Raw genomic sequence first — 116,767 nt, 5'->3', positions numbered from 1 at the left:
GATGATTTGATTGGCTGAGCACGGAATGTGATATATTATGTATGATGATAAATGTGCCCCCTCACTTCACACGGGTGTGATTTTTTTAAAAATAATTTCATACATTTTAAAACAAACAACCACATCTAAGAAAAAGTAGTGAATATAGTTAATCTACAAGCTAGAGGTTGACTCAATGAGAAAAGAATACATGCTGTCTTTGAGGCCACTGAAATAAGACAGGCTGTGATGGCGGCTGTGGCTCAGGAGGTAGAGCAAGTTATCCAATGATACTGTCATCCGTCCAATGACAGATGACAGTATAGTATTGAAAGTTCAAAGCATATAATAAACCATGTTATAATCCTGAGAAATTGACTTTTCAGACCACTGTCTGCAGGACTCCAAGCAGTTGGAGGGGAACTGTGCAGTCGATTTACTTTTTAATTCAAGCAAAAATACTCTTAACAGTCTAGGTTTTTCCAATTAGTATTAACATTTATTTTCAACCTGTAATTGAATGCAAAATTACCATGGTGCCGTAATTGAGGACAGCAGAAGAAAGCGGAGATTGGCCACTGTGATTGGCTGGAAGTATGCCATTCTGCGCTGTGATTGGCTGAGCATCACATAGTGGGCGTGCCACAGGGGACACCCGTTTATATATGACGGGTGTATGTGCAGAGAAACACTGCACATACTTTGGGTGTGTCATATCAGGCTGTACTGTATAATGGAAAATATTAATATTCAGTCATGCCAGGAGGCTTGTTCTTGTTCCTATGATCTGTATGCTGTTCTTCTGCCTGAATCATCTTAAATAAAATTGTCAACGTTCACCGTAAATGGTGCATTTATAGTGCCTTTATCCAAGGCGCTTTACATAGATTGTGCATTACATTCACCCATTCACACACACATTCATACACCGATTGCGGCGGAAGCCATGCAAGGTACCAACCAGCACATCGGGAGCAATGTGGGGTTCAGTGTCTTGCCCAAGGACACTTCGACATGTAGACAGGAGGAGCCGGGATTCGAACCACCGACCCATGGATCATTGGACGACCTGCTCTACCTCTTGAGCCACAGTCGCACCCTGACTGGATATTAATATGTTCCATTGCCATGTAGTCGGAATGGCGGTGCGTCGGACTGGGAATGCCACTCCGTTCCTGCAGCCCCTCGTGGCACTTGTTTCATTTGGGTTCTACTGTTATCATCATATTAATTTGTAAATGCCACAGCAGCTACAAATTAACTAATAATTTATTCTTAACAACGTCTGCCCATGCAGCTCATCATCTCTTCCACTCAATGCTATTCATTGTTGTGCCCACTTGTCAGTCTGTTCACTGAAGAGACTTGTCAGTCTGTTCACTGAAGAGACTTGTCAGTCTGTTCACTGCGCTCATTCTTCCTTCAACCCTCTTCCTCAATCAGTCTCTAGGGGTGCAACCCCCCCTATGGGTGCAACAGTTGGGAACGAAAATGTTTTGGTGAAAATAGCAGATCTATAAGCTCACTATTTCCAATCATGTGATTAATCGTAAAAGTAGGCATGCATTAGAGACAGTCCTGACATTGCAGACACAATAGAACGTTGCAGAATCTGAGCTGCTGGGTGACATTTTCAACATTTTTCAACATTTTTTCAACATTTTTCATCATTTTTCATCATTTTTTCAACATTTTCATCATTTTTCAGTCAGAGGAATGCATTAGAGACAGTCCTGACATTGCAGACACAATAGACGTTGCAGAATCTGAGCTGCTGGGTGACATTTTCAACATTTTTTCAATATTTAGTGTGGTTGCCCTAAAGGGCAACCAGACTATTGTAATTGGAACACTTTATTTTTCATGCATATTATTATTCCACTAGAGTAACCTTTTGTTTGACGCACTACTCCTCCCACAGTTTTGACTGTACGCACTTGAGCCATATCTCAAATTGACCGGCTTCATCGGGAAGGATGTGCTTGTATTTTTTTAAGAGAAATGTTGTATAGTTTAATTGATTTTAATGTATTAGTGAATTAAATTTCCCCATTGACATGAATGGGAAAATGCGATTTTTTGCATTTTCTCACATTCAAGTATTTTTTCCTCAGAGACTGTAAGCACTATAGTTACAAAACTTGGAGGGTAGGTTCATAATAATTACTAAAATTAATCAACTTATAATGTTATCGGTCAGCCTCATGGTGGCGCTATAACAGCCCACTTTACATTTTGGCTTATAACTCTTGAACCAGCGGTTGTGGCAGCGGTGGCCGAACGGATAGCGGCGCGGTCTAGATACCGGAAGGTTCCAAGTTCGAACCAGCCGTCCGACACGTTAAAATTACCACCGCTGAAATGCCCTTGAACAAGGCATCAACCACTACGATGAAATGTGTTCTATGAGCAGGGCCTGGCTGGAAACAAGTTCTTGAGCTTAGCCCAGATACCCTGGGTAAATATAGATTTCATTTCATTTCATTTCATTTCATTTCATTTCAACCGTAGGTCGTAAAATCAAAATTATTTTTTCCCTGACTTCCTTGGGTCATGACGCATCCCCATATAGGCCACGCCCATTTGCGTCATGATAGATTTTCCGCCATTTTGAATTTTCTCCAAAACACACTTTTTGCTCCTCCTCCTACAGATTTTGTCCAAATCTCACAAAAATCAGCACACATGATCTCTGGACCTATCCGATTAAAACACCATCGGCAGAACTTTGGTAGTGCGTATCGTTTGGCCGTAATCGTCGTCCGAAGTTAGTAGGAGGGGCCTATATCACAAAAAATGCCATAAATCACGAACGGAATGTCCAATCCATCCCAAATTTGAATCACATGTCCGGGGTGGTTTAATCAACCAAAAGCCAATTCCATTTTCATCTATAGGGGGCGCCGCAAATGTGAAAACTTTAACCATTTCTCGCAAAAACATGATTTTTGGGGGCATAAATCCCCTGAATTACTTACACATGATCACAGGTGTGACTTGAAATTGTAATTGGCTAGCAATATTAGTGGGAGGGGCATATGTAAGCCACTGCGGCAACCACACTTTGCAATTTTTTAAAATTGCGACCTTTCTAGTTTTCATCATTTTTCATCATTTTTCATCATTTTTCGGTGTCTTGACCACTTTCCACCTGGAGATTTTGTGCATGTCACAGCCCATGCTAGCTATCTATCTATCTCTCTCTCTCTCTCTATATATATATATATATATATATATATATATAATTTCAATGGCACGTCTATAAGCTCATATTTGTCTTCTCTCTCGATTCAGTTTTGAGAAGTCATTGAGGACTGTTACAGCTACCCGCTTTTGAAGTCTTTTCTGCCTGCATGGTGCATACACCCACCCACCCTGTCTGTCACTAGCATAGATATGGAAAATATCACCACCTCCTCCACACAGAGAACAAGCCATTGCAACCACCTCTTCCCAAAGCATGTGTGATCAGAATAATTCATAACCAAGTGGACAGGACTCTCTCTTGATTTATACCTCATACTTTAAATGCTTTTATTACATGGCTTGGTTGAATGCTTGATTCTGATTGGTCAAACGCTTAATTCAGCGGTGAGTTATGTGATGATAATGACCGCTCCGCTGTATAATGACCACTGCCTAATCAAACCCTCTGAGCACCACCAGCTGCGCGGCTGCGCCCGCTTGATTTACTGCCGTTTCCAACATAACAGCCATGTAAACACACACACACTAGTGACACACAATGTAATTTACAGCTAAACATTGCTCTTAAAAATGTTTTTGAAAACATTTGAGCGAGAAATAGACGAAGCAGGACCTGAAAATGGATTCTATTTGATCAACTCACTTCCTTGTTTTCTGACAGTGCTGCAGCTGGGCAGACGCAGCCAGTGCGAACTTATGGAATACCTTTTTTGTTGTGTTTTGGGTCAATGTATTAATTTATGTTAGTTAGCCATGTAATAAGCGGGATAATATAATTCACCTTCAGGGAGTGTAACCACCTCGGCTTCGCCTCGGTGGTTAAACTCCCTGTCGGTGAATTATCTCCCGACAATGACCACCTAGCCAGATATTATCCCTTACATATGAGGTATAAAGTACAGCAGCCTTGTGTTCCTAAAACAGAAAGATTGGGTAAGACTGACGTTATGTATCTTTCAGGACCTTTCACTGCTTCGTCTCAACCATTACTCTATGGCTCTGGCCTCAGCCACCGCAGTAGCATTCGTTTTTTTTTTTTTTTTTATGTTGCCACTACTGTTGGAGCAGCCATAAACTGCACAGGTTCATCCCGATGTTCTGGGTATCTTTGTAATGTTAGTGTTAGTAAAAAGCAGGTAAAAGAGTAACGTTTGAGGCAGAATAACATCAGTCACTTTTCCATTCACTGTAGTTTAAACCGCAGATATGTCGTCTCCGCCGACAGGAAATACGTTGCCTGCGACCATGAGACCCGTTTCTGAATCGGTCTATATGTTCTCCATTTTCCTCAGAATCATCTAGTAATATTGGAAATAGAAATCAGATATCATTGTAATCTATATCAAATATTGTAATATGCCATCTATGTTTTTACTATCTACTATTTTTTCTCTCTGGGATCCCAATGTATATTATAAAATCAAAGTTACATTTGTAAAGTGTGCAAATGGAACCAAATGGACCCGTTACACTCTCTGAGTTACAGACCCATAATGGTCCATTTGGTTGTAAGAATTCCAATCTGGCTTCAGAACATCCCACTCCACTGACACATGCCTCCTCTATTTGAGCGACCACATCAAACCCGAGTTGGATGCTGGCAAATACTGCGGCATGGTCATGCTGGACCTCCAAAAAGGCTTTTGACACTGTGAACCACTCCATACTGGTTAACAAGCTAAAAGCAATTGGTTTTTATCACATCAGTGAGCTGGATGCAATCCTACCTGGAGGGGAGAGAACAGATGGTGGAGGTGAACGGTACTGGGAAAAACTGAATCCATTCTCTTTGGATCAAACAGTAATCTGCAGCAAGGCAGATGGATTCTTGGTTAGAGTGTGTCGTCCACAGTAAAAGTCTTTGTATTGAGTTGTGCTTTCATGTGAAATGTAACCATTCTGCAAACTGTTAATAAATACTTCAATCAATCAATCAATTATCATTTAACTCTCTCAAGGACCCAGGAGGGACCACTGACTGGCCTAGAGTGAACTTCAATCAATCAATCAATCAATCAATCAATCAACTTCTTACCTCCTTTATGATGAATTCCTGTTGTTCTTTGACTATATAGTAGTGTCTATCTGTACGTCTCTAAATGTTTTGATGAATTGAACATGGTGGACCCTCTTGTAAACAAGTGTAATGCTTAATTGGGTCGTCCACTCACAGTTAACAGTCTTTGTATTGAGTTTATGCTTGAAATGTACTGTAATTCTGCAAACTGTTAATAAATATTTCAATCAATCAATCAAAAACTTGGAAAATAGAGCATGTGCCCATGCAGTAGAGTGAGGAGCAGCATGTGGTATAATATGTTTGAAGCCACAGTCTTTCTGAACACCACACTATACTAATTGGCTGCAGCCTAAATCAAGACGGCAACTACACTGGTTTCTCTTCATTTATAAATGCATTTATTTTAGGTGCCCTGCTTACTTGAAGCAGTAGCTGACTCAGTCTACCTCATCATATCCACTAAGACATCTACAATACCCTTACTTTAAAATCCCCAAAATCTCTGATGTGGTTGGGCGGAGGTCTTTCTGCTACAAAGCCCCATTCGATTGGAACAACCTCCCTCTATCTCTTAGATCCATTTCATCATTTAGTAGCTTCAGAACCTCCTTACATTCACATCTAGACTCAACTTGCCTATGCTTCTAACCTGACTGTAACCAATTATGACACTGAAATATTTGCACTGTGACCTTATGTCCATTGTGTATTATGTGGTGGTTGGTGGTGTAGGTGGAAGAGGGTGAGCAAGCTATTTGTGTACATATATGTATGTATCTGTATATCTGTTTGTATCTGTGTACTACATGTTTTGTGTATTTGTGTACAGTATGCTTTTCTGTATTTTGTATGTTTATGGGTCCCTCTTGAAAATGAGATGATGCATCTCAAGGGGCTGTCCCTGAAATACCAACTCCATTCTACAATCTCTCGATTCAATTGTCTCCCCCTTGTCTCTTTAAGAGAGAGAGAGAGAGAGAGAGAGAGAGAGAGAGACTTCCCTCGAATCCCTCCGCATCTTCCCAGTGTCATTCATTTTTACAACACCGTTGAAGCGAACCGATCGAGTGACCGAGTAGGCTACGCGCAGAGGATCATGATTTGGAGCACAGCAGACTTCCAGCGACCCTGAAAAGGGAACTTTGAATACAATCCTTAAACATCATCTGGACTTCAATTTAAAATCGATACATCTTACAGGTATGTACCTATTATTATTTATTTTTTCTTCCCTTTATAACTTCAAGTCTGATCGTAAAAACATATAGCACAGCAGCCAGCATAAAGTAAAATAAAAGTAATATTTATAGATCACTAAAATTAAACTCATATCGTCAATAGGCAAACCATTCCTGTATAGGGCTTCATGACAATAATGTGTTAAATTAGGCTACAGGAAATGACTAATTAAATAAATTGGATATCACCAATTTACAATGTAGGCATTTAGCAGACGCACTTAATCGAGAGCGACTTAATTGGAATAACAACACGGTAATCAAATGCATAGACATAGCCTACTTCATCTATATAGGATCAATTGGTACTAATGAACCCAACATCCATCTAACAGTAGAACATAAAACGGTAGGCTAGCTATACACTATAGAATGCTATGTCTACATAACATATCATATGCTCTACATTACCTTATCTTAGCCTTTATATGCATAGGGTACGCCTGCAAGGTCGTCAGTCGTCACCGTACGTAGCACTTGCCTGTTGTGTTTTCTGTTTTCCACAGCCATGCAGCTATGGCCAATTTATTTAACTCTTAAACTGCTTTAAGTTAACTTTCCCACTTTGATCAAGTCTGAATCGTCCGCACACCAGACACAAGCATGCACGCACAGTCGCACACACGCAATGTAGGCCTACGTGTGGTGATTCACACCATGAATGAGATCCCATACATGCAGTAGGCTAGCCTATAGGATATACCTTTTCAGTCACTTTACTAAAGATATGTTTAAATGTTTTCTTTTTTTGCCACCCCCCATTTGTATTTTTTTCCCATTCATTCATTCATTCTGAAATGGCCCATCTGCCCCAACAGTTGATCATTGTGGGATTTGAGATTCACATGGTCTTGTTTCTGTCTCCACCCTCTTGTCTGTGATTGATCTACTCTACACTCACATTATTGATTTAAACTCGCTCTAATGGTAGATAAAACCCTGCAGGGATAGCAAAGTGCCAGCTGTCTTGCCACACAAATCACAATATCTATGGCCCATTATCAGTATGTAATACACTACTGATATAAATGCTCTCTAAATGATCTTAATTGCACAATGTTATGATGTATGATTCATGGTGTCAGAGAGATTCTGAATTATTTTGAAAATTGTAGCCTATAATATACTTAGGGGTAAAGAATATGAATGTATGGACTAGTAAAGTATACTGCTCAGAGTCAGAAGTAGGTGTAATGGTGGAAGGACATTTTACATTGAAAGCATAAAGAACCCTAGCTCTGGTCCATAGCTCTAATGCGTTGCATTTAGAGCCATGTTACTCTCGACTTCCGCCACTCGCATGAATGCAGACCAGCCTCTCATCTTTAGCGTAAATAAAAAGAACGTTTTTGCTACTCCAAAGGGATTTTTTTTCACCGGAGGAAAATATTCTCTATGAGGCAAATCTCTGGGCAATATCGGTAGAAGGCGCAGTGGAGTAACTAAAAGTATTTTTTTTCAGGTGGAAACAAAATCCCCTTTTGGCCAAAAAGTACCGTTTATACGTGTGGTGGGGGCTCAGAGTGCTCCCACTAAGGAAAGTAGGCTTTCTAATGACACAACCTGCCTTTGTTTTGGTGAATAGCAAAAACATACTTTTTATTTACGATAAAGACGAGAGGCTGGTCTGCATTCATGCGAACGGCGGAAGTCGAGAGTCACATATAGCTCTAAATGCAACGCATTAGAGCTATATGGACCAGAGCTAAAAGAACCCAAGAGACTGTACATTTAAGTGTATGGTGCTGGGAGTCTGGTGCAACGCACACGTCCTGGTGGTACTCCTGGTGAGAGCAGGAGTGGACCTGGTGAGACATAAGAGGGGCCTGGACAGGAGTCAACCCAAAGAGCCTAGTCCCTCCACATGCCAGAATTGTACCTCCCAGTCCCGGCAGACTAGTTCCGGAGTGGATCCAACGGATTGTGTGGCCCTGGTCTTTCCCTAGTGGGTCTGATCGAGGGTAGCTACTGGGACTTGATCACCCCGGGTGAGGGGTATGATGTTCGCGAGACCCGAAACCCCGATGACCTTGGGATACATCACTGAGGATACGTCCCAGGTGCATCCAAGCGATGTATTTTCGTTCTGATTATGATATTATTGAATATCAAAATCAAAAGTCAAAGTCAACTCAGTCAATTATTGTCCATTGTGCTCTGTGATCTCAAAGTCAGTTTTGTTTGTGTGTGGAGTAGATACAATATGGGGGGAATTGAGTGATTGAGTGGATCAGAGGTCCTACCGTCCTGGTATGACAATAGGTTGACGTCTCTGGAACTTAGCTCGCCATTGTGTTCATCTTCTTTCATCCTGTTCAACCTGGTCTGTATACACAAAAAGGCTGAATTAATGGGCACGGTGGCACAGTCGGTAGTGCTGTGGCCTCACAGCTAGAAGGTCCTGGGTTCAAGTCCCGCTGTGGGTGCTAGGGGGCGTGTTCTCCCCTCCGCGTCATCAATGCCCATACCTGAGGCGAAAGGGCCTTTCGGGGTTGGTGAAAGGGCCTTTCTTTTTTTTTAAGATATTTGTTTTTGGCCTTTTCTGCCTTTATTGATAGGTTGAAAGTAGACTGACAGGAAATGGGGAGAGAGATGGGGGAAGACCGATGACAAAGGCCATCGGGATCGGGAGTCAAGCCCGCGGCACGCCGTCAGGCTGGCTTGGCAGCCTAGGTGCCCAGACGGTTGAGCTAACCGTCTGGGCCCGAAAGGGCCTTTCTGTGTGGTGTTTGTATGTTCTCCCCGTGTCCCCTAGGGTAGGTACCCTCAAAAAAAACATGCAGTAATCCTGGTGTCTAAACTGCCAGCCGGGGCATCTGATGGAGGGGAAAGGACAAACAAACATCAAATGAAAACAACCAAATCAAACAAAACAAACATTTCAAACTAACTAATTGTCACTCACCAATTCATCATCAACAGCTCATCAAGCTCAGTTTAACAGCTCAAAACCAATGTTGGTCAGTGTTAGTATAATGTATGATCATGAAAGTAAGTAATAGGTTTGAATGGGGTTTCTAGGTATAAGTATGTAGGACTAGTAGCATGCCAAAGTTTGTGCTATTGCCATTGAGAATGCATTGGGCGTTTAAGTTAAATAACTCAGAAACTACAAAACATTTAAATGTAAAAAGTTCCAGCATCAAAGATGAGACTTGAACCTGTGGCCTCCAGAGTCCCGGGCAGGCTCTTTACCCAGTGAGGCAATGTGTTGATTGTGTACAAAAAGCCAAATAGATAATGACAGAAAAGCAGAGGCTTGTCTCCATTGTGATTCATAAACGTCAACAGCACAACAAACAATAGACAAAGCTCCTCTTATTTGGGTCCCCTGCTGGCCTAGTGGTCCAGGCGCATGCCACATATAGCCTCTGGCCTGACAGTGTGTTCCGTGTTCGAGTCCTGTTCAAGATTACCTTTTTCCTGTCTCCCTCTTTCCTGTCATTCTTCACTTGTATCTATCAATAAAGGAAGGAAAGCCGAAAACAAATCTTTTAAAAAAGCTCTGTTTAATTTTTTGTACCAATGTTGTTACTCAAAGGCAAAGGAAGACTGTGCTGTTGGGTAGCACATAGTTAAGTGAGTTAGGTCGTTGGCTACATGATCTGGAGGTTGAGGGTTCAAACCCCACTCAAGTCTTTACTTTCAAGACCGATTTCTAGAAGAACAACTTCAAAATTAAAAAGCAGCATTGACTGGTAGGTACCAATGGCGCAGTGGGCTAGTCAAACGGAACACGATAGGATACCATGATGATTCAAACAACGGGCGGCAGTGGTTCAGGGGTAGAGTGGCCGGATGGTGACCGCAAGGTTGCCAGTTCAAACCCGGGCTCCCACAGAGTTAGTGTCAAAGTGACCTTGTGCAAGACACTGAACCCCTAATTGCTCCAGATGTGCTGGTTTGTGCCTTGGTTTCAGCCGCCATGGTGTATGAATGTGTGAGTGAATGTAATGCACAAATTTATGTAAAGCGCCTTAGTTTCTAGGTGAAAGTGATTTTTTGATGTGCCAAAACCTGCCATTGAGCCCCATTATAAATTTCTCAAATTTGAAAGCACTATATTTCTAAAACTATGAAACATTTCAAAGATTCCTTTTCAGGAAAACATGTCCACCGTAAGATGAACCTAAATCGGTTTGAATGGGGTTTCTAGGCGTAAGTATGTAGGACTAGTAGCATGCCAAAGTTTGTGCTATTGCCATTGAGAATGCATTGGGCGTTTATGTTAAATAACTCAGAAACTACAAAACATTTCAAAGTAAAAAGTTCCAGCTTGTGTGCCCACAGTAAGCTGAATCATAAAAAGTGTGAATGGAGTTTATAGGTGAAAGTGATTTTTTGACGTGCCAAAACCTGCCATTGAGCCCCATTATAAACTTCTCAAATTTGAAAGCACTATATTTCTAAAACTATGAAACATTTCAAAGATTCCTTTTCAGGCAAACATGTCCACCGTAAGATGAACCTAAATAGGTTTGAATGGGGTTTCTAGGTGTAAGTATGTAGGACTAGTAGCATGCCAAAGTTTGTGCTATTGCCATTGAGAATGCATTGGGCGTTTAAGTTAAATAACTTAGAAACTACAAAACAATTCAAAGTAAAAAGTTCCAGCAAGTGTGCCCACAGTAAGCTGAATTATAAAAAGTGTGAATGGAGTTTCTAGGTGAAAGTGACTTTTTGACGTGCCATAGAGCTGCCATTGAGCCCCATTATAAACTTCTCAAATTTGAAAGCACTATATTTCTAAAACTATGAAACATTTCAAAGATTCCTTTTCAGGCAAACATGTCCACCGTAAGATGAACCTAAATAGGTTTGAATGGGGTTTCTAGGTGTAAGTATGTAGGACTAGTAGCATGCCAAAGTTTGTGCTATTGCCATTGAGAATGCATTGGGCGTTTAAGTTAAATAACTTAGAAACTACAAAACAATTCAAAGTAAAAAGTTCCAGCAAGTGTGCCCACAGTAAGCTGAATTATAAAAAGTGTGAATGGAGTTTCTAGGTGAAAGTGACTTTTTGACGTGCCATAGAGCTGCCATTGAGCCCCATTATAAACTTCTCAAATTTGAAAGCACTATATTTCTAAAACTATGAAACATTTCAAAGATTCCTTTTCAGGCAAACATGTCCACCGTAAGATGAACCTAAATAGGTTTGGATGGGGTTTCTAGGTGTAAGTATGTAGTACTAGTAGCATGCCAAAGTTTGTGCTATTGCCATTGAGAATGCATTGGGCGTTTAAGTTAAATAACTTAGAAACTACAAAACAATTCAAAGTAAAAGGTTCCAGCATGTGTGCCCACAGTAAGCTGAATTATAAAAAGTGTGAATGGAGTTTCTAGGTGAAAGTGACTTTTTGACGTGCCATAGAGCTGCCATTGAGCCCCATTATAAACTTCTCAAATTTGAAAGCACTATATTTCTAAAACTATGAAACATTTCAAAGATTCCTTTTCAGGCAAACATGTCCACCGTCAGATGAACCTAAATAGGTTTGAATGGGGTTTCTAGGTGTAAGCATGTAGGACTAGTAGCATGCCAAAGTTTGTGCTATTGCCATAGAGAATGCATTGGGCGTTTAAGTTAAATAACTTAGAAACTACAAAACAATTCAAAGTAAAAAGTTCCAGCATGTGTGCCCACAGTAATCTGAATTATAAAAAGTGTGAATGGAGTTTCTAGGTGAAAGTGACTTTTTGATGTGCCATAGAGCTGCCATTGAGCCCCATTATAAACTTCTCAAATTTGAAAGCACTATATTTCTAAAACTATGAAACATTTCAAAGATTCCTTTGTGGACATGTTTGTCAGGCAAACATGTCCACCGTAAGATGAACCTAAATAGGTTTGAATGGGGTTTCTAGGTGTAAGTATGTAGGACTAGTAGCATGCCAAAGTTATACATTTCTCATATTTGGTTTCGGACGGCATGTCGCTTTTCGTGATTTTGGAGGATTTGAAAAAAAGATGAAAATCATGAAAAAACGACATACTATAGTTCATGGTTTCGGACGGCATACTATAGCATGTCGTCTTTCGTGATTTTGGAGGATTTGAAAAAAAGATGAAAATCATGAAAAAACAACATACTATAGTCCATGGTTTGGGACAGCATACTATAGTATGTCATATTTTCATGATTTTGGGACACTATGTCAGAGCCAGGACTTGAACCTGCAGCCTCCTGATTCCCAGGCAGGCTCTGTACCCGGTGAGCCACTGTGCATGCTGTTCTTAAAAGGCCGAATAGATAATGACAGAAGAGCCATAGACTTGTTTCCATTGTGGTTCATAAACATTGTCTAGAGATAAACAACAGCAAAAGAAACAATAGACAAATGTCCTGTTATTTTATTTTTTGTATTTTATTTTTGTATCAATGTTGTACTCAAAGGGAACAGCAGACTGCATTGTGGCAGGTAGCAAGTAGGTCAGTGACTTAGCACACTGGCTGCATGATCCAGAGGTTGTGGGTTCAAACCCCACTCAAATCTTTACTTGCCAAAATCTGCCATTGACCCCCATTCTGAATTTCTCAAATTTAAAAGCACTATATTTCTAAAACTATGAAACATGTCCACCGTAAGATGAACCTAAATAGGTTTGAATTAGCCCAAACATTTAGACTCTCGTAGAGGTTTTTTTCGATTCTGACGAATCTCTCAACGAGAGTCTAAACGACGAGGTCCCCTTTAAGAGGGCACGGGTTTACGTGTCTGCCTCAAAATCACTCTTACCTTGTACAAATGCAAAATCTAAAAATAGAAAAAGATTGCCCCACATGTCCGGTGGGTGTGCGGGAAACAATTACTTCCGTAGCGACCGTAGTTTTCAATAAAAAAAATATTGTAATCCACTCCGTCCATACTAAAGTCCATACTCTGTCTCGGAATCTGGCGGCCATCTTGGTTTTCTCTCCATTGTAAATGCGCAACAGAACCCTGGCCACTAGGGGCGCGGCCAATGTTCTGTTGCGCATTTACAATGGAGGAGTATGGACGGAGTGGATTACAATATTTTTTTTATTGAAAACTACGGTCGCTACGGAAGTAATTGTTTCCCGCACACCCACCGGACATGTGGGGCAATCTTTTTCTATTTTTAGATTTTGCATTTGTACAAGGTAAGAGTGATTTTGAGGCAGACACGTAAACCCGTGCCCTCTTAAAGGGGACCTCGTCGTTTAGACTCTCGTTGAGAGATTCGTCAGAATCGAAAAAAACCTCTACGAGAGTCTAAATGTTTGGGCTAGGTTTGAATGGGGTTTCTAGGTGTAAGTATGTAGGACTAGTAGCATGCCAAAGTTTGTGCTATTGCCATTGAGAATGCATTGGGCAACTCAGAAACTATTACTATTTCAAAGTAAAAAGTTCCAGCATGTGTGCCCTCAGTAAACTGAATTATAAAGTGTGAATGGAGTTTCTAGGTGAAAGGTGAAAGTAGACTAAATGTCTATATACTGTAGGCCATTGCAGCCTCAAATTGAAGTTGGCCCTAATGTCTATGTGAAGGAAGCAATCACATGGAGATGAGTGGTTGTTTTTATGATCTTAGATATAGACTGAGAGACAGCAGGAAGAATGTGCATGACATTTAAGAACACGGTCTTGAAATCAAATTATCTCTGTGCACAGAGGTTAACATTTGAGTAGACCATATCCTCCCAAATTGTTTGGAAAGAATTGTCCTGGTTTTCTCAAAAAACAGCAAAAAGCTACAGGTGATACAGTGGGCCTATACTGTATACTGTGTGTGTGTGTTCCATTAGTTCCATTCATTCCAGCTGTGTTGCTTATCGACACTGTGGGACACAAACAGGCACGATTGATGTTCTTGTCTGTGATGAGAGTGTAGCAAGGCTTATCGATTGATTATTGCTGCCAGGCACGCCCCTTTTTATTTAATTATCCCCAACTTGATGTTATGCTGTCCTTTAGGCCATTTGTGAGCAGCCACAGCACTTCAATTATTTAGCGAGATGTGATAAAGCCACATATTAATCTGATATGGTGTCACAGTGATGTCTTATGATTTCTTACTGAGAATCTGTTGACCTGCTGTAACCCCCTGCCTCTGGCTGTACATCAGCGTCTTTATCAGATAAATCAGCTTAATCTCATTCCATTTTCCAAACTCTGACCTTTTGTTTCTCCTATGGAAGAAAATGTCTCCCCCTGTCAGGTGTTCAAGGGAAAGAGGCAAGGGGGGAGGGAGTTTTCTTTTCTGGTTCCCGGAGGGAGAATCGTTTTTTTGAGCGGTGCCTAACCGCCCTAATGGCTCTGTCTGTCTGTCTGTCTGTCTGTCTGTCTGTCTGTCTGTCTGTCTGTCTGTCTGTCTGGAGTACGAACAGCTGCAATACGACTGGGTGACCTACAGTGGCACTGTTGAGAGGCCTAAAAGGGCCATTCACACTGAGCACTATTAACTATAAGTGTCCTGTTTTGCAATTCCTAACATGTTTACATGTCATGGCAATAAAGTCTTCTGATTCTTTGTGTGATGGGCGTGTTGTACTTGTGTTTGTGATGTAGTGTGCCTATACAAGAGAGAGAGAGAGAGAGAGAGAAGGAGAGAGAGTGAGAGAGTGTGCCCCTATAGTACTATAAGCACAGGGGAAACTGTCTTCATCCTTTGTTCCAGGTTAACTGCAGGAGCGGTAGTCTCAAAAACATTGAAGAAAATTGGCAAAAAAAAGTCCTTAACCTGAGAATTTTGTAATGCTTTTTCAGTACACTAAAACCATGCTCCTCCTTCATCCAGCCTCCCAGCAGGTTCTGGTGGCATCATCACCGACGGCAGACAGAGGTGGTCAGGAGGGCCTGCTGGCGTGCGTCGTCAGGGGGCTATGGTGGAGCGATGGACACTGGCTGCTGTGAGGAGCGACGTATCGGCAGCAGCAGGGGACGAAGGAAGGGAAGAGGAGGGGACCTCCATTCGTCGTGGCTCTGCGCCTCGCTGCTGCTGCTCTCGGCCCTGTGCGTGGGCCAGGTGCGCTCCGACCACCAGTGCCCCGACGGCTGCCAGTGCGCCTGGGACACCAACACGGTGCTCTGCTACGATGCCGGGCTGCGCGAGGTCCCCGAGGGCATCCCACCGGAGACCGTCTCGCTGCACCTGGAGCGCAACTACATCCGCTCGATCCCAGAGGGCGCCTTCCGCGAGCTGGTGCACCTTCGCGACCTCTACCTCTCGCACAACCGCATCGACTCGCTGGCGTCGGGCGCCCTGCGCCACCTGGGCGCCGAGCTGCGCCTCCTGGACCTGTCGCACAACCAGCTGCGCCGGGCCTCGCGCGAGGAGTTCGGGAGCACGCGCGCCAAGATGCGCCTCTTCCACAACCCGTGGCACTGCGACTGCGCACTGCAGGTTAGTGTTGTTTTTTTCACTGAGGAAAACTAAATAGAAAGTAAACTAAAATGTTAGGGAGGGACTAGTGGGGAAGAGATCCAGTAGAACTAAAAGACATTTTATGTTTGGTTACATGCTGAAAATAGCCGATCTACAAGCTCACAATCTGCTATTTTCTGCATGCAACCATGACAACATCAAGGCACAGCCAAAATACATTTCACTCGACTAAATCAACTGCAGATTTGTTGACTAAAATCTTACGATATTTAGTCGACCAAAACTAGACTAACACTAAAACATTTCAGATGACTAAAACATGACTCAAAATAAATTAAGTTTTATTCAAAAAGACTATGACTACTGCAAACGAACCTAGATGTTGCTGTCCAAATCAACGCTTACTGCTGCAGGAGCTGATGGAGACGCTGAACCTGGAGCCCGAGACGGTGAACGGCATCGTGTGCGAGAGCACGGCGCACGCCCTCGGGGAGGTGGGAGGGAGGTGGGAGGACCCCGGGGGGTCATCATCCATGGGGGAGCACAGGGGACAGCCGCTGGTCAGGCTGCTGGACTCCGGCGTGAACTTCTGCTCGCTGCAGCGGAAGACCACCGACGTGGCCATGCTGGTGACCATGTTCGCGTGGTTCCTCATGGTCATCGTGTACGTGGTGTACTACGTGCGGCAGAACCAGGCCGAGGCCCGCCGCCACCTGGAGTACCTGAAGAGCCTGCCCAGCCCGCGCAAGTCCACGCCCACCGAGACGGACACGCTCAGCACCGGCTTCTGAAAAGGCCGCCTGTTCGTGCTCCGGTTTTCCGGCGATGAGGTGACCACCGAAAAGGTGGTTAGTAAAAACAGAGAGATGTGTGGTGTGAAAGAAAAGAAAACTGGACTATGAATTGGCCTTGAGCCGGCACGGTGGATCTGTGCGGAGGTACTCAAAGTACCCAAACGTTTTACTTGAGTAAAAGTGTCATTACTACAAAATGTAGAACTACTCTGTTACAAGTTAAAATGTACTTGAGTAAAAAGTATAAAAGTATTGGCATCAACATATACCAAAAGGTAAAACTACTCATTGTGCAGAATGTCCCGTTTCAAGTTTTCAAATGTATAAACATCTTTTGAAAATAGCAGATCTACAAGCTCACAATGTGTCACACCGCGACGCATTGTGAGCTTGTAGATCGGCTATTTTCAAATCGCCGAAATGTGTATAGGGGTTGAAGGGGTTAATGTATGGTTTGTGAATAATCTCAATCTACAAAGTAACTAAAGTTTTAAAATAAACGTAGCACTAAAAGTACAACATTTGGAATCCGAGATGTAGTGGAGTAGAAGTGAAAGTATTTGGAAATCGTAAATACTCAAGTAAAGTACAAATACCTCAAAATTGTACTTAAGTGCAGTACTTAAGTAAATGTACCTAATTACTTTCCACCACTGGATCTGTGTGGACTGATTCTTGACTGTTCCACTTCAAAGACTCTCGTGTTTGTCAAGGAGTCAGATTGGACAACGAGGCGCTGGCGAGATAAAGACCAACTGTTGCATTCCATATTGCGATATTTCATTTTTTATTTCAATATATTTTTATTTCCAAATATTGAAATATTTATATGATTATTTATGTCTCCAATAGAGCGTCGCAGTCCCGCCCCCTACCATGGACCAGGAAATGATTCTCCGTTCATTTTCCTCATAGACATTTCAGAAAGTATTTATTTAAAGACGGCTACGCCGCGGACAAAGCCAACTCGAGTCGTGACAAATCATGACAACAAACACAATTTTTGGGGCCGAAAAAATAATTAGAAAGAAGAAAAAAACGGCACGTTACAACACTTTTTTTGTTGTTTTTCTTCTTTGTAATTATTTGTTTGGTCCAAAATATTGTTTGTGTTGTCATGAGTTGTCACGACTCGCGTTGGCTTTGTCCGCGGCGTAACCGTCTTTAAATAAATACTAATAGAAATGTCTATGGGAAAAATGCATTGGGTTTCATTTCCAAAGCTAAATGGAAAAGGGAAAACATAAAAGAGAATGTAGAAGGGGGAAAAAAGCAACAGCTTTTCCTTTCATGTTTGCAACCGTGCGTCACCCCCCCCCCCCCCCCCCCCCCCCTCTCTTTTCATCACGGCCCCCCCCATGCTGTCTGATTTATCGTCCATTAAGCTTTAATTACGGCTGTCAGTCAAGCTATGACCTATAATGAACACTTCAAATGCAATATTCATGCTTCTGTCAGGTCAAGAGGGAGGTGTGTGTGTGTGTGTGTGTGTGTGTGTGTGTGTGTGTGTGTGTGTGTGTGTGTGTCGTTTTAAGCGTGTCATGGCACTGTATGTACTGTGTATGTGCTCGTCGTCGTACAGTATTAGGTTAATTCCTAGTGCTAACAGTGCCTACAGCCTGTGTAGTCTGTTAATTTAAGTTAATTTAACCCATTTTGACATGAGATCAGATTCTAAAAATGTCTTCTACATCCTGAGAGTTTTCTGAAAAAGCTATGTTTCTATGTCAGTGGTTCTTCGATTTAAAAAAAATAGCTAGATATTTTTCAATAGCTAGAGCATAACATAATGCTAACACCAAAAGGGGTTCCCGCCCAAAATGGGTTAACACTCAATGCTATAGTTATACGAGGGTAAACAAGCATTCATCTTAATCAAATCTGTGCTCTCAGGAAGTCCTGTCATTATTCACAGGAGAAGGAGGTGAGCTATCACCAAGCACCAGAATGGAGTCCATGGCAGCTTGGTGTGTGTATATATATATATATACTGTACCCGGTACAGTCTCCCATGTAGAGAAATGAACACCAGATTTAGAAATGGTTGAATTATTAAGTTGCTGGTTATTGGACGTTAGATGAATATGGCCCTCTTCCCTGTGAGATATTCACACACAGCAGCCTCCCTTTTGTAGGAATGGATACAGAATCAATTTAGCAACAATTAAGTCTTCTAACCACCGCCCCCCTAGTCTCGCGTGGCCGGACTGCTGCTTCTCGCGATTTTCAAATGCTGTCATTATGATCATGATTATAGCTTGCTGCTTAGCAGGAAATAAAAATAAAATATATTTTTTTAATATATTGTTGTGAACGGAAATGACAAATAGATTACTTGGATGGTGTAGTTCCAGACTGTATAGCATTCGGAGATTGTGGAATAGTTGTCTGGCTACGTGAGACTACCGCCCCCCTAACATACGAGTAATCTAACTCAAAATTACGACTTGGGGTTATAACTCAATGACAATTTGCTCATACAGAAGCACAGACAAACATAGCCTTGTAAACATAGCCCGGCATGGCCAAGACTATAAGATCACTGCGTCATTTATTTATTTTTGCGATTTTTTTTGCAATGGCAGGTTTGTCTGGTAAACCATCCCGGTCACAATAATTGGTGGCAGTTTTGCAGAAGCCAAAACGTGGAAGAGCCAATCAGCGTCTGTCAATCATAGGGCCTTGAGCGCAGACATGATAATGTGAATTCACACAACCAAGATGGTTTACCCAGGCTACAAACCCCCCTCTCCTCCTCCACAGCACTTGACACCCTCACAATCAATATGATTGCCACCAGCAGTGGAGATAAAAAACAAAATAACAATCAATTCACTTTTACAGTTTTCAATACACAAGTTTCAAACTATTGCAGTCCTTGCGCGTTATAGAAAGCAGTCAGATGTTAGTTACCGACTGACCAATAATGTTAGTTAGAAGCAGCTTTGTAGCATGTGCGTGGCTGCTTGCGCGCATGCGTGTGTGTGTGTGTGTGTGTGTGTGTGTGTGTGTGTGACGTGTGTGTGTATGCAATGTCCCTGATCATTGTGTGTTGCCCCGTGACAATGACAACAAGAATCATTTTCTCAGTAACTAATGCTGAAGTTTCCAAATCATTTGTGGTTTTGCAGCAAATGGAAAGGTTCCTCCGATAAATAGGACCTGTAGTTGAACATTTATCTAGTTGAATGAAAACTTTGAGAGTGCTTTACGTAAACTGTATTGTTTTACTTGTGGTCTAGTGCAGGGGTTCTCAACGTTTTTGGCCGGGGATCCCCGGAAATGCTTTGGCAATGTCTCGGGACCCCCGCCCCGCCCCGCCCCCGACCCCCAATATAAATTGACTGCTACAATAACCTTAAACCATTTTGGGCGGGAACCCCTTTTGGTGTTTTAAGCATTGTTATAATTTAGCTATTTAAAAATAGGGCGCGCTACGAGCTTGTAGGTCTGCTATTTTTGAAAAATCGTGAAAATACATTTTTTTTTTAATAATTTGGGGACCCCATAAAATAATTTGGCGACCCCCCGAGGGGTCGCGACCCACGGGTTGAGAACCCCTGGTCTAGTGGGTACTGTTTGGCAGACAGAGCAAAACATTGTCAGACTGAAGCTTGTGGTGCGATTTATACTTCATTGTACTGTAGGTGTTGCATGCCGACAATAGCAGATCTGCAAGCCCTCACATTGTGAGGACTGCTATGTCTGGCTTTGTACAATGGAGTATAGCCTACTGTAAATCAAGCCCTCACATTGTGAGGACTGCTATGTCTGGCTTTGTACAATGGAGTATAGCCTACTGTAAATCAAGAGGCAAGCTGTGAATTAGAACTCATATAAGATACTAGGCATGTAACGATTCACTCAACTCACGATACGATTCGTATCACGATATGAGGTTCACGATGTGATTTTTCACGATATTAAAAATATATATATTTTAAAGAAAAATTACCGTTTTTTTTAATTTTATATAATTTATCTTCCCCCCTGAGATGTTTTATTTAACTACATTGCAAAAGAAGTAGCATTACTTTTGACAGTGCAGAAACATAATTGCCTTCCTTGATGAGCATCAACGACCATCATCACCTGGGCAGTGGGCACAGTCACAGACACACACAGCTCCCCTCTACAGTGCTCTACTACTGAAAGTGACTATCATTTCTCTCCAAAAGCACTTCAATGAATCGATTCGAATCGATTCATATCGTCGGGATTAATATCGATATATATCGATATACGATATATCGTTACATGCCTATAAGATACACAATACTACTCGGGGTTACAGTAGCTACTGTAGTGAAGCTGTATAGCAACCAGATCACTATGGTTGGTAAACTGTTTTACCAGATCACTATGATCAACCAGATCACTATGGTTGGTAAACTGTGTTTTACCAGATCACTATGATCAACCAGATCACTATGGTTGGTAAACTGTGTTTTACAACCACATACTGTAGGTGTTGGAATAAATTATACTCTGTCCAAATATGTCATGAGGCATTGATGTAGCGTTACATGATCTGCAAGTAGAATATTGGTTCAATGTTATCAGTGTTTTGCAATTAAGCCACAAATCTGGAAGTAACACCAGGGTTCAGTTTTCTAGATTGATTTGCCTTAAGGGGATGTACAGCTTAATTTATACTCCATCGCATGGCAGAATGAGAATAACTGATGTGACGCGTTGTTATCTTGACAATCAGTTCTTCTCTGCAACCTACACTGTCTACGACAGAGTATAAATTAGGCTTTAGTCATAGGATGTTCTGTAGAAGAGTACGTGGTTCTCGATGTGGGGACCGCAGCAAAATGAGTTAATCTAGCACCAAAATCTGTTTAACCACTTTAACAATAACTCCATATTCATTTTAACAACACAAATCTTGTACCCCCGTACAAGATTTGGCACAAAATATTTTCAGATGGGGGTCCATGGCCAAATACATATCAATTTGTGGGTGGTGGACATACAAATGTTTTGAGAGCCACTGCTGTATACCTTAGGCTGTGGGCCAAGCCAAAATACAAGAACCAAACCTGTGTGTAGTTTTTTATAAAGTATTTTTTATTGGTGATGTATTTTGTCCTGTCGATCAGTCTTCTCTCTTGTTTGAATGTCAATATTTATCCTAACAAAAGGATTACATCATAGATTTGGAAACCAATACATTAAATAATGAATGTAACAAAAAAAAAAGAATGTGGTGGGGAGTGGGAGTACAAAAAAATAAAACAAACATGGCTCTGTTTTGTTTATAGAAATGCTTCAACCTTTTTATTGCTAAGGTGAAGAAAGGGCAGGCAAGAAAATGAAAATGAGAAGAGCAAATAAGTACAAGGTGACACAATCAGATCACAGAATCCTCATGGTCATGGTCTGCAGTGATTCTACTCTACCATATGCGTTGCACTAAACTGAAATAATTGAAAAACTATTTTACATAATACCAAAAAACAAACATACAAAAAAAAGTAGGCCTACATGATATGAATCATTTCCGCCTGCTTTGTCCAACTTATTTTTTTTCTTCTTGCTCAACAACAAACGAAGCGAAAACAAAATGGCCCCAATGTCATCCATCGCTCCGCTGCCTCTGCTTGAGAGCTCTGAGCCGTTTCTCCCCCCTGGAAATGTATCTGGCAACCACACTGACGCTGGGCGTCTCCACATGTCGCAGGAGTTTACTAAATAGTTTGTTAACAGCTCTGTGAATACATAACTAAAAAACAAACAAAACATGAATGAAAATAAAATAAAAAGCGACGTCACTCTGTTACTTGTTTTTGTCTTTTATTTCCAATTTACATTAATCAAAACCGTAACAAAAACAAAGTCATGATCATCATCATCATCATCATCGTAATAATAATGCTATTATTATTAATAATAATACTATTATTAATAATAAAAAAATATACACAACCTCACGTGAATGGACACTCTGCCCTGGCAGTGGACGCTTCCCTGGCTTGTAAGGGAGCGATGCATAGTGTGGTGACATCGCAGTGGGCAGTTCAGCCTTACAGCAGGTTCACTTCCATTAGACACACGTAGACGTGTGTGTGTGTGTGTGTGTGTGTGTGTGTGTGTGTGTGTGTGTGTGTGTGTGTGTGTGTGCGCGCGTGCGTGTGCATGCCAAGGCAGAGGGCACATCCTATGTGAGGGCACAACCAGGGTTTGGATGGGAGGAAGTGAAGTGGGATGCCATACAGAGGGTTGACGGGACAGGATGGGGGCGTAGAGGCTGGACTTTCATGATCAGGGTTCTCACGACGACGTATTTGCCCACGCTGGATTTGTAAACTGATTTCCCGGGGGCGGGGGGGTGGGGGGCTAGGGGGGGCTTATATTATGTAGTTGCTGTGTGTGTGTGTGTGTGTGTGTGTGTGTGTATGTGTGTGTGTGTGTGTGTGTGTGTGTGTGTGTGTGTGTGTGTGTGCGTGCGTGTGAGGTAGCTTTACAATATCTAAACAAATAAACAAAACAAAACAAAACAAAAATCTGAAAATAAAACTAATAAAAATAAAAATAAAATCAATTCAGGACTCGTTCCAAATTGGACACAATTGAAAACAAAAATCGATGGTGGGCGTGTTTGTGTGCAGGGAATGAAGCTTGTGCTTCATTGTGAGGGGAGGGGGGGGGGGGGGGGGGAGGCGGGGAGCGCTGGGCGGGGGGGGGGGGGGGACATTCATCACACTGAAATACAAAGTCCCAGTGTGAAATGTACTCTCTTAGAACTGTATATATATGTATACACACACATATACATATATATACATATATACAAGTCACTACATAACATAATTGTGTATCCGGTTGTTAAAAAATACAGACTGTTTTACAACAATAGCACCATTTTGACTTTTTTTTAATTATAATACACAGTAACTTTTCTGATACACACTGACTGGGGGTGGTAGAAGAACTAGGATCACCTGCACTTACTAACTTAACAGCTACTGGACTTTTTTGGTTTCAACAAGAGATATGTGTTCTTTAGTGGATCATAATGGTCATGGGGGGGGGGGGGGGGGGGGGGGGGGGGGTGCAGGACAGAAGGAAGGCGTGGAAGTTGGAGGATAAGGGTCTTTTTTTGACATGAGCGGGCTTCTTAACTTGTTAACACACTCAGATGTTGACACACCCGGGATGCAAACCTTAAAAACAATAAATAAATAACGCCAACGCAACTTTCTTTCTCTCTTTCTCGCTCTTTTTTCTCTCCCCCTGGTGTGTTGTTCCCTTATGCTCCTCACCTTAATCACCTTAAGGTGAGGAGCTCCTCACCTTAATGGCTCCTTCTTCATTTGGAAGGGGGGGGGGATTGGGGGGGATTCTGGGAGATGATGCTGGATGTCCTTGGCTTAGGGGATGGCGTGATTGTGAGGCAACTCTGGACGAATCACAGATGACAATTGCTGGTGCCGTTCAGTGCAGATATCCTAGGAGTACGACTTGGAAAAGCACTTTTTTTACTTAGAAAAAAAAAGTCTCATTTTCTTTTTTTTAAAGTGTCTTGATCTTTCTTTTTCTCTTTCTTTCTTTCTTTCTTTCTTTCTTTCTTTCTTTTTTTCTTCCGCTGTTTGTTTTTGGAAGTGTGGTCCTCTCTCATTTCATCTTTTTTTTTCTTTTTTCCTTTCTCCTCTATTCATTATTGTATTTCATTTGCTTCGGTTTTCATCTCTCGATCCCTCTCGTTTGTTTTACAAGTAGCAGACGGCGCCCACGTCGACACCAAACTCCTGGTCCGCTCCGCCGATATCCATGGGGGCAATGTCTACAATGGGAAGACGGGATGTCTTCTGTGATCTGTACTCGAATACTGTCTTTCCCCACTGTCCTGTGTGTCTCTATAGAGGGAGGGAGAGAGAGAGAGAGTGTTACGATTAAGGGTGCAACAGTTAAGTTGAACTAATCGATTCTTTAAAAAAAACAGTGTTTTTTATTTCTTTGTGTCAATAAGCCTCACCGTGCAGCCGTCCTCCATGACGCTGTACGTGAAGCGGCTGTTGCCCTCGGCGCGGATCTCCACGTCGTTGGAGCCCTGCAGCAGCACTGCCTTCTTCAGGTTGCCCTGCTGGGCGTCCAGGTAGGCTATGCTGTTCTTGCAGTGGTACGTGATGTTCTGGGAGGCCTCGGTGGACAGCAGCCTCAGGAAGGTCATCTGGATGGCAGCCGTGTTGGGCGCCAGGCTGTCATCGCCGTAGCTGAACTATATTCAGGGGCGAGAGGAGGAAACGCAAAGTCAAGGACCGCAAAAACAGTCATTAAGACCCAGACTGATTCTACAAATGTCTTCTAAAATCATGACAGTTTTCTCAAAAACCTATGCTTCTATACACAGAAAGGTGAAAAGTGTATTATGTGACTCACGTGGAATCCTCCGTTCATCGTCTCTCCGAACCAGATGTGTTTGCGATCCTTGCTCTTGCTGGACCACCAGTTCTTGCGTGGGATGCTGGAAGGCCTGGGGTAGACACACGACTCTCCAGACTCCATGTTACAGAAGACCTTGATGGCGTCAATGGTGCAGCCCTGGTTAGGATCGATCCAGTACTCTCCTACGGACACAGAGGAAGCACATGGGAGATCAGCTTCCAGGTGGATTACACCTTTGCACGCCGCGGCTCTGCAGGCGACTAGACCTGAAGCCCTTTGCACGCCGCGGCTCTGCAGGCGACTAGACCTGAAGCCCTTTGCACGCCGCGGCTCTGCAGGCGACTAGACCTGAAGCCCTTTGCACGCCGCGGCTCTGCAGGCGACTAGACCTGAAGCTCATTGTGAACTGAAGCTCACAGTCATTGCAGCTGTATTTATTATTCATTTATTATCCTTCTAACCTAATTGAAAAGGGGTGACCCGTTTATCCGTTTGTTTTAAAGCTATTGCGCCCACTCAAGTCTCACTCACCGCTCTTCCAGTCGGGGTGGCAGAGCTTGAGGTCCCTGCAGGTGCGCGCCGGGTTCTTCTTGGAGCCCTCGGGGCTGCGGATGTTCTCGATCTGGTTGTTCAGGGACTTGAGCGTGGCGTCCACCTCTGCGTCGTGCGTCCGGAGGTTTCCCGAAGCCTGGTCGGCCCTCATGTACCTGCAAGCGGTGGCGGAAAATAAATAAATTAAAAATACTTGCTTGAGTGGAAGGTGTTTGATATTCGATATGCGATCTACAAGCTCACAATGCGTCGCGATGAGACACATTGTGCGCTTGTAGATTGGCTATTTTTAATGGCCGAAATAGGGTTGAAGTGGTTAATAATATATGTTACTTTCCACCACTGAGTATGTGTACCTGAGAGGATCGGGGCCCTTCTCGTGGCCCTGCGACAGGCCAGCGAAAGCAGACATGTCGATGCCAGGTCCAGGGGGGCCGGGGGGACCGGGGGGACCAGCGTTTCCGGGGGGACCCTGTGAGAGAGGAGGATAAAACATGGGAGGGTTAGACCAGAGCCGTCGAAGAAGAGAGTGGCGCGACACGCTGCTTTGATCTCACCGCTCGTTCTATCTCAAGTTCCATCTATCTCAGTTAATCTAGTTTTAATGGACTAAATATCATACGATTTTAGTCGACTAAATCTACAGTTAATTTAGTCGATTCAAATGTATTTTGCCGGGCCTTGATGTTGTCATAATGGCTGATTTTACACTTGGTTACATGCTGAAAATAGCCGATCTACATGCTCGTAGATCTGCTATTTTCAGAGTGCAACCAAGCATAAAAGGACTTGTCTTTTAGTTCTACTGGATCTCTTCTCCACTAGTCCCTCCCTAACATTTTAGTCTAGTTTTTATTTGTTGACGAAATTGTCATAGTTCCAAACAAAACCACGCCTAGACCAGATCACACAGGCGATTTAGTAACACAGACAAGGCTTTCCTCGGAGGTGGAAAGCCTGGTGACGGTGAGGTCACCAGGCTACAGGGCAGTGTGCACACACAGCTAAAGGAATGGTGATGTTAATACAGGGCAGTGTGCACACACAGCTAAAGGAATGGTGATGTTAATACAGGGCAGTGTGCACACACAGCTAAAGGAATGGTGATGTTAATACAGGGCAGTGTGCACACACAGCTAAAGGAATATGGTGATGTTAATACAGGGCAGTGTGCACACTGTGACACACAGCTAAAGGAATATGGTGATGTTAATACAGGGCAGTGTGCACACACAGCTAAAGGAATGGTGATGTTAATACAGGGCAGTGTGCACACACAGCTAAAGGAATATGGTGATGTTAATACAGGGCAGTGTGCACACACAGCTAAAGGAATATGGTGATGTTAATACAGGGCAGTGTGCACACACAGCTAAAGGAATGGTGATGTTAATACAGGGCAGTGTGCACACACAGCTAAAGGAATGGTGATGTTAATACAGGGCAGTGTGCACACACAGCTAAAGGAATATGGTGATGTTAATACAGGGCAGTGTGCACACTGTGACACACAGCTAAAGGAATATGGTGATGTTAATACAGGGCAGTGTGCACACACAGCTAAAGGAATATGGTGATGTTAATACAGGGCAGTGTGCACACACAGCTAAAGGAATATGGTGGATGTGTACTGCACACACAGCTAAAGGAATATGGTGGATTGTCTCATTCTAAATGTGATCGAGCAAAGCAATAAGTTCAACGGCGCTATGGAAGAGATTGTGATTGGATCATCGGACCAATTTAGACTAAAAGGGATATTAATATATAGTTCTAACACTAACGTGATTTAGCAACGTGATGACCTTCATGGTAAAGTATAGAGGGCGGATTTAAATGTAGGCTAATATAAAAACCCATCTTTGTTTCCTTGCACTACGGTTCCCCTAGTAGTTTCATTGAACCCACTGTCATGTCTTGCCCTGTGGTACTTTAAACAGTGTTTGTATGTATGGGTGCCATTTTGGAGACGTGTATGGTTAACTAATCTAGTGTGCAGTAGGTGCATTGCATAACAGAATGTCATTAAATTGCAAAAGGAAAATAAGTCAATGATGTCTATGGAAACATACAGACTGGCTAATGGCCATTTCCAGTGGTGGAAACTAACCTGTACTTTTACTTCTACTATCTACTATTTCGGCCTTTTGTAAATATACAAGCTCACAATGCGTCGCGATGACATTTCAGTACTTTTTCCACCAGTCACAAGGTCAATTTGACAGCAGCACTCACAGAAGGACCAGACTCCCCAGAGCGACCGCGAGGTCCAGGGGGTCCGATGGGTCCGGGCAGACCATTGGAGCCGTCCTTTCCAGCGGGGCCAACAGGTCCAGGTGGTCCCTATAGGCACACGCACAACCATAGAAGATTCATTAATTAAGCTCTCAACAACTTCCAGGTGTGAAAATAATTATCTGAATTACGGGAGAGGGATTAAGAGTTGATTTTAGATCAAGCGTTGTTCATCATGTTTAACAATAACTGCCTGGATATCTCGGATATTCTAATATATTTTGTGAATCTGTCAGTACTCACTCTTGCTCCATTAGGTCCAGCAGGTCCGGTAGCACCCTGGTCACCATTTTGACCCTACGGAAACATATTAAACAATGATGATGATGATGATGATGATGATGATGATGATGATGATGATGATGATGATGATGATGAAATACTGAAAGAACTCATGACTACTAACTAACAGCAACACAATTCATACATTATCAAGCATCTTGATTTTGGGATATAATATTTAAGCGACATTTCGGTCAAAGACCTTCTTCAGGCATCTCTCTCTCTCTCAGATGCCTGAAGAAACGTTGCTTAAATAATGAAAGTGTTCAAATTGCAAGGGCAGACGGTGTGTGCGGGTCATTGTGTACTTTTTATATTGATCCCTGCCTACGCACCTGCATCTCTGAGCCCATCAGGTGCACCTGCATCTCTGAGCCCATCAGGTGTGCACCTGCATCTCTGAGCCCATCAGGTGCACCTGCATCTCTGAGCCCATCAGGTGTGCACCTGCATCTCTGAGCCCATCAGGTGTGCACCTGCATCTCTGAGCCCATCAGGTGTGCACCTGCATCTCTGAGCCCATCAGGTGTGCACCTGCATCTCTGAGCCCATCAGGTGTGCACCTGCATCTCTGAGCCCATCAGGTGTGCACCTGCATCTCTGAGCCCATCAGGTGTGCATGAGACTGTTTAACTAATTCGCCACCGAGATCGTCTTTTGACGCCTTTACCTACAGTACTTGGGCTCTCGTCGCCGAGATCGTCTTTTGACGCTTTTAAAATGGTAATGGTCAGTTGATTGTGATCCAGTATTAGGTACAGAGTAGAGTACTTATTCATTGTAATCCAGTATTAGGTACAGAGAGAGAGTACTTACGGGAGGTCCAGGCAGACCCTGCAGACCGGTGAAACCTCTGTGTCCCTTCTGTCCTCTCTCGCCGTTCTCTCCGACCTCACCCTTGTCACCACGGGGTCCTTGGGGTCCCTGAAATGGCATGCACACACAGCAAAGTTGTTAGTAAATAATGCTCCTAGTGTGTGTGTGTGTGTGTGTGTGTGTGTGTGTGTGTTTTGTTCTAAATGTGTGTATTCATTCAGAGAGACACATACAGCCATTCCTCTTGCTCCAGCAGGTCCCGAGGGTCCACTGGGGCCTTGGGCACCCTAAGAAAAACAAACACAAAAAGAAACACTCGGTTATGAAATGATAACTGAAATATGCAGAGGAAAGGATATTCCAGGCGGTATGGTTTGTTTTGACTATTTAATATCCGCATAATGATAGTCTAGTCATTAGTCTACTGGCAATTTTCCCTTTTGAATGAAATGACATTTCCCCAGCTGTGTCTGCGCACCTACAATAGGCCGTGCGTCATGCAGCAATCATACACGGTACTAGTCATCTCGTTCCTCCTGGATCAAATCTATTGTAGCTGTAATATTCCTCCTTTCAATTTAATGTCATTTATAATGACAACTGTGGAACCGCTGCAAGTGGATGTGCATCACAATGCCATGTTCAATTGTAGCCATCCTGTTTTATCTCAGGGGTTCTCAACGTTTTTGGCCGGGGACCCCCGGAAATGATTTGGCAATATCTCGGGACCCCCGCCCCGCCCCGTCCCCTCCCGACCCCCAATATAAATTGACTGCTACAATAACCTTAACCCATTTTGGGCGGGAACCCCTTTTGGTGTTTTAAGTTATGTTATAATTTAGCTATTGAAAAATAGCAGATCTACAAGCTCATAGCGCGCCACCGAGTGGCGCGCTACGAGCTTGTAGGTCTGCTATTTTTGAAAAACCGTGAAAAAAAAAAAATATATATATTTTTTTAAATAATTTGGGGACCCCCTAAAATTATTTTGGCGACCCCCCGAGGAGTCGCGACCCACGGGTTGAGAACCCCTGTTTTATCTGACTCTCAAAAGCCTCTCTTGGTAACTCTGATACTTGGTAACCTTGGTAACCTTGTCCATTGAATGCAATAATAACACATCATTACTTTGACAAAGATGTATTTAGAGAAATCCAGCCAACGTGACTCTGAAGTTAAAGCTAAAGCTACAATCTTTAAGTTTGTATTGTAAGTTTGTAAATCGTCCAAAAACGCTGGGCACTCTACGTCTCTATTCTGAATGGGCATTTTTTGTGTTAACATACTCCATACAGCTTAGTTAATAACATACTCCATACAGCTTAGTTAAAATAACGTTTCATATTCATTCAAATAAGTTCTGGATTGCAGCTTTAACCCATTGAGACAGATTCTACAAAATGTGTTCTAAATCCTAACAGTTTTCTGAAAAACCTATGTTTCTATGTCAGTGGTTCTCAAATGATTTCATGTCAAGGACCCCAAAGATGTTATGTAATAGGCCGCCGACCACCCCCCACCCCCCCCCCCCACCCATCTGAAAATATGTTGTTCCAGGGACCCCCCAGAAGCAAAGATATGAGTTAAAAACATTAGCTGGGAAGGAATATAATTATATTCAAAGATTCGCACACGTTTTCAAGACTTTTCAAAAAGTAGCAGATCTACAAGCACCACAATGCCGAACCGCTCTTAGTACTCACAGCCTCTCCTCTGTCTCCCTGTTTGCCAGTGGGTCCGACGGGGCCGGGGGCTCCGGAGGCGCCTGGAGCACCGGGAGCGCCGAGAGGACCCGTGTTACCGCGCTCACCCTGCGAACAACACACACACACACAGGATGTCAGGCGTGAAAACAATTAATTTCGTTTTTTGGGCCAAACCTAACATCGTCCCCCTGATGTGATGCACCTTCCAGTTGACCAACTGCGGTCTATGTGGCTACATCTATACGCGACGGGTAGATTCACCCACAACTAAACAGATCGATCGATAGATAGATAGATAATGAAAAAGCATAAAAAAGAATTAAAAAGGTGTCACTGGGGATAAAAGTTCAACTAAAAGCTAAAAAGCCAATAGTCCAGTACTGTACATAAGCCTAGCGGCTGGCCGTGGAGTTAAAAGAGCCTGACTGCTGTTGGTTCAAAAGTGTTCTTAAACCGTTTGTTCTTAACACATCAAAGAACAGAACAGAGCCTTGCGACCGCTTTTCAGGTTTTGTGGAGAGGATGATATGTTGTGTGCATCTTTCAACAACAGACTCCAGTGAGTCCGGCCTCTCCCCCAGTACTGAGCCAGCCTTCTTCACCAGTTTGTTCAGCCGCTTGGCAGAACAAACTGGTGATGAAGCCTCGCTCAGTACTGGGGGAGATAAGCTTCAAACACACCTTCAAAGATGTTGTCGCTGTTGGTCAGAAACTTTGATGGGCATAAACTAAATATTTCAACTTTGAAGTTATTTAAAAAGAAAATACTGTGTGTACTTTGGCGAAGAGTGTTGGCGAAGTTGAATCCACAAGCTACAAGCTCACACGGCTATTTCAACGTTTTGAAGGTGGTTAAGTCTGTGGATTCCGTGACTAACTAACTACACTGGATCTATTGGAACATAGATCCAACGGTTTGGTACATACAATTTCTCCTCCCGACAGTTGATAATAACTTCTCTGCTCAGTATCATGTTGTAAGTTAGTAGCCTATTATTACTACACAGAACTGTATTAATAATAATAAATAATAATAATAATAAATAAACGATACAGTCATATTAGCCACAGTTATCGTTAGTGCACGGAAGGCACAGTAATAGTGGAGAATGTCCCCAAGGCCCAATTATCTCTGAAGCAATGAGGAAATGAATTCGGACAACATGAAAGAGTTCACACCTTGATTCCAGTGGAGCCGTCTCTGCCTGGGGGTCCATCAGATCCAGGGTTGCCCTGTTGTCACGACAACATTACATGTTAATATCAATTCATATCCCAAAATAATATCCCTTAACGTCATGCAGGGAAGCCCAGTGAATAACCTTGACCTGAATGACCTTTAATGCAGCTTACATGACGTTCATATTTAGGCATAAAATGACGAGAAATTGTATCGCGTGAGGAAGAATGATGGTACAATTATACCTTACTGTATATCTTTATTATATTGGGATATGTTACCTTTTGCCTTAGGATATTATTGTTTCGACCAGCTGAATATAGTTAAGATCTGAGCTTGTTCCAGTGATACAACCAACCACTTATCTTTGTAATACAAGTTGGGCCCTCTAAACTTCTTTGTCTTTTTTATTACTAAAAGAAAAACATTTTTGAATGGTTCAAATAGACAATCCACAAGCTCACAACGTGTCGATGTAGATCGGCTAGTTGAACAATTTTAAAATGTTTTGAAAATAGTAAAAAAGAAAAGAAAAAGTAATGTACTTCTCCCACGGTCTCATGTATTACACTTCTATCTTATAAACGTCAAGTGCCTCCAACTCCATTTACCTCTACATTTACTAATTGATACAGAATTCCATGACATGACATGCGGTAGCAGCAATCCTACGTAGCTGACTCCATGACATGACATGCGGTAGCAGCAATCCTACGTAGCTGACTCCATGACATGCGGTAGCAGCAATCCTACGTAGCTGACTCCATGACATGACATGCGGTAGCAGCAATCCTACGTAGCTGACTCCATGACATGACATGCGGTAGCAGCAATCCTACGTAGCTGACTCCATGACATGACATGCGGTAGCAGCAATCCTACGTAGCTGACTCCATGACATGACATGCGGTAGCAGCAATCCTACGTAGCTGACTCCATGACATGACATGCGGTAGCAGCAATCCTACGTAGCTGACTCCATGACATGACATGCGGTAGTAGCAATCCTACGTAGCTGACTCCATGACATGCGGTAGCAGCAATCCTACGTAGCTGACTCCATGACATGACATGCGGTAGTAGCAATCCTACGTAGCTGACTCCATGACATGCGGTAGCAGCAATCCTACGTAGCTGACTCGCAATTCTGTCGTGCTCCTACTGTACAGTATATCTAAAGCCCCAGCCCAAGATAGCAGCAAACATGCGTTACATAGGAAGCACTATAGCAGCGGGTGGATTTTTAATCAGCTTGATGTGGGCTGAAAGGAAAGGGGCTTAGGATTCCTTGGGACTAAATAATAGATGAATGAGAGGCAGGGCACAGAGAACATGCATGCTGTGCTTGTGTGCGATGGCTGGACGCACACACGCACACAGTCACACACACACACACACACACACACCTCTCTGCCAGCTTCTCCAGAAGGTCCAGTCGTCCCAGGGGGTCCGACAGGCCCGGGTGGTCCGCGGTCCCCACTCCCACCGGGAGATCCCTGCTTACCAGGCTCACCCTGAGGAGAGGAGAGGAAAGGAGAGGAGAGGAGAGGAGAGGAAAGGACAGCTTGGTTACCAGGGGGAAGCCAGTGGGTTCTCTTGGTTTTATCTCACGTAATACTTAAATGACTCAACAGACATGAATAATTCAATAATTCAACAACACAAGGAGTAACTGTTCAAGCTTAAAGGAAAAAAAGTCATAAATGACACAAAGAAAACAGATTTATAATCCTGTAAAAGCGAGATAATGAGGGAATTAATTGTCTCAGTGCTTTTCCTAGTTTTACCCTAATAGCAGTTTTTGTATTGACCTGAGCTTTCGTTTGAAATGTACCCATTCTACATACTGTGAATACAAATTTCAATCAGTGAATCAATCAATCAATCAATCGATTGATCAATCGATCGATCGATCAATCAATCAATCAATCAATCAATCAATCAATCAATCAATCAATCAATCAGTGCATTCAATAGTACTGTATGGTTCAGCATAATCTCTTCTGTCTGGAAGAAACCACCTAACTCCAAAAGAAAAGAAGAAAAAAAAGAAAAAGAAACATCCAGCGAGGAGTTACAGTAGGAGGTTTTTGTTGAAGTGCTTTTAACCAACACACAGATGTAAATGGTGTTCAATAGCACTGATTTATGGTCCGGACAGCAACAATATTTTCATATGTTGCACAACAATATGTACTGTATGCTATCGCACGTGTCAAAAAGCCACAATGAAGCAGCCGATAGGGTGACGATATAGTCACATGATCATTGATCACTTCCTATGTATCTGTGGTTGCCTCGTGGCCTCCCAGTGAACTGTAGACGTTCCTGTATGTGAACGCGGAGCCTTCAAAGTGTCAAGACTCGTAGAATACTCCCCTCTACAAAACCTCACGGTTACCTTAACAGACACTGAATATTGCATCATGTTTAAAGCATGTTTGAAGCATCCTTGAGTGACATCTGTGCCACACGTTCTTTCTTTGCGTCGCGTTTATGTGGCTCGCTGAATGTTTAATGGTGAGGGCACACCCCCAGCCCCCCACGCCACCCCACCCCACGCCTGGGACGCTGTGAGTAGGGACCCTGTGAACGTGTCATCCTGTCAGCGGTCACACATCAGAGAGGGAGAGTGGCCCTGACTTGTGCCGTGTCAATTCTCACTTTGACTTTGGTGAGAAGGTGCATTAAGAGTTCAATCCCCTTGTCACAGTATCGAGTGAGACTTTTACCCTACCGCCATACCCTGTTTTTGAGGAATATCACTACCGGTGAACGCTTTCAAAACCAAATTCAGAAAACGTAAATATTTAGACAATGTCAGGTCTACGGTTACAAGCTCCCGATGCGTTATAAGCTTGTGCAGCGGCCATTTTAGCTATTTGTCATATTGACAAAGTATAAAGGTCTTACTGTAAGTGGTTGACAACAGTGATATCACTAGAGGACAATATCCCACAATAGAGGGTATGGACATGCATAAAGTGAATGGGAAATAGAGTGGCAAAGTGACTTGGCAAAGTGTAGTTTAATGCAATCAGATTATTCAGATAGGACTTTTGTGTTTGAAAGTATGGGCTATTAAGGCCAGAAAGGTATTTGCTTGCCACTCAGTAGGCGTTCCCCCATAACGTCCAGGTATGATGATGATGTCACGTGCATACCCTCTATATCAATGATAATGATTCAATCAACAGCAGTATAGTATAGTAAGCAATGTTCTAGTTATAGTGTAAGGTTTGGGGGCAGGTTTTTTTTAGGATATATTTTGTGGCTTTCGCCTTTATTTTATTTTTTTTGTAGAGGAATAGAATCACAGTAGGCTGACAGGAGATGGGGAGAGAGATGGGGGGGTGACATGCGGTGAAGGCTGTGGGGATCACTAGTTACTTTAAATAAATAAATAGAAATATTATTACTTTACATATTACTCCCTGCCAAAGTAACTTGTTACCTGCTAAAGGTAACTTGTTACCAAATGGGACCTCTGTTGTTTCCGGGTGGGGATATGGGCTAAAGCAGTGGTTCCCAAACCCGTCACTTCGCGCTGCGTTGTGAGCTTGTAGATTGGCAATTCTCACTACACTACTAACGCTCTATACTTTCGCATTTGACCACCACATTTTGGTAGTCAAACCGCTACCGAGTGCTCAATGTTAAACTCCAGCTGCACAGGGTTTCCTCGTGCTAAATGCATGGACCCGCCTGCAGTTCCAGCTTTGACCACTATGTCTTGGCGGCTTCAACGTTGGCCAGCCTTTCTGGGGGCTTGGTCCCGACACAGTGTTTGGGAACCAGTGGCAGTGGCGTGCACAGACATTTAGAGGGGCAGGTGCTCAAGTTAAAAAAGGGCACCTTGTGCAGCGCGTGGAACCGGCCGGTTGCCTTAATCCATTTTGGGCGGGAACCCCTTTTGGTGTTAGCATTATGTTATGCTTTAGCTATTGAAAAATAGCAGATCTACAAGCTCATAGCGCGCCACCGAGTGGCGCGCTATGAGCTTGTAGGTCTGCTATTTTTGAAAAATCAAAAAAAAAAAGAGAAAAAAATGTTTTTTTTTTCCTTGTTTTTTTCAAAAGGGCACATTGCCAAAAGGGCAGGGGGTGCTCTAGCACCCCCTAGTGTCTATCTGTGCACGCCACTGACCAGTGGGCTAAAGCTTGGGGTTGTCACAGTCTATTCTTGGCTAGACAGTGGTGGACAGGGACAGACATGTACAAGTTGCACAATAGTAAGAAACACTACATTGCTTTTACTGTGAGCTCTGGGAATTGTGTCTGACAACTCAAGCAGAAGAGCCTCACATGGGGATGTGTTTCACGCATGAGCCTCTTCACAGCGTCTGTGGATCTTTCATCAGCTGATCCTCTTCTGCAGTAGGACACATTTGGGCTATTTTCTACCTATCTTCATATAATTACTCACGGAAACCTTTTGCACACAATAAAGAGTTCTTCTAAAAAAAAAGAATAGCAGAGATGGAGTACTTGTAGAGAGGCTGGGGAATTGGGAATTGGCTATACTAAATTGGGACTTGAAGGGGAGAAAATGTTTTTCTTTTGTCTTGAAGGGGCATGTTTTGCACAATAACAGTCTTTTCATGATGTCTGCCCACGATCTCTGATTCATACAGTAGGCTACGTTTGTTTACCTCAGTTACTGATACTAAAATCTGATATTTTATTTTTATTTTTTCTATGAACCTGTGACTTGACACCCATACTGTTATAAAACGAAAATAAAAAGATTTTGAAAAGAAAAAAAGAATGAATAATGGGCTCTATGTACACAGAATAACTCTTCCTACTTCCGGGCCACTTCCCTACTTGTTATTAGGTGTTACTAATGATACTAATTAAGGCTCTGCTCCATTTATTGTGCAGTGGTTCTCACACTTTTTAATTTCAAGGACTCCCATAACTCTGAGATTTGTACACTCTCAAAGTCACACACCTGTACAGGGCCATTTGGAACCCACTCAAGGACACTTTGAGACCCACTGGTGTAGCCAACCCTGGCCGGCACCCTGACTCTGTTTGACCAGAATGTGGCAGCGGTGGCCGAACGGATAGCGGAGCGGTCTTGATACCGGAAGGTCGCTAGTTCGAATCAGCTGTCCGACACGTTAAAATTACCACCGCTGAAGTGCCCTTGAACAAGGCATTGAACCACTACCATGAAATGTGTTCTATGAGCAGGGCCTGGCTGGAAACAAGTTCTTGAGCTTAGCCCAGATACCCTGCGTAAATATAGTAATTCATTTCATTTCAACAGAGCCTTCTCTAGTATCATCGGCAACACATGTGAAGGAAGTAGGGAAGGGGCCACAAGTTCTTTCCAAAATGGCGCGTTTGCATATAGCCCATTCAGAATAGGTTGAATGTAAGGGACTTACGGATGGTCCAGGCAGGCCGGGGAAACCTCTCTCGCCGCGCTGTCCAGGCAGACCCACGATACCACGCTGACCGGCCAGACCCTGAGGACCTGAGGGACCGTCGGGACCCTGGGGGGGACGGAAGGAAGGAAGGAAGGAAGAGAAAGAGAAGGGAGAGTTTTACTGTGAGGGGTGGAAACATGTTAGCAGTCTAACTTTAATCCATTCTGTAAATGAGCAATTTAGATTTTTGCATGGACTAATTGATCGACACTTTTGTGGATGGCTGTTCTCATTTAATCACCATTTCTTTGGATAATACTAATCATTCCTTTTACATGAAGAAAATCACACTTTTGTCAAGTGAGGGGCACCTCACTCCTTTGGTATTTATTAGGGTTGTCCCGATCCGATCACGTGATCGGAAATCAGGTCGATCACGCCATTTTCAAATGATCGGAATCGGATCGGGAGCAAAACAACGTGATCGGGACCCTATAGTACTGTATCAATATTATATCCATATCATGATATTAGACTGGATATTGTCTGTGATTTTGGATACTGTACTATTGTGATATGGGATAAGTGTTCTATAAAAATATAAATATCGGATCGGGAAAGATCGGTATTGGCAGATACGCAAAATGAAATGATCGGAATCGGATCGGGAGCAAAAGAAATCACACCCGTGTGAAGTGAGGGGCGCTAATATATTAAAGTCTAACTCATGTTGATTAGGTGATGTAATGGTGATGTAAAACAAACGGTGCCAACACAAACATTAAACGCCATTAACAATAAAGAGACACTATGACGTAATGAGGGACAATATGACGTAAATGTTCCCTTCATTGTCAATGGCGTTTTTAAAACAAACATTGAACTAAAAACAAACATTAAACCTATATATAGGAAAACGTGATTGGGACATCCCTAGTATTAATATTGTACCGCATGAGGTCACATGTTTACTGCAGTAAACAAACATTAAAAGTCCATAGACTTGGTTGCCTAATATGACGTAATTTCAAAAGCCAAACGTTGGAGGGTAGCCTGGCTCCAGCCCTGAATCACTAGCCACGCCCATTAAGAAAATTCGTTCTGGCGATAAGTGAAACAAAATGAAAATTCAGACTGAGTGTCAGGCTAGTTGGAGGGGCTAGCACCCCTCAACAATAAAAAATAAACACATTTACAGTTTAGTGGTATTGTAATGTTGTGTTACTCTTCAACACAGCATTGTGTTGTCTGTCCTACTAGCATTCCCTTCTATTTTGATGTGTTCCGCTCCTCCTGTCATAATCCTTTCCCCCTTATCCTGAGACCGTGCAACTCCCTGCTGCATCATCCACAGTTCCACACCAATCTAGATCATCGTCAACTCTCGCCCGCCTCGCCTCTGAAGTCTGATCTACTCTACACTACGCGAGCCAAATGCATTCTGGCATCCTGGTCCTGCAGTATAACAGACTCTCCGTTCACTCCAAATCTGTCATGCCGCGTTGATTTCGTCGACTGATACTATGACAAAAAATGTTCGTCAACTACCTTTTTTCACTGACGAAAACTAAATTAATTAAGCTATGATGACTAAAACTAAGTCCAAAAATAGTTACTTTTCAAGAAATGGAATGTAATAAACGGTGTAGTCCAATCTCTGTTAATTTTTCAGAATATTTTCATTTAGTCTTTTGAATAACACACAATTTAGTCTTAGTCCTGTATGTACAGTAGTCTTCTGAAAAACCATAGTCTTTTAGTCTTAGTCTTAATGCAATGTTAATTTTGCCAGAAAAATATTTAGTCTTAGTCTTTTGAATAACACACCATTTAGTCTTTAGTCCTATTTAGTCTTCTGAAAAACCTTAGTGTTTTAGTCTTAGTCAACAAGCACTGGTTCCAATGGACCGACGTTTTCTATTACTTTTGTGTGACACTGTAGTATGACGACCTAGGGCAGGTTCTGAGGTTTCTGAGTTCATGGTCTGAAGGACAGTCCTTCTTACTGTAGACACAGTCTTGGTGCTTGAGCGTTGAATCATCCGAGATGTGCTATCAATCACGCTGTGATCATAAGCGGCTGACAAATGGAACGTTACAGTGGAGGCATGGGGAAGAGAGCTTTCGGTTCCCATTATAAGGCTGTCTATCACCTGAGCTGCAGTCTTAAGGCCCTGATGGCAGGCGGGAGGCGCCGATGACGCTCGCATCCATGACGCATGTGGCGCTGACTCACTCGTTGGACATAATTGCAGCGCGATTATAAAAGAAAAGAAAATATAATGTCCCACTGACTCGAAAGGTACTGAAGCACACTGTGACACACAAATACACACGCCGCACGCTATTTTGGTGTGTACTCATTTTCTCTTCTCTCTGTTACGCCTGCACTCCAAGATATATATATATATTTGTTTTTTTTCTTCTTCTCCTGACCCATATTTTTTTGCCATTTCTACAGGTCTACAGATTTTGACGGCTCCAATGTGTCATTAGAAAAAAGAAATGAGTGTCTGACAGTCAATGACTGACGTACACTGATAGCTCTGAGAGAACCAGGCCGATTGCGTCCATGACGCATGAAATTGCCACATGTGGACTGACGGAACAATTGGACAGATAATAAGAGAACATGTACTGTAAGGAGAAATTCCTTTGGCTCGGCTCTTCCGAAGTAAGTGACTGACCATGTCCATCAAGGCTGTCTAATATAAGGCTTGCGACTGAATGTTTGTGTTGCGTAGGAGCGTCTGTGTGTGTGTGTGTGTGTGTGTGTGTGTGTGTGTGTGTGTGTGTGAAATGGTGTAAAACTTAGGGTGGTCACAATTAGTACATAATCGTTTAATCGCCATAATTTGAGATAATAGCCATTATTTTTTGGCATAATCGTTTCCATGTTGAAAAATGGCCTTACATTTTCAAACATTTTTTGATATAGAAAACAAAAAAAACACACAATTAAATCGTCAATCGCAATTATTTGTGTGACAATTAATCGTCAACTTAAATGCGTAATCGTGACGGTCCTAAATTACAGTGCTACTTGTATTGTGGAGATCCCCTCTATTTTTACATACTGTAAACGTTTTCCCTGTTTTCTAACCGTGTATTTGATGATTTCTTTTTTTGCATAGAAGTATATATTTGTGACAATTTCTGACGCTAAGTCATTGAATTTATTTGTATTGTTCGTTTCTTCATCTCATGTGAAAGGAGGGAATTATAGCTTCAAATTGACATATTGGTTGCTCAGTTTGACCCACCAGTTTTGGAGTTATGGCTTATAGAGAAATGTCTTGCAGAAAACAGCGAGTTGAGAAAACAGGCTTGAAAGGTTCACTTCTGTGGACTCTAACATTACACCTAGCTATATGTTAATTTATTTATTTCATATGTACATTTATTTCATATTTACAAGTCGATTTCAGTTCTGACATTTATTTCAGGGTCATTTTGGATAAAAACATATCTACTCTCCTCCGCCACGACTGTCTCTGTATCAAGTCACATTTGTTGGCTACGTCTTTAAATGTTCTGTTTTCTGTTTTTATTCCTCTTAGCAGGTTTTGCATTGACCTGTACCTTCCTTGGACTGTACCCATTCTGCAGACTGTTAAATCAAATGTTCAATCAATCAATTAATCAATCAAAGGGTGCGTTTCAACTTACGGAGGGACCGTCCTCTCCTGAATCGCCCTTCTCTCCGGAGGTACCAGCGGGGCCACGGAGCCCGGCATCACCCTGTCGGCCTGGGGGACCGCCGTCTCCTCTCACACCCTTGGGGCCGTCTTTGCCAGGGGCGCCCGCGGGACCAGAGGGGCCGGGGTTACCCTGGGGAGCAAGTTAGGGTGCAACGGTTAATACACGGATACGGTACGGTACGTTCTCTTTCTGCCCAGCCAAGAGGCAAGGATGGAATTGAACATTTTAGTAAGCAGTGTTTCCCAAACGTTTTAGCCCGAGATCCAAATAGAGACATTTGATGACGTCTTCCCCGGGACCCAAACTAGTGAAAATAGCAGCCCCGGGCAAACGTTTTTGGGCCTCGACCTGAAAAGTTTGGGAACCACTGCTGTAGTATAATCAAGTAGGGTGGTTCATTTATGAAGGAAAAACTTAAAGGTTGAGTGAACTTACATTGGGACCGGGAGGTCCGACTCTTCCAGCAGCACCAGGGAAGCCAGTGGCACCCTGAACAAGGAGACACACAGAAACAAACACCCCCAAAACAATCAGAAGTGTCCAAAATGTTGCCTGAAATAATCCTGCAGTAAAAGGAACACGCCTTTAATGGCTTGTTAGAGAAGCATCAAAATGGTACTGCACGATTCTTGCTCAATCACGATTTTTTTCCTCCACAAGAATTGAGATCACGATTCATTGTTTTTCCATCAAAATATGTATTGTCTTTTGCTGAACATTACTAAATGTGTCACCTGGAGCCAACTACTGTGGCTTTAAACAGACAACATCAAAGTGCTTGATTTGAACCTCCTCTCAGAGTAACTCAAATTAATTGGACAGCCAACTAGTGCTGCACGATTCTCGCTCAAATTTAGAAATGAGATTGCATACAGTAGGTGTCTGAATCTTTTTTCTCTCTTTCTTTCTTTTGATTAATTGTGCAGCACTACGTCAAAATGACAGTAATACGGATCTCATTACTAATTACTGAAGATCAAAAGTTTAACACTTACAGGAGGTCCTTGAGCACCACGAGCACCTTTAGGTCCGGAAACACCAGTGGGACCCTGCAATAGAAAACACTTCTTTTACTGTCTGATATATCCGTTATTTTCTATTCAAATTATATAAATAAGTCCCCTGTAGATAGGGGACAAAAAAGTCATATGATATTTAGTCAACTAAAACTAGACTAACACTAAAACATTTCAGATGACAAAACAAATGACTAAAACTGAATTGAATGTTATTCAAAAGACTAAATCAAACTTTTGCTGTCAAAATCAACACTGCACTTACAATTACAATTTGCAACTTAATGCAGAGCGACTTAAGCTCAGTAAGCAAGAACAACCCAAGGTAATACATCAAATAGTACGCACCGCAGGTCCTGGGGCACCGGATGGTCCCTGGGGTCCAGGGGCGCCGGCGTCACCCTTCTGTCCGCCCTCTCCCTGGTCTCCCTTCATTCCAGGCTGACCGTCAGCACCCTGGCAGGAGAAGATGGTAAACAGTTTTATAACCCGCCCGTCTACGCTGAAATTAATTTCATTACTAAAATCTAAAACAAAAAACAAAAAAAAACAACTAAAGTAATCTATAAAGCGGGTGCTTTTCTGAAAAATGTTCTTCCGCCGTTTAAATAAGTAATGCCTTGTCGTGAGTTAAATAAATGATGATGACAATGGGAGAGTCAGACATCATTGTGATGTCAGAACAGGCCAGCTCTGTCTGTGTCCCTTTTATGGAGTTCTTTGTCAAGCATGCCCAAATATAGAGTCTATGCAGATATCAGAACATCCAGTGAGTTCTGTCAGGCATGCCCAAATATGAAGTGTTGTGATGTCAGAACAGGCCAGCTCCATATATGGAGATATAGGGGTGATCAAGTCCAGAGCCCGGACAGAGGCTTTTGTGCTGGTTCTGGACAACCGGCTATCCGACGGACTTGACACCGTGCACTGCACTCCCTGCGGGGGTGTGCGGTTCTCAAGTTACGTGGATTACAGACGTACACACGTACGTACGACGTACGTACACACAGAGACTTTATAGATATCTGATGATAATGGGCGATCGTTTTTTTTTTTTGCCTAATTGTCAATCAAGAAATATCAGAAATAGCAGATACAAATACAAATTGTAATGTTCCAATGTTCAATGCAATACAATACAACACAATTCAATCGTATGCTATTGTTTTGCCGTGGCGAGTTCTATTCTTCTGGTGATGTACTTACTGGGGGTCCAGCGAAGCCAGCAGGTCCATGAGGTCCGTTCTCACCCCTGTCACCCTGAAAGATGAGGAAACAGCAAACATAGAGGTCAGACATGGAATAAAGCAAAAATAAGATCTCAAGACTGACAATGTAAATGATGATGTTTCAGGCCGAACCAGCTGAAGAAATTTCTGACATTTCTGAGACCACTCATGTTTCTGGACGATGCTTCTAAACTTGTATTCTATTGCTGGTTTTCATCACTTCAAATACTCTTTCATCTTAAAATAACTAGGATAATGACTGAAAATAGCCGATCAGATTGCTATTTTTGTTGCGCAGCATGCTTTCCCAGAAGACACGCTGGCTTCTAAGGAATCCAAATGACTTTAATCCGTGGGTCAGAGAGATGAGCCTACTGTAAAGCCCAAATACTCAAACTTAAATTTGGAATTCCGGTACTTCTACTTGTAACACTCCATATACTTGTATGGCGTTCCAAATACTTCCAAATAGAAATACTACAAGTTGTAGTATTTCTACATTGCCGTATTGATACTTTTACTTAAGGTGAAGCGTACTTACCGGAGCACCGCGGGCACCTGGAGAGCCCGATGGACCAGAGGGACCCGATTCACCCTGGAAGGGAAGAGACGGTTTTAAAAGATGTACATTAGCATGCTAGCCGTTCATTATACTACAGTAGGTCTGGCCTCCTTTTAATACACGCTCCCGGTATAGCTACAGTCAGTGTTTGACTCTACTATACAATAAATATATGTATTTTTGAGTGGTGCAAACCACTCAAACAACTGGCTTTGTACCCGTGTACCCGTGTTTGTTCGTACCAAAAAAACGAGCATGGTTGCTATGGTTCTAATGTACAGTAACTATAACACTAAATGTGTAGTTGCACCACTCAGTTGCACGGGTGTGATTTTTTATTAAAAAGCAGGTTGAAATGGTCACCTTCTCTCCGTTGGGGCCACCAGGTCCAGGGGGGCCGATGGGACCAGTCAGACCCTATGGAAGAAATGAAATGTTAACACTGATGAACCGCTGACACTGAATTTATGCTGGAAAAAATAAAATAAAATAAAATCATACATAGGGAGAAGCATCATTTTGACTTTTAGAAGCCAGCACATATATGGCAGCGTCACTTTCATTCATTGCAGATTCACTGCCATATGAGACGTCATGAATACAGTGTGTTGTAAATAAAACGAAATCTGTCACAAAATGTGTTTATATTGACCACATGTTTGTTAATGCTGCTGTAAACGAACATTACAAGTCCATAGACTTGGCTGCCATTAGATTTTTGTTGAAACGTGCTCTAAACAAGCATTCAAAGTTAGTAAGAAATGAATTGGCGTGATTTCAATAGCCAGGCATTGGAGGCGCTAGCGCCCCTCAACAACTATTAGCACGTAGATGTATTCGACACTGTACTGTATGAAGTTGGCTTTACTGACACGCCGGGGGTCTCATTAAAACAAAAAACACAAAATGACAAGGACTCACTCTTCCGCCATCTTTGCCGGCAGCGCCCTCAGGTCCTTTCTCACCATTGTCACCCTAGATGTGACACACAGGGGACAAAGACCGTTACAATGGGACCACAATCAGCCACGTGATGGAACCGTCACCGTACAACAACATGAGTAAAGTCAGTAAACCCATAAAAAAAAAAATTGTATGGCTTGATTTGGCCATGTGCAGTGGTGTAAAGTAACTACATTTACTCAAATACTGCACTTTTTACTTTAATGGAGTCATTTCCAATTTTCAGTACTTCTACTCCACTACATTTCAGAGGCAAATATTGTACTTTCACTCCACTACAAATATTTGAAGACTTAGTTACTAGTTACTTCATAGATTTGGATTATTATTACAAAACATACATTAACCACTTCAGCGTTTATGGCCATTTGAAAATAGATGATCTACAAGCTCACAATGCATCGCGACGCGACGCATTGTGAGCTTGAAGATCATTAGACATTTGAAGACTTGTGAAATAGGACATTCAGCATAATGAGTACTTTTACTTTTGTACTAAAATTATACAGTATTTAGATACAAACACCTTTGCACTTTTGTACTCAAGTAAACTTTCTTTCTATTCCGTGTTTTTACATTGCAGTAGTATTGATACTTTTACTTAAGTAAAGTCATGTGTTACTCACTCTGTCTCCCTTGGGTCCGGAGATGCCAGAGGCACCTCTCTCTCCGGGCATACCCTGTAGTCCAGGTGGTCCCTGGGCTCCTGAACCACCGGCGGGGCCAATGGCTCCCTGTCATGGAGGAGGGGGGAGAGACAAAACATGAATAAAAACATTGAGATATAACAGACTTTTTTGTGTTTCTTTTGTGTTTGGACGAGTGTGTTTTTGGTTTTCTTTTCCATTTGGTTCGTTTCAAAAAATGGATGAATAAAAATGTTAGTGACAAAAACAAACGAAAAAAACAAACATAGATAGAGAGAGACGGTCCCTATTCTTCAACAACACCCATATACAGTACAGCTACAGTATGTTCTTTACTGTAGAGCAGTGGTTTTCAACCCTTTTCATACCAAGGTCCATTACAGTTAGTGAAAGTTGCCCTTAATGTAATGTTTTATTTTAATTTCGAGTTTTAATTAGGAGCGAGAACTTTTATCCCACCAAACTTAGCGACCGAACTTCAAAGCAAACAATATTGAAATCATGGAATCATGGGTTGAGACTTCCGTCATTTGGTATGCCACCCGTCATTACTCCCCAGGCGGTAGACAGCTGTAATCAGTGAGACAGTACCGACACTCTATCGACCATAATAACCCATTGAGACCTGGGAGTCGGGACCTCAGATTCTACAAAATGTCTTCTAAATCATGACAGTTTTCTGTTTCTATGTCAGTGGTGCTCAAACTATTTCACGTCAAGGAGCCCCAGAATTATCTGTATTTGGCCGCAGTCCCCCATCTGAAAAGATGTTGTTCCATGGACCCCCAGAAGCCATGATATGAGTTTTTTTTTAAAAAAACGTTCACTGTGAAAGAATATATATTCAAAGATTTGTGTCACATTTTCAAAACAGATTGCAGATCTACAAGCTTGTAGCGCGGCATTCTGCTATTTCTCAACAGCTGAAGTTTAAAATAACGGTTAAAGTGGTTCAACGCTAAGGCGACACAGATGCGTCCTCCTCAGGTCTCGCTGGGATAAAGATCTCACTACAGGCCATTACTCTCACACTGTTCTACAGTAGCTAAAGGCGGAGATATGTCCCCGCACTGTCACCATCACTGTCACCAATCGCCATCGTGTCTAGACTCTAATCCCATAGCCATAACCTTCACAGCTTGTCCTGTGAACCAGCCAGACTTCTCTGAATCATCGGGATAAGAGGGCCACAGCTTCTGCTTTTTTCTTTATCTCTGTACCCTCTCTACGTTATTATAACCACATGCTTTTAGGAACATTTTTCTTGACATTTTGAAGCTGTCTGTCTGTCTGTCTGCCTGTCTGTCTGTCGACCTGAGCCATTGCATCAGTATTGACAATGTTCACTAGTTTGTTGACAAGGAAAAGTTGGCCACAAGTTTAAATACATTTTCCGCGATATATATATTTTGTGACACTTGATAGCATTTCTGCTAGTTCAGATTCCCTATCAGCACGAATCAACCGCAACGGCAGTGCTGCTTTTCTAGGAGTGTAATTGCTTTCTTGAACGTACTTTATCAGATAGCCGAGGAAATTGCCATCCCGACGAACCCCACATCTGATGATTCTGATTTTTTTCACAACGCATAAAGGTTTCTCGTGACATAAGTCTTGACATCTTGATGATGGTCAAATGTAGCATGGAGTCCAATGGACCAGTGGACCATGGAGTCCAATGGACCAGTGGACCATGGAGTCCAATGGACCAGTGGACCATGGAGTCCAATGGACCAGTGGACCATGGAGTCCAGTGGACCAGTGGACCATGGAGTCCAATGGACCAGTGGACCATGGAGTCCAATGGACCAGTGGACCATGGAGTCCAGTGGACCAGTGGACCATGGAGTCCAATGGACCAGTGGACCATGGAGTCCAATGGACCAGTGGACCATGGAGTCCAGTGGACCAGTGGACCATGGAGTCCAATGGACCAGTGGACCATGGAGTCCAATGGACCAGTGGACCATGGAGTCCAATGGACCAGTGGACCATGGAGTCCAGTGGACCAGTGGACCATGGAGTCCAATGGACCAGTGGACCATGGAGTCCAATGGACCAGTGGACCATGGAGTCCAATGGACCAGTCCAATGGACCAGTCCAGTGGACCAGTGTTGATTTCGACAGAAAAGACTGTTTTAGTCAGTCTTTTGAATTCATTTTCATTCAGTTTTAGTCACATTTTTTTGTGTTTTTTTTAGTCTGTAAATCTACAGTTGACTTAGTCGACTAAAATGTATTTTGGCATCGTAATGTAATGGCATCGATTTGGTTGCTGCGACACGTTGTGAGCTTGTAGATCTGCTATTTTCAGCATGCAACCAAGCATAAAATGACCTTTATGTCATTTAGTTCTCTTCTCCACTAGTCCCTCCCTAGCATTTTTGGTCATAGTTTTAAATTGACACTAGTATGGACAGACTCACCTTGGGTCCATCGGTTCCGGGAGTTCCGGGCAGACCGCGGGGTCCCTGCAGACCCTGAGGACCGGCACCTCCTCGCTCTCCTGGGAATCCTCGCTCGCCCTACACGGACACACACACACACACACAGCACAAGGAAGGATGATTAGCAACATTGGTGGACAGTAACTAAGTACTGTAATGTACATTTACTTAAGTACTTAAGTGCCATTTGGAGGTATAGATTTGGAGAGAGATGCTTACTCTGGGTCCAGTAGCACCAGCAGCTCCGCCCTCTCCAGGAACACCCTGCAATGAGAGAGAGAGAGAGAGAGAGAGAGAGAGAGAGAGAGAGAGAGAGAGAGATAATTCAGAATTTAGATGAGATTGGATTCATGTATTGAAATGTACTGCAACCTCTATGATCTATGCAAGGTGCATAGATCGTTTATTTCAGCGGCACCTTTCATGATGAAAGGTGCCGCTCAATTCACAAATTGACAAATTAATGCTAATCTGATTGCAGGAAAGCCAGCCTCAATCTTTCCTTTATTAACAATATATATATATATAGCCACACGAAAAGTATAGTTCTTACCATATCTCCAGGCTTGCCTCCCTCACCAGGGGGGCCGGGGGGACCAGGAAGACCCTGCACACAAGCAAAGAAACAGAAACAAATGAATGGTCATTGTCATTTTGAGAGATGTCATAATAGTGATTGATTAGGCAGTGCATTCCATTAACGTTGATATGAATACAGGTGGACGGACTATGAAACTCACCTGGAAGCCAGAAGGTCCAGGCTGTCCTTGCTCGCCTCTCTCTCCAGCAGGGCCCTAACGGAGGCAGAGACAAACTCACAGTCAACCACTATGCAATCTACAGTATGAACATACAAGTGACCAAGTTTCTCCTGCATTTCAGAAGTGGTTGATGGTACAAATTATTATTATAAATCCAGTAATTGATTACGATATAGTCCATGTTCCATACAGTATTTATATAAAATGTTACAGTACTACTATTCATTTTCACAATGAATGTCATGACTAAAGGTGAGCCGTGTTCTTCCGTACTAGCCACACGAAAAGTATTCATACGTAACAATATATGTTCTACGTCATAAGCTACAGTACATGTACTGTAGGTACTAGGTAGGTACAACAGACATGCTTTCAAGTCTGTCAACAACATGTGTGTGTGCAGGAGGCATGCTAGCTATCACCAAGGCCAGCCTGAACAAATACCACGCATTGCTTCTTTTAGACTGGTTGGATGATAAGATCACTGCTGGAGCTATGAGGCAGGATTAGTGTGATGTTAGAATATACGCACCGCAGGGCCGGGAGGTCCAGCTGCACCGGTCTCTCCATCTTTACCAGGCAGACCCTATAAGGAGAGGAGGGGGGGGGGGGGGGTTAATAGAGAGACATCAATATTGAGGTCATAGGCCATGCTAATCACTACACAGAAGACAGTTGTAACTTGACCTATCAACGCTAGTATTATCTGAGGTGACAGAGCCATTATTAGAGGTGTAGTGAAGTAGTGTCACAAGACAAAATGGCCCACTTAATGGCAATAAAGGCAGCGTGTGTCATCACGCTGTGTCAGCGTGTGTCCATCTGATCGCTACGCTAGCTCATTAAGTACAGTGCGTGTCGAAGAGGTCATCACTCTTAAGACGTCGAAATGCTGGCGACATAAAGCATCTGTCTGGACGGGCTAGTTATTATTGATGCTTGTCCTCAATAATCACTGTAGAACCGATGGCATATCTTGCACCACCACTTACCCCTTATCCCTTATCCCTAAACTTACTTGCCATTTTTTTTACTATTAGGAAAAACATAGTAGTTCAAATAGCCGATCTACAAGCTCATCTACAAGCTTTTAAAAAGTTTTTCAAGATAGTAAAATATGGCAAATATGTATGGATGAAGGGTAAGGCACGCCCCAAGATAGGGCCATATGGGTTTTATGCCGTTCAGACGATGGGTTTTATGGGTAAGTCTCCCATTGGCTTAGACTCAGAGGTAGCCTAGAGACAAGGCAGCCAATCATAAAAAAGTGTCCAGTACAGTCGCTACTAGAGGTAGTAGCAAATGTAGTTCAGGCGCTTTTCAAGCACCTGGCATTTGATCCAATGTAGTTATTATTTAGTCCTCAAGCTCTAGTTAACACATTTTGATTGGTTTGATATTGATAAAACCCACAGCATTTTTCAAGAGCTAAAGTTTAAGATAATGGTTAAAGTGGTTAAAAGCTAAGGTGACACAGATGTGTCCCAGGTCTTAATGGGTTTAAGTGAGCGTGATCGTCCACAGTGACAGGAGGATAAAGGGGTGACTCACCCTCAGTCCAGGCGCGCCGAGCAGTCCCTTCTCACCACCCTTACCAGGCTCACCCTAGGAGGACAGAGACACAATGCTGCCGTTAGTCACAAAACACCAATTACAATTTAGGCATGTAGCAGACTTTACAGTAAGAACAACACATGGTAATACATCAAATACATAAAAAATAATCATCTAGAATCATAAGCAAGCTAAGAACCTAACATCCGTCTAACAGTGGAATATCTATATAATGAAACTATGAGTATACACTATAGAGTGCTATGTCTACATAAAATGCTATCTAATTTACATAAATTGAGCCTTTGCATACGCCTGTGACGTCATCAAGGCTATGGCAAGTGCTACTTAGCACAATGGAGTCTGAAGAGGTGGGTTTTCAGACTACAGGTTTTCAGAGTTAGGCTACTCCACTACATTTATTCGGCTAGTTACTTTGTAGATTATAATTACAAAACGTACACCCCGAACGCCCGGGGTTATTTAATCCACATTTAGCGACGAACCGGATGCTATCCCGGATGTAGCTGAAGTAGCTTGATGTAGCCAAAACACTCTCGATGCGATCGACAACAAGGTATGAGGGAGGTATGATTAATTCTAACGTGACTAGCGACGGGACCTCGATGGGCCGTCTAACACATAATCTTTTCTTAGAATTGGACGGAATGATTTAAATCAAGAGTTATTCACGTTTTAAGATTTTAGGTCTCTTCGGCTAAAATGGGGGGAACATTTTCGATGATGTCCCACCGGAAAATAACATCGAATGATGCTCCCAGCCTGTGGAGCGATGCGATCAGTTTTGATATCAATAATCTCCGTCCTTTTTATCAATCTCCGTCCTGAGCGCTGGGCGTTACTAATTGATTGAACAGAGAACTCTGTCCTTTGCCGCTCAGGGTGTTAACCACTCAATTCAGCCATTTTGGCCAGTTGAAAATAGCAGATCTACAAGCTCACAATGACACATTGTGCTATTTTCAAAAGATGTTTTAATACATATTTGAAAACTATGAAACAGGACATTCTGCACAATGAGTACTTTTACTTTTGGTACTTCAAGTACATTTTGATGACAATAGTTTTTTGCACTCCAGACTTTTACGGAGTATTTCTACATTGCATCGTTGATAGGTACTTTTTACGTGAGTAAAACATTTTTCCACCACTGTAAACCGCAGAAAACTGAGAGGAGAGAAAAATACATTTGTGTGTGTGTGTGGCTGGCAGGTGTGTGTGTGTGTGTGTGGCTGGCAGGCCACTGATTAATGTCTTACAATGTAAGACCGCTGTAATGAATTATTCTAACTGATTAATTCATCAGTTAGACCCTCTATAGGGTCTATACTTAGTAAAACTAGACCTGATTTGCACTCTTTTATCAAGCTACACCACATCTCTTTGCCAAAAATAGCTGATCTACAATCTCCCAACGTGTCGCAATGTGACAAGCTGTGATCTTGTAGATTGGCTATCTTTAACGATTGTTCCCCCACCAGAATAGCGATGCTGGGTATTCAAGTGATTAAGCAAAATGGAGTTAAGAAAATGGAGTTAAACTCAAGCATTGTCTTCAATGCTTGAGTTTACACAAACACTCAAAACTGGCCATTCATTGTCAATGGCATTCAATGTTTGTGTTCGCACAAACCCTCAAAGCTGGCCATTCATTGTCAATGGCATTCAATGTTTGTGTTCGCACAAACCCTCAACGCTGGACACCCTCAAAAATAAGGTGGTGTAAGTATTTCTTTCAACTTAGATCAGCACTACTCAACTTAAGATGGCTAAGTATTTTTTTTTAAATAAAGAATGTCTTAGAAAATTAAGGAAACGTCACATTTCCATCTATAATAAAACCTCAATGAACGAAAACATTGTGATTAGTGATGAAGTTAACAAAATGAGGCTTCATTCACAAAATGTGAAGAGAACATATTATAATTAACCAATTATTAGAGGTGAATAAATAAGTAAGTGGTTAATACTCGACTGACATCAGGCCATATCACTTTCTCTTAGAACAAACAATACAATACCTACCATCTTGTTCACAATGAAAATAACTAATTCTGTTTTTATTGGTATGACCATGACGTCCCGTAGATACATTAAGCAGGGGCCGCATGCTGCCCACGTGCCGCGGGTTGAGTAGCACTGACTAAAGACTATTTAATTTTGCATGATTTCCATATATAATAATGATTTATGGATTTGTCTTCAGCACATTTTTTCTAACACCTTTTTTTTTTTTTTATGTTTAATGAAATGACTCACAGTGGCTCCTTTGGGTCCTGGGAATCCCATGACACCAGGCTGTCCGCGTGTTCCCATGGGTCCAGGGGGACCGGGGCGGCCGTCCTCTCCAGATGCTCCCTGTGTTCAGAGACACAGAGCATGGTTAGAAGACATAGACAGTACAGCATGTTTACGAGACAGAGACACAGAGTACAGCATGTTTAGGAGACAGAGACAGTACAGCATGTTTACGAGACAGAGACACAGAGTACATGCATGGTTAGAAGACATAGACAGTACAGCATGTTTACGAGACAGAGACACAGAGTACAGCATGGTTAGAAGACATAGACAGTACAGCATGTTTACGAGACAGAGACACAGAGTACAGCATGGTTAGAAGACATAGACAGTACAGCATGTTTATGAGACAGAGACACAGAGTACAGCATGGTTAGAAGACATAGACAGTACAGCATGTTTACGAGACAGAGACACAGAGTACAGCATGGTTAGGAGACAGTACAGCATGTTTACGAGACAGAGACACAGAGTACAGCATGGTTAGGAGACAGTACAGCATGTTTACGAGACAGAGACACAGAGTACAGCATGGTTAGGAGACAGTACAGCATGTTTACGAGACAGAGACACAGAGTACATGCATGTTTAGGAGACACAGAGTACAGCATGTTTAGGAGACACAGAGTACAGCATGGTTAGGAGACATGATGGAAACAAAACCAAAACAGACTTTTCTCTCCCATAAATTCAGCAAAGGGGATGCAACGTGATGATTAGTTTGAACAAATGGGCGAACAAAGGCCAATTGCTCAATCAATCAATACATCAACAGACTTAATGTTCAGTGTACTCAACAAGAACATCATATCAGTATATATATATATATTCAGCACCAAAAGTGAGAAGCACAACACAAAACGAAAACAAAAAGGAAATGCAATGAGTCATTTAGCCTCTATTGTTGGACTGGGTGGTTGTGCCCAGGGGAGCTGCCTACCCACTTAACAAATTGTCTTTGGGTTCAGTGGAGCCTTCTAGGGCCACTGCCTTGCAGCGAAAACAAAACAAACGTGCTTTGCAGACCATTCCATTAAGATGGGGAAAAAAACAATTCCGCAGAAAATGCAGGTCTAAAACAAGTCAACATTTAAAGATGGAGTGCCTAACCCTAACCCATTTTCTGCTTTTAATAAAATAAGGGCCTAAATCGTCTGAGCTGCTCCAGTGCCTTCTTGTTCGCCATTTTCTGCTTTGTATGTGTCTATGGAGTTAACATTACTCCAATAGACCCCCAGGTGTGGCTAGAATATTCAAATATGTCTTCCCTGTCTATTTTTGGTCTCTCAAAAGGCCCAATCGAGGCCCAGGTCAAAAGGCCCAATGGAAATGACAGTTATATAGTGACATCACAATATCATCCCCTCCCCTAACCCCTCCCCCTTTATCATACAACAACAGCTGTGGGCTGCTTCAGTTCAGATCACCCCATTACCATCCACTAGGCAAACCAGGCATACTTAATGAACTGGTGGGTGTGGCCACATAAAAACATAATTTTAACACTTTCTGTACACCATTTAGAAAAAAATCTTTCTGTTAGTATAATCATAGTACCTGATGATCATGTTCGGGGGGGGGGGGGGGGATCACGGCACTACCTCTTTAAAGGCCATCGTAACAGCTGTTATGTCGAGGTGAGTCACTTTTTTAATTGAATTTGAAAATGTCTTTTGAAAGTGAACATTGAAGCCAATTACTGATAGTCTCTCAATGAAGCTATTGGGCAATAACAGTATTGCATAATTAAAGGGCAACAATGCTGAGTTAACCCATTTAGACCTGAGGCCGATTCTTAAAAAAATCAGACAGTTTTCTGAAAACCCTACTGTAGGTTTCTATGTCAGTGGTGCTCAACCAGAATTATATGTATTTGGCTGCAGAGCAGACCCACATCTGAAAATATGTTGTTCCATGGAGGGACCCCCCCAGAAGAAAAGATTTGAGTTAAAAACGTTTGCTCTGAAAGAATATATATTCAAAGATTTGTGCCACATTTTCACGATTTTTCTATAGCTATAGCTAAAGTATAACACCAAAAGGGGTTTTGATACTGAATGGGTTAAAGCTAGTACTAGTTATCTTGTAGACGCATCCCCAAGAACCTCATGGGCTAGGCGATGTATCCAAGTGAATAACAACAGGAAAAGACACGATATGGATATAATATCGATATAGCCCGTGATTTTGCAACACTTAATGTAAAACCTTCAAATTGACTAAGTGCGTGGCACATGACCATTTGCCATATCACCAGTCACAATCAAAAACAATAATTTATGTTACAGCATGCATTAGTGCACTTACAGAAGGTAATAATAATAATGACAATGACGTCACAGCATGCATTAGTGCACTTACAGAAGGTCCGACTTTGCCTTGAGGACCGGCATCTCCAGGGCGACCAGTAAGACCCTAGAAGTGGAAAGTAGAACACATTCAAATGAGTCATCATGTCTCTCACAACAACAGACACAACACAAGCTAGGAACGTTTGAGTGCTTCTTTTTTCATGTCAGCGAGCCCACCCCCATTGCACCCCCATACGAGATTTGTGTTGTTAAAAAAGTAATTTTGTCAAGATTAGTTTGAAAACGTTATATTGGGGCGTCAAACTGATTTTTTTGATGCTGCATTAACTCACTTTGCTGGGGACCCACTGGGGCCCCCTCAAGGACCACTGAGATTGGCCAGTGCACTAGTGCAAGAACGTACTGTGATTGGCCAGTGCACTAGTGCAAGAACGTACTGTGATTGGCCAGTGCACTTGTGCAAGGATGCACTCTGATTGGCCAGTAATCGGGGCAACCGCTCACCTCAAAACATGATTTAGGATTCTGTGCCTATTGGGACGTAACTTAACATAGCCAATATAAATGTATATATAGCGCTGTGTCGGCTCAAGCCGGTCGGCGCGACAACTCGCTTGCTTTGGCTCACTGTGGTGGTGAGACGGTGCGCCTCCGTCGTGGTCAAAATCAATACTTTATCAGCCCCAAAAAAGTTGACCGGAGTCCTTCAGGGATCTATACCAGACCCCCTGGTTTTCTTCCTTCGCACCAAACAAACAGCACATCTACAAGCTCACGGCACGTCGTGCTGTGAGCTTGTAAGTCGGCTATTTTCGCTGCATGTTCGCCACAGAATAGCGACGCTAGAGTTCATGTGGTTAATGTGTTACATTGTTTTCTGTTAAATGACTTATTATGTGTATTTAATGGTTTTGAATCATGAGAGACTAGCTGGAGTAATAATAACCAGGAGCTGTAGCCCTTGAGTTGTTTTGGTTCTTGGTGTGCAGTGTGTTACAAACAAAGGAGTGTTCCTATAAAAGAAGGTGGTTGTCATGACTACCTCCTTTGGATCACCAACCCGATCCATGGTCATTACAGTACAGACTGACATCAGTCAGAAGTGCTTCTTCCAGTTTCCCAAACAGTGGGTCGGGACCCATTTGTGGGTCGCAGACACATTGTTATGGGTCCCCTTAGTTTTTGTTTCCTAAATTTGGTTTTTAATTATTATTATTTCAAAACATCCCCATAAAGCAAAACATTTCATGAATGAATCTTTTTTTTCTCAGTAATGTCGTGAAGAAATGAAAGAAAATCTAAGAAATTCCATAAATTAGAACAAATATTTAAGAAGTAGTGAAAACAGCGTGGCATGAAGCAACACGTTGTGAGCTCGCAGATCGGCTATTTTCACTAATTTGGGTCTAATTTCTGTTTTGGAAAGTTTGGGAACCAACGTTAAACCCGGTGGGGTCGAAATGATCACTCCAAACCTGTTACGCAGTGCAAAGTGGCCACATGCCATTGTGTGCTCTGGCCAGTTTGGATTACAAGGCAGAAACAGAGTGAATGCTGCTGGTTGCAGGTGACACTGTGGGACGGCCCAGGAGCGTAGAATGGCATTGACAGCGGTAAAGTAACTAAGTACATTTACATACGTACTGTACTTAAGTACAATTTTGAGGTATTTGTACTTTACTGGAGTATGTCCAATTTCCAATATTTTTACTTCTACTCCACTACATCTCAGAGCAGGCAAATATTGTACTTTTACAACACTACATTTATTTGAAAACTTTTAGTTACTAGTTATTTTGTAGATTTTGATTATTATTATTATTATTAAAAAACATACATAAATCACTTCAGCTCTATATACATTTTGGCCCTCGCTGCATTTGCAGCCAATAGCATTCACCTCCGTTAGCATCTGGGACCGGATATTAAAAGGTGGCGGATTTGAAATCACTGAAAAAACACGTCAACCAATGGCGTCACTTTGTCCATTATTTGTTACAGTCTATGGCTGAAACATAAATCGGGTGGTGTTGAAAAGCCCCCTTGCTTCACCTTAAAAATAAATTAAGCATTTTACAGCTGGCATTGTCATGTACCGTACCTTCCATGTAGCTTCATGCCTCAACCCTTAGACAAAGTCAAACCGGTGAATATGAAAGGAAATTATTTTGAGAAGAAATGACATGGGACTTACTCTGGCACCAGGAAGACCGGGCTCTCCGGGACGCCCGGGGTCACCGGAACCACCCTTGGCACCACCTGCTCCCCCGGGACCGCGCTCACCTGGGGCTCCCTGGATGGAAAGACAGAGAGTTAGCAACGTGTGTGTGAGTGAGAGCCAGTCAGTCAGTCCAATTAAAAATTAAATTAATTTCCCATGGTCCAGACCAAGGGGGCAATCCCATTAATGCAGATTGCAGATGAGTGCATTGATGGATTTGATTAATCGAGTAAGGTAATATGCCAAGGGATAATGGATACAGAACATACTGTATGTATGCTATATATATAAATCACGGTTTAGTGAACCAAGCTGGCACCTTGTGGCCACATCATGGAACTGCATAGATCGCTGTTGGAGATCTCAATCTAGGACAGATCATTTGAGACCAATTTGATTCCATGTGTGAGCTCATTATGTGTAGCACTGAACCAACACAGAACAAAGCACTAACCGGAGACCACCAATATCCTCAGGCTGCTATTGAAGAACTTCAGTCAATAGTTTAATTAAGATTAATGCTTTAAAAGCTTAAAATGTCACTCCTTAGCGATAGGGATGTCGTTGGTATTGGTAAAAATGTTGATACAATTCTTACATACATTGGATAATGTATGAGGCAGCTGGGTAACATCAGCATGACCATGGCATGAAATTCAAATACATATGTATTGTAATAGAGGGTTTGTGCATGCATTAAGGGAGTGGCAAAGTGAGTTTAACGTAATTTAGGCCAGATAGGACTTTTCTGTTTGGATGTAAGGGGTGTCGAGGCCAGAAGGTAGTTTTTTTGCCACTCAGTAGGCGTTCCCGCATAACGCCTGGGTATGATGATGATGTCACGCGCATACCCTCTGTTCCCACGACTATTCTAAACATACAGGACACTAGCCTCTGTCCTGGTAATCCTAACACTCATAAACATGGAAACATGGAAAGTAACTAAGTATATTTACTTTACTGTACCCATTGTTGAGTATTTCCAATGTACTTTTACTTCTACTCCACTACATCTCAGAGGCAAATATTGTACTTTTTACTGCACTACATTTATTTGAAAACTTTAGTTACTAGTTACGTTGTACATTTTAATGATACATTATCCACTTCAGCTCTAAATACATTTTTTACCATTTGGAAATAGCAGATCTACAAGATCACAATGTGTCGCGATGCAACGCATTGTGAGCTTGTAGGACTTTTTATACATTTTGAAACTTGACATGGGACATTATGCATGACGAGTACTTTCTATTTTTGGTACTTTAAGTACATTTTGATGCCAATACTTTTGTACTTTCACTCAAGTAAATTTGGAATTCCGGACTTTTACTTGTAACTTTACTTGAGTATTTCTACATTGCAGTATTGATACTTTTTACTTAAGTAAAACCATTGAGTACTTTTCCCACCACTGCATTTGGCTCCAGCGGCTATAATAAGCCTCTAGCGCCCCCTTGGGGACAGACATGCCTCTATGTCCCCCTTGGGGACAGACATGCCTCTATGTCCCCCTTGGGGACAGACATGCCTCTATGTCCCCCTTGGGGACAGACATGCCTCTATGTCCCCCTTGGGGACAGACATCATAATAAGCCTCTATGTCCCCCTTGGGGACAGACATCATAATAAGCCTCTATGTCCCCCTTGGGGACAGACATCATAATAAGCCTCTATGTCCCCCTTGGGGACAGACATCGCCTCTATGTCCCCCTTGGGGACAGACATCGCCTCTATGTCCCCCTTGGGGACAGACATCATAATAAGCCTCTATGTCCCCCTTGGGGACAGACATGCCTCTATGTCCCCCTTGGGGACAGACATGCCTCTATGTCCCCCTTGGGGACAGACATCATAATAAGCCTCTATGTCCCCCTTGGGGACAGACATCATAATAAGCCTCTATGTCCCCCTTGGGGACAGACATCATAATAAGCCTCTATGTCCCCCTTGGGGACAGACATCATAATAAGCCTCTATGTCCCCCTTGGGGACAGACATCATAATAAGCCTCTATGTCCCCCTTGGGGACAGACATCATAATAAGCCTCTATGTCCCCCTTGGGGACAGACATCATAATAAGCCTCTATGTCCCCCTTGGGGACAGACATCATAATAAGCCTCTAGCTCCCCCTTGGGGACAGACATGCCTCTATGTCCCCCTTGGGGACAGACATGCCTCTATGTCCCCCTTGGGGACAGACATCATAATAAGCCTCTAGCTCCCCCTTGGGGACAGACATCATAATAAGCCTCTAGCTCCCCCTTGGGGACAGACATCATAATAAGCCTCTATGTCCCCCTTGGGGACATAATAAGCCTCTATGTCCCCCTTGGGGACAGACATCATAATAAGCCTCTATGTCCCCCTTGGGGACAGACATCATAATAAGCCTCTATGTCCCCCTTGGGGACAGACATCATAATAAGCCTCTATGTCCCCCTTGGGGACAGACATCATAATAAGCCTCTATGTCCCCCTTGGGGACAGACATCATAATAAGCCTCTATGTAGCCTCTATGTCCCCCTTGGGGACAGACATCATAATAAGCCTCTATGTCCCCCTTGGGGACAGACATCGCCATGGTGACACTCACCTTGGGACCAGCTAGACCGTCCTGACCAGGGAATCCGCGGTTACCGGGAGATCCCTAAAGAGAAAACAAAAACAAAACATATACAGTATGAAGATCATTATCTGAACAGCAGTGTTAATTTTGTTGACTGAGACTAAAAGACGAAGGTTTTTGATATATAGTCGACTAAGACTAGACTAAGACTAACAATTTCAGATTACTAAATAGGACTAAGACTAAATGGTGTGTTATTCAAAAGACTAAGACTAAATCTTTTCTGGCAAAATCTACATTGCATTAAGACTAAGAGAGACTAAAAGACAAAAAGACTAAAAGTTTAAGATTGTATAGTCGACTAAAACTAGGTAAATCAAGATAGTGTACAAATGTAACCAAATGGACCCATTGTACAATATCCGGGTTAAATTAACACAGTGGGGATTTTAAATACCGTGTAGAGGTTTTTTTTCTTAAAAGTATAAAGTTAAAATATGTCAAGTCTTTGTCTTTGTCATATCTGCCTTGTGCAACTTCAATGCCTAAAAACAAACAGAAATGGATTTTTATTTTATTATGTTACTGTGTTCCAACGCCAAATAACACAATTCAATCGTTAATCGCAATTATGTGTGGCAATGAATTGCCAAGTGAAACTCAGTGACAAGACTCACAAGAGTGGATTTCAATTAATTGTATTTCCTACATCATACTGAAGAACGTCTGTCGTTCAGTATGATGACGGGGAAAAAAAGAGCTGAAATTCACTCCTGTCACTGAGTGTGATACAGCACCGTTATTTTTCATTATGTTGATTTGAGTGGATGCCGCACCAGACGTCAGAGCGCGGTGGTCAAACATACATGGACAAAGCACATGGGACAGATGTAGATGTGATGGTTACTCACTCTCTCTCCGGGAGGTCCGAGGGGTCCGGCAGAACCAGGCTCACCTCGGGGGCCTCTCTTGCCCTCCTCTCCTGCCGGGCCAAGTGGGCCCTGGATACCAGCGGGTCCCTAGCAAACACACGCAAACACAAACTACCATTAGGATTGAAAGAGTCTGCTTACAATGGTCACTCTATAAATATGTTTGATTATTCTGTTCTTCCATCTCTCTGTTCCTGATTTATCTGTAAATAAGATTGCCCAGAAGGTAGTGTAGGGTATTTATTTAAATAGGCTTCCTGCACAGCAGCACTATTGGAAAGAAACCTTACACAGGTGTTACCAATGATTAAAACAAAGGATCTGTTCCGTTTAAGTGTTGTGTAGCACAGTGGTTCTAATGTCAAGGACCCCAATAACCCTGAGAGTGCTCAAATGGACCCCGTAATTTGTAAATTTGTAAAAAGAAAGAGAGAAAGAAGTATTGTACGGATAGGGATGGAAGTTCTTGAATGTTTCCATTCATGAGCTCAGTATATTTTTGTATCTTGTCAAACCTCTGTAAACGTTGTTACATTTTGTGTTCTATAGTGCCCCGTACTGGTTTCTAGCGACAATTTCATCTAATGTCATTCAGCTGCAGATTAAAGAAGACTTCGACTATATATAAAGCCTCTAGACCACTGTTTCCCAAACAGTGGCTCGGGACCCGTTTGTGGGTCGCGGACACATTTGTATGGGTCCCTTAGTTTTTTTGTTTCCTACATTTTGCTTTTAAATGTCATCATTTTCCAAAAAACATTTGAAAAAAAGCAAAAGTTTTCATGAATTAATACCGAATTAAATATTTTTTCTAAGTAATTTCTTGAATAAATAAAATTATTTTAAATTAAATTCCATAAATTAGAAAACAAATGTTTAAGCAACATGGCACAAACCATCGCCTTGTGAGCTTGTACATCGGCTATTTTCACTAAATTGGGTCCCAGGGAAATGTATAATTTCTCCTTTGGCTCACAAGCTAAAAAGCTTGGGAGCCACTGCTCTAGACGTAGTAAATTGGACCCGAGTTGACTCTGTACTTGGGCTGACTTTTCAGTCTACACCACATCTCTCTCACATCAGCCAAGCTCACACATCTGCTATTTTTGGGCTAATGATCCCCCCAGAATATGGATGCTGCTGGGGTCTAGATTTTTGTATCCATTTACATTTTCTCCAAAGTCATTAAAAGGTTACGGAGTCTCTGAATAATTGAGTCAACATTGGCTAAACCTCATTGCGCAATTAAGAAGTTATGCACATTTTAAATTGAATATCATATTTGTTTCTCTCCAGGGACTAGTGTAGAGTTTTCAAATCAATATGTGCTTTATTAAAATGCATTAAACTAAATAACAACATAACTCTGACAAACAAAACAAACAAAAAAAGCTGCAGTGCAGAAACATTTCTTATTTTGACCTAATCTCTAGCAAGTTTCAAGTCTGTGCACATTGACAACTTTTTTATGCCTGGGAGAGAACTTATTCATTATATTGTATGAAGATATTTAGTGGGGGGTGTGAGTGTGACTGAGTGAGTGACATGTGGTATACAGGGAGTTCCTGAATGTTCCGAGAGAGTAAGGGACACTGCAAAGATAACTGCCAGTCTATGGGGGGGAAAACAAAACACTTACGAGTTCTCCTTTTGGTCCAGCCTCCCCCTTGAACCCTGCAATACCAGGGTCTCCCTGAGGAGAGAAGAGAGAGAGACAGAGAGAGAGAGAGAGGTTTTGTTACATTTAACAACATACTCTGGTCTGTTTCCACCGCTGGCTAAGCCCTTGGCAACAGTAAAGTGTTCTTGTGTGTGTAAAAAAAAGGGGAACCATTGAGGGCATACGTACAGATGTTCCTTTGGGCCCAAGAGGTCCAGTGGCTCCCTGAGGCCCCGGAGGGCCACGAGGGCCAGGGAAACCAGGCGCACCAGCGATACCGGGACCACCCTACAGCACAGAGAGACAAGAGAGGATATCCATGAAGGAAAAATTGATAAATAAAAAAATAAACAACCCAATAATCAATTAACTTGATCATTCAGTCTTCAGAAATTCCATGATGCCACGACTCTGGTCAGTCGCCTCTGGACTTGCTCCGCTTGTATTTTGTATTTTCTTTTTCCTTAATATAGAGCTTCGGCATGTAATGCAATGTGCAATATAAAACCCTGGTAGCCATCATGAGTGCATAAAAGGAATTGCAGCTCCGCTATATAATAGATGAGAATCATCAATGTAAATTTAAATCCGAGAGCGTACAAACGGAATCAAATGGACCCTTATGGATGTGTAACTTATGGGTCCATTTGGCTCCACTTGTGAACACTCAGACTTGACATGTACGATGAATATATGACTGCAAATTCTGATGCTACTGTAGCAGAGTGGCTCACAACCTCAGCCTCTGGCCTAAACGTCTAATATCTCCCCCGAGCTAATGCTAACGCTACCTCAAAACAATCTCTATTTGAACCAATACGGCCCATCTGGTAACACTGGTAACATACAAGACATAAGACAAACAGCATTTTTCTTAAGGATATTCTACAGTTCTACAGTAGGCCTATATCACTCTGAGTCTGTGGCTAGGAGAATTGCTAAAAACAATACCGGTGTCTGATAACATATTAGGCGAATATTGCAGATTGCTCAATTAATTTCACATTTACTGTACAAACCACATCAATTGTTATTTAAACTACTTTTAACGGGATATGTCTGTGACTTTCTTGTTACCCTATTTAGTAACCGTTTTATAAAAGCAATAAAACACTAGAGGTCGTGCTTTATTGTGGTTAGTGGCACAGCATTGCATTATGGGTAGAAATGTATGTGTGGTCTGTATATAGTTCTACTTACTAGTAACTATTGCTTATCTTTCTGCAGATTTTACAGACCTAAGTCAATTAAATGCCAGGAAGATGCCACCCCGATACCTAGAACTACCTAGAAATCTCGTGAAGGTCGGTTGGTGATGCTTTCACCAACCTCCCTCTCTACTAACACCCAGCCAGGTTTTACTCTCAATAGAGCACCAAAGTCTGATGTAATTGCACATCCTACTCATTTCTAGCTGGTTTTTCCCCATTCTGAATTCCCACAGACTTTTCTTATATCGCGTCAAATAAGAACTGTGTTCCAAAAATACACTGATGATCCCGGTGGTTTAAAAAATCAACTGACTGTGAGAAATTGCTAATGTGACAGCTGGCGAATTAGTAACATTTTCGCTATAGTCAGTCCCTCAAATATGAGTGACTATTGTAAACTATACAGGTCCATTCCCTCGACAATATCACAGAGGCAGTTTGTTTATTTTTGGAACACAATCCTTATATGAGACGATTTTAAGATGACCCAATGTTATTCTTCCGAGAGAAATTACTTCCGCAAACCAGGGGACGAGTCAGGACTTCTCTATAAAAGTCAATTACAGGCTACAGACCATGAAATATAATTCCCACAGTACCACAGGGAGGGGGGATGACAGTAATAGAGTGGTGGTGGTATGTGAGATAGAGGAAGTATTGCTTTCTACTCACGGATGATCCTTTAGATCCAGGAATACCGTCAGTACCAGGGTTACCCTGCAGGAAGAGAAGGAGGTAAAGTGAGTCAATGCAATGCTCCAAAACTAACAACCTCGCTCAGATTCATTCATTTGGTAGTCTATCATTAGAGATGATACTGGATGGTCATAAAGGTCCATGGAGTTTAGAGGGCCAGTCAAGTGCATCAGAAGTAGTATACAACTGGGGACTGTCCTTCACTGATGTGTATGGGACTCATTTTTAGTCTTTACTCTTCAACAATTCTCTTAAAACAATTCATGATTATGCCCAACGTTAACATTATTCACTCACTGTGTACAGTTACAGCTACGACTAAATCTATGTGGATAGCACAAATGAAAGGGCAAAATATTGTTGGTTGCTATGGAATATCCCATCTGCAATGGTCTTTACAGTAACATCACTAAGATTATGTGCCTTCTATCATTAAAACATGTCTTACAATTTGTTACAAAGTATCTTTACTCACAGATGCGCCGGAAGGTCCAGGTGATCCTGGGGTACCAGACTCTCCTCGGGGTCCTTGTGCACCCTCAGGGCCGCGAGCACCGGTAGGGCCAGCTTCTCCCTGGTGAAGGAGGTTCAAGGTTCAACGTTAAGTACACATTGTCTTGTGTACAGGTACATACGAGTAAAACTCATTGTTGACAATGCAGCAGACTTCATTCAGACAATGCAGCAGCATAGATAACAGCAAACACAGCACACAAAGGGATAGAATAAAGAGTGAAAAAAGAACAAACAAAGAGTAGAAAGAGTATCATATGTACATGTGCATGTTTTCCCTGTAGTAGCAAAGTTAGGTGAACTTTGTGTGAACAACTTCACAGTAGACTATGTTCCATATATACAACAAATATAGTTTAGAAAGGTGTAATTCGCGCATAATAGTACAAGCAGAGGGCGAAGGTGTGAGGGAGGGAGGGGGTGTAGCTTTTTCCTTTTCCCTGTTTCGCTCTGGTTCTTGCAGTCGCTGTACCGCACTGTTGTGACGAAAAGAGAGTTGAGCCAGAAGGCAAAGCTCTCTGTCTACCAAGCAATCTTCGTTCCTACTCTCACCTATGGTCATGAAGTGTGGGTCATGACCGAAAGAATAAGGTCGGGAATACAAGCGGCCGAAATGAGTTTTCTTCGACGGCATCTCCCTTAGAGATAGGGTGAGAAGTTCAGTCACACGAGAGAGACTCGGAGTAGAGTTGCTGCTTCTTTGCCTGGAAAGGAGCCAGCTTAGGTGGTTCGGGCAACTGGTTAGGATGCCTCTCGGGCGTCTCCCTAGGGAGGTCCTCGAGGCACGTCCCCCGGGGCAGACCAAGGCGCAGTTGGAGGAAACACATCGTCACACTGGCCTTGGAACGTCTCGGGATCCCCCAGGAGGAGAAAGCTCTCGCCAGAACATGATTTACTATTCTGTCCTTATCGGGTCGCAACTCAAACGGGGCTGAGTCGGTTAAGCGAACCCTGCAACGCTCGACACGGCAACTCGCTTGCTTTAGCTCGCTCAGGTGTCTCACGTGGCTCAAGTTCGCTTGAGATGGCGGGCCTCCGTCGTGGTCTAGTCCATAGAGAATAAATATATTTAGGTCTAGTCCGAAGTTGTTGGAGGTGAGAGGCCGAGAGGCGAGAGGCACTTCCACATTGGCCACAGAAGCGGGGCGTGGTTATAAGCACTACAGACTGGGCAAATCACAGCACGCCTTTTCCGGGTCTCGTCAGAATCATCACTTCTTCCTCAGTGACATCCCTTCCTCCTCGGTGACATCACTTCCAAGTCCCGGAAAAGGCGCGCTGTGATTGGCCAGTAGTCACTTTGAGTGGCATCGTGCCGGGCCTCCATAAGATACTTGTCGCTCCAACTGCAGCGGCGAATGAGGCGTCTACGTTTCTATGTCTATGAGTGGGATGAGAGTATGTATGCATGGCCATCTATCAATCATCTATCTGTGAAGAGTTCTAATCGGTTCTCTTTCATGATTTGGAGACCTCGGCGCAACGACAGCCTCTACAGACTGTGAGCATATTCTTCATGGTTTTCATTTTTATCGTTTCGTTTTATGTTTGGTTTTTGAGTGGTGCACACCGCTCCAATGACTGGCCGTGTGTGTCTCTATGTCTCTGTCTGTCTGTCCGTTTAAACAGCTGCAATACCGCTGGGTGACTTAAAGTGGCACTGTTGAGCAGCCTACAGGGCCATTAACACTGAGCACTATAACTATAACAATACAAGTATAATAAAAGTGTAACTATAACAAGCTCTATACCTATAACAATAAAAGTACAACTATAACAATACAGTACAGTACAGTACAGTACAGTACAGTACAGTACAGTACAGTACAGTACAGTACAGTACAGTACAGTACAGTACAGTACAGTACAGTTAGGGTTGCACCGCTCAGTTCACACGGGTGCTTATTTATTGTGTATTGTGTCATTTTGTATGTGATATTATGGACCTTAAGTCTGAAATAAAGATTGAATTGCAATAATATGTAAAAGAAAATTGCAATCTCTGTGACAACTCTAGGGGCCGCAGTCGGAATTCAAAGATGAGGAATAATGCATTGAATGCATGCATCGTCTACTTCCTGATTGGTTAGTCATTTGCCGTTGGGAAATGTTTGACCAATGACAAAGCTTCTAGGAAAATCTTTGAATGCAGACTAGAGGTGTCACAGAGACTACATTTTTGGGAGCGTTTAAACCATTGCTGGCTGTCTAAAAGAAAAAGGAAAACAAATATTATTATTATTATTAAATATATTATTGCTTATAGCAAAAATACATGTACATTTTTTATAGATGGTATAGGGTCATCAGAATTGGTCAGAATTTTATTGAAAGGATAGCCCCTTGAGATGTAGCATCTCATTTTAGAGGGGGTCCCGTACACAGGTAAAAAACATTACAACATCGTGATTTATTTTATAGACTTTCATCCCGTCGTTCCTATTTTGGACATTCCAGGTGAAATGATGCCAATACGTTTGTACTTTAATTCAAGTACATTTTGAATTCCAGACTAATACTTGTAACTACTTGTATTAGTCTGGAAGTACATATTGCAGTACTGATACGTTTTTGGCTTTTCTGCCTTTATTGATAGTATCAAGTGAAGATAGACAGGAAAGAGGGAGAGAGGGATGGGGAGAGACATGCAGCAAAGGTCGTCATGAACGGCCTTTGCTGCGACGCGCCGTCAGGCCAGAGCCTATATGTGGCATGCGCCTGGACCACTCGGCCAGCAGGCGCCCCAGTACTGATACTTTTACTTAAGTAAAAACGTTGTGTACTTTTTCCACCGCTGGCTAGACAAAAACACTGCCCTGCAGGCCCTGCTCAATAGATCAAAGTATCAGATTAACAGACTCACGTACGCAGGCACGCAGGCAAGCACGCACGCACACGCCCACACACACGCACGCATGCACGCACGCACACACACACACACACACACACACACACACACACACACACACACGCACACGCGCACACACACACACACACACACACACACACACACACACACACACACACACACACACACACACACACACACACACACACACACTCTCATCTATATGCACGCACACGTGTTAAAACATGCACAGATGTATGCTGCGTAGTGCGTACCATAAACACACATTCATACATGGTGTGTGGGCACACACACTTTGGCATCTTGAGCCTGCAGTGATTAAGGCGTCATTTAAAAGAGGCTGTATTTTGTAAACACAGCCGCGAGCGACTCCCAGGTTTTATTCCTCATTTATTATCCCATTGGTGAATGAGAAGAAAGCAAAAACCACCAGCAACAGCCCCCCCGGGCATGGAGCTGGCTCTGTCTGCCATAGACATAGCACATCCAGAGAGAGAGAGAGAGAGAGAGAGAGAGAGAGAGAGAGAGAGCGAGAGAGCGAGAGAGAGAGAGAGAGAGAATAACTTTCCACACACACAGGAGGCTTAGAGCACTTTTCAATGCCATCTTCTCTAGTTTCACTAATGGCCGACAGATTTATACCTGAATGCGGTGTTGTCATGCACCAAAGAATAACAGATCTACAAGCTCACAGCACGCTGCAGCGTGACAGGTTGTGAGCTTGTAGCTTGCCTATTTTCCATATATACTGAGCACTGTGCATTCTGATCACATCATGGGACGCAGTGGTGGAAAGTAACTAAGTACATTTACTTTACTGTACTTGTGTACAATTATGAGGTACTTGTATTTGTACTTTACTGTACTTTTCAATTTCCAATACTTTCAGTTTCACTCAACTACATCTCGGATGATCTAAAACACACTTTGGTTACCAGTTACTTTGTAGATTTTGATTATTATTACAAAACATACATTAACCACTTCAGCCCTATGTACATTTCGGACATTTGAAAATAGCCGATCTACAAGCTCACAATGCGCATTGTGAGCTTGTAGGTCGGCGGACATTCCTGCACAACAATACTTTCCTTTCGGTAATTTAAGTACATTTTGATGTCAACACTTTTGTACTTTTACTCAAGCCAATTTTGAATTCCGTACTTTTCCTTGTAACGGAGTAGTTCTATGTCGCAGTATTGATACTTGTACTCAAGTAGAAACTTTGAGTACTTTTTCCCCACCACTGACAAGATGTCAACAAAGAGCCCAATTCTTCTGCTATCTGTTGGCTGATAGCAGATAGCAGATCTACAAGCTCACAATGCGTCGCATTGCGACGCATTGTGAGCTTGTAGATCGGCTATTGAAGTGGTCCAAACATGCACAGGACTATTATACAGCGGCCGGTCAGCTGTGTTCATTATACATCAAAGAGAGACACAAAATAGACGGGAAGAAAAGAAAGGCTCATGGCACACACACACACACACACACACACACACACACACACACACACACAATACACACACACAATACACACACACAATACACACAATAAACACAGGCCAGGGATATCGAGAGAGAGAGAGACACAGAAAGAGAGAGAGATAGAGAGAGACAGAGAGAGAGAGAGAGACACAGAAAGAGAGAGAGGTCTCACATACCTTGGTTCCAGGAGAGCCAGGGAAGCCAGGGGCTCCAGCAGGACCCACGGGGCCCTGAAGACAAAAGAAAAAACGAGGACAGGACAGGCTGTCAATCTCACTGCTGACAGAAACTCCCCTTCCTCATGACACTACTAATCACTACTTCCTGGGGCTAAAAAATAACTTATGTAATAACAACAGGGAGGGGGCGTTGGGGGGGCTATAGTACAGTGTAAGTAGGTAAGGTGGAGAGGGGGGTGTGTGTGTGGGGGGGGGGGGGGGGGGGGGGGTATGCATGGGCGAATGAAGAGGAAAGCAGCGTGACAGAGAGGTGGGGAAACAGTGGGTGGGAACAGAACATTCACAGTGGTGGAAAGTAACTATGTACTTAAATCTACTTAAGTACTGCACTTGAGTACAAATGTTGAGGTATTTGTACTTTACTGGAGCGTTTCCGAGATGTTTTTCCTATGTACTCCACTACATCTCAGAGGCACTTTTACTCCACTACAATTATATGAAAACTTTAGTGACTATAGTCACTTTGTAGATTTTGATTATTATTACGAAACACATTGACAACTTCAGCATTATAAATACATTTCGGTCATTTGGAAATAGCCGATCTATAAGCTCACAATTCGTCGTGATGCGCAACGCATTGTGAGATGGTAAGATATTTTCAAAAGATTGTTATATACATTTTGAGGTATTTGTACTTTATTTGTGTAATTCCAATTTCCAATACTTTTACTTCTACTCCACTAACATCTCAGAGACAAATATTGTACTTTTACTCCACTACAATTATTTGACAACTTTAGTTACTACTAGTTACTTTGTAGATTAGAAAACATTATAACCACTTGGCCTACATTACGGCCATTTGGGTTGATGTTATGGGAGGATTGATGAGAGGATGCTGGAAACAGGGTGAGGCAAGTGGAACAGAGGATGACAGAAAAGAGTTGTGGTGAAGGAATGGTGGTGGTGTGGTGTGTGTGTGTGTGTGTGGGGGGGGGGGGGGGATAACTGGAGATGATTCTAGGATTTCTAGGATTTCTAAAGCCAAATTTGTACTCCATCGCACAACGGTGTTGCACGCCGAAAATAGCCGATGTACAGTACAAGCTCACAAACTTGTAGGTCAGCTATTTTCGTAAGTCAAGAGTTCATACTTACAGGGGGACCAGCAGGGCCGGACAGACCGTCGTTTCCTCTCGCACCCTGGACATTAGAAACACATTGCAACGTCAGCACAGGGTAGAGAAACAGCTTTGCAAATAGGTTCTTTCTGTAGGAGATTCAGTTTGAGCTTCATTCAGCAGCTGGCACTAGCTGGCTGCTCAGTGGAACACAGGGGGGGATTTGTTAGGGGTGACATTAAAAAATATGTTTTTCACACTTTTAGACCATATCCGTGGTCATTATATGGGCATACCTAACAATAGATGCCAAAACAATGGGAAAATGTCCATCTTTGTGTACTATATATATTTTTTTGTTTAATATTTTGTAACCCATTTTTCACCCCTGTGTCAATTATCTAATGTGATCCTGGGCTCTACACACCCTCCGCCAACCTAGTCCCCATATATGGGGGACATGGGGAGAGCAACGGACTTGAACTCATGCTTCCTTCATGCCTGATTGTCCAAGTCGCTCCTTTACACCTGACAGGGGGGAGTTTCCCTGGTTGGACGTAGCGCGTGGAAGGAACACGTTATTCCAACCAGTTCCTTTCCCCTCCATCAGGCCAGGGGGAGGCAGTTTAGAGACCAGGATTACTGCATGTTTTTTGTGAGGGTACCTACCCTAGGGGACACGGAGAGAACATGCGAACTCCACACAGAAAGGCCCTTTCGCCAACCCCGCCTCGGGTATGGGCACTGATGACGCGGAGGAAGAAACACGCCGCCAGCACCCACAGCATCCCGATCGGGAATCGAACCCAGGACCTTCTAGCTGTGAGGCAACAGCACTACCAACTGTGCCACCGTGCCCCTGTGTACTATTTTTATATCAAAAGTCTAGTGTCATGCTGAAATCTTAAAACCCTTTTATCTCAGATTATTTTCTCAGGTTGAGGTTTTGGCACCTCATAACTAAAGCTTCGCTGGCTCGCCGTTACAATATTAACATTTCGGGTGATCGCGGCTAAAATTAGCCTGGCCGATTTCACTTCCGGTTCAGGGGTCGTGAATTTGGGGGTCTTCAAAATAAAACTTCCGTCCCGGAAAAGACGACGGCAGTAGCTAAACGCAGTGAGAATCAGTTCTGGCAGTAAATGAATGGTATTAATACGATGCATTATGCTCTAACTGTAACAAAGCACAGTATCAGTATGTGTAAGCGTCTAGCTGTCTGTGTGGAGGGAACAGGATAGAAAGAAACAAGGTACTCACGGCAGATCCAGAAGGTCCGGGACGGCCTCTCTCTCCAGGCAGACCACGAGGTCCCTGTGTGTGGACACAAGGAATGATTAGCTCTGTGCAAACTAATGTATAGGAAAGATTTTATTCTTTAAGATCATTTAAGTCCGCCATCGAGAGCGGGGACGTGATTCTATGGGACACCGAAACTGTGTATGCAGGAGGACAGAAGTTATTTGTCTGATGGCAGCATGTCTCCAAAGGTTCTGATTGCTTTTGCATGATACTAGGCAAAGAACCTGTCTTTTATCTCCACTATTGTTGGAGGTCAGAAGATATGTTTTCCTCCCATTCCATTCTATTTGTCTGATGGCAGCATGTCTCCAAAAGTTATGATTGCCTTTGAAACTTTGTGGAAAGTTTGATCATGGGGCAAGGAAGAATTGACTAACGTTTCATAGCGTTTGGCCAAAGGGGTGTGCGGCGAGGAGCATGGCTTCTAACAAAACAATGCATAACTTTGAATAACTTTGAAACAGATTCCTGTAAAACTATGAAACTGTGCCCACTGCCTATCATCAGCAGATGTTGGAGGAAAATCCTACATTAGCTGTCCGGTCAAAATAAACGGTGGTGATGTTTTGGGGCCACTGAACATTTATAGTGCCGATTGAACTATGTGACAACAACTTGATAACTGCATAGCATAGACATATAGCATGTACAGTACAGCATACACTGTACTATTGAATGTAATCGTTAACGCTGTCTGGTGAGTATCTGTGGGGTGGTGAGTGGGGGCATTGGTGTAAAAGAGCAATCTACACTGCATAAATAAACGTTTGTTTAAAACAAAATCAAATACAAAGTAAGATGACTCAAATCTCAGACCTGTGTGACATGAGTGTAATTTTATCATAGATGTCAAATGTAATCAAAGGACTGTATTAGTGGGTTGAAATGAAGTTAGTTGTGACGTTTGCTAGTGTTATAATGTCCAGATAAACTCACCATTGGTCCGTTAGCGCCATTGTCTCCGGGGGCACCAGACTCACCCTAAAGAAAAATCAAAATCCTGTTTTTTTAACGACAGCAGACAGACATTCTGTTCTAATATGGAAATGATTACTAAGAAATGTAGTTTGCCTAGTCTACCAAGTAGGCTAATAATCAGAATCATAATAATGATCATTAGTTATTTATGGCAATGCATACAATCACAATGCGCTACTGTGTAAGTGTATCTTAACCACTTAAGCCCTATTTCCAACCTTTTTTGTAGGAAAATAGCGAAAGAAAAGCTGTTCTACAAGCTCACAGTGTGTTTTAAATCACCTTTTGATGCCATGTTTAAAGTGGTCAACATTGACGTTGATCAAAATAACAATTCTTCTACATTATCTAATTGTGTAGACTTCTTGTAAATTAAGTAATGCAGATGTTTTACAATACTTTTAACTTTTGAGAGCGTAAAATAAAACCAAATGGTGTTAAAGATCATCTATATGGGTCCAATTTTTTACCAACTCTTCCATCATTTAGCTAGCTGGAGACCACCTGGAACCCCTTCAAGGACCACTGGTTGAAAACCACTGTTGTAAATCATACAGAGGAGAGAGACGTTGGCTCGTTGAGGAACAGGAAAGGCGTTAAAAGAGATCGAGTACAGAGAGAGAACTGTACCTTGGAGCCAGCAGCTCCGGTCTCTCCCTTTGTACCATCAAGACCTGGATAACCCTAGAGACAGAGACAGGACAAGACCGTGTCACTTCACAGACAGACAGGAGCCCAAGAATACAAGCTGTTTATAATGTGTGACAACATGCAACAAATCAGTTATTGATGCGCAGTAAAACTCCAGAGTGTTAAATGTTTTAATTGGTTCTATGTTTCACTCTGTACTGTGATGCAGACACTGTAGTGTGTCCGCCCCAATTTACAATTGAGGTATTTAGCAGATGCTCTTAATCCAGAGCGATTTACAGTAAGCGAGAACAATACACGGTAATACATCAAATGCATAGAAACAGTCATCGAGAATCATAAGCAAGCTAAGAGCCTAATATCTGTCTAACAGTAGATATCTGTGCAGTGACGCTATGACTATATATATAACAGAGTGCTACGTGCTACGTCGACATAAAAAGCTAAATTCTAAATCTAATGAAATGCTAATCTAATCAAAATCCATCCCACTTACTCTGTGTCCCTTGATGCCGGGCAGGCCAGGAGTTCCTGGGAATCCACGAGCTCCCTTTTATGAGAGAGGAAAGATAGCAGGAAAGAAGATTTAAGTCTCCCCCACCGCACCATGACTAGACTGCAAACACGACTACAGAAAGCCCCACTACGGTATAATATGCAAGAGAATGGAATGCAAGCTGATATATAATGACTTGAGTAATTTCTTGTTTATTGTTTAACCTTTAAAGCGAGTTCTTCTTAGAGCCTGGCCATTGTGAAATAATACCCTCACTCACATGAGGCCTTTTAGACAAGAGAACAATTGATTGCAATTCAAACTGAGGAAACACAGACATCATATTTCTGTAGACTAGTGGTTCAAATCTGTTCTGGACAAGGGCCCACTTGAAAATCTCTAAAGTGTTTGTGGCCCACTTAAAACACAGCTGCTGTGTTAAGTGGTCAGATGGGAAACTTGACCAAAACTCATGTCCTAGGCGTCAAAAAACTAAACAAACTGATGTGACTCTCTGCCTTGAGTGTTATTGGACATTATTTAAGAATAACAACGGGAGGAAAAAAGTTAAAACTGTGCAATCATAATAAATCGTAACAATAGGAAATCTTACCTGAGGTCCAGTTGGTCCACGCTCACCAGACTTGCCAGGCTTACCAGCCTCACCCTGTAAATGCAATTGGAATGTGTTATTTCAATGTTTGATATTTGATACAGACAATACAGAAACATGTTAAACAAGAAATGAATCTGTTGAATCTATTCCATATCCATGTGCTGTATGTCTATCTACTGTATATGTTGAGCCCCCTAGTGGAGACAGTGTGACATATCAAGTCTGCTGCCATCCAGTGGCTAAAAGTGGGTATTGCATTTAAGCTTTCCAAGTTCAAGACATTTATCACACACTCAAGCCTGATTTATACTTCATGGTACGACAGTGTTACACTTCCAAAAATAGACAATCTACAAACTCACAAGACTTTGCATCCGCTATGTGATGTGAGCTTGAAAATCAACTGTTTTCAGTGCGTGACAACGTCATAATATGACCAAGGCATTATCCAGAGCGACTTGAAAGTGTGAGATCAGCATAGATGGCATGAGCCATGATGATAGTCAACAAATGATAGCATACATGGTCAAGTACGTAGAGTGCAAAGTAATTGTAGGACGTCAGCTAAACATCAACATAGCACCTGTCTAAATAACATCCATATAACATTCTCTAGTGGTGGAAAGTAACTTAGTACATTTACTTAAGCAGTTTGAGTATTTCCAATTTACAATACTATTACTTCTATTCCACTACATCTCAGATCCAAATGTTGGACTTTTAACTCCACTACATTTATTTGACAGCTTTAGTTACTACACTTTGTAGATTTACCCACTTCGGCCCCTATATACATTTTTGGTAAATTTGAAAATAGCCGATCTACTTGCAGATCGGCTATTTTCATACATTTTTATACATTTGAAAACTTGAAATTAGACAAGAAAGTACATTTACTCAAGTACTGTACTTACAGTAAGTACAATTTTGAGGTACTTTTACTTTACTGGAGTATTTCCACTTTTTCAACGTTTTACTTCTACTCCACTACATTTCGAAACCAAATATTGTACTTCTACTCTGCTACTATTTATTTGAAAACTTTAGTTACTACCCGTAGTTACTTTGCAGATTTTGGTTATGATTACAAAATATATATTAGAACATTAGGCCATTTGAAAATAGCCCATCTACAAGCTCACAATGTATCGCATTGCGATGCATTGTGAGCTTGTAGATCAGCTATTTTCAAAAGATTTGTATACATCCGAAATTTTTTGAAATGGGACTATTCTGTACAATGAGTACATTGACTTTTGGCACTTTAAGTACATTTTGATGCCAATACTTTTGTACTTTTCCTCAAGTACATTTTGAAATCCTGACTTTTACTTGTAACGGAGTAGTTCTACATTGCAGTATCGATACTTTTACACTAAAGAATATGTCTGCGACTGCGACACACAAAGGCGACAGTGACAAATAAGCTTGATGATTATATAATATATATAGATGTGTCGGCGACAGCAGGATACTTACATCATCTCCAGGTTTTCCAGCAGGCCCAGGGGGACCGCGAGGACCCATGGGTCCCTGTTAGGGGAGAAAACAAAGAAAAAGAGACAAAACCAGCAGAGGTGAGATGCAGTTGCCATTCAAAACCAATAGGGGGCAACATAACATAGTATACATACAACAATATATAGTGCCTGTAGTGATTTAGAGCAGTGGTTCCCAAACCTTTTAGCCCGTGACCCAAAAGAGAGATTTGATGTCTCCCCGGGACCCAAACTAGTGAAGATAGCAGATCTACAAGCTCACAACGCGACGCTTCACGCCGCATTGTGAGCTTGTAGATCGGCTAGTTTATCTTCTAATTTATGGAATTTCTTTGATTTTTCTTTGATTTCTTTGTGAAATTATTGGGGGAAAAAAAATCTTTGTATTTGTTTTTAATTCATGAAAAACAAAATGCTTTTTTCGGGGGGAATGTTTTTTTGGAAATAATAACAATTAAAAACTAAATGTAGGAAACCAAAAAATATAGGGACCCAAAACAATTTGTCCACGACCCACAAATGGGTCCCAACCCACTGTTTGGGAAACAGAGCATGTGGTTACAATAGTATTCTCTGCTGCATTATATAAACACCCCTGGGCAGAAAACAATAGGCTACTGAAAGAGATGCCAAATGAGGTTCATTATGCCCACAGGTATTTCTAATAATAATTAGATTGTTCAAGCAACCTGCGCTTTGAGTATGAACTTCCTCCAACACTGACAGAAAACAATTAGTGGTTTTCTCATGGCCAATTTTGTGTGGGATCCGTTTGTGGAAAATCTTGCCAGCGGCATAGTCATTTGCAACAATTTAGAGCTTAAAAAAAACTCTGCTCTTATGAAAACATGATCTCTTTAAACCGTAGGATTCTTCACCCAAAGAATGAGAACAGGGAAGTAATTAATCAAAGGATTCTGGTGATGAATCTGGGAGAATTCTGAGCCTTTTGATACGACTATATTTCTATGATAAGTCAGAATCAGTTTTAGATGCTGATTTACCGCACAGGTTCGATTAAGTTTTGAATGGGGGGGAAAATGTGTCCTTCTCATATTAACTTAAACCCAATTTTCAAACTGACTTAAAACACTTTGATTAAAAGTAGCACAAAAACATAACAGATCTACAAGCTAAAAATGTAGCACATTGCAACGTGTTGTGAGATTGCAGATCTGCTATTTTTGCTACGCTTGCGCGACACACTCCTATTGAATAATTCACTAGGGGCACCCGGTTTTATGACCGGAAAGGCTAAGCTGGTCATTCATCAACATTCCGCTATCATGAAACACTTGGACAAAATAACAAAATAACAAATACCAAAATACTAATTTGCGCCCCTACCAAGGCGCGCCAGGACCTTTTTTTTTTGGTCTGGCAACAGGATTGATTTTAATCACATTTAATGATGTGCTCAAACATTTTGTTGTCTGGGGCGGAAGGTTAGCGGAGTCGAAGCACATCAGAGAGACTGAGAGTCTGATGCGTGGCTGGACTCCACAGGAGCAGATTAACACAGTGGTTGGGAGACCCTTAACCCATTCTGTACGGGAAGTCGGGAACCCCTTTTGGTGTTTTAAACATTATGTTATAATTTAGCTATTGAAAAATAGCAGATCTACAAGCTCATAGCGCGCCACCGAGTGGCGCGCTACGAGCTTGTAGGTCTGCTATTTTTGAAAAATGGCACAAATCATTGAATATATATTATTTCAGAACGTTTGTAACTCAAATCTTTGCTTCTGAGGGGTTCCTGGAACAACATATTTTCAGATGGGGTTCTTGACATGAAATATTGAGCACCACCGATACAGAAACATCTTTCAGAAAATCAGGCCTAAATGGGTTAACCCATTTATGACCCGAGGACCCGGTTCTACAAAATGTCCTCTAAATCAGTGCTTTTCAACCCTTTTCCTATCAAGGCCCATTATTTATTCTAGCCTCTCAGACCCAAAACTAAAGAATATGTACACATGTCCATACTGTATTGATGTTGGTATACCATTAGGAGAGATAACAGGCAAACGTTGATCAAAATAACAATTCTTCTACATTCTCTAATTGTGTAGACTTCTTGTAAATTAACTTAAGAAGAACCTATGTTTCTAATATCAGTGGGTGCTCAAACGTTTTCATGTCAAGGACCCTAAAAATGATCCGTGTTTGGCCTCCGACCCCCATCTGGAAATATGTGGTTCCAGAGAATAGAATATGGATAGAATATATATTCAAAGATTTGCACACGTTTTCACGATTTTTCAAAAATAGCAGATCTGCAAGCTATGAGCTTGTAGATCTGCTATTTTTCAATAGCTGAAGTATAAAATAATGGTTTAAAACCATGATTGTGATCGTTATTGTTATCGTGCTTGGTGCATGTGAACGATCCCCACGATTTTTGAAACTATATTCCTCTAGTCAAAGTGCCTTGGCTAATCAACAATAGAATACTTTTGTTGATTACAGGAATGTAACCTAGTATTTCTACTCCGAGTTACTGCAAGAGTACTTCTTCCACCACCGGCTTTAACAGACAGGGAGCTTTGGAAAGGAAGGGACGTGCAGTTGTTTAAAGAAGGCTAGATAGCGTTGAGGAGGCAAATAATAGGAACAGAACGATGAAGAGCGTTGTTGTCTCTGCATGATTCTAACAAACTGCGGTTCAGATCATTGAATAGTGTTGATAGGCTCCAACCGTTGGTAATATAGGCACTAACAATGAAACATGTCACGTCATGATATTCAGTTTGTTTGAACAGTGCAGAGAGCCCTTTAGGGTGCTGTTTCTCAACCAGTTTTAGGGTCTGCGGACCACTTGTGGTCCATGGCATAGTTGCAGGTGGTCCATGGGAAAATGTTTTAAAATGTAACATGGAGTGCGGGGAAGAAAAGCTTGAAATGAAACAATGACTGATAAACTTAGTTGTGCACGGTCTCACGCACCAAAAATAGCTGATCTCTACAAGCACAATGGTCATTGAAGATGAGCTATTTCCCGTGCAAGACACTGGTGCACAACTAAGCATACGTCCAGCCTCAAATTCTGTCCCCGAATTTTGCGGCGCAGAATGGCAGACCTCCCATTCACTTACTACAGCCACTCCCTTTATACTGGCGTCCTCACATTTTTGTCTTCACCTTTTATCCCCATTACTATCATTATTAGTTAGAAGAAAATCACACCCGTGTGAACTGAGTGGTGCAAGGTATTATATAGCCTGATCAGCTGTGGTCTGACGTAATGTCAGTGACCATAGTAACCATGCTAATTTTTTTGGTACAAACACGGGTACACGGGTACAAAGCCAGTTGTTGGAGTGGTTTACACCACTCAAAAATAGAATTGACAGTGTTATGTCAAAAAAACAAATATTGAAAACTGCTTTAGGGGGAAATTCTCTCTAGAGTCGAGGGGGGTTGGAGGTCTGTCTGAGAAGGGTCTGATTAAAGATAGGAAGCCAGCTGTTGCTGGGGGCTGGGGGCTGGGGGGGGGGGGTCTGTGGGCAAACACAAAAAGCTAGATGGACCTGGGGACGTCTCATAAGAAAACAGGTAAAAGAAGGAACGTATAAGCAGGTCTGCATAGGCTTGCAGATGGAATGTTGAGGTGAAGATGAGAAGTCCTATAAACAGGGTTGAGGAGGTAAACAGTAAACCCAGCTTTAGGCTATAATCCTAATCTCCCTCAGCCAACATGGGGGATTGATTCCCTTTTTGGAGGAATGGTGGAGATATTTTAGTTTCCCACCACGTGAGAGACCCCGGTATAAATGTAGAAATGGGTCAGTGAAAGTACACTGGGGCAGTGGTGTAAATAAGTACTCAAGTACTGCAATTAAGTGCAATTCTGAGGTAGCCTATGTACTTTATTTGAGTATTTCCAATTTCCAATACTTTTACTTCTACTCCACTAACATCTCAGAGGCAAACTCCGCTACAATTATTTGAAAACTTTAGTTACTCGTTACTTTGTAGATTTTGATTATTATTACAAAACATACATTAACCACTTCAGCCCCATGTACATTCCGGCCAATTGAAAATAGCAGATCTACAAACTGGCAATGCATTGTGAGCTTGTGGATCTGCTATTTTTAAAAGATTTTTATTTTAGACATTTCACCACATTTGAAAACGTGTTAAACGGGACATTCTGCACAATGAGTACTTTCTACTTTGATACTTTAAGTACATTTTGATGCCAATACTTTTGTACATTTACTCGAGTACAGCAGGGGCAGTAAACATACAGTGGGGGCAGTAAAAGTACAGCCGGGGCAGTAAAAGTACAGCCGGGGGAGTAAAAGTACACTGGGGTTGGGGGGTTACTTACAGATTGTCCAGGTTCTCCGGCCTCTCCGGGGTTGCCTTGGAAACCCTGTGGTCCCTGAGATAGAGAGATAGGAGAGAGATTAAAGAAATGTCTGGTGACAATAACATGTATAATGTATAGAGATAGCAGAGAGATAAAGGAAATGTCTGGTGACAATAACATGTATAATGTATAGAGATAGCAGAGAGATAAAGGAAATGTCTGGTGACAGAGCGCGTCAGAGCGTGGTCAGAAGAATGTTTTCTATGGGCCCGGGCGGCTAGTGGAGCGGTCCTAGGTGCTAAGCCTGACAGCGTATCGTATAAAAAAAGTTTTCTATGGTGACAATATTCAACATGTATAATGTATATTGTATAGGGTTGATTTTAACATTTTATAGCTAACTTTTAAAGCTCTTAACACGTTTACTGCACTTCATATGGTTGAACCCTATGTACCATTAGAAAACAAGAAGTACAAGTTTGAGGTATTTGTACTTTACTTATGTCAAGTATGTCAAATTTCTGTACTTTTACTTCTACTCCACTACATTTCAGAGGCAAATATTGTACTTTTACTCCACTACAATTATTTGACAACTGTAGTTACTAGTTACTTTGTAGATTTAGATTATTATTACAAAACTTACATTAACCACTTCAGCACTATACACATTTCGGCCAATTGAAAATAGCCGATCTACAAGCTCACAATGTGTCGCATTGTGAGCTTGTAGATCTGCTAATTTCAATAAATTTGAAATTGGACATTCCGTATAATGAGTACTACTTTTGGTACTTTAAGTACATTTTGATGCCAATACTTACTCGAGTACATTTTGAATTCCAGAATTTTACTTGTAACGGAGTACTTCTGCATTGCAGTATTGATACTTTTACTTAAGTAAAACAATTGAGTACTTTGTTTCCCAAATAATCCTTACATAGGAGACCACAAAGCATATTTCATCAGCATTGTGTGTATCTATTTTTACATCTGTAAAGTACGTAGTGTAGTATTTCAGCCTCCTGTAACACATCGCTTGCACACAGAATGTTACGCAGTCACACCTCGCCTCCCAGAGGTAAGGTAAATAATACGGTAACATAAAATGACAGTCAGGAGGATATACGGTACAATCAACCCCTTCGAATTGAAAACCATCCAAAGGTAACCGACAGAGGTAAAGGAAGGCTCGGTTTGTGTGATTATATAGCGCATCAAGTCGCAACAAGTCAAACTGGCATTGCCTAGATGTTTTAATAGCTTCACTCTGGAGGGCTGCGAGGTTCTGGAGCTTATAGCTGAGTTGCAGAGTGGAGAAGAAAGGGCGGGGGGTATTACGGGGGTGGGGGGCATTAGGGGGGTGGGGGCGAGGGGGGGGCGTCCCCTTCATGAAAGCTAAATTGTCAGGTGGTGCGCGTCTGCGTTCGCAGCAGCACTTAGGAAAAAGCCCCGCAGCGTGCAGCTGGAGACGAAGGTATTCTCCTGTGTGCCAACCTTCCAACGCACACTGTGGGGGCATACAGTACACAGCTGTACAGTAGTACTATCTGTATGTGTGCGTGTACAGTATACAGCTGTACAGTAGTACTATCTGTATGTGTGCGTGTACAGTATACAGCTGTACAGTAGTACTATCTGTATGTGTGCGTGCCGTGTACTCACTCGTGTACACACACACACACACACCTCTCTATCAGCTTTGTCATGGTTCATCTTTGTTACAGCGTGAGAAGCGGGGGCCTTTAGTCCAGTGTTGATTTTGACAGCAAATTTAGATTTAGCTTTAGTCGTAGTCATTTGAATACATTTTCATTTAGTTTTCGTCACATTTTAGTCACCTGAAATGTTTTAGTCGACTAAAATATCATAAGATTTTAGTCGACTAAATCTCCAGTTGATTTAGTTGACTAAATTGTGTTTTGTCAGGCCTTGACGTCGTCGTAATGGCAGATTGTACACTTTCGTCGCATGCTCTACAAGCTCACAATGTGTTGCACAATGTGTTTGAGCTTGTAGATCGGCTATTTTCAGAATGCAACCTAGCATAAAACTGTATCTCTTCTGCACTAGTCCCTCCCAATTTTTTTGTTGACGAAATTGTCAACATAGTCATAGTTTTAGTCATCATAGCTTAGTTTTTAGTGTATTTTTATTTTGTCTTCACCCGTGAAAAAGGGTAGTCGACGAACATTTTTCGTCTTAGTTTTGGTTGACGAAATCAACACTGCTTTAGTCACTGACAACAGCCATTTGCCCCCCCCCCCCGCCTCTAGCTGCGGTGCTAAGTAACGTCCATGGCTACGGGTGTGTGGTGTCTTGCCTGGCGTGTACTCGTTTGTGTCGGTCGGTTGTGTTGTGTTTGACAGTGTGTAAAGGGGTACTTACAGGTGATCCAGAAGGTCCAGGTGGTCCTCGTGGACCCATAGGGCCCTATGGGGGGAGGAGGAGGGGGGGAGGGGTAGGCAGAGGGGGTGGCAGGGGGTGGGGGGGTAGACGAAATACATGACGTTAGGTAATGACAAACTTCACCAGGTCAAAAATAGGTTCTAACCTACACACACACATATACACATAAACACAGGTACACTCAGTCAGCAGTGGCAGAGAACTCATTGTAGGGAAGCTCAGATCTCTTACTTTTACTCCCCCCCCCCCCCCCCCCCCCCCCCCCCCCCGTTTTGCCCTAAAGCTACAGAAATCTCAACAGCCCTTGCTTGCCCTGTCAGTTCCATAAATCGTTTAGAAATTCCACAGCGGCTTTCAGACTCTCTCAATCTCTCTCTCTATCTCTCTCTCTCTCTCTCTCTCTCTCTTTCTTAGCCTTTTCATCATCTTTGTCGTTCCACCCCTCTTTCTCTTTCTCTCTCTCCCTGCCGTGCATTTCGGCAGTGCATAGGTCACCCGCATTAGCCTTGTATCCTTATGTGGAGTGCTTGAACTCTACACGACTTCCCTAAAATAGTTATCATCCACTGTCACCTGGACAGGAAAACAAGCACATCTGTTCACCTTCCAAAAATAGGTGTATTAAAAAAGAAAAAAAAAGAAAAGCAAAAGTAACTAACCAAAAAAAGCCAGTCTGGTCTTAATGTTGTGTCTGTTAGATAGTCATGAATAGACCTTTTATCTCAAAGGGGCGCACAGTTACTTCTGCCTAATCCTCTCTTCTCTGACTGAACATTCATCTGAGATGTGAGAGCTTCTGACTGGAATCACATATCAAAGAAAATGTCCCTTCAACTCCAATGCATCATTAACTCGGCAAGACCAAATTACATTCTGGGAAGGTGATGAGCCAAATCCCTCTCTCTCTCTCTCTCTCTCTTGGCTCTCTCTCGCTCTCCAACTCTCTTTAACTCTCTCTCACATGCACACACAAATGGAAAATAAATGGACATGCAATTAACTGTAACAATGGACAGTGGACTTGTATCGATAAAGTTTCTCAAAAGTCCTATTTCCCCTCATGAACAGATGCTTGTATTTGGCTTCCATGCGACGGGGCTCACTCCTGGGATTTAAGAAAAATAAGAAGTAGGAAAAAAAAGACATATTCCTTTCAATGTGCTGCTTTTTTATAAACATCACTTTCAGCCTTCTGATTATATTTAAGAAATGTGGGGCGGTAGCCAAAGAAAATGGCGAAACACAGCAGTGCATAGTGCTCCTCTCTCTCGGGAAGGGAATGAAAGTCATCTTTTCAGCGGGTGGGTGTGTGGGAGGCTTCCACCGCAATGGGTATACAGTCTTATCAATGGGGCTTTATATCCTCAGGACTGTTTATGTGCATGTGTGTGTTTGGGGATACGTGTATATGTGTTTATAATGTGTGTCTGCACGTGTCACGTGTGCGCTTGTGTGCTTCCAGCCAGCCTCTCGGTGAGAGTGCTGATTGACTGTCTGGTATGCATGCAGGTGTGTGTGGTGGGGGGGATTATGGGTCTGGAGTGGACATAGTGGGGTGGTTTGTGACTTTGGACTTTGTGTGCTTCAGACGTCAGTGCAGTCAATATGATGTATTATTTATATTTCCTCTGCTTCTTTTCCGCCATTAGCCGCGGCGACGGTCAAACCAAATGAACGCCGGCTTCACAGTGAGGGCCCAGCGATGTGGCTGCATGGGGAGCACTCAGAGATGGACGAGGCAGATGGGACAGCCGAGTGCTGCTCTTAGGGTCTAAAAGAGCAAACGCCACGGACTGCTGCAAACCACGGGGATCTGATATACTCCAGTACTCCAAAAACCCCACCCCTCCCCTCCTGGCGTCTCCAACGCCAAGCCGCGGCCGTGTCTAGTCCAAACCAAAATAGCTCCCAGTGTGCTCCTCAATCCAACACGGGGCAGTCTTGTCATGCCAGCAGGCGGGCTGGCAGAATAGCAGGGTGGCTTTTTGTGGGTTTGATAGAATAACAAAAAGGTCGACGGCTGTTTCCTCGATTAAAAAGAAAGCCACCCCCTCTGTTCTCCACGGGAGGTGTTTGGTGTTTCCATCAGAACCCACGGCTGTGTTTTCTCTTCCTCAACACTAGGAGGCAGAGCCTTCCCCCCCGACAGTGTCTTCCACAAAACCATAAAATCAGAGAGAAAGGTCAACAAAAACCAAAGAGCCACGACGGCGTGGAAGTTGCAGATGGAATGAAAACTCCGTAGCTCGTCGAGACGGATAATATCTCACTGGTGTAATTTGCCGTTCGTTAATTCCTAGAAGCGAAGCTTGCTCTTCCATCCTAGTGTTAGGAAAGGTATGTATCTCTCCTTCCCGGGTGTTGGAAAAAAACAATCACATCTGTCCCATCAGGTCCTCCAGTTTGGCCCATGGATTAAAGCAAAAATAAAATCACGACTGAAAAGATGTTGCTGTTGTTTTCTGGAATAAAGATAACTAATAACTGAAAATAGGCTTTATACAAGCTTGTAGATAGCCTATTTTTCGGTGCAGGACACACTTCTATAGAAGACTTCTATGGAATCCAAAATGACCGAAATCGGTTGTGGCGACTGAGAACGTTTTAATCCATGAGTTTGGCGTCCAGAGCACTGTGAATGGAACAGCCGTAGGGTCCCAGCTGAACACTGTAAAATGGAACAGCAGTAGGGTCCCAGCGGAACACTGTAAAATGGAACAGCAGTAGGGTCCCAGCGGAACACTGTAAAATGGAACAGCAGTAGGGTCCCAGCGGAACACTGTAAAATGGAACAGCAGTAGGGTCCCAGCGGAACACTGTAAAATGGAACAGCAGTAGGGTCCCAGCGGAACACTGTAAAATGGAACAGCAGTAGGGTCCCAGCGGAACACTGTAAAATGGAACAGCAGTAGGGTCCCAGCAGAACACTGTAAAATGGAACAGCAGTAGGGTCCCAGCGGAACACTGTAAAATGGAACAGCAGTAGGGTCTCATCATCATGGGGCTCTCTCTCTCTCACCATTGGTCCTTGCATCACTCCCATCTGCGCGCCGCCGGACTTCTCGTCGAATCCACCCGCCATCTGAGCAGCAAAGTTCTGAAAAGAGAGGAGGAAACGTTATCTGTCTGTGGTAATACTAATAGTAATCATACCAGCAATAATACCAGCAATAATAATAATAATAATAATAATAATAATAATACTATAGGTCTTTGAGGTATTTAAGTTAACCCATTAAGACCTTGAAAGCATCTGTGTCACCGTAGCTTTTAATCACTTGAAACTTTAGCTTCAGCATTTTCATGAAAAATCGTGAAAATGTGTGAAAAATCTTTGAATATATATTATTTCACGGCGAACATTTTTAACTCCAAATACATTTCATTCTGGGGATCCTTGACATGAAACATGGGTTTTTCAGAAAACTGTCAGGATTTAGAATAATCTGGTCTCAATGGGCTAAATAACTCGCAACGACAACAACAACAACAACAACAACAACAACAACAACAACAACAACTACTACTACTACTACTATCCTTAGCAAAAGAGCTTTAGATTTGTATATGAGCAAGTGGTTATAGCCCTTCAAAGATTAAGGCCTTGGTGTCTTGCGATGAGAAAATAACGCAATTCTAAGGTTGGTTGCCAATTTAGTACGTTTAGTACGTAAACAAACACAAACAAAGTTGATTCAGACAATATAGAACATCACCAAAAGTCGTACTGTTGTATTTTTTACTAAAGATGTTAACTTCCTGTTGATTTTGCCATTTTGATTAGGGAGAAAACCCGGACTGGATCCGTGGATCCGGATCCAGATCTTCACATAGTAAAATCAACAGGAAGTCAACATTTTTTATTAAAAAAATGGTGATGTTCCATATTATCTGAATCAACTTTGTTTTGTTTGTTTACGTATTTAAAGAGTGACTTTGAGAGCTGTTTCAGCGTACAATGTAACTCAATGAGGAGCATATTTTTAATTATACATTTCTAATCACTGGAGCAATTATTTTTGATTTCACATTTGGAAAGGTAACTCATCATGGAAAGGTAACTACACAACCCAAACCGCTGCAAAAGTGGTCTTGCACTTTAATTACAATTTTTAGGGATTTGCCCTTGACTTAAGTGTTTCCAATTACCAATACTTCTACTCCACTGCATCTCAGATCCAAATATTGTAATTTTACTCCACTACAATGATCTGAAAACTTTAGTTATTTTGTAGATTTTGATTATTATTACAAAACCCACTTCAGCCCTATATACATTCTGCACAATGACTACTTTATTACATTTTGATGTCAATACTTGTGTACTTTTACTGAAGTACATTTTGAATATTACATATTCTATATCGCAGTATTGGTACTTTTACTTAAGTAAGAATTGTGAGTACTTTTTCCACCACTGACTGTTTGTCAACAGTAATACAGGGCAGATAGAGGAGGTATGTGAACTGGTCTCCCTCTCTCCTTCACAAAGGACCTTCTTGTCTTGCCCTCCCCTCCCCACCTCCTCTCTCCTTTTCTCTCACAAAGAATGAGAAGCATTCTATCTATTCTTCACCGCGTTGTCTTTCTGACCCCCCCCCCCCCCCCCCCCCCCCCCCAGCGCCGGCACAATTCCTTCCCATCTTTTGTGCTCTCATTTTCGCTCTGACATTTTGTCTCGCTCCCGTCGGCCAGTCAATCTGAAGCCATTCTCAGCCTCGGATCAGAATTCCGCCTAATATCAACCCCCATGTCTGCAGTCGACCCCCCCCCCCCCCCCCCCCCCCCCCTCCTCGTCATGACTGGTATAGGATACTTACTCCTCCAAGGCCAGGGGGTCCGTGGGGTCCTGGAGGTCCAGGGGGGCCAGGGTTTCCGGGGGTGCCAGGCTCGCCATCTCGGCCACGGGGGCCATGTCCTCCCTGGGAGAGAGAGAGAGAGAGAGAGAGAGAGAGAGAAAGACGACGCGTTTGTTTGTTAGAAACATGATGATCAACTGCATTCATCCAGCCAGAGTGAAACAATCCCATTTTGGTAAAACGTACCTTATCCCCCATTGTGGGCTAAATGCAAATGAAAGGAACACGTTGTACATAATGGCCTGACTGTGAGGTTCCAATGAATTGGTGCTCAATTAGATCACATGTGGGACTTTATTATGTCATGTGAACACAAAGTTAAAATAATAATAAAATAAAAATAATAATTTCATTAGGTCATTGGTAATACTTTAGAACTGTCATAGCTAAAGAATACCTGAACAATTTATGTACCAAGTAAATTGCTGGGTTGCCTATATATGCAGTTGTTTTATCTGTTTTTTGCTTATTATTGCTTAGCTGCATAGCCTAACTTCCTCCCCCCCTTTTTTAAATTAATATACCCTACAATTTCTTAGCTACACTGAGACACATGTTGAATAAACATGGAACAAGATTAAGATGAAAACAATCATTGCATCACTGTATCATCGCTGGCAGACACTTCCACCCTGTCTGGCAGATACACTGTGACTGGCAGGTACTGTGAAAAGGTTCCTAATACCCAAATGAACGCTGTCCAAACAACGCTGGCATTCTACACCGGCGAGCTTGGCGAGGCCTCACTGACCTGCTGGCGACAGCAAGGAATCTGTCATGATGATGAACGCTGTTGATTCTTTTGAACCCTAACTCAATTTTTGAGGTTTTGGATTACCTATATAGCATAAGTCAATGCTATAGACTAGAGCACCGAAGTCTGACGTCAATATCGGTAGAGGGGGCAATGTACGGGTTCATGTACTTTTTATTTGCATTGTAATCCCCATTAGGGGATTTTAGATCGCCTCATCCCGGCCGTTTCACTCATATGGATATGAAGAATCAACTAACTGAGAGAACCGCTATTGTTACTGCTACTGAATTCGTTACATTTTCGCTAGAAACAGACTGTATCATATATGAGTGACTGACTGTCGCAAACGATACAGAGACACCTCCCTGACAATAACGCCGAGACAGCTTGTTTATTTTTGGACCACAATGCTTATATGAAACGATTTTAAGATGACACCATGTTATTCTCCATAGAGAAATTACTTCCGTGAACCAGGGGATGAGCGAGTGACTTCAGGACTTCGGCGCTCTATTGAACACCGGTACCCTTTACATCTGTTTCCAATGGAAAAGTGCTTAGATGAAAACCTCCTAACTCCATTGGATCCTCAAACGATCTAACTAACGCGTTCAGCTGTCTTTTTTCTTCTTTTTTCATACATCAGTGCTATTGAACACTCTTTAAAAAAATATATAAAACCAATGAAAAGTATTAAAAAGCGGCTAGATGTTTTCTTTTTTTCCTGAAAAATGAACATTTTGGAGTTAGATGGTTTCTTCCAGGAGAGAAAGACTTTGTTGACTGGTATTCCCAGTCTGGGGTCTATAATGTTCCCTCTACACCAAAACCAAATGTCTTCTCCGAAAAACAGCCTACAAGCTCACAACGTGTCAGGTTGCGAGCTTTATTTTGCCAAATATTTGCCTATTATTGCGTGCCCAGAATAGGAAGGCTGCATGGGTTCATGTGGTTAACTTATCGTAACATTTATAAGTGGAAGTATTGAAACGATATGGGCTCCACGCACAATGACTTCGAGGGAGACAGCGCACCTGCTGGTGATTGCTCATGCCAAATCAGATAAGAACTGGCACATGCTGTACAATCAGTGGCTTAATGATGACATATCACTGTGGAACACAGCAGAAATAACTGCCTTATGATTATTATTCAGGAGGATTTTTGTTTTGTTTTGTTGTGATGCAGAAATTGAAATAGTATCAACCTTCTGTTGTATCACTAAAGTAACAACTTGGGAGCTCCATTTTCACGCACCTAAGGTCCTCGCAGACTGGGCGCGTGTTTTTTGGGGGGGAAACGGCGGGAAAACACTGCTAAGAATCCAGAAAGATGCAGCAGTGTGCAGGGACCTTTACTGTGTAGTGCAGGGGTTCTCAACCCGTGGGTCGCGACCCCTCGGGGGGGGGTCGCCAAATTATTTTAGGGGGTCCCCAAATTATTTGAAAAAAAAAAAAAAAAGGATTTTTTAAAATTTTTATTTTCACGATTTTTCTAAAATAGCAGACCTACAAGCTCGTAGCGCGCCACTCGGTGGCGCGCTATGAGCTTGTAGATCTGCTATTTTTAAATAGCTAAATTATAACAATGCTTAAAACACCAAAAGGGGTTCCCGCCCAAAATGGTTTAAGGTTATTGTAGCAGTCAATTTATATTGGGGGTCGGGAGGGGGCGGGGCGGGGTTCCCGAGCCATTGCCAAAGCATTTCCGGGGGTCCCCGGCCAAAAACGTTGAGAACCCCTGGTGTAGTGTACCTTTACTGTGTAAATCACACTTCGATAGCATATCCATGCTGTTGAATTGTAACACAAAAGCCATTGTGCTTGGTCTTAAAATGTTGCAATAACAGCATCCTGTTTCAACTGTAAGGTCAACTGAAACCCCAAACTCATGACCTCAGTTGTCCTCAAGAATGGCGAGAATTCCCATCACAACGGTTACTGCCGCTCAGCTACATACCTCCCGTCTTTTACATGACTCATTACACCGTATATAATGTCTGAAAGCGCTTCCATTTTGCTAACAACACATACAAACCGTCCCTTTAAGACGACAAACAGCCACTTCTTATAGGAACACCCCTGCAGACTTTTCCCACAAATTCCCAGCGACTCCCGGCGATAAAAACGTCCCATTAAAATTCCTACACTAATGCCTTACCAAATGCAACCTCAACGCGCCAACCTGGAGGAAATCAATTCACCTTTGGCGCTGGAACATACTTAAAACATGGCCTTTGGCCCGCAGCCACCATCGCATACAGATAACAAGCGTTATGTGTGTTATATTAATGCACGGATCAAAGTCGCGGCAGCTTCAACCAGCAGCAGCAACACTGATTTCCCACCCTGATGCACACGAGGCCTCTGTGACAGCCAGGGGTTTACATTAGGAGTCTCAGATGGCCCCACATCTGTTAAACAAACCCAGCCCCTTTAGCAGACCACACAGACTAATGGAAATGGCACATGACTGCATGTATGCAGGGGCCCCTCTGTGAGCTTCTTTCAGTGAATGGCTGATATTCTGTAGATCTGCAATGAGCAGCTGCTAAACCACCACACCCCCCTCCTCCTCTTCCCTCCCTCTATCAGTTACAATAATAGCTTGTTTTAGAAACTAGCATCTTCAGAGGAAATGATTTACGTGGCTTTTTTTTTAAACGTACCTTCTCGCCGCTGTCTCCTCTTGCCCCGCGGTTTCCCTGTTCTCCTGGTGGGCCCTGGATGTAGGAGAGAGACAGGAGTCAGTATAACTTCAGGTTGATATAGCCCAGTGGCTCCCGGACACTGGGTCGGGACCCATTATGTGTGGGTCGCGGACCCATTGTTATGCCGGGTCCCCTTAGTTTTTGCTTCCTACATTTGTTTTTTTAATTATTAATCTTATTTCAAAAGATTTTCAAAAAACATTCCCAAAAAAGAAAAGTTTCTCATGAATTCAAAACAAATTCAATGATTATTTTCCAGAAGAAAACAAATGTTACGAAGTAACAAAAAAGCTAATTATCGAAGTAGAATTGATAATAGATTCATGAATAACATACACTCCATTTAGCTTACTTAGAGTTGTACGCTAGCTCCTTCTACTAAATTGCAGATTGATAACGCAAAATAAGCAATGCATACCATAGGTCCGCCTGGTCCTCTTGGTCCTACAACCTGTATGCACAGAAGAAAGACAGTATAAGTATTGTGTATAAAGATTTTGTTACATTATGCTGTAGGTTATTTTTCATTATGAATGCATGAGATTGTAATTTCAATTAAATCATTAAAAAGCTGCCAAGTAAGACAAATGTACAGTAGATAGATACAGTGAACCATTTAAGGTTTAGCTTTGAAGAACTCAAGCTAAATGTATAGCAAGATTCAGCATAAATAAAGATTTTCTCTATAGTAGGGCTGTAAGCAACTAGTCAACTATTCAAGTAGTCGACTAGTAAATCAACTAGTTGACCTCGTTGGCACTAGTTGATATTGGAAAAAAGCTTCTTTTGTAGGCCTCAAGATCAGCAAGAATGCTAGATTATAGTCACCAATGTACACAGTTTTTTTTAGTAGACTAGTTAGACAACTAGTCGACTAGTAAACTAGGCAAGTAGTCAACTAGTACAATTCACTAGAAGTGAAAGCCCTACTCTATAGAAGATTGTACACATACAGGGGAAAGTAAAAAATGTGGCGATTTAGTTATATTATAACCTTTTTTTCCATTTGCACTGACTTGTTGGTTGCTAATCTCTTCCGGCAAAGCATTATCATAACAAAGGCACAATAAACAATGCCTGCTTATTTCCTGCCATGGAGCCCTGAGAGGGGCAAAGTGTTTCCATGTGCAGCGTGGCAATGGTGTGGAGGTCTCTCTCTCTCTCTCTCTCTCCCTCCCTCCCTCCCTCCCTGTCTTCAGGCCTCTATGGAGGGAGTGTATAGGGCCTCATTGTGCTTGGCTGTCTGCCTGTAGAGTGGGCTAACAGGGCTAATGGACTGAAGTCCTTAAACCCTACCCCCTTACCTAAATCTAAATGTCTCCAATTATCTCTCTCTCTATTTTTACCCCCTCTCTGACCAATTAATAAAAAACGAAAACCTGCACACTCATCCTCATCTCCTGGGGTATTATGCAACCTGCATTACTTGCACTGCGCTCTCATTGTGTCACTAACAATCAGCTCACAATAGGCTAAGTCAGGGGTTCTCAACCCGTGGGTCGCGACCCCTCGGGGGGTCGCCAAATTATTTTGGGGGGTCCCCAAATTATTTTCAAAAACAAAAACAAAAAAATAGCAGACCTACAAGCTCGTAGCGCGCCACTCGGTGGCGCGCTATGAGCTTGTAGATCTGCTATTTTTAAATAGCTAAATTATAACAATGGGGGGGTCCCGAGACGTTGCCAAAGCATTTTCGGGGGTCCCCGGCCAAAAACGTTGAGAACCCCTGGGCTAAGTGTTTGTGGTGATGCTGGATTGCTTTTTTGTGGGTGAATCCCCTTCTCTCTCACTGGTTGAGTTTAAACCTCAAAGTATTTGACAAATAAGGTCTCCTTGTGAAACCGAGCAAGTGGAATCAACTAAACTCTGTCACACTTGCAGCAATGGAGGAAAGGAAGGAAAGACAAACAGATGTTATCTGTGAATAAACGATTACTGAAGGTTGTTAACTTACATCAGTAATGTCTCCTGGTTCGCCCTTCTGACCCTGGTAGTGGAAATCACGCAGCAATTAGCATTAGACAGGAACACAGAATGATATTCATGGACTTATCCACATCACCATAACCAGTGGTGGAAAGTAACAAAGTACATTTACTTAAGTACTGGACTTAAGAATTTGTACTTTACTTGAGTATTTCCAATTTCCAATACCACTAAATCTTAGAGGCAAATATTGTACTTTTACTCCACTACATGTATTTGAAAACTATAGTTACTAGTACTACTACTTTGATTATTATTACAAAACATACATTAATCACTTCAGCACTACATACATTTCGGCCATTTCAAAATAGCCGATCTACAAGCTCACAATATGTCGCGATGTGACACATTGTGAGCTTGTAGATCTGCTATTTTTTTACAGTATATTTGAAAACTTGAAATGGGACATTCTGCATAGTGAGTACCCTTTAAGTACATTTTGATGCCAATTCTTTTGTACTTTTACTCAAGTACTTTTTGAATTCCTGACTTTTACTTGTAATGGATGGAGTAGTTCTCAATTGCAGTATTGATGCTTTTACTTAAGTAAAACAATTGAGTACTTTTTCCACCACTGCCCAGAACTAATATTTTCATGGACATTATGAACGTTCACAGAGAACAACTAAACAGAGAACATTCAGTATTACCAGACACACTTGGTGTGGCGTGGTAAATATGGCACACACTGTGAGGTAGGAAATAGCTATTATCTGTCAGACAAAGGTCTCTAACATCAAAGTATGAGCTAAATCCATAAACTGCAGGGCTACGTTCCAGCACCGAGTCTGGGACAGATATAAATGTAATTGTAGGTACTGGGGACATGCATTTGCACACACACACACTCACACGCACGCGCATGCGCACGCGCACGCACACACACACACACACACACACACACACACACACACACACACACACACACACACACACACACACACACACACACAACGGTGCCCTTGCATGTGATTGCGCTCACACACATGCACACACATACACAAACACTCAATATCCCAGTGTCTCACCTTAGCTCCAGGTGTTCCTGTTATGTGGTAGAGAGGAGTAGAGAGGGGGGGTGGGGGGCAGGGGGGGCAGATGATAGTTAGCAATGACACTGAATAACAACAATCCACTTGGTTTGACATCCTTACAAGTTCATTGGTAGAATGTCACTCGTCTATACACAGACAAATGGACTTCTCTAGATGCCACTAAGCTAAAGACCACCACCGAATCCCAGTACGCTGAAGACCACCACCAATACCAATAGAGACACCCAGAGAGCCCATCAGGACTGAAGTGTTGAGGTACCATCTTAAAGCCTGAGTTATAGCTGGTTGCTCAGTCTGTCATCTTAAAGCCTGAGTTATAGCTGGTTGCACTAGTCTGTTTTGCACAGAAAATGGCCAATCTGCAAGCTCAGCTGTTATGGGTATAGCTATTTTCTGTGCAAGACACCAGCGCACAACTAAGTATGCATTAGGCATGAGAGCTCAGAGCGAAGCAAAGCAAAGGAGAAGCAGATAAGACTGGATGATGATAAGCAAGGCACTCTTGAGTTACTTTTCTGAACATCAAAGCTGATAAAAGTCTAGACTGAGTTTTTCAGAGGCATTCTAAGTACTTTGTTGTTGTCCAAATGAAAGTCAAATAGGCAAAGTATAAATATGACACTTCTAGAAAACTCAGCTCTCAGCTTGTTCATCTGGGATGCAGCAATCCCAGGACAATGTTAGGTATAATAAATAATAATATAATGGATATTAAGTTAATTAAGCACTTGATATGGTATTGCATGAGTAGAAAATAGATAAATAGAGCATTTCAATAAAGCTTTTGTATCAAATGGCATGTTTGTTCAGACAATGACACTTCTGATTTCAATGATGTGCCTCAAATGTTGTTCTTTTTCTTCCTGCAACCATGAACAGAGCTGTGTAAAAACTGGACAAATCCATAATGTTGACTCATTGCAGCCAGGTGCCCTTTAATTGCATCCCTCCTCTGCGGTAAACATTCTCCAAAGATAGCAGATCTAAAAGCTCACACGCTTGCAAATCTCGCAAAGAGATTCGGTGTAGAGGGAAAAAAAGGGTCTAGTATAGCCTAGTATAGAACCCTGGGGGACTCTGGTAAATTGAGTATATAGTGGAAAAGTTTGGATATTGATAACCTTACAAATGTTTTAACAAAATGGTGACGCTTGTTTAAATGCGTGCAAATGTGTATTACAAATATCTATGACTTAAACAGACCCTCATATTTATTCCTCTTTCAAATCGGATTTGTAGAAATTGAGTAGAATAGTACGTTCTAGACGCTGTCTGCTTCAGTGAGGAATTTCCATAATGACTTCCATATGTTTTTCTGATACCAAAGAGCAGACGACAGCATCGAACCAAGCTGGGGCCAAGGTGAGCCGACAGCATTGAACCAAGCTGGGGCCAAGGTGAGCCGACAGCATTGAACCAAGCTGGGGCCAAGGTGAGCCAGCTATGGGAATAACAACAGAGGCAGCATTGAACCAAGCTGGGGCCAAGGTGAGCCAGCTATGGGAATAACAACAGAGACAGCATCGAACCAAGCTGGGGCCAAGGTGAGCCAGCTATGGGAATAACAACAGAGACAGCATCGAACCAAGCTGGGGCCAAGGTGAGCCAGCTATGGGAATAACAACAGAGGCAGCATTTCACTGAAATCTTGTCAGAAGTGTCATTGTTGATGTTTGTTTTGAATCGTCATTTTGTTTGTTTGGGGGACAGTCAGGAGGACAGTGTTTCAAACCAAAGGATGGCATGTATAGGTATAAAATAGTGCCTGCATGGCAAAGCCTTTGATCAACACGTCCTCCCTCTTCCCAATTTCCGCCCAAAGCAAACAAAACGGGATTTATGTTTTTGCACACGGTAATTTATTTATGAGAGGTGTATAAATAAATAAATTACGACCACTGGTCAGGGCCGGCTCAGCTGCACAGATGGGACAACACTCTCCGAATGGGATCTCGGGCTTGGAGCAGTCTTTCAGCTCCTCGCAGATAATTTCGTCGCACAGGACGGTTCCCGTGTCGCACACGCAGATGCGACAGGGCTCCGGCTTCCACACGTCCTTGTCACTGTAGCGGTGTCCATCCTGAGCACAGCTAAATGCGTCCTCCTCTGTGTGTGCGTATAGAGACCATAGCAAGGTACGCGCACGCACACACACACACAGAGGCACAGGCAGGAAGTTTGTGGGAGGGGAGGGAAAAAGAAACGGGATATTATGCATCAGGTTTTAATAGTGCTGTGCAAACCACAGTGCACACACAGTAAAATAATTGTACTCCGAGTGTACAAAAGCAGTAACCAAATTGGTTACATGTGTACCTTCTCTGAGATGCACACATTAATTAACGATGAGGATTGTACTGTGTGTCTGTGTTTCTCATGAACACCAGCAGGTTTCAACTGTTTTCAAGAATGATGAACAATCATTCTTGAAAACAGTTGAAAGTGCTTTCTTCACCTGCTGGGGCCATATTGCACATGATCAGGCAGTCCACAATATTAATACGAGAATACACAAACAATACAAAATAAATGTAAGATAATGATAAAACGTGGGGAAAACATGAATGTTGGTGATACAATAAGCATACATAGTCACAAATACAGTACAACCCTCTCTTAGCAAACATTATTTCTATAAATAACCAATAGCTGAACACTGCCATTGGGGAACCAATGACAGACACAGGTCATCAAACAAACATGAGCACTTGCAACTTCCTCAGCCGCCACAGGGTGGCAGCGCAACCACTCTGAAGTCCAACAGCACTTGTGGAACAGCGTACAACAGCACTGACTGAGAGAATGAGAAACTTTCTGATGTTCTGATGACTTCACAGGAGCGATTGCGGACCACGTGCCCAAACTTCTCCCCCCTCTAATTGCACTCCAAAGGTAAATATAGGCCTCGTTTACACTGTGAAGAGAGACGCCCTAAATTACTGCACGCGAAACACAGACATTTGCATTCATTGGCTGGGGGAGAGAAAAGTGTTGGCACGGTTTTTATCTGACCACAGCGTAGCCCCGGAGGCATAATGGAATGTGATGGAAGTGGGCCGTGCATCCGCACAGGTATACACTTAAGCAACCATAGACCTACTGTAGGCTACTGTACATGCTTGGGCCTTTACACTACACGTCAGTGTGAACACATTGGACATCAGAGGCACACACATTCCAGATCACTTTCCTGTCCGCCAGCTTATTCCATGGTCAACATGAGGCCACACATAAAATGCTCTGATTGCGAGCATTGAACCTTCAAGGTGGGACGGTCCGCGGTCGGTGTGCCAGGGGGCCTTTCGGCCGCCGAACGAAGGCAGTTAAGTACAGTAGTTATATTTATCGGCGAGGCCTGCTTTAGGTCCAGGTAACCCAACAGACCTCAGTAGCCATGAATGAGGTCTTTCTGGAAGGGGACAGAGCAGGCAATTCACAAACCATTGCCTTGTACAAATACGGGGCACTTTTTAACCCCCACCTGGAAGCCATTGCTGTGTCAAGATGCCAGTTCAAACATGTCAGAGAAGGGAGAATGGACAGCTTTCATGCACATGACTTGCTTTTTTGGGGGTGGCGATATTTTGTTTTATACAGTAGGTGCTGCTGGTACAGTTTATGCTACACGTGGACCTAAAGATCTGGTCTGTTGTCTGTTCAACAGACCAGATCCAGATCAAAACCGGAAGAGTCTTCTGAGATGAAATATCCTGACAAACTAATGGTCGAGTTGTCCTGTGACGGTTCGCAAAAACGCTCTCTGAAGATAATCTGCAGCGCCGCAGTTCCTCCGTGTGTGTTGGCAGCCGTACAGTTTGCCTCAGGAGGAAAATGGAGGATGAGAGTGGTAAAGTGAACCCAGGTGTGTGCGCTGGGGATATTGCAGTCAACCCTGCATCATGGCTCCCAGCTGAAGAAGGCAGCTGCCACGCAAGAGTATTTAGTAACTCAAAGGACCAGGGCCCTTTACGGTGCTCGTCTCCCCAACAACTGTTACACCCTTTTTTTACACTCTCACATTTAAATGAACACTCAGGATTTTACAGCATAGCTAAGCTAACTAAGCCCTCTGGCCAGCCTTGCGTCTGTGGATGGTCAGTCAGTTAGTACGTCAGTCGGCCTGGGGGCCGACAGATAAAGAAGTGACCCCTGTCCTCTGTGAGTGTCTGGGTGTGAGTGGCTGTTTGATGCCCTTTGAGCCTGCAAGGCTGGGGTCACATCCAGGCTCTCTAGACCCAGAAAATATTTCAGCCTGTAGCCGTTAGTCCCCAAGAAAGAAGGGCTTGCATTATGTCCAGGGGCCTACAACAACTCCAAAAAGAGTAACCTGAGACTTAAAATTGCTTGTTTTTTTTCTTGCCTTGGCTTGAAGGCCCCCCCCCCCCCTCTCTCTTTCTCTTCATTATTTCCTCTTTTGAGCTACCACTACTTTACCCTTTTAATTTGAGTTTTGGTATGCGTGACCTATCGTATAATCAAAAGAATGTGCTTTTCAGAATTGCAATAATAAATAAACCCCTTTTTTAATGTTTTTTTCCCCTTTTTTTTGTCCTTGATCTCCCTTTCCTCCTACTGTCTCTCTCTTGCACTCCTTTTAGCGCTCTCTTTCTCTCTCTCTCTCTCTCTCTCTGTCACAGACTCTGGGAAATCTATAAAGCAGATGGAAATGGAAACTCTAAAATCATATGGAATATTATTTCTGGGCCAGGTCTACTCACATACCTTCATTCTCAACTGTCTCCGTGGGATACTGCACTTTAATCAGTGACTGTGAATCACATTCCAATTTAGCTGACAAGTTTGCAATAGCTCATCTATAAGACTGTGAATAGACAATGGGGGCACGGCAGGATTCAGATAATTGCAATAATTAGCCGGGTCACATTATCACGCTGAGAGAATATAAACAAAATAGTTGTAGCTTTTCTTTTGAGGGATATTATGGACAGTATAGGCAATCATTCTGCTTCAGCAAGCCTGGATTCGCCTTGATGCCCTCTGACAGCAGTGGAATGTTAAAGCCTTTCACTGAAGAAGGCCCTGAGCAGCCTGACCAGCTCCATCCCCCTCAACCCAGGAGCAGAAGGCCATGAGCAGCCAGCCTGACCAGCTCCATCCCCCTCAACCCAGGAGCTCTGGCCTCAGCCACTTGAACCCTAGCGCCCCCTACTCTGGGGGCCACATTCACCCAAAATAGTAGTAGTAGCACTGTAGCAGTAGTAGTACAATTTACAAACTAGCAATGCCTGTCCTGTAGTTGTAGATCTATGGTGTAGAAGGAAACAGTAGATCTACAGAGCCAACTCAGGTCTGTTTCACTAAAGTATAGGTTTAAGTGGTTAAAACGCTAGGGGACCAGCACCAGGAATGCCATAGTAGTAGACCTGGGAAAAAGCATACTGGGAATACTTTTATTTGCCTTTCAATGGTGTAGGAGAATAATTCACCAATGATCTATATATCTATTGCTCTGCTGCTGCTTCCCTGCAGTTCAACTTGTTGTCTTAATTCCATTGATAAAGAAAAAGACAGGCCCATTACGCAGGGGTAGGCCTAGCTCTGATCCATAGCTCTAAATGCGTTTCATTTCATTCTAAATGAAACGCATTTAGAGCTATGGATCAGAGCTAGGGTAGGCCTACTTTTAGGACATTCAGAGAACGCATGATGCGAAACAGACGTTTTTTCGTCCATAAATATCGAGATCTTTTCTAAAAGTCACATCTCCTCCCAGCTGTAGCTCCAACTCCAAAGTGCCCGCAGGTGTCCGTGAGGGGAGGGGGAGGTGAGGGGGCTGCCTGCACCGAGAAGAGCTGAAGCTTTGGATCAGTATCCCCAAGCAAGTGCTCTAACGCAAAACTAGACCTTAATATCATACTTAAAAGTAATACAAATAAAATAAAAAACAATGTTAACGGTTCCAACAAACGACTTGTGCGCGTTAAATATGCGCCGAATAAGTTCCTCATGCAGTCGCTCTTCCATCACCATTACGCGTTGCAGCATTCCACATATTTCTGTCTTCCTATACGCCTTGCAGGCCAATACCAACTCCTTCAAAACGATATAGCAACAGAACAGTCAATCGCACACTTTTCCAATGACCGGCTTAACGAAATAACAACTGAATTGGTCAGTCAGTGCGTAACGGTGCAAGAACGACTATGGCAATGCAAAGTAGCCTACAGGTGTTCTCCATGATCGTAATGCACTGCACACTGTCCACACAGGCTATTTGCATTGATTTGTAAGAACGATTCGTTCACTGATATGACTTGGCATGTACGTTTCTGTCATATTAACACGTGTTAAGAAGATATAGCCTAACCAAACATGTTTTAAAACTGAAAGTAAAGAAAACTGACTTACCGTCATCTTGACATCTGACTAGGGATAATAGTACGACTTGGCTTGCTACAAGTAGCAGTACAGTCCTCGAATCCACAAAGCTGAACATGTCTAAATATTAGACATGCAGGACCTTTGGGGGAGAAAAAGAAAGGGAAGCTGGAGGCTTCTCTCAGTATTGAGTGTCGTTGTGTCCCCAGTTACAAAGCCGAACCATTCAACATTCAACCTTCCAAGAGGAACGTGTTGGAATCCAGCGGAGCGCACTGACCGTCCCAGACAGAGTCAGGTACTGTAGTTTTTATGTCCCCGTTGCCTTCAATGAATCTTCGTATATTCCCAAATATCGGCCCAACCCCCTTTTACCCCCTGTCAAGCTGAAATCTGAGTCCCGTTTCCCTCCTCCCAGGCTCCCAGGTTTGCATTATCCCGGTCCCAGACCACTCCTTCCCCCCATGTGTGCTGCTGCTGCTGCTACTGAAAAGAAGGGGGGTACCTAAAAAGTGAAACTTTCCCCCCTCCTCTCAAACTTAGCGACCCTCCCCCTCGGACTAAGCCTGTCTCTCCAGCATTGTTGTAAAGCAGTCTTCTTAGCAGTCGTGGGAAAAGTAGGCCTACTCACACTTTAAGTAAAATTATCAATACTGTCTGGCGTCTGCAATGTATAGAAATATTCTGCTACAAGTGAAAAGTCCAGAATTCAAAATGTACTAAAGTAAAAGTACAAAAGTATCAAAATGTACTTAAGGTACCAAAAGTAGAAAGTACGCAGAATGTCCCATTTAAAAACAATTCAAATGTATACTTGCTCTGCAGTCAAGGATGTGTCACATCTGTTTTCACATTAATGTTAAATACAATCAAGTCCTCCTCATGCCTCTGTTTGCACACACACACACACACACACACACACACACACACACACACACACACACACACACACACACACACACACACACACACACACACACACACACACACACACGCACACACACACACACACACACACACACACACACACACACACACACACACACACACACACACACACACACACACACAAAAGTATCAAAATGTACTTAAGGTACCAAAAGTAGAAAGTACGCAGAATGTCCCATTTAAAAACAATTCAAATGTATACAACGTATAAAAATCATTTGAAAATAGCAGATCTGCCCGGGCCAGGCCTAGTGGTCCGGGCACCTATAGGCTGGTAATCAGTGTGGCGTGTCACGGGTTCGAGTCCCGATCCCGACGACCTTTGCTGCGTGTCTTCCCCCATCTCTCTCCCGATTCCTGTCAAGGTACTGTATATCTATCAATAAAGGCAAAAAAGCCACCCCCCCCCCCCAAAAAAAAATCTACAATTGTAGATCAGCTTTTTTCAAATGGCCGAACTGTATATAGAGCTGAAGTGTTTAAAGTATGTCTTGTAATAACAATCAAAATCTAGAAAGTAACTAACTAAAGTTTTCATATAACTGTATAGTGGAGTAAAAGTAGCCTACAATATTTGCCACTGATATGTAGTGGAGTAGGCTAGAAGTAAAAGTACTGGAAATTGGAAATACTCAAGTAAAGTAAAAATATATATAGATATACTTTAAAATTATACTTAAGTACAGTACTTGATTACATGTACTTAGCCTACTTTACACCACTGATTGTTAGAAACTAACTTACAAATTAGCCTTTATGTCATAGTAGAACATTGGTTCTCAGGGGTCTTTGAGAGGGTTCCAGGGGGTCCCCAGCTACATAGTTAGGAACCAAATGCACCCTTATGGGTCTGTAACTCAGAGAGTGTACAAATGGAACCAAACGGACCCTAACGGGTAAAAAAAAAAAACATTAATGTAGCCTAATGCATGTCAAACTGTGGGGGTGCTTGAAATTAAAATTGTTGAGAATCACTGAAAGAGCCGTAAAAATCTTCTCTTATGGGGTCCCTGGCATATCTTTTCAAATGGTGATCCGCGGGCTAATAACTGTCAATTTGAGTGTCCTTGACATGAAAAGGTTTCTCTTTTTACTACTTTTTCTACTCATGGATCTGTATGCATGAGTCAAGAGTAAGACTGACCTGTAAGATTGTCTATAAAACTTTCTACTTACTTTACAATTGATGGAAATGACCATTCATTTGACCATAGCATGGCTTTTACAATTCACAGATTTCCATTGATGTGTTATTGCATTTACATCATTATATATTCACGTGATGTGTGCAATAGTAGGCTGCTGCTACTGTCTCTTATTGTGACTACTATGCTTTTGAGAAACAGCTTTTTGAGCGACGCTAGCCCCTCCTATGACCAGCTTTCCGGGTTTGTGTGAACACAAACATTGGCTTGTGATTGGCTGATCACCCCATAGCGATGATTTGATTGGCTGAGCGAAGTACATATTGAAGATAAAAGTGATGGCAGAAAAGTGGAGACGCCAAAAGTGATTGGCCGGAATGACATTTGTGACGATTTGATTGGCTGAGCACGGAATGTGATGTATGATGATAAGAGCACCCCTCACATGTCACTTCACACAAGTGTGATTTTTTTAAAGAGACTGGAATCATTAGGATGTAGCTAGCCTACAAATAGAGTTAAGACGGGGTAGCGCGATATCACCTGCTATTCAGTGGTGGAAAAAGTACTCACATTTTGTTTACTTTGAAAATAGTGACTTAACGCCACTGTTGGTTTGGACAGTGACAGGGTGGCACCCTCCTGGGTTTGGACAGTGACAGGGTGGCACCCTCCTGGGGTTGGACAGTGACAGGGTGGCACCCTCCTGGGGTTGGACAGTGACAGGGTGGCACCCTCCTGGCTCATAAGATAAGATAAGAAGTTTAGTCCCCTTGTTTAGACAAATAAAGCAAGGAATCCATGAAGAGATTGTAAACCTGTAGCTGTGGGCAGTGGTGGAAAGTAACTCATTTACTTAAGTACTGTACTTAAGTATACAATTTTGAGGTATTTGTTCTTTACTGGATTATTTACAATTTCCAATACTTTTACTTCTACTACATCTCAGATCCAAATGTTGTACTTTTACTCCACTACATTTATTTGAAAACTTTAGTTACCAGTTACTTTGTAGATTTTGATTATTATTACAAAACATACATTAACAACTATATACATTTTGGCCATTTGAAAACAGCAGATCTACAAGCTCACAACGCGTCTTATCGTAGATCTGGTATTATCAACAGATTTTTATACATTTGAAAACTTGAAATTCTTCATGATGAGTACTTTTTACTTTTGGTACTTTAAGTAGATTTTGATGCCAATACTTTTGTACTTTTACTCCTTTTGAATTCCGGTCTTTCACTTGTAACAGAGTATTTCTATATTGCTGTATTGATACTATTATTATTAAGTTTAAATGTGAGTCCGTTTTCCAACACTGATCATCGGAATCATCATCATCACAAGAGGCTAAAGGACAGACATTGATGTTTTACAAAAAGTGAGCCATTTACTATAGTATACTATAGTATACTATACTATACTATACTATACTATTATACTATTTCTTATCAATATTATGGATCATGTAAGGACATCTTTCAACAAGCCCTTCACAAAGTTTATATAGGGGGGTTTAGTGTCCCCTTGCCCTCATGAAGAAGTGCATTACATCAGTTTTTGTTTTATGAACGGACACATTTTCTCAGTTCTACAAAACTTCTGCTCTTAATTTACAGTAACACGGTGCTCTGCAGTCAAGGATGTGTCACATCTGTTTTCACATTAACGTGAAATACAATCAAGTCCTCCGCATGCCTCTGTTTACACACACACACACACACACACACACACACACACACACACACACACACACACACACACACACACACACACACACACACACACACACACACACACACACAGAGACAGACAGACAGACAGACAGTAATAATACAGTGATAAGTCATTGTGATGGTCTTAACCACATGAACCCTAGCATCATGTCATAATAGGCTGGAAGGATGAACATAATCAGAAAGGAAGCTTGTATTTTTCTTTTTACAAACTTTTATTTTGTGAACGTTCTTGCATGAGGAAGGGTCAGATCTTTCTAGGTTCACACAGAGGTGCCATCTATGGTTTCTATGACAATGTATTCAAACCTCTGCCGCTTCCTGGGGCGGCAGTGAATACGTCACCATCCATCATCACGGCACTGGGCCAATGGTCCATTTTTGTTGTAATTTTTTTAAACTTTTTCTTCAGCTAAAGCTTTATACTTTTTTTTTTTTTTAACTTTGTTTTTATTTCAAAAAATGAAACATCAACAATGAAACAGAAATCAAACATAAATGTGAATGCAAGAAAACAAAAATACATAACAAAAACAGAGTAAAGCTTTATACTTTATACTGTACATCATATACATTGCGGGTTTTCAGCGAGTCCACACCGTTTCTGCAGGAACTGCTTTTCTAGTTGCTACTATAATGTCCTCATTAGACCTCAGAACCAAACCCATGATCAGTACTGAGAGGGTGTTCTGGTAGCTGCCCGGCCCTACCCTGTCACATGTGGCCAAGCACTGCATCACAAAATGACAAAGTAAGTTCTCATGGCCGGGACAAGCCGTGATGAGCCATCTGAAACTCCTAGCCAGCTTGTGTGACTATATATAAATGGCAAAGGGGACAGTTTGCCTTGAGCTCCTCACTCCTGTGCAGGTTGGGAACTTTGAACTTTGACCCCCTAACACTTTATTGGAAACGCGGGAGCAGCTGGTGCAGCACCTTGAGATGTTGTCTGTCCCCTGACCTGTGACCATTTGGCAGTGGTGGTGCATTTGCTCCTCCAAGTTTACTTACAAAATGAAGTTATAATTAGGAATATTTTCAGCTGATTTGTGTGGTCAGCACTGAACACAGAGCACATGTATATCACAAACAGTAGGACGCTTCTAATTGTTTTTCTTTTGTGATCGTGTGGCTTGTTCGTAAACCCTGCACAGTCCATGGATCAAAGCTCCTGGATTGCCAGCCTAGCCATTATCTATTCATAGACTGCAAGCTAAAAAGTGAACGTAGTTTCTCATTTACTTCAGGCTGGCACAACTGCCAGTCTAGGTACACGAGCCAGCGCTTTTGTAGACCAACATTTTGAGCAGTTGTAACACTATATTACTTGTAGCTTTGCCAGTCAAGTGCATACTTTATCCATAATGACATTTTTGACAAAGAAGTGTGCAGTCCCTTCCAAGGAAGGTCTTATTCTTATTCATATGTCTGCATACTATGTTCAAGTTTTATGTACAGTATGTATGTGAGATACTGTATGAGTGTTGCTCATAGAGGACATTATGTGTTATTTCAGCAATTATCCCACAGATCCCTTTGAAGACATTTCTTTGAAGCCCACTTCCTGGGAAACGACACCATTCAAACACGGGCGGGTTATGAGAAAGAAAATGTTTTATATTCCTACTCTGAACTTTTGTGTTGATCTGTCTGTGTGTGCAGGTCACATGACCATGATCCATGCAAATGCATGGATGTAATGAGAACCTGTGTGCGTGCATGCATATGCGATGTGGCGCATGGTGAGCTTAATCGGCTATTTGTCATCTGTCACCACCACATTTTTTGTGTAGTGACGATTTGGCTCCTCCCCTTTCACAATCCACTTCCTCCCGGGTGCTTCTGTGTTAATTCCTATTAGCATAATCTGTCTTGAGAAATTAGCGTGCGTGCGTGTGTGCGTGCATGGATATCATATGCACGCTCAAGTGTTTTAAAGGTCTAGTGCAATGGCTTTTTCGGTCATTTAATTTTGAGGTTTCAATCTGAAACAGAAGGCTGTACATTTCTGAACCAGAGCGTCGCATACCTTCAGGCTATGGGACCTTTGAATCTCACTCCAACGCGGCTATTTGTCCGACAGATGGGCAGCTAAGCTTCTTTGCTGCTTCGTGTCTTATTTCTAACCTAAGATATGTTTTCAGATACATATTTTAGCGTGCTGATTAAGTTTAAAATGAGTAATACACTGATTGAAAACGGAGTAGTTCTGTAATCAAAATCAGCTGTGCTTGGAGGAACAGCAATGGGACCGGGCCGCGCTTCATCATCATGCAGCACGTTGTCGTTCAAAGGAAGTAATTCAAATTAGATTTGTATGATCCTTTGATATAGGAGAAGATGGGAGACCCGCACATTGCTATTTATTTTGTCTACTGCCTTGTCGCCAACGCACCTGCTCTAAAGTGAACCGGGTGTGCAGAAGTCTTCTCTTCTTGATCTAAAAATACACAAAAATGGAAATGTTTGGCATCTATTGTTAGGTATGGCCATATATGATGACCACGGATATGCTCTAAAAGTGTGAAAAACGTATTTTTCATTTCACTAGACCTTTAAATACATGAAATGAAATGAAATGATTACTATATTTACCCAGGGTATCTGGGCTAAGCTCAAGAACTTGTTTCCAGCCAGGCCCTGCTCATAGAACATTTCATCGTAGTGGTTCAATGCCTTGTTCAAGGGCACTTCAGCGGTGGTAATTTTAACGTGTCGGACCGCTGATTCGAACTGGCGACCTTCCGGTATCAAGACTGCTCAGCTATCCGTTCGGCCACCGCTGCCACATACACTGTTGCTCACCAATAAGCGGGGACAACACATCCCTTTGTTGCAGAGAGTAAGCCTGGGAGACTTCTTCTTCCTGGCCGGGAGACATGTAGGACGTAGTGTCCTGTAGCTGATTCATGTTTCCAAAAGCCTGTCCCTCCTCCAACCGGGTGACGGCTGATGGCTTACCGAGGTACCGATGCGGAAAAATCAAACATGTGTCACCCGAGCACACGATTCCTAGAGTTTAGTCATTATTCCTTCCATGGTGTGATTAAGGGCCTCATTACAATTTACAATTTAGGCATTAAGCAGACGCTTAATCCAATTCTAGTGCTGTCTACGTAACAAGCTATAAGTCTGTTTAAAATACTATCTAAAAGTGCTATCTAAGGGGCTAGGCTATGGCAAGTGCTACGGGCCATGGTGGAGTCTGAATTGATAACGTAAACTCATCAACTTCGTCGGCTGAAGTCCCACAGGGGTCCATACTAGATCCCCTCCCTTATTCCCTCGATCTACACCAAATCTCGTCACTGGAAATGATCTACAAGATCATCGCAACTCACAACGTGGTGCTTTGTGAGCTTGTAGATCGGCCATTTTTGCATAATGCTCACCCCAGAATAGGGCCGCTAGGGTTCGCATAAAATATACAGTATGTACTCTCCTAAGAGTTCAGTAATTATTCTTTCCAGTGTGTGAATAAGAGGCTCATTGTTTAACTTCTCCTGACAATCTGGGTTTCATTTTTCAGACATTCTTTGCAAGGACACATGTCCTATACTGGAGAAGCACTTGCTTCAATCATGTCATCATAATAACCATTCGCCTTCGCTTCTTCTCAGCGATATTTTTTTGTTCAGTCAACATTTGCGGTATTGGCAAAAATGATAGAATGACAGTACCATGTTTATGTGAGTGATCACAACTAGAGATGTCCCGATACCGATACCAGTATCGGAACACTGGCAGATATGCCCTTATTTGGTAAAATCGGGTCATATCGGGATCGGCGAATATGCCAGTCTAACCACCGACACAAGGGGGTTGACACTATGGCAGGTAAATACAATGTTTTGGCATGTGGAGATTGCTTTCGAGTTGCCCAAACTGCAAGTGCATGTTTGAGTGAGGAGTCTGCTATAAACACAACACAAGATATATAGCTAGATAGCTATAAACACAACAAATAAATGATCACAGGGTTGGATTGTGAATATATTCTATAGATGCTGTGTGAGATGAAGTCTGTCTGGAAACGTAATCAGACACAGAGAGAGAGAGAGAGAGAGAGAGAGAGAGAGAGAGAGAGAGAGAGAGAGAGAGAGGTAAGGTGGGTGGGTGGGTTAAGGGATCCTACGAAGCTGGAATGCAGGCAAGAGGGAGGGAGTAGCTGAAAGTGAAAAGAGAGAAGGTGGGACTGAAGATGAGAGAGGGGGTGGGTTGGTCGACAGACACAGAGAGGGAGGGGGAGGGGGGGGGGGGCTGCACACAGCAGGGAGAGCTTTAACTGAGCCCATATGAAATTGCCACTGAAATAACAAAAGCCATGACATCACCAGCTGGGTTGGAGGTGAATGGGGCCACTGTCAGAGGCCTCTATCCTGGGACTACTGTACGCCACCTTTGGGCATAATATCATTATACTTTAGCCCATGGTGTCCACTACTACAGGGCTAAGACAGGCCTCGTGTATCCCTGCCACCCAGTACTAATCTAAACACATTTTACCCCTCAAATTGTCACTCGACTTCCCTTACGATTGCAAAATAAAAAAGATCAATCTTCTTTTTATGCCGAGGACAACTACACCATATGGCAAAGCTGCGAGGAACAATTTTACTACTGCAAATTAATACATGGCCTTAATATTTTAACCATTGAAACGGTATAATATAGAGGCAAATCATATATTTAGGATCGGTATTTATACCCCCTCCCTCCTTTAAAAATAAACAAAATCCTTGGTTGTTTATAGGTTCATAGGTGAAGTGCTCTGCGCTGAAGGACAGGGAACTTCCAGTGGGCCTTGGCTCTGATTTTGGTTACAGTATAAACCATCTGGTTCCAATGTGCAGACTAAAGCTTATTGATTCTGATGTTAACGGTGGCTTCAAAGCAAATTAGATGTTTGTTGGCCGAAATATTTCTTTAATCACTCGTGCTCTGGGTTTTCTGGTTTTACACAGAAATGTCTGTTTTGATAAGGTTTAATTGGCACATAGCTACTACTGGAGAACTGTCATCCAATGCCACTCTAGTCTACAGGACTGTTACTTTACCCCATTTAGCTGTCACATGACTCCATGTGTAGCGCGCACGCTACTCAATGAAGTTTGCTGCCAGAGCAAGGTGACCAGACGACACAGGAATGTTACACTCAGGAGAGAAGGAAGCTATAACAAATACTCTATTACTCCTTCACACGTGTGTGTGTGTGTGTGTGTGTGTGTGTGTGTGTGTGTGTGTGTGTGTGTGTGTGTGCACTGCAACTTGCCGTAAGTGTTCAAGAATCAAGATTCAAGTATAGGTTGATTTGTCACTCACAAAGTACTGATATATGTGCAGTGAAGCAAGATATCATGAAACATAATACCAGTAAAAACTAATATGTGATGACAAAAATTGTACTTTTTACTCCCTTACATTTCACAATGTGTCGAGTCGCGATGCGACACATTGTGAGCTTGTAGATCTGCTATTTTCAAAGGATTTTCATACATTTGAAAACTTGAAACGGGACTTTCTGCATAATGAGTACTTTTGGCACATTTTGATGCGAAAACTTTTTAAAGAATAAAACTGGCATAAATACTGTACAGAATATACACATTGCGAATGTAGCAGCAGACTGGCCAACAATAGTAGAATATCTGCAGATGTGCAAGAGATTTGACCCCAAAAAGAAAAATAAGAATAAAACCCATGTGTGTTGAGCTGTTGTGAGCCAGTATTTACGGATCGAAGACAGCATGTGTTTACTTGTCGCACCCCTCCATATGTGTGTGTGTGTGTGTGTGTGTGTGTGTGTGTGTGTGTGTGTGTGTGTGTGTGTGTGTGTGTGTGTGATTGTGTGTGGGTGTGATGAATCCAGACTGACAGACACCCCACACTGTCTAGTTGGGTGGCATGTCCGTCAACAACACAAGCCCATCATATTGACTTAGGTCAATGACTGTCTCTCACACAAAGCCTCACTGTTTGACCCGGCAACGGTCCACACTCAGCTGTGAACTCAGGTTTAAGAACAAAGATATTTCCGCAATGGAAAAACAATGTGAACAGAAAGTGTACCTTTAGTGCGGTGAAAGTTAGACCTGTGTTGGGGAAAAAACAAAACTAAATTAAGACTTCAATTTAATGAATAATAAAACAAAGGAATGACATGTATATAGAGAAGGAAGACTGGGGAATAATAAGCAGCAGAATGTGGCAGCACGTGTGGAAATCTCCCTCACGGTGTGTCGGGGGCTGGGAACCTTCTCTGAAATAGTCCAAATCTCTGGAAGAGCTCGGGAGCTGGGTTTCAGTGGTCCAGGCATGTGTTATTCTGCCTCTTCCAGACACTATGAGAAAAGGGGAGAGAGAGAGAGAGCGCTTGATGAGAGAAGGGTGGAGGAAAGCAATGGAAACTTCATGTGAATGCTGACGTACACATTACTGAACTGCTTCAGATATTTCAAGAGAAAGTATATCTCTGCTGAATTAAAGAATTTTAAGAAGAAGTTAAAAGTCACACAAAAATGATAATACACAGGAGAGCACTCACAATTAGTATACTGGTGTGTGAATATTAAGAGGGATGTGGCCTTTTTCTACAGCCATAATAGCGGAAATACTGTTTGAACAGGTAAATAAACTTGAATTGATATCTAGAATTGATATCTAGATATATAGTAACACCTCCTCCCGTTCCTCTCTCTCACTAATTTTCACTCACTCGCTCTTTCTTTCTTTCATTCTCTCTCTGTTTGTGTGTGAATGTGTCTGGTTTGTCTATCAGTGTGATCAGTGTTGCTCTGAAAATGGGCTCGGGGGCTGTGGGGGGCTGTGGGGGGCTCGGGGGGCTGTGGGGGGCTCGGGGGCTGTGGGGGCTGTGGGGGGCTCGGGGGGGCTGTGGGGATTTGAGAAGGTATTTCTTCTTCGGCAGGGCCGTCTGGTTTCCTGAGGGCTGCTTTCGATACGTCAGTGGCATCCAAAACGCCCCAGTATTTCACCAGCAAGTGTTCCTATGAACATTGTATTCCATCACCTCCTGTTTCTCGGCAGCGGTACGGTACCCTGTGCCCAAGACAACAGGAATATTGGACAACGTACCTGGACTCTTTTTAGAGCTCCCTCAACAGATGTGCAGTGCAGTATGCAGAATGTTGTTCTTTACGGACAACTGCAAAATGAGCCATAATGGTGTCTTTTAAATTAATTTTAGATTGGTCAATTACAATTTAGGCATTTAGCAGACACTCTTAATCCAAAGCAAGTTATGGTAAACAAGAACACCACATGGTAATAAATATCATATACATACAAAATAGTCATCAAGAATCATAATGAAGCTAAGAACCTAGCAGCTGTCTAACAGTAGAAAAACTGTACAGTAAAGCTATGACTCGCATACACTATAGAGTGCTATGCCTACCTACATACAATGCTACCTAAATTACATAAGTTTAGCCTTTGCATACGCCTGTAGGGTCATCGAAGGCTTGTGCAAATGCCACGGCAAGTGCTACGGGCTAAGATGGAGACTGAAGAGGTGTTCAATATTGGGGTGCCGATGGCCTATAGTGCAGAGGTTCTCAACCACCAGTATGCAGACCAGTGCCGACCGCGGCACATGTACCACCACAGCGCGAGAAGGGACCGGCCCTGAGTCTATAACATTGCGTCACCAGGATGTTGACTCGGTGGCATGAAGACAGCCAACATGGGGAGAGCCCCGAACTGAGCTCATGCTTCCCTCAATGCATGTCCCATTGTCTGCCAAATACGAGATTTCTCGTGTTATAGGCACTAAACTCACCTATGCCAATCACGAGAATGATTTAAGTTAATGCAGAATCTTCAGAATTATATTTATCGTATTTTAGCAATGCTGTGCAATGCTGGCAATCTTCAGAATTATATTTACCGCATTTTAGCAATGCTGGCAATGTGCAATGCTGGCAAATTGACGTCATTGCAATGTGTCCGCATACATTACAAGCGTGATCTTTTAATTAATAGTGGCGTTTTTCTCAGAATTGAGGCTCGCGCTAAGTATATTAACGTTTCTGACGAATAGTTTAACGGTTCAGGGGAGCGAATCGGAGTCGGGAGTCAGTGGTGGCATCAAAGGAGCTAGGGGACATGGGGAGAACACGCAAACTCCACACAAAAGAAATATTTACTTTTTGGCGGAAGTTCCAAGTGAGAGCGTTTGTGGGTGACTGGCTGTTTATATAGGACTTTACGAGCATAGACGTTAAAGTGAAAGAGTCCACGAAGACCCTGCAGGAACTCACACCAGCAACAGACATTCACATCTGCTCTTCATGCCCTCTTGGGATCTCTTCAGAGATCATCTTTGCACATGGCCTATAAGCTGTACGGCAAACTGTCTGCCTGTCACTCTTTGCTCATTTGCACTTGCCTGTCTCTTAGGTTTGTTTTACTTGACTACAAATGTTAAGAATGTAATGTTGCATGTTATGTAGTCAGCTGCTAGGTTCATGGTTTACTTTATCCTGGTTTCTTGAGGCTTCTTTAAAATAAATATTAAAGTGAAAGTGGTTAAAGGACCACTTCACCATTTTGCAACTTATCTCCATATAATTGGTCCTCACTAATGTTCATGATAAAATACCACAATTCTGTTCTACTCAGTCTGTGTCTCATAGGAGGGCTTTGGGCAGTTCTGAAACCCGTCCACCAGTGACATCATCTTTGGACAAATTTAAAAAAAATATAGGCCTATTAAGAAATAAATGAGAACGATGGCTTAGTATGTAGTATGTATACATTGTTTCATTTGACCCCACCCTAATGGTGGGGTTGTCCAAATTTTAAATATTCAAACCCAATTCCAATCTACAAGTATATAAAGCTTAAGCTAGCGTAGCCTACAACGAATGAATACTGATGCACAGTGACACACAGTTTCATTTGGCAACAAGAGCCAAGTTTGGTTTTGAATTATACCCAAATAACACAAATTGCCTTCTACCATCACACTTGTCGCTTTGTCCAGATATCTCAGAAAATTCATACCGACATGAAAATGGCTAATCACTGGCAGCCACGCAGAGTTTGATTCCCATCTTTAAGAGGCCAAACAAACAATCAGAACAAAGGCGGCGAGGAGGGGCCTCATTGTGCAGATCAATGTGGATTTACTACTCATCTGGTAGTGATTCATTTGCTTTGATTCAAGGAGATGCTGGCAGGATCTTTATTGTTGTTTTTTTCCTATGGGGAACAGATCGTTTTCCCTCAGAACCCAGAGAAAAGCTCAACCACCACCAGCGAGATTTTCAGTGTGTCATCATCAGAATGGATTCCTTGACTCAAAATGTGAACTTTCGTCAAGTGTTGCCAATAACACGGCGACAATTAAATCAACGTTTTTTTTACTTTGTGGTGCAAACTCGTACCAGATGAAGTGCTGAACCTTTCCCAACTTTCACTACAGTATGCATTGTTTTGTGGCTGTATATCCTATCCTTACCTGTCACATTTTGACAAGCAACACCGTATAGCGTGTCACAAAGATTTCCTGCCTCAGAGACATCCCAAACGCGACGACAGCAGCACAGCCATAACACCGGAGGCCATGTTTGTGAGGGCATATTACTGCATTGTGGAGTCTCTGCACCCTTGAGGCATGGAACTCATTTCCTGCTGTACATCAGCCCAGGTTAGCACTATGAATAGACCTCTGTATCACAGTTGGAGAGCTTCTGTCGATGAAGCTCGTTGGTGACACGAGTGGAAATTAAGAGAACAGGCTCTAAAGTGAAGAGTGAACTTAGTATTTTCCATTGTGAATACAAGAGTTGCAGAGTTGACTTGTAGTAGTATCATAGATCATAGACCGGAGTTATAGAGGCGGGTAAGTGATTGATTGATTGATTGATTTAAAATTTTATTTCACAGTATCTAGAATAGGTACAAGTCAATACAAAAACTGTTACTTTGAGCACGAAACCATGACAATCACTAAGACTTGTTTACATCAGGGTCCTCCATTTTCAATTCATCAGAACATTTAAGACGTACAAATATACACGAAAAAACATGTACAGTATGGCCAAAAAAGGGAGCCCATCGAAAAAACTGACTTTTTCGATGGGCTCCAATGATGGCAAAGGCTGGCACCACATTGCCCCGGCTGGGTGTATTACTGACTGTGTTAGGCCAGAGCTCGAAAAAGAGATTAAAGTTACATAATAAAATAAATAAAAAATGTGAAAAAATGGAGATACTTCATTGGCCTACTATAGTGCATAATAAATGTGAGGAGGTGCGAGTACACAGACAACAGACATCCTCTTATAGACAGCTAGCCTCCTAAGGAGCCACGCCACAGGAATTTTGAATGGAAAAATGTGGGAGGGGGGATCGGCCTTATTATAATGAGTCAAAGATGTGGGAGGGGAGTAGCATGGCATGAGGGTGTGGCGGAGTATGCAAATAATTTGCATACACAGCGCTCCCGCCGCTTCAGGGCATTGTGGTACTGCAGCTAAAAACTGCTTTAGAAGCCAGACAGAAATAATGACATGGACTGGTTGGTTATATCAGATTGGTGATTTAGGCTCAAACCATTAGAAAATACGTTTGAGGGACATAAACAATATGATATTAAATATTAAAAAACACTTTTAAAATGCATGTTGCAGTTCCTTTAATGGAATGGGAAAAAGTCACGAACCACGTCGAAGTTGTTCACTTAAACATTGAACTCCTTCCTGTTGGGGAACAAGTGGAACAGTCCAGCACGTATGGGGTGACAGTGAGAAAAAGCCCCTCTATGAAGGCATTGTGTTGTTTGGTGCTGGTATGTGTGGAGGTCAGTGCCCAGGTGTGGACAAAGAGACAACAGCTGTGTGTGTTGAGCTGTGCTTTCCTCAGCGGTGGAAATTAAATAAGTACTATACTTTTACTCGCGGTGCGACACATTGTGAGCTTGTCTTTTGCTGCTATTTGCAAAAGATTTTGATACATTTGAAAACTTGAAACAGTACATTCTGCACAATGACTAAGTTTACTTTTGGTACTTTAAGTACATTTTGATGCCAATGCTTTTGTACTTTTTTATACTTTTACTTAAGTAAAACATTGGAGTACTTTTTCCCAATGCTGGCTTTTCTCCCCCTTTCCAGTCTTGTCCTCAGGAATCCTCTCACTCCCAACACGAGCCTCCTCTTCCTCTCCCTCGTCCGTGCGTGTGTGTGTGTGCACGCGCGCGCGCGCATGTGTGTGTGTGTGTGTGTGCGTGCACGCGTGTGTGTGTGTAAGTGTGTGTGTGTTTGCGCACGCGTGTGTATGCGTGTCCTCCCCACACACACCACCGTAACCGTATAAATTATAATCTCACAACAACAGCTGCACGAGCAAACCTGGACAAGCTGGTGTCCCTTTGATCGATATGTTGGTTATACATACCAACACTAGTCCTACAGTCATTAGTCAAAATCACCTGTGCTGCGAGTTAAAAATCCCCCGTGGCTTCCTGTGAGGTTAGGGTTAGGATAGGATTTGGGGAGGGTGTCTGACTAATGGTGTGTCTGACTAGATTGCAGGCTGCAATTCTATTGATTGCTTTTATTAGCGATTATTACTCTATCGCGATGACTTTTTAGATCTTTCACTATTTTGGAATTATTTTTTAACCTATAATGACATGCCTAAAATATACAGATTGGTTATTAATCAATAATTGTGTATATTGATTTGCCCGATTAACCGCTGCAATGGTATAATCGCAAGGTCGGTCTCGAACACATATCCCAGATTCAAGGTCATGCAGTGGTCTGGAGGGACACGCACGCACGCACGCCACACACACACACACACACACACACACACACACACACACACACACACACACACACACACACACACACACACACACACACACACACACACACACACACACACACACACACACACACACACACACACACACAGGTACTTTACAGTAAAGTTTACACCACTGAAATAAAGTATCAGCTACAATGACAGAAAGACATGGAGGGACAGATGACAGAGACTCAGAGAGACATCAGAGTGTCTGCACCACCCCTTCCTTAAAGACATGGAGGGACAGATGACAGAGACTCAGAGAGACATCAGAGTGTCTGCACCACCCCTTCCTTAAAGACATGGAGGGACAGATGACAGAGACATCAGAGTGTCTGCACCACCCCTTCCTTAAAGACATGGAGGGACAGATGACAGAGACTCAGAGAGACATCAGAGTGTCTGCACCACCCCTTCCTTATGACAGAGACTCAGAGAGACATCAGAGTGTCTGCACCACCCCTTCCTTAAAGACATGGAGTGACAGATGACAGAGACTCAGAGAGACATCAGAGTGTCTGCACCACCCCTTCCTTAAAGACATGGAGGGACAGATGACAGAGACTCAGAGAGACATCAGAGTGTCTGCACCACCCCTTCCTTAAAGACATGGAGGGACAGATGACAGAGACTCAGAGAGACATCAGAGTGTCTGCACCACCCCTTCCTTAAAGACATGGAGGGACAGATGACAGAGACTCAGAGAGACATCAGAGTGTCTGCACCACCCCTTCCTTAAAGACATGGAGTGACAGATGACAGAGACTCAGAGAGACATCAGAGTGTCTGCACCACCCCTTCCTTAAAGACATGGAGGGACAGATGACAGAGACTCAGAGAGACATCAGAGTGTCTGCACCACCCCTTCCTTAAAGACATGGAGGGACAGATGAAAGAGACTCAGAGAGACATCAGAGTGTCTGCACCACCCCTT

At 42.5% G+C, this 116,767-nt stretch overlaps 2 protein-coding genes across 2 annotated transcripts; one reads left to right on the top strand and one right to left on the bottom strand.

The window, feature by feature from the left end:
- Positions 1-15,304: 15,304 nt before the first annotated feature.
- LOC306929297 (leucine-rich repeat-containing protein 3-like) lies at positions 15,305-16,587 on the top strand (the record flags this gene model as incomplete). The annotated part of the gene is made up of 2 exons (XM_079509739.1): positions 15,305-15,814; positions 16,210-16,587. The coding sequence occupies 2 exons, from the start codon at positions 15,305-15,307 to the stop codon at positions 16,585-16,587; spliced, it is 888 nt and encodes a 295-aa protein (XP_079365865.1).
- A 5,058-nt stretch (positions 16,588-21,645) lies between these two features.
- Positions 21,646-100,440, bottom strand: col2a1b (collagen, type II, alpha 1b). Its single transcript, XM_079510849.1, has 56 exons — positions 100,188-100,440; positions 95,715-95,924; positions 93,792-93,808; positions 92,729-92,761; positions 91,193-91,225; positions 90,733-90,786; positions 87,269-87,370; positions 85,468-85,545; positions 82,428-82,472; positions 80,058-80,111; positions 75,699-75,752; positions 74,217-74,270; positions 73,604-73,657; positions 73,087-73,140; positions 72,415-72,459; positions 71,437-71,490; positions 70,214-70,258; positions 69,050-69,103; positions 64,476-64,574; positions 63,977-64,021; positions 62,283-62,381; positions 62,073-62,126; positions 60,413-60,520; positions 59,529-59,582; positions 56,903-57,001; positions 54,758-54,811; positions 52,355-52,453; positions 50,072-50,125; positions 49,053-49,106; positions 48,500-48,553; positions 48,313-48,366; positions 47,979-48,023; positions 47,739-47,837; positions 45,291-45,398; positions 44,623-44,676; positions 44,065-44,118; positions 43,681-43,734; positions 43,117-43,170; positions 42,259-42,366; positions 41,890-41,943; positions 41,330-41,383; positions 40,862-41,023; positions 37,211-37,318; positions 33,222-33,329; positions 31,815-31,868; positions 30,633-30,740; positions 29,163-29,216; positions 28,930-29,037; positions 28,075-28,128; positions 27,772-27,879; positions 25,893-26,008; positions 25,516-25,691; positions 24,979-25,166; positions 24,575-24,817; positions 23,893-24,455; positions 21,646-23,861 (listed from the first exon to the last, which is right to left on the bottom strand). The coding sequence occupies exons 1-55, from the start codon at positions 100,273-100,275 to the stop codon at positions 24,309-24,311; spliced, it is 4,473 nt and encodes a 1,490-aa protein (XP_079366975.1). The 5' UTR covers positions 100,276-100,440; the 3' UTR covers positions 21,646-23,861; positions 23,893-24,308.
- Between the last annotated feature and the right edge of the window lie 16,327 nt (positions 100,441-116,767).

Source organism: Electrona antarctica, assembly GCF_951216825.1.
Source record: "Electrona antarctica genome assembly, chromosome: 9".
Lineage (NCBI taxonomy): Eukaryota > Metazoa > Chordata > Actinopteri > Myctophiformes > Myctophidae > Electrona > Electrona antarctica.
Note: the sequence above shows the minus strand (reverse complement) of the source record. Positions and strands in the feature narration are given on the sequence as shown.

Coding starts and splice junctions, on each gene's coding strand:
- col2a1b (XM_079510849.1), bottom strand. CDS start 100,275: ATGTTCAGCTTTGTGGATTCGAGGACTGTACTGCTACTTGTAGCAAGC. Junction 48,367..48,499: donor CTGGACCTTCTGGCTTCCAG/GTGAGTTTCATA, acceptor GCTTGTGTGCAG/GGTCTTCCTGGTCCCCCCGG. Junction 33,330..37,210: donor CCGGCCTGCCTGGACCATCC/GTAAGTCCCTTA, acceptor TCCTCTCCTCAG/GGTGAGCCTGGTAAGCAGGG.